This window comes from Dermacentor albipictus, chromosome 10 (genome assembly GCF_038994185.2).
Source record: "Dermacentor albipictus isolate Rhodes 1998 colony chromosome 10, USDA_Dalb.pri_finalv2, whole genome shotgun sequence".
In the NCBI taxonomy this organism is placed as follows: domain Eukaryota; kingdom Metazoa; phylum Arthropoda; class Arachnida; order Ixodida; family Ixodidae; genus Dermacentor; species Dermacentor albipictus.
Window position 1 is genome coordinate 98,936,868 of NC_091830.1, and position 143,722 is coordinate 99,080,589.

General features: G+C 51.4%; 3 protein-coding genes and 1 long non-coding RNA gene across 8 annotated transcripts; 1 reads left to right on the forward strand and 3 right to left on the reverse strand.

Annotated features, from left to right (window-relative positions):
• Positions 1–16,216: 16,216 nt before the first annotated feature.
• LOC135908018 (uncharacterized) lies at positions 16,217–82,644 on the reverse strand. 5 transcript variants are annotated; one of them, XM_070527257.1, is made up of 10 exons: positions 82,209–82,644; positions 81,517–82,127; positions 41,731–41,826; positions 41,361–41,540; positions 33,350–33,434; positions 30,683–30,835; positions 30,386–30,598; positions 21,676–21,850; positions 20,021–20,097; positions 16,217–16,582 (listed from the first exon to the last, which is right to left on the reverse strand). In XM_070527257.1, exons 2-10 carry the CDS (start codon positions 82,059–82,061, stop codon positions 16,307–16,309), a joined length of 1,800 nt encoding a protein of 599 aa, XP_070383358.1. In that variant the 5' UTR covers positions 82,062–82,127; positions 82,209–82,644; the 3' UTR covers positions 16,217–16,306. The 5 variants fall into 5 exon arrangements, 4 of the variants coding, with proteins under 4 accessions (XP_070383358.1, XP_070383357.1, XP_065295858.1 ...); XM_070527256.1 differs by having other exon boundaries at positions 81,517–82,644; XM_065439786.1 differs by lacking the exon at positions 41,731–41,826 and having other exon boundaries at positions 81,517–82,644.
• LOC135908017 (uncharacterized) lies at positions 42,438–49,479 on the reverse strand. The gene is made up of 2 exons (XR_010566167.1): positions 49,112–49,479; positions 42,438–42,634 (listed from the first exon to the last, which is right to left on the reverse strand). It is a non-coding gene; the product is annotated as an uncharacterized lncRNA (long non-coding RNA).
• Positions 82,645–89,136: 6,492 nt separating the features above from the next.
• Positions 89,137–106,945, forward strand: LOC139050360 (uncharacterized). Its single transcript, XM_070526601.1, has 8 exons — positions 89,137–89,381; positions 95,736–96,473; positions 98,670–99,698; positions 105,014–105,049; positions 106,066–106,230; positions 106,347–106,397; positions 106,531–106,569; positions 106,641–106,945. The coding sequence occupies exons 1-8, from the start codon at positions 89,137–89,139 to the stop codon at positions 106,882–106,884; spliced, it is 2,547 nt and encodes an 848-aa protein (XP_070382702.1). The 3' UTR covers positions 106,885–106,945.
• Positions 106,946–114,495: 7,550 nt separating this feature from the next.
• Positions 114,496–123,988, reverse strand: LOC135908019 (uncharacterized). Its single transcript, XM_065439787.1, has 2 exons — positions 122,831–123,988; positions 114,496–114,865 (listed from the first exon to the last, which is right to left on the reverse strand). Exons 1-2 carry the CDS (start codon positions 123,746–123,748, stop codon positions 114,641–114,643), a joined length of 1,143 nt encoding a protein of 380 aa, XP_065295859.1. The 5' UTR covers positions 123,749–123,988; the 3' UTR covers positions 114,496–114,640.
• Positions 123,989–143,722: the final 19,734 nt, after the last annotated feature.

Consider the following 143,722-nt stretch of genomic DNA (forward strand, 5'->3'; position numbering starts at 1 on the left):
CGGCGGCGCACGACCTGGGGGCCGCAAACTTGTTTGCACTTGTCTGGTGCTCCTCTGGAATGTGCTTTCCTGCTTCTGCATTCCTCAATTAGCTGTGCTGCGTTTCGAAGTGGTTTGGGGAACTCGAAGTAATCGCAGGAAACAGCTCCATATCTAACAAGGGGCAGAGGAAAACGCGAGGACGGGTTCCAAATAGGATTTTTGTATGGCTTTTTATTAGAGCGCGTGACCGGACTAAGGCGTCAAAAGCGTTGCCACGTCCAGTTCACCGTATACGGCTCAGTAGAGACCAAAAGAAATAATGTTTACTGGGGCGTGAGGTTCCGTGAAGACCGCGTGAGGTTCCGCTGCCTCCACGGCCGTCACAGCAGTTTTCGCCGAGGCCTCGGACATCACCTCATCCCTGTCGTCATCACCTCATCCCTGTCAGCAGCCTGCAGCTGATCAACGAGAGCAGAAAAGCGAGCGACGGCCGCGTCGCCGTCCTCCGAAAAATCGGGTCCCCGCGAGCGGGGCGACTCCCCAGCGGCCGAGGGCCGCGGGGGGGGAGCGAGACGGCGACGCGTTCGTGCCCTTGCGCGTTTTGGGCATGGCCGGCGCTCAGCGGGTATGAGCCCACGCCATATTGGGCCCAATACCCGGCAACAAGGCAATCGCGGAAAAATCACAAATTGAACCCCTTTTTGCCCCGGTTTTTACGTCAAATACGATCCCTGCGCGCTTAAAAACAACCCCAGCTACAATTTGGACATCGCCAATCGGAAATACCTGGTTTTTCTTCTAAAATCGCGGAGCCCGACGCAGCCGGCCAGCCAGACACGCGTGCAAGTGTCTGGCTGGCCGGCGGAATCGGGCTCTTGCTTTTTGCTTCAAAAACAAGGTATTTCGCATTTGGCACTTCCAAATTGTAGCTGGGGTTGTTTTTAAACGTGTAGGGACCTCATTCGTTCTGAAAATCGGGCGGGGAAGGGTTTTATTTTCGATTTTTGGGTGATTTCTTGTTCGGCCGGCCATCGGGCACAAGATGGCCATCGCTCATACCCTTTGAGCCTGAGCCCGGCCATGCCCAATACCGCCAGAGACCATAAGGTCTCGCCGCCTCCGCCTGCAACGGCCAGCGCGGGTGCGTCGCCGAAATCGGATTTCTCCGATGCCGGCGACGACATCCTCGCGGCAATCGCGTTACAGGAAGAGACTACGAACTGGACCGCGCCGCCTGCGGCGGGAGACGAAGACGACCGGCTGTCCTCGGTATCCCAGGCGACCGCGGTGGCGTCTCCCGCGCTCGCGGGGACGCCGCGGGGGCAGGCTCGCCTGCACGAGATCGAGGACGAAATCCACCAGTACTGCTCGAATGCTGCGAACAAGGTACCCGTCGCGGCGCGCAGCTTCGTCGCGGCCCGGCTCTACGAGATCGCCCACCTGTTCTCGGACCTGCGGTCGGACGTGTCGATGGAGCGGGGCGCGGCCGTCGCCCTGCGTGGCGAGTTGGTCGAGGCGCGCCGGGAGGTCGCGGCGCTGCAGCGACGGGCCATCGTCGCCGAGAGGTGCCTCGACGGCTCTATCGTCATGGCATTCGGTCCGGGGAGTGCGGGTCGCGATCCCGGCGCGTCCGCGGTGGCTGCTGGCTCGGGCCCTGGTGTTTCGGCCGCGGCGGCGGGCGCCGTCAGCTACGCCGCGGCGCTGAGGGCGTCGCCCGCGGCGGGGGCGAGCGGCGTCGGACCGGCCGTGGCGGCGGGCGGCGGGGGCGCGCGGACGGCGCCGGCGTTCGAGCACGTGGCCTTCCTCACGCCCACGGCACCGACGACGACGCCGGCGCGGGATGCTCTGCGCCTGCTGAAGACGAACATCGACCCGGCCGCCAAGAACGTCAGGGAGGTCACGCTGCGGCACACAAGGTACGGCCTGACAGTTTTTTCGCACGCGCGCGAATCGATAGACAATCTGAAGGCGGCGATCGCGGAGAACTCGGTCACGCGCTCCTCGTTGTTAGTCCGTGTCGGCGAGAAGCGGAATCCCCACGTGAAGTTTAGCGGGGTCGACCCGGACGCCGCGCCCGACGAATTCATACGAGTGCTCAATGAGAGGAACCCGGGCCTCGACCTGGACGTCGACGCGTGCAAGGTGCGCGTGACGTACAGGGAGAGGTCGGGTACGTGCGCGTACGTCACGGAGGTTGACCCGCCCGCGTTCGCGCGCATTATGAAGCGGCCCCGATTGTCGGTAGGCTGGACGGCGGTGCGAGCGGTGGAGGACTTGCACGTGCCCACGTGCACGTTCTGCGCCTCCTACGGCCACGGTAGGACGACGTGCCCGCACAAGGCGGACGCTACGAAGGCGGTCTGCATGAAATGTTGCGGCAAGCACCTGGCCGTGACGTGCCGCGTGCAGATGGGGCAGCCGGAGGTCTGCTGCAATGAGTGCAGAAAGGCCGGCCGCGAAGCGTCCCATCCCGCGGGATTCCCCGAGTGCCCCATCCGCATGGAGCGGGTGGCTCGCCTCAGGGCCCGCACCAACTACGGCCCCCCGCGATAGAGCGGCGCGGGCGGCCGCGTGAGGGGGGGAGCCGTGGCCCTGGGGGAGCGGATGGGGCCGGCGGCGCAATTCAGGTGTGTCAACTGACGCTAGACCTCGTCCGCCGAGCGACGGCTTTGCTGACGGATCATATGGCGCGAGAGGGTTGCGTGTTGGCGGCCGTTATAGATCCGTACACACAGCGGGGTCAGCTCCCGAAGCTTCTGCCGCACTACCAGGCGTACGCGGCGGTCGACGGCCCGCTGTGTGCGATCGTCGTGCGCCGGCCGTCTTTCGACGTGTTCCCGAGACACGTGTCGAGACTGGTGGTCGCGGTGGAATGCTCGTCGCGCGAGTTCGTGATTACGGTCGTGGCCGCGTACGCGCCGCCCCACAGGACGATGGACGACGTTTTTGAACACCTAGCGCACGCCATCGACGGAAGTCGCACGCCCGACATTCTGGTCATGGGCGACTTCAACGCGCACAGCGTCCTGTGGGGTCCTCGCGAGGGAGATGACAGGGGCACTCGGCTGATCGAGTTCGCGGCGGCTGCGGGCCTCGTGGTCCTTCACGACGCGTCCTCGCCCCCGACGTACGTCACTAAATACGTCCATAGCTGGATTGACGGGACCCTCGCGTCGCCGACGCTCGTGCGGCGCGGCTGCACGTCTCCGAACAAGAGACGCTATCGGAGCACCGACGCTTGGAAATCGCCGTCCACACTGGCGCGTGCGCGACTGGCAGGCGCCTCACCAACTACGGCAGGCGACTGTGGTTGGAGGCTGTCCGCAACTCGCGATGGTTCGCGAGCGCGGGAGGCGCGGACATCGCCTCGCCGGCCGCCCTGGACGCGGTCCTCGCGAAATTTTACATCGTCATCGATCGCGAGCGCCTCAAGCAACTTCGGCCGGCGCGCGAGAGGAGGGGGGCGGGCGGTAAATCGTGGTGGACGCCCGAGCTGGACGGCCGACGCAGGGCGGTTAACGCGATGCGGCGCCGTTTTCAGCGGTGTCGCTGCGTTCAGCTGAGGGCCCTCTTTCGCAGCGAGTACAGCCGGGCGCTGGCGGAGTACCGCCGAGACGTGGCGCGCGTTAAGGAGGAGGCAGACAGGGAGGCCTGCAACCAGTACAGCCGGCGGTCGCCTGGCTTTCGGGGCCGCCCGGTCGCAAGTCATGCTATCTCCGCTGACGCGGCAGGATGGCGGCCGGACGGCGAGCGTCCTCGAGTCGGCGTCGCTGTTGCTTCGCCACCTTTTCGCGCGCGACAGGCCCGAGACGGACGCGCCCGCGCATGCCGAGATCCGCGCGGCTGTTGGCCGGCCGTACGCCACGGTTGAGAGGGAGAGGCCGTTTTCGCTGGGTGAAATTCAGGCGGTGCTCAGTAGAATGCCGCGCGGCTCCGCTCCGGGTCCGGACATCCTCACGACCGAGGTCGTCGGTGATTTATTCGCCGCGCACCCGCGCTTCGCGTGTATGCTGATGAACGCGGCACTGCGGTTGGTGTACTTTTCCCCAGGACATGGAGGAAGGGCAGATTGGTCTTTATCCAAAAGCCCGGCAAGCCGGTGGATTCGCCGAGCTCGTACCGGCCGATCTGCATGACCTCCATCCTGGGGAAGGTGCTCGAGCGGCTTTTGCAGGGCCGGCTGTACTATTTCGCCTCGTCGCGCGGTCACACGCATCCCCACCAGTACGGCTTCACCCACGGACGGTGCGCGGTGATGGCGCTGCACCCGCTGTGCGATTACATCAGGCGCCACAAAGCCGAAGGCACGCCCGTGGTGCTCATATCGCTGGACTTCCGGGGCGCTTTCGACAGTGTGTGGCACCCCCTCGTCATTAAGTATTTTAGGGACCGCGGTTGCCCGGCCAACCTGGTCGGTCTGCTCGGTTCATTTCTGGAGGGCCGCACTGTTGAGTACGCGTCGCACGCCGGTTCGGTCTCGGCGGAGACGTCGATCGGCAGTCCGCAGGGGTCACCCATCTCCCCGCTCCTGTGGAACGTGGTTGTGGACGGGCTGCTTCGGTTGCCGATGCCGCCCGGGGTGCGGGTGCAGGCGTACGCCGACGACACCATCATACTCGTGCCGGGTAAGAATAGGGCGCGTGTCATGGAGGCCGCGGGGAAGGCGATGCGTCGCATCGAGGCGTGGACGGCCGATTGTAAGCTCGCTCTCAACAGCGACAAAACCTTCTGCGTCCTCTTCTCCTTCGGAAAAGGGGGCATGGAGAAGAGCCACCCGACCATCCGGTTGCAGGGCAGTGCGAGGGGGCTCCCGTTTCGCTCGTCTGTCAGGCTCCTGGGCGTGGTGGTGGACAGGCGCCTGTCTTTCTTCGAGCACGCCGAGCACCTACAGCGGAAAGCAGAGACGCTTGCCATCAAGTCTCTGTCGTTCATGCGGATGCACACCACCGTGGACTCCACCATGCGGCGCCGCCTGTACCGACAGGTACTCCTGCCGGCGGCGGCATACGCGTCCCCCATATGGTGGTCGTCGTCACCTGACTGCCGGCTCAAGGCCCGCATGATCACGGTGCAGCGCACCATGCTGCTAGCGATCACGGGCGCGTATCGCACGACATGGACGGCCGCGCTGCAGGTGCTCGCTAACCAGCCACCCATCGGGCTGGAGCTCGACAGGCTCAACGCGGAGTTTGCCCTGTTCCGCATGCGACGCACGGTCACGTTCGGCGCACACACCTTTACGCCTGACGAGACGCAATACCCGCACGATGCCTGGGGCGCCCACCCATCGGAGGCGCGTGGGTTTCCCTTCGCACGGCTTGACGTCGCGGCGGCTCGCGCGTGGTCGTCCGGGCCGAGCACGCACGTGTATACCGACGGCTGCCACACGTCGAGGTCCGCGGGCGCGGCGGTGGTGGTGTTGAGGCCGCGGGGCTCGATCGTCGCCGTGCGCAAATTTCGCCTCACGGTCGCCTCGAGCGCCTATTGCGCCGAGGTGGCAGCGCTAACCGAGGCTTTGAATTATCTGGAGACACACGCGTGGGAGCCTCCGGCGCATATTTACGTCGACAACTTGTCGCTGCTCGCCGCGCTGTGTAACGTGGTCACCAGGGACGCGCGCGTCGCGAGCATTCAGAGCGCGCTGTACCGTCTACAAAGACGGGGCGCCTTGTCGTTGTTCCACGTGCCCGCCCACCGGGGCATCTTTGGGAACGAACTGGCGCACTTGGCGGCGGGCTCTGCGGCAATCTCGGGAATGGACCGAAGGTCGCACCGGTCCTTCCGGGTCGTGAGGGCCGCGTTCTCGGCCGCTGTGCGAGCGCGATGGGCCGTGGAGTGGCGCGGGGAGCACTCCGACACCGAACTGTGTCGGAGTGCCGGATATCACGCACATACCGCGGGACTTCCCGCCGCCTCGGCGGTTGGCGTATCTCATTACTGCCCACAGCAGATTTCCCTACTATTTCCACCGCTTCCGCATCTCGCAAGACATGCGCTGCCCCTGCGGGGCGACCTGCCGGGACGCACGGCATTTTTTCGAGAGCTGCGCGTTAACGACTGATATAGTGGAGCGGATACGGGCGTCCAGTAGTGCTCTCGCGCCGGGCGATTACCCGCGCCTCCTCAGGGACCGGACGGCGTGCTCGCTGCTCGCGGAGATGGTTGGAATTATTAGTGATCGCATGCCCGACCAGGCCGGGGTCGGGGTGGCGCCGGACGCTTGGTAGGCCGCGCGGCGCGCCGGGGCGGAACACCGTACGTCGGGCGCGGCGGCTCGCGGTCGCCTGCGCCACTTTCGTGACAGATCGCCCTCTCGCCTTTCGTATTTCGCCGCCATTCGGGTTGTTTCGCGCGCGTGCGAGTGGCCGTCTGCCGGGGGACCGGTCGTGACACTGTCCTCTGGACGAGCCGGCCCCTGGCCGAGTAGGGCGGGGCTTTTGCCTCTGCCGGCTCTGCCGAGAGAACGAGCGGCGGTCCTTGTGCCGGGGAGGGCACGTCGTGCACGGCTGCCCTTTTTGCGAGCTGTCGGGTAGTGCCGGGTGTGTCGCAGCGTGCGCGGGGCGGCCGTGTGGCGTCTGCTGTGGCCGGACCTGCTTCGGGACTGGCTGCGCGCCCCTCGGCGTGCCGGGAGTGTCTCGGAGCGATGGTGGCTGCGGACCGGCCCGTCGTCAGGCACAGTGTGCTGTCACGAAGACTGTGTGTGAATCGGGACTTTCGTGTTTACTTATTCCGGGCCGATGTCGGGATGTCGATGTGCACTCGTCGATCAGTTGCCGCCCGCGGACGAAGACCAACCCCGGGCCGCCGGTACAGACAAGGACGAGGTGATGTCCACGGCTTCCGAGAAGTCCGCTCTCACGGCAGTGGCGGCGGCGCTTCCAGAGGACGACGACGCGACCAAGGCGATGGACCGGATGTACGTGATCGAGCGAGAGGCCCTCGAGTGGATCAACCGGCCGTCCAACCGGGTCTCGGTGGAGTCAAGGTGCTTCTTAACAACCAAGATCTTGCAGGCGACCGCAGCCTGTGCGGCGGTGCAGAACGAGGCGGCCAAGGAGGGAGGTAGGGCCCGCAAATTGCGGGAGCAACTCGCCGAGGCGCGGCGGGAGGCGGCCGAGCTGCATGGTCGACTGGCGGCCACCGAGGCCCGGCTGGCGATGGCGATTTCGATGGCCGGCCCGGGGCCTGCTGGTTGCGGCCCTGCCGCGTCCGCGGGTGCAGTTCCCGCGCCCTCGGGCGCCGGCGGCTCGGTGGGGGCGCCTGCCGGACGAATGGACTACGCGTCCGCTCTGCGGGCGGGCCTCGCGCCCTCGACCGGCGCGGCCCGCGGCGGACCCGCTGGCGCTGCGACGACGGGCGCCGGGACCCTCGGCGTGCGGCACAAGTGCGTCGCTTTCTTGACACCGATGTCGCAGACCGAGACGCCGGCGCGGGATGTGCTCCGCCTGTTAAAGAACAGCATAGACCCCAAAGCCAAGAACATCAGAGACGTGACGTTCCGTCAAACGAGGTACGGATTGACCGCATTCACTAACAACGGCCAGTCTTTAACTAACCTAGGGGTAGCGATAAACAGCAATCCGGTCACGCAAAGATCAATCGTAATGCGATTTGGTGAACCACGTAATCCTTGCATTAAATTTACCGGAGTGGATCCCGACATCGGCCCGGACGACTTCATGCGCGAGCTGAACGAGCGCAACGAGGGCCTTGACCTCGATATCGATAGTTGTAAGGTCCGAGTCACGTTTCGAGAGAGGGCGGGTACGCGGACTTACGTGGCGGAAATGGACCCGGAGGGGTTCACGAAAGTCATGACGCGACCGCGGTTGACAGTAGGATGGACGGCGGTGCGCGCCCGCGAAGACCTGCACGTGCCCACGTGTACGTATTGCGCGACGTATGGGCACGGGCGCACGACGTGCCCTCACAAAGCGGACGCGACCAAAGCGCGATGCACGAAGTGCGGCTGCAACCACCTAGCCGCCAGTTGCAAAGTAAAAATGGGCGATGCCGAGGTGCGATGCTCAGAATGTGACAGGGCGGGCCTCAGCGCTGCGCCCCATCCGACAGGATTTCCAGATTGCCCCGTGCTTGTGGGACGGGTGGCGCGCCTAAGAGCGCGCACCAATTACGGCGAATCGGCGTAGTCGGAGCGCCGCGCGGCGGGGCTTCCGGGATGGGGGACGCGTCGGGGTTATGGCGAGCGTTGCAGGGGCGCCGGCTCGATCGCTGAGGCTGCCGAGCGAGCGAAGCCAGGACGCGCCAAACGCGTCGACGAATAGGCATTCGCTAGTTTGAACTGCTCGCGCCAAGGAAAACGCCCCCCCCCCCCCCCCCGAGAATCGTCGCGCGGCTGATTGGCCCTGCCACGATGTAAATGATATCGAGGCGAGCCGCTCGCGCTGGCGGGCACACATCCGCCAAATTGAACTAATCGAGCACTGGGGCACGCCCCCAACGTCTGATCGGGAGGCCGACTGGCTCCACCGTCGAGGGGATGACGTCGGGACGCGCCACACGCATTGGCAATGACAGAGAGGACACATTTGCGCTTGTCGGGTTATTCCATTGGGCGCCCGACGCAAGGAGGGGCGCGGTGCTCGTTGGTTTAGGCAGAGCAACACAACCGAGCCGCGAACGAGTGCGACGGAGCGCGTCGGACGCGGATGCGTGTTGGTGAATGCGGTTAACCCGTTCAGCAGACGCCGATAGCCAGGTGTGCGCGTGTACAAGAGAGCCGCCAGAACGTGGTGAAGAACGGCGACAGACTTTCGAAGAAACAGACGCGCCAATGGTGTGACTCGCCGCACTTTGTGCCTAGACGAAAAGACACCGCGAGGACGCTCTATAAGTGCAGTGAAATAGTGTTCATATCTATATCGCTATATTCCATCGCATTTAACTTCCTTTTATTTCAAGTGTTTGATTTTTCGATTTTTCTATCTTTAATAACCTTTTGTTTTTCCTTCTATAAAATTGCACAGTGATTTCATTTACCAGGTTTTCCCTGAACTCTATCAGTAGTACTTTTCTCGTTGAACTGCGATAACCATGTATGCGTGTCTGGATGAGTGCGGTGCCTTCGGGAAGGGTGGCAAAAACGTTTTGCTTCACAGCAGATCCGCGCGCCAGAGCCGGAGAGTAGATAAAATCCCACCAGTGCACAGACTCAAGGCACCGTCCACGAACTCGGGAGACGCGATCTAAGTGTTCCTTCCTTCGGGAGACGTGATCTGTTTAAGTGTTCCTCTTGCGCCGGGAGGCGCCCCCGAAGACCTCGGAGCTGAGACAGGACGTGACGTCATTAGTAGATACGTATCGGAAGATCACCTCCAGTGAGCAAAGTCGCCGGGGGCGTCCCTGACGCCAGACGCCGGGTCCTCTTACGCGCGCGACGCCAGGACGCGTCCCCTGGAGTGTGGGGCGCCCCGGCCGAGCGGCGGACCACATTCGTCGATTCGGCAGGGCGGACGTGACGTCCGGAAGGCCCCGGTCTGCGCGAGGACGTACCTGGCGGTTCCAGTCAACACCTCGCGTCGGGTGAAACGCCGGGAATCACCCCCGAAGTCCGCGGCGGCCCCCGCCGAACGCCGCACCGGGCACTCCTGTAGGTGCGAGGAACCGCCGCACGGACGAAAAAAACAACGACGCCGGGGGTGTTCCCGGCACCCGGCATCGAAAGTGCCGCCTGACGCGCGCCCTCTTGGGGGCGCGTGGGCGTGCCCGACAGAGACCGGAGGCAATCACCAGCCTAGACGAACATTTGTACCATCGTCATTTTCACTCGTCCACATTTCTTTCTCTTTTAATTTCGTTTGTTTTCTATCACTTTAATTTTTCTCCTCTTTCACATCATTTACGGCATGCCCATGCCACCTCGTCTCAGCCTCATTATTCACGATCATTAAATGCCCGGCGCGGTGGCTTCTGCCCTCGCTGAGACACCTCAGGACACATACGCGTTACCATTAGCCCACAATTTTATTTTTTCGAATTGGCTTTTCTTCCCAAAAACATGCGCTTTGGGTATTAATTAAAAACCCCTTTTCACTTATTTTTAATTGGCTTTAAACCTGGTATGCATTTTTGCAGGGACAGGTTCTCCCCACCCTTTATTTTTGCCTTTGCTTTCAGGAATGACGGGGAAGTAGTCGGCCGGGGCGGTACACCCGCCCCATGATAATTCAATAGCGCCAGGGCAAGCTCAGCCCAACAAACAAGACGGAGACTATTTCTTGTTTGAAGGGGCAGAGGTAAACGCGAGGACGGGTTCCAAAAAGGATTTTTGTATGGCTTTTTATTAGAGTGCATGACCGGACTAAGGCGTCAAAAGCGTTGCCACGTCCAGTTCACCGTATACGGCTCGGTAGAGACCAAAAGAAATAAAGTTTGCACGAGCGCTCGTGCAAGTGTCTGACCGGCCGGTTCCATCGGTCTCTTGATTTTCGCTGCAAAAACAAGTTATTTCACATTCGGCATCTCTAAATTTTAGCAGGGGTTGTTTTTAAACGTGCAGGGACTCGATTCGGCGCAAAAACCGGGCGGGGAAGGGCTTTATTTTCGTTTTTCGAGTGAATCCTTGTTCGGCCGGCCACCGGGCACAAAATGGCCAGGGCTCATACCCTTTGAGCCTGAGCCTGGCCATGCCGAGCTCGCGCAGAGGCAAGACCGCGTCGCCGCCCCGCTCCCCCCCCCCCCCCCCCGCGGCCGTCGGCCACCGGGGAGTCGCCCCGCTCGCGGGGCTCTGATTTTTCAGAGGGCGGCGACGCGGTTCTCGCGCGTTTCAGTGAGCTGGTCGATCAGCTCCCAGCCACCGAGGACGAGGCCCGGCTACCGGCGGGTGGTGGCGAGGAGGAGGAGGCCCTCTCATCCGTGTCGGAGGGCACGGCCGTGGCGGCGGCGGTTCCCGGCGACCCCGGTTCTACGGCGCGGGGTCGGCTGCGCACGATCATCGAGGAGGCCGTCGCATTCTGCAACCTCCCGGCCAACCGCGTGCCCGTGGAGGCGCGTACCTTTTTCCTGACGCGGCTCTTTGAGATGGCCGGCATCTGCGCCGAATTTAAAAATTGGAGGACGCTTAAGCTTCGCCTTCAAGAGTGGGACGCGACAGCGTTCCCGTCGACCCGCCAAGGGGTATAAGACAATGCGCTACGGCACAGCGATCACTTACGATGCGCCCCGCATCGGACTTAGCGCCCACCTATCACGCGGTGAGCGTCGAGCAACGCAGCGTTCGGCGCGGCAACGAAACGTGCGCCTGAGCGAACGGAACGAACCAAAGAACTCGGTGTCTCAGAGGGGAAACGATCTACGCCAGCCAAACGTCGTGATCGGCACGGGCAGAGAGATAGATAGTGATCTAAACCGGGAGCACGGCGAAGCGTCGTCAGGGGAGAGGGAGTCCCGCGACGCGCCTGGCAGCGGTCCCAATGCGCGCGCGGCGCGCCTCCTGTCGGGGCAGCGCCGTACATTGAGAGGAGGGGGTCTTCTGTGTTTGCCGCAAGATGGCTCTGCGTGTGCGGAAAGCGCAGAAGAAATGCAGCGGAAACGCACTTCGCAACTCGTGTAATTGTGACTTCTGTACGTTACATGTTCATAATTACCGATATACACCGCAGTATAACTTTCCACGGCTCGTTTCGAAGGCAACACCGCATTCACTAGAGGCGCGTTTGCACCGCTTGGAAGCATCAAACTCGTGGCTGAGTGGTAGCGTCTCCGTCTCACACTCCGGAGACCCTGGTTCGATTCCCACCGGGCCAATCTTGGAAGTTGCTTTTTATTTATGAAGCGCCTGCCGTGATTTAACGCTCACGGTCAACGCCGCAAACGCCGACACCGACGCCGACGACACCGGCTTTTCTGCGACACGAGCTCCTTAACGCTATCGCGTTAAAACGTAGCTGCGAGCGGCGACGGCCACGGAGCGCGGCGCGGCCATCGCGCTGAGGGGCCAGCTCATCGAGGCGCGTCGCGAGGCCGCTGAGCTGCAGCGGCGCCTGGCCGTCATGGAGGCTGGCCTGGGCGTTCCGACGGTCGTGGCGGCTGGCCCGGGGCCTGCGGCTCGTGGCCCTACCATCCCTGCGTGCGCGGTCGCTGCGCCCACGGGCGCGGGAGGCCCGGCGGACGCACCCGCGGACCGCATGAATTACGCGGCCGCGCTGAAGGCGGGCCTCGCGTCCGCTACCGGCGCGGTTGGCGGTGGACCCGGTGCTGCTGCGGCGGTGGGCGCCGTGGCGGGGAGGCCCGGTGCCACACACAAACATGTTGCCTTCCTCACGCCGGTTGGGACGACAGCGACGCCGGCGCGAGGCGTCCTCCGGCTGCTCAAAACCAACGTCGACCCACTCGCAAAAGACATCACGGACGTGACGATACACCGAACGAGGTACGGGCTGACCGTATTTACAAATAATGCAACATCGCTACACAACCTAGAGAAGGCCATAGCTGAGAACTCGGTCACGCGCGCGGCCATCATAATGCGCGTCGCCCAACAGCGCAACCCCTGCGTTAAATTCACGGGGGTAGATCCCGATATCGGCCCAGATGAATTCTTACGCACGCTCAACGAGCGTAATCGCGGTCTTGACCTCGACCTTGACAAGTGCAAGGTCCGTGTTACGTTCGGAGAGAGGGCGAGATCGCGATCATACGTCGCAGAAGTAGACCCGGAAGGGTTTCGGAAGATTCCATCGCGTCCTAAACTCACGGTGGGTTGGACATCGGTTAGCGCGCGAGAGGACCTGCACGTGCCCACGTGCACCTTTTGCGCGTCTTACGGACACGGACGAATGACATGCCCCCACAAAGCGGACCCATCTAAGGCGCGATGTATGAAGTGCGGCGGTCGTCATCTAGCCGTCACTTGTAACGCCAAGATGGGGGACGCCGAGGTGTGTTGCTCCGAATGCGATAAGGCGGGCAACAGGGAAAAGAATCACCCCACCGGTTTCCCCGAGTGTCCGATACTTCTCGAAAAGGTGGCGCGGCTCAGGGCGCGCACCCGCTACGGCGACCCGAGGTAAAGGGAGTGCCGTGGGGCCGGGGGGCGCGGCGATGGCGACGCATCAGACATCTGGCGAGCGTCGCGGAAGCACCCGATCGATCGTCGGTGCGCGGCTGCCTGCGGAAACCTACATCATGCACTTAAACCTCGACCACGCCAGGCGCGCGCTGACGGCCGCGACGCGGCGGATGGACGAGGCCCACATATCTATTGCGGCGATCAACGATCCGCCATGCGCAAAAAGGGCGAGGCCGCAGCTACCGCCAGATTTTTCATATTTCGGGGAAGAGGAGGAACCCCTGAGCGCCGTCTTCGTCCGTCGGCCGAATTTCGATGTGTTTCCCGTGCATATGTCTCGGCGAGTGGTCGCGGTGAAGTGCTCCACAAAGGACCGCGAATGGATGCTGGTTGCTGCGTATGCGCCGCCACACGTCCCCTTAGAGCCTACGCTAGATGAGATATCGGACTGTCTTGAACGAGGGAAGACAGCTGAGGTCCTGGTAATGGGTGACTTCAACGCGAAACACGCCATGTGGGGACCGAAGGCCAAGGACAACCGCGGCTCTCGTCTGATTGAATGTGTGGCGGCGCACGGTTTCGTAGTTCTGAATGACGCGGCGTCCCCACCCACCTACTCAACCCTCTGCACCGACAGTTGGATCGATGTAACCCTCGCGACTCCTTGCGCTCGTCCGTCGAGGCTACAGGTGGAGTGTGTCATCGGACGAAACGTTTTCGGAGCATAGGGCCATCGACCTGATCCTGTACTGCGACACCGTGCGCGGCAAACGCCTCACGAAGTGCGGCCGCCTGAACTTCGTCGCGGACTTACGAGAGGTTCCTTGGTTCCGGCGGGCAGCAGGCGCGGACATCCGTTCGCCGCGGGCGCTCGACGCATTGTTGGAAAAGATGTACACCGTCATTGAACAAACTCGCACCAAACATCTTCGGCCGGCCATCCCGCATAAACCGGGTAGAAGCTGGTGGACCCCAGAGCTGCAGCTAGAGAAGCGTCGAACGCGGGCCCTCCGACGCCGCTTTCAGCGATGCCGGGATGACGCCCTTCGACCATTCCATCGTCAGATATACAGCGAGGCGCTGGCGAAATTCCGCCGCCGCATAGAACGCGCTAAAGAACAAGACGCGAGCGAGCGGTGCGCCGATTGTAGCCGCAAGTCGCTGTTTTCTGCACCTTTCCGGGCGGCATTTGGCAGGACTCACGCGCGGGCGCTTTTGCCGCCGCTTAAGCGACCGGAGGGCGGCTGCACGGACAGTGTTCTCCATTTCGCGGAACTTCTCTTGAGCACGCTGATAGCGAGGGATGATGACGCCACGGATCTACCAGTGCACCGGGAGATTCGCGCCCAGAACGCGCTGCCCTACATGTCGCCAGTACAGGATTGTAGCTTCACTGCGGGAGAGGTCGAAGCGACATTTGAAAAATTGGTCCTCGGATCGGCGCCGGGCCCGGACGCCCTGACGGCGGACACAGTGATTGCGATCTGTACATCCCATCACCGTTTTGTGCTCAACATCTTTATTGCGGCGCTCGCTCTCGGCTACTTCCCCAGGACGTGGAGAAGGGGCAGAGGGATATTTATAGCTAAACCTGGCAAGCCGCCCGACACGCCGCAAGCTTACCGGCCAATATGCATGACATCAATCCTTGGGAAGACGTTGGAACGGCTGATGTACGGACGCCTCTATCACTTTTTGCTCACGCGGCGTCACATCCACCCGCAGCAGTATGGTTTTACGCATGGAAGAAGTGCGGTTATGGCGCTCCAGTCCCTGTGCGAATTCATCAGCGAACACAGGGCGAGGGGAACGCCGGTTACGCTGGTCTCCCTCGACTTTCAGGGAGCCTTTGACAGCGTGTGGCACCCCCTCGTATTGAGCTACTTCAGGGAGCGCCGCTGCCCCAGCAACCTCCTCGGGCTCCTGGAAACATTTCTATGCGACCGCTCGGTGTACTTCGAATGTTATTCGGGTGCCGTGAGTACGGCGGCCACCTTGCGAAGCCCGCAGGGATCGCCCCTCTCCCCCTTATTGTGGAACGTTGTTATTGACAGCTTGCTGCGGCTGGACATGCCGGAAGGCGTCCGAGTCCAAGCGTATGCAGATGACACAATTGTCTTAATCCCTGGACGCAACCGCCTTGACACCATGGCGAGAGCCGCAGCCGCTCTTTCCACTATAAAGGAGTGGACGAGTGTACACTCTAAGAAGAAAAGGAGGAAATGGGGTATTGAGGTTACTCCTTTAGGGGAGCAACTGATCTGCCACAGCCATTCCTCCCTTTCGGGAGTAACTGTGACGGGATGAACTGTTACTCCCCATGAAGTTACTCCCTTCAGGAGCAACAGTTCCTCTTGTCCAATGCTCCTCAAGGGAGCAACGGTTGCTCTTGTCCAATGCTCCTCATAGGATCAACGGTTACTCTTCAAGGGAGTAACGGTTGCTCTTTCCCGATACTCTTCAAGGGAGCAACGGTTGCTCTCTCCCGATACTCTTCAAAGGAGCAATGGATGCTCTCTCCCGATACTCTTCAAGGGAGCAACGGATGCTCTCTCCCGATACTCTTCAAGGGAGCAACGGTTGCCCTTTCCCAATACTCTTCAAGGGAGCAACGGTAGCTCTCTCCCGATACTCTTCAAGGGAGCAACGGTAGCTCTCTCCCGATACTCTTCAAGGGAGCAACGGTTGCCCTTTCCCAATACTCTTCAAGGGAGCAACGGTTGCCCTCTCCCAATACTCTTCAAGGGAGCAACAGTTGCCCTCTACCGATACTCTTCAAGGGAGCAACGGTTGCCCTCTCCCGATACTCTTCAAGGGAGCAACGGTTGTTCTTTACCGATACTCTTCAAGGGAGCAACGGTTGCCCTCTACCGATACTCTTCAAGGAAGCAACGGATGCTCTCTTCCGATACTCTTCAAGGGAGCAACGGTTACTCTTTCCCAATACTCCCCTTGAGAGCAATAGCTGCTTTTCCCCGATGCCTTTCAAAGGAGCAACAGTATATATTTTACAATGCTTGCTAAGGAAGCAATGGTTGCTTGCTTCGAGTGCTCCCCAAGGGACCACCAGATCTCCAAAGTGGCAACCGAAAAAAATGTTTCAAGGAACGTGATGTCCCCCATTAAAACTCCTTGATTGATTTTTCATCAGGTTGTGTAGAGTGCAGTAATAATATCCAGTTGTGCAAAAACAATCCATAAAGTGCCAAAATACTTTATTGACTAGTATTACGACTAGTATGACTATGACTATGACCACTTATAAAGAGTGAGCCTCTCACTGGCACGAGAGGCTCACTGGCTCAAAAGTGTGTGAGCTACACGGACGAGTGGTGTATCCCGTAGACCACTTGAAACTCCAAGTAATTCACATAAAAGATGAAAAGTTCTTTGTGCTTTCTTCTGGAAAGCAATGTTCAGCACCCAGTACAGGGCCATTTGGGTCGCAATGGCTTCCAACAGCGTATTTTCTTCAATGGAAATGCCCTCCAGACGCACGGTGAATTCTTTCGCCGTCAACAGGCTCCCAACAAACGTCACCGTAGGTACATAATGTACCTTGGCAGGGTCCTGCAAGAAAGAACGCATATTTAAATACAATGATTGTAATACAAGGCTTGCTGCTTCGTTATTAGAGCAGCTGCTACCAGCAGCAACAGACCACCTGGAAGGAAGACCTGTGGGGTGTTCAAACCAGTCTCAAACCTAATGCTTTGCAACGCACCGACTATTAAGGGGAGACGTCCTCGAAACTTTTTTTTTATTACTTGTACTAGAGGTTTCAAAGTTCGGCCAATGATAAGAGTTCGCTATGCAGATTTCAAATAAGTCATTACTTCTTGTGCAACTGTTATTGTTTTTGAGCTATGTGATGTACCATGGCAAAATATACTCACCTTTGTGGGTACTTCTTTATGTACTAAATTTTCACAAAAAACATTGTTTAGCTTCTTTAGCTCTTTGTAGATTTCAAAGTGCCGATGTCCAGCCAAACAGCATGTGCAATTACTAGAACTATGAAAAAAGATTAGAACATTTCAACTAACTTTTTTTTCTCAGTTCCCTGAAGCATAACTTAGATTCTGTGGTGCGTAGGGGGACAGGGGACACAGGAAAGAATGAGGACAAGCGCTTACTGCCACCTGAAATTTTATTGCCTGGTGCAATGTGTAATGTAGAAAAAAGGGGCAAAACAACAAAAAATTGTGTAAAAAACAAACAATAAAGATGAAAACAATCGAGAAGTAAACTGTTATAAAGATGCCATCATTGCTCACTGTATGCGCTGGCCTTGTCTAAGAATGCCAACTCGCTTCATGATAAGGCCAGCGATGGCTTGCTTATGCACAGGCATTATTCATGTGCCATGCTAGCCGATTCAATGATGACGCGCATTCAATCACCTCTTTATGTGAATATTGCTTCTGTTTTTTCATAGAGGTGCAACCGCATGCGCTACAATGCAGGGCTAAGAAACCTTCTTTTCCATTCATAACATTATTTGCATGTTCATGCAGACGATCTTTGAGGTACCTGCCTGCCTGACCTAGGTAGCATGCGCCGCATTTCAAGGGGATTCTGTACACAACCTTCTGCTCACAATCCATGTAACGGTTGCGAACTTCACACTGGGCTTTGTTTCTTGATAGGGGTGCTTTTTCTTGATGACGACTAAAGCTTGTGTGGGGCAGAAAACAACACATCCACCAACCCGCCCACCGAGTTTTTAAAGACGATGGCTGATTTGATGCTTGCACTTAATCACCGCAACCTTACGGTCCTTTTCTTTGGACTGCTCTTCTGTGGCCATGGCTTCACTCTTAGGTTTTCTTTTTCTGTGGATTGCCTCAGCTACTCAGACGAGTAATCCGTCAGGATAACCCGATGCTTTCAGGCGTGTAACTTGTGCTTGAAAACTTCTACTTTGTGGCGGCAGGACCAGTTTTAGAGAAGCAGGCTTGAACAATAGCCCTTTTTATTAGTTCACCGTGTGCTGATGAGAAGGGCAGGAGTGGTTCGAGCGCACAGGGTTCATATGTCCAGCAAACATGATCATTAGAGAACACGAGCTTGAGGTAGAGGTAACGGAAGGAACCGTCTTCCTTGACCTCAAGCCCGTGTTCTCATGTTTGCTGGACATATGATCCCTGTGTGCACAAACCACTACTGCCCTTCTTATCAGCACATGGTAAACTAGTAAAGAGGGCTATTGTTCAGGGCTGCTTCTCTAACGCTTTAGACTGGTCCTGCCCCCACAAACTTTCAAGCACAAGTTACACGCCTGAAAGCATCGGGTTATCCTGACGGATTACTCGTCTCAGTAGCTGAGGCAATCCACAGAAAAAGAAAACCTAAGAGTGAAGCCATGGCCACGAAAGAGCAGTCCAAAGAAAAAGACTGTAAGGTTGCGGTGATTACATGGAAGCATCAAATCGGCCATCGTCTTTAAAAAATCGGTGGGCGGGTTGGTGGATGTGTTGTTTTCTGCCCCACACAAGCTTTAGTCGTCACCAAGAAAAAGCACCCCTATCAAGAAACAAAGCCCAGTGTGAAGTTTGCAACCGTTACGTGGATTATGTGCAGAGGGTTGTGTACAGAATCCCCTTGAAATGCGGCGCATGCTACTTAGGTCAGACAAGCAGGTACCTCAAAGATCGTCTGCGTGAACATGCAAATAGGAAATGAAGGTTTCTTAGCCCTGCATTGTAGCGCATGCGGTTGCACCTCTCCGTTTGAAAAAACAGAAGCAATCTTCACACACACAGGGATAAACGAATGCGCATCATCATATCATCATTGAATTGGCTAGCATGGCACGTGAAGAATGCCTGAGCATAAGCAAGCCATCCCTGGCCTTATCACGAAGCGAGTTGGTATTCTTGGACAAGGGCAGCGGCGCGTACAGTGAGCAGTGATGGCATCTTCATAATGTTTTATTTCTCGATTGTTTTTATCTTTGTTTTTTGCATATATATATTTTTGTCGTTTTCCATCTGTTTTTCTATTAACACCTTGCACCAGGCAATTTCAGTTGGCAGTAAGCACTTGTCCTCGTTTTTCCTGTCCCCTGTCCCGCTTCGCACCGTACCACCGAATCTAAAATGGAAAACAAACTAGCCCGAACCATAACCCTTCTATGAAACATAACCTTGTACTTTTGCAACTGATGCAGGAAGATATTACAATTTCAATTAAATATCAGCACTGTACATATCTTCAAGAGTATGTATGCCAAATTTCGTTAGTATAAGACAATTAGAAGTGCACAAGGTTATTTTCATGTGATTGTGGAAAAAGTCAGTTGAAATGTCCGAATTTTTTTCATAGTTGCAGTAACTGTAGATGTTGTTTGAATATATATCGGCACTTAGCAGTCTACGAAGAGTTAAATAAGCTACAGCACAAAGCTTCTTGCAAAAATTTATTACACAATAAAGCCCTCACAATATGACACTACTTTGCCACTGTGTAGGACATAACTCAACTATAGCGGCTGCACAAAAAACTAATGACATATTGAAAATGTGCTTGTAATGCCCTATAAGTGGATGAATTTTCATGTCTCCAATACAAATATTTAAAAATTGTTTTGAGGAGCGTCTCCCCTTAAATACACTTGAAACAATCTGCATATTGTACATCAACAATAGTCAACAGCTTAATTTTTGTTACATTGGAGGGAACTTGCTCGATTTAAATACTGCTCGCAGGAAGGCCACGAACTTATCCACAGGTTAGCAACTGTCTTGTTTATGAAACCCTGTGAAAAGCTAGAGATTTTCTGTCTTCAGGCAATATTTCATGCTTCATGCTAGCATTCTACAAACTAGGTAAGCTGTGCACTGTACATTTTTAAAACTCATCCTGGACATGGATGCACTGTTGAACGCTTTTCGATAACTTACATGCGAAAGAGATTGTAAAAATTTAATACAGCGGGCATCCTCATAATTCCAGTTCATATGGCCAGTAATCTACAAGCTATAAATGATATGGTGATGGACTTACAAAATGGCAGGTCAATGCATCAACTCTCTCTTTCACCAGCGTAGGGAGAACACAAAGAGCAGCAGTGAGCGTCAGCTCTGAAAGAGACATGAATTACACTGTCTCAAAAAGCAGATAGAGTTGAACTAAAAGTGAATGCTGCTTGCTTCAGTTTGAAAGCCTTGTTTTAGCCACTATTCACTGCAGTCAGCATATAGAGACCTTTCAAAACACACAACTCATGATGTTTTGTGGGGCAGTCACGGTAACTACACCCAGCCAAGCAATATTCACTGCCACAGCCCACCACGCACCTGCTCCTGACAGAACATGTGAAGCGAGAAAGTATACATGGACTTATGACAACACATGTGAACAAATTTCTGCATGTCACTGCAGTGAAAGCGGCAGGACCAAATCCACACGTGCGATAGCAATACGAGACATAGCTCAAGTTTGACTGCATCTTGAAATGACGCAGTCAGGTCCCACTTTAATATTTTCAGATGTGAAAAAATTATGCACGAATGTTCATCCCTGCTATTGTCATAACTGTAATGCACAGAAATAATGTGGAAACTCAAGAACAAGTTCAGGAAACATTGTGGCACCCATCTTGACTGCTTCAATGTTTTATTCTCAGGTTTGCACCTAAATCTAAGTACAGTAGAACCCCGCAGTTACGTTCCTCACTGCTGCGTTATCCTGGCTGCTACGTCGTTTTCATCCGGTCCCGGCATAGCTTCCATAGGATCCAATGTATAAGGAACCCCGCTGTTACGTCGCAACTTAGCACCCCGAACCCGCCTGGGCTAAAGTAGGCAACGCGCTCCGACCGCCATTCTGGCTTTTGACTAGTTTTGGCCGGGCTTGGCTATAGAACTGGCTGCAAGAAACCGCACGCCAGTTCGAGAGGCAGCCACTAAGTGGCCATTCTGAAAGATGCTCTCACTATCATCAGTGATTACAGTCACTGCAAGGTTTTTGGACGGGCCGACTCACGGAGGAAGGAAATTCGGGAGAGGCCCTGACGTCACTCTGTGTGAAGCTAAAGTGAAGCCGGAAGTTGGCGTTGCTCATGGCGTTGCTCCGCCTATCGGGCCAGCTCTCCTCCCTTGTTTACATTTCTCGTGAAACCATGCCGCGCCGTGCGCAACCGGGCTGCTCGGACACGCGCGCTCCGCAGCAATACTAAACAATCGTTAGCACGTCAACGTGATTACGCCAAAGAGGGCAAAATTTCCCGCGGATATTCCTTCGTCCGTTGCCGTGGCGCGGTGATTAAGAGGCGCACGAGCTGCATGATGCCGGGGAGTTGCAAAATCCTAGCTTTGGAGAAGCCGTCGCGGCTCTGGACCTCCTCCGCAGGTACGTCGCACCTCACAGTGACGCTGACAGCAATGCGGCCTTCCAGGCTATTGAGAAACGTGTGGCAATTTCTAGCGAGCGAAAGAAACGGCAATGCACCATTGTAGACTTTTTGAAGTCCTAAGCGCACTCTGTGGAAATAAATTGTCTATAGTTAAAGCTGCACTTTTTTCATTCATTGTCGGAGCTTTCCTCACTTGCGTTTTCCCGGCTGTTACGTTTTCTTTCCCCGGTCCGGTGAAAAACATATGAACTAAACTAAACACAGAGTGAAGCCCTAATGTTGGCTTAGTGATAATGAAAATTACCTCCTGCAGCATCTTCGGTGGAAGCATTCATTAGGGTATCAAATTCTTCAAAAATATTTTCTGTGTGCCGCTTTTTCCTCGCTGTCTTGATTATTTTTTCGGCAACAGGTTGCAGCACTTGCTCCAGCTTGGGCATTATGGGAGTGTTTGTTAACAGCCTGAATTCCAGCTGCACCTATAAAAAAATTCATAAAGCAGTTTAATGACATTGAGCTCTGTAGTCATGCTTCATCTACCATACAATATCGCACAGAGCAGCACCTCTGCAAGATGTGTAGTCAGGTTGATGATTTCACTAAGATGGATAAGGGAGTTGCAGATGTGCTCACATATGTATGCAGTAAAAGTTATGCACCAAATACAAAAATTCAGATAAAGAGCCTGGGTCTCAAGTACCTGTAAAAAGGCTTTGAAACACCACCCTCAGACCTTGTAATAGTGTACATGCATGTTATTCATGGTAACTAAACCTTTTTATCAATGTGCGACATAGCAGTGCCACATTTCAGGTTAGCACCACAATGCCATAGATGCGAGATGAAACTGCTAACCAACATATTTGATCTGGCTCCACCTATACTTCCTTGTAACGTTCTTGTCATTTTCTGCTATGGAAGGGAATGCTGTTACACTGTCTAAATCTGCCTATTTATTGCCAATCTTTTATAACACCAACCCTTTCTCAAGTTTACAAAGGGACCAAGAGAGACACATTTAAATATGACTTCTACTTTGGAAAAGAGTAAATAAAAAATTAAATGCCAGGGTTACTATCTACCACATTCACACACTAAAAATACAGCAGGGCATGTTCTTCCAATAGCCCTGCCAAGCAATTCTGTGCACGGCTGCAACAAGCGACGAAATGAGCTGCCGTGCAAAGAGATTACTCATTCTTGCTGCTTGGTTCTGAAAATTCAACAGGAAATTTTGAATTCATAGCTCGTCACCCATAAGTGCTATGAGCGACTAGCCAATAGCGTGAAGCCGAACAGGATGTACATCAATGACATACTATCAGTTCTCGCTTGGGACAAGCAAATGACCGAATTTTTATACATGGAACGATAAAATGCTTACTACAACACCTCCCCAAATATTTTAAACTGCTCTGTACAGCAAAACAAATCAGCTTAAATAATTACACCATTCGTCATGCCAGTCTTTGTGCATATTTGCTGCCTGCCCTCATACCAGCAACACCAGGGAAACATCCCTCAAAGTCAGTGCTCACGTGGGGTTCAAGTAGACATGACAGCCATCTCGATCACGTTGCTTGTCGCCACCGTGCACAAGATCGCTTATAAGGGGTTTAAACTTTCCGAGTGAAACAACTAGATGCCAAGATCCCTAACCTGGATTTACATGTTTTCATTTCTCCAGGTGAAATGTCTTGCGTTCCCCCAAAACCTCTTTTTTACTTGATCTCTATATTCTGTTCTTTCTATCTATCTGTACTGCAGCTATTTCATTTATTGGTGCATCAAGGAGCTTTTTCTCTATTTTTCCTTTTTAAAAGTTTCATTGCTTTTCTTGGGTTCACGAGGAAGACATTATTTCAGTACTACAGCTCTCTGCCAGAAGCAGGCACTCATGTGCAAATGAAGGCTAACAGACCAAGGCAGCTTTATACCTGCATCACGCAGGCACCCACAAACTCCTTTAGGATAAGGGAGCACGAAACTTCCTAAGGGAGTTTGGCCTCAAGGAAGTTTTGGTCATGTCATACAGGAAATACCGAGTTTTTAAAAGAAGCAGCCAGAGGTGCATTCAGTGGTGTTTGGTTTTTCTACAAGTACAAGAATGTAATTTCTAATCATGCTTGTAGCTATTATAGTTAACGCTCATTCGATAAAGAACATTATTCAATATATTGAGGTGAAAAACATACACCTCGTTCAAAATCAAAGTGCACTCGCTAAACATAGCAGTGCTTACCGCGATGCTAACCACCCTGTGCTCATGTGTTTTCGTTGGAGGCTAGACAAGTAGGCCCTGCATTCTGCCACCCGAACTGCTGCAAAGTACATTAAACTAAACATATTGTACACGGTGACCTTGTGAGCGTTCCTTTTATTTTGTCTACTTTGCCCGTGTCAGTCATCAGTGACCACGCCAACCAGTGCACAACTAGCATGACAAAGGCTATGTTTACATGAACCTGACACAAGCAAGTTGAGTCAGAAATCAGGTGGATCGAGCCCAACACGACTACTTTCAGATGAACTCTCTTCTGGCAAGCCTCGACAACGACTGTACACAGCGTCGAGCTGAAACATCAATGCGTTTGAACTGGGTTTCTGGTTCCCGATGCCATCTGCCAACAGCTCTATTTCGTGGGTCTTATCGCTGCTATAAGGTTGTATTGCACAGTGCTTGTCTTGGCCTCGTCCTAATGCTATTTCCGCTGCCGGCACTTAAATTGCAATGTCAGTGTTCCCGTGCAAGTCTCAGTGCAGGCTGCGCGTACATGCATGCTGCAAACAGGTTGGGCTGGATCAAGCTACCCCATGCAGTCGGGCTGACTGAGCCCAACTCGATGCCTGTTCAGCCCAACCGGCTAGTGCTTATATGAATTTTACAGGCATATTTCAGCCCAACAAGCCAACTCAAGCCGACGCTGTCGGATTCATGTAAACACCCTGAAAGTGACGCTAAGTCGCCTAGGCCGAGAGTATTGTGCAGCAGCGAGCACAACTTTTGCTGAATTGGGCTTTAACTTTTATATCGTTAAATATAAACATTCTAAACACGCGCAACATTAATTGTAACATAACTGCAAGTTGGCCTACTTGGAACAGATTCATCTTAAAACTTTGTGTGCAAACAAACAGGGACGAAGAATAGGGGCAACACAAGGACGAGCGCTCATCCTTGTGTTGCTCCTATTCTTCGTCCCTGCTTGTTTGCACACAAAAAGCTTTAAGATGAATTAATTGTAATGCAACCAATAATTGAATTCTCAGTGTTACAAGTATTGGCATGTGAAAACTCTTTTGAGCCGCCGAGAGATTGCCGATATTCCTAGACTAAAAGCTCCATTAAACTCCCCTATCGGAACGGCGATATGGTGAGATATCCAGTGCATCTCCCTCGAGATAAAGACAACGAAGTTAAAACTAGTTTGCGGGTGCTCATATGACAAGGGTATTACCTTGAGAAGGCTGCAGTGGTTAACCCTATTAGCCCCGAGAACGAACACGAGCGGCGCTGCGAGCGCCGCTCGCGTGACATCAGGGCACGGACTCGCGCCTGTCGTCTGCTACAGTTCGGGCGTTGTCCGGGCGCTTTCTGCGGTGTTTTCGTTTGTTCGACCTCGTTCTCTCTGCTTGTATACTTATGGTGGTCGTCTCAAATATATTTTTACGACGTCTTCCTTTGCGAACATTTATTCAAAGAGCTAATTTCTTAGACAACAATGCAGCTCTCGAAGGCAACGCTACAGTGCCAGCCGAAGCGACGCAGACCAGCCCATTGCGGATTTTTCATGCGCGGATAGACAATCGCAAAAGCATAGCCTATAGGAATCCAGTTATGATACCATACCTGCCGCGGTGCAACAAGTATGTCACAAAGCTGGCTATATATGACTTCTATAGCAGTTACGTTGATTTTATTCCGCTAAAATAGGTTTGCTCACGACGAGTAGTTCATGGTATAATATCGAATTTTTGCATTTCCTCACAGAAACGCTCGGCAGTAGCACGGGGACTTAACTAATACTTACTAGAGCTTAGATTCTACACGCCTCACTTGCTTCTTTAACTGCCTGTCAACATTAGGCGGTTTTTCAAGTGTTTATTTTTTTGGGCGGCGGAAATTTGAAGTTAAGGTAATGAAGGCTTACAGCTATTTACAGAGTACAAATAGGAATGTACCAATATATATTTCCTTTTCCGTGTTACACGTTCAACTCACCTCTTTAGGGCGCGTTTGTTAATGATTAATAATGTGTGTTATGTTCCTCTTTTTTTGTCTATATTACCAAGTGTATATTATTTATTTATTTCAATGCCGCAGTGTGTTTTGCATTATTATTGTGGAAATATTTCACTGTTCTTTCATATATTGTATAACTGCAATGTTTTATGGCCACTATATAAATGTAATTTATATGGCGCTTGATGTGTTACCCCATGCAGCCATATTGTACCTAAGGGGGTGAGGTTACCTCAAGCCGCGTCTGTGCGACTTTTTTCCCTCATCCACCTCCACTTACCACTCCTCTGTACATGTGTGTGCGTAAATGGAAATTAATAAATCAAATCAAACTCACTTGAGAAATTTACTGGTGCTTGCTGCTTGAGGAATATACATGACGAATCTGTTTGGCGAACTGACACAGGCTGCTCGGCCCAATTTTTTTAGTGAAGTATGCCTGCTGGACCGCATAGCTGCAGCCAGAAAGAAGTCGAAGCGTCAATGATTAGTAGTATTGGACATATTGAAGATATCGAAATTCCCCCGGTGGAGGGTCAGAAATCAAGTGAAAGTATATGCAAGGCTTGTGGTGCTTTCTTTATGAATGTTTGCGATTGGATTGGAGCAAACTTAATTTAGCCTGCAAGGTTCTCTTTTATGTACCGACGAAGCGAATAGTTATCCGTTTGTATAATTGAATAACGCTGGATCGAGACATGGTGAGACAGAAGGTGCTTGAATTTTCCTTTTGTATACAGGAAATCTAAGCTGCGGTGTAGTAGCTCGAGAATACTTTAGCCATTCCAGTTGGCGCTGTAAAAAACATGCTTTATGGTTTTAATTCGAAGTTGCAGTGAACTGATGGGTTTCGCGAACATAGCGTGCCTCGCCATACGGACAGTCGATTGCTACCGTTACGTGATCAGGGGTGTGCCATATTGTCGATAAAGGCTACTGAGGGCCACTATGAAACATTTCATCACTTTCAATTGAGTGGCTCTCGATCTTAACAGCGAAACTTTTCTCTCAGGTGATTGCTACTATGGTGTTTGTGAATTAACTATGTAAATACTCTACATGAAGCGCCATCGTGTTAGCAGCCATGAGCAATTCGTTTTTTGGAGGCCTGTTTCAGAGGGGTATGAAAGTAGCAGCAAACGTTTTCATAAGAAATGCGCGCCTAACTATTTTTTTACGCATTAATGAATGGCCATATTTGAATAGAACAACACACCAGAGTAATAGGAATCATGATGAGAGCTTCGCTGGGCAGTGTCTTTCTAAAATCAGATAACATGTTGACGCCAATTACCAAATTTTTCTTCCACGTAAAATGCAATGCCTCTCATAGCTAAATACTAAAGGAATGTTAAATGTTTAGCGAAGCATCATACACAACTTCGCGCGTTTAATTTGCAGATATTCTTTTTTTAGTCAAAATTTACCCATAGACACGGCGCATATATGCATTGCAAAACCTAGTAGACTCCTTTAACGCTACTTAGCTTGTGATATCCAAGCCGCAAAGTTTCTCGACTCACACGCTTTTGAAGAAGAAACTGTGGTTAAGGTATGGCAGCTGAAAGAAGCCGACGTATTCTTCAATACGTACGGCTCGAGCCACCCATACACCAAGCGTACACGAAGGGAACGAGCGCGCGTGGCAGCCGAGCGAGCCGGAGCGAGCGGCGTCCTGGCCGTGACGTCACTCGCGAGAGGGCGCCACTCCTAATTCTCGGGGCTAATAATACCACTGTACAATTCACACGTGATACATAAAATTCCTGACATGAAAACAATTTAAAAGGCTTTACTTAAACTCAGTGCACTAGAATGCATGAAGTACAGGTGGTAAGCTTTAGTACAATCCCTGTAATTTACTTGCTGTATGCCTCAAATGCCACATGTTTAGGATTGGTATAAACTTTTTAGAGCGCAGCTCTTTGGCGTCCGTTCCTGGGTTTCGCGTCGTCGTCGTCGTCGTCGTCGTCGTCGGCCTCGTAACCAGCTCCGCCCCCCTTTCATCCCCCCAGCGCTAGCAGCGACCGACTGATACCGCTGGATGCCGCTGACGCCGCTAGAGAGTGAAGATAACGTGACTGCATAGAACGCCGTCGCCGCCATGCAGAAAGAGGAGGAAAGGGTCCCCCCCCCGCTGGTTCTTAGCGCTGCGGAAGCGAGGGTATCATATTGTTTGTGTCGGCATCGGCGGCGTTGTCCCTGAAACCAACTCCGCAGCTGGGGTTGACTCACTATCGGCGTCAGCGGCATCAGTCAGTCGCTGCTATCTCTTCCCTCCTCCCTTTATCGTGTTGTCCGCTTGCTGCACGCGCTTCTGCCCCCATCGTTTGCCGCTGGGTGTACACGCCGCCCCCTTCCCACCTCTTCCTGCGAGTTTCCGGTTGTCAAAGCGCCGGCTCGAACTTTGAAGTTGGCGAACTGTGCGCCGCAAAGTTGCCCAACGGCTTGCTGGTAGTAGCTGCCTACTTCGCCCCTACCGCACTCACGAAAGACGTCGTGCACCTCCTGCAGCTCGCATTAACCGTCCATCGATCCACACCGATGTTAGTAGTGGGGGACTTTAATGTTGACATAAAGACAAACAGCAATTTCCTAACACTTATGCGGGAGAACATCCCGTTCCTCTCGCTCGTAACGCGTCCCACGGCTGTGACAACCTCGCGAGGCACTTGTATAGATCTCGTCTTTGAGAATCAAGCATTGGTGTACCAAGTCGAACATATATCAGTATATTTCTCCGACCACAAAGCTTCCTTCATGACTGTCAAGAACTGTTAGTGGAGTCTTTGTTAAAGGAATACGTGTGAAAAATAAAAAAAAATTCTGTGATAGCGCATACATGTGTTGCTCGATTTCTTTGCCTCAATCTATCGAAAAGGTGAAACAGCTTATTTGCTGCGCTCAAATTTCGCATTAGGAAGTAACGTAATCGTCGGTAATTTTTTTTAAACAGGGTTGAAGTACCTCAGACAGGCTGGCCAACGTTTCGATAGGTGGACCTATCTTCGTCAAAGGCGGCCTCGTCATCCTCGGCGTGTTAGTTTTAAAGGGTTGGTGCAGTGACGTCACGTGCGGGTGTTGTCGCTGGCGGCTGGTTTTAAAGAGAGAGATTACAAGAGGGAACAGGCGTTGTCGTCCGACGTCTGTGAGCCTCATTCTCAAGACAAAGGGACAAGAGCGTGAGAGTGGGCACGCGGGGAGGAAAGAAAAGAAATAGAAGCAGAAAAAAAAGCAGGGGGGAGCCAGGGCCGTACCAAGACACAACAAGGGGGGGGGGTGAAAGAAAAAGAAAGAGAAAAATGAAATCTTTAAGAAATACGGGGGCTTGGGAGCGTGTTGGGGATGCGAAAGGTTAGGAGGTATTCAGGGGAGTCGTAGGCGGCATGTTTTTGAGGCATTAGAACGGCCGGTCAAGCAATAGGTCGAGTAATTTTGAAATAGTTAAGGTGGCGACGAAGAGTCTGCGGTGCAATGTGTGGGGTGACTGAAAGGCAGCGGCATGGTCTTTCAAGGGGCACTGCCCCACGCGCTTAACGTAGGTGTCGTTACGGCGGCATCCGGAAGGCGATACTCCGGGTTGAGGCGCCGAAAAAGGCATATTGACTTCGGAATGTGTTGTCGAGGGGGTTTCAAAAAAAAAGACTAAAAAGGGGGGCAGGGGGAAGGGGGGGGGGCGAAATCGGTATAGCAAACAGGAGGGTGACGCGTGCAGAAGCAGGCGCGGGCAAGTGTACATGGAAGAAGGGGATCGTACACTTGGTGTAGACGTAAAATCCTGAAAGAGTACATTAAATTGAGTAGTAGGCAGGAAATTTTTTTTCTTTTTTTTCCCTTTCTCCCCCTCTCCCTTTTTTTTTCCTCCGAAATGAAAGAGTAGGTGAGGTTAAGAATTAAAGTTGGCTGGTGGCCTAATGTGTTTTGTGTATTGGTTGATGATATGAGAGTTTCAGATTTAAGTTACAGCTTTTAAAGATTCTAAGTTCCCGCGTGCCAAATTAATTCCTGTCGGGTGTAGGCAATTAAACTTGTGTATGAGGTATGATTCCGTGTACTTCCTTTCGCGAGGGGAACGGAAATTTGTTTGTAGTATATAGAGCCTTGCTTTGTCAAACATATGTCCATGTTCATTAAAGTGGCTGGCTACTGCTTTGGGTAAATTGTGTTTTGTGTCCGCGCGGTGACCATTGAGTCTTGTAGTGATTTGTTGTCCGGTCTCACCTATGTATTGTTTGCTACAAGCGGCGCATTCTAGACAGTAGACTACATTGCTTGATGTGCAGGTGAAAGCCGAAGTTACCTTGTGTGTGTAATTCGACGCTGTACTTTTTACTGTAGTAGTGGATTGAATGTGTTTGCATGTAGAGCACCTGGGGCGACCACAGGGATTGGTTCCCAACTTCTTCTTTTTCTGTAGTTTGGCGTGCACAAGAACATCTTTAAAATTGTAATTCAACGCACCACACAAACCATGCTTGGCATTGCAGGGTTAAGTTTGCTGTATTGCGATTGAAGCCATTCTATGCATCATGGGAGCATAAGCATTTCAAACAGTCAGAAATATAACTATTCAATAGTTTGTGCCACCTAAAGTGCAGAATGAGGATTAAAAAAGCATGATGAAATAATAAACTTAGCATGAATGCATGAGTATTATGCAAAATGAGGATCTCAAAAATGGATCGACGTGAGCAAAACAGCGTAGTACTCAGTTCCTCTGGAAATTGTTCTGTCATTTTTGATTCCAAGATGTATTCATTGAAAAACTTACAATGGAGCTGATGGAGAGCACAGGATACTTCTCCAGCATCTCCGCAACAGACGGGCTCTCTTTCGCCACCCACTCTCTTCTGGTGGCCAATGTTCTCTTCATCGAATCTTCAATGTAGGCCATGTCTGGCCTGGCCTTTGAAGATTCTTTCGCCATGGCCGAAATGTGAGAGGCAATTGACTCCACATCTTCACCTTCGGCCATGGCAGCTGCCTGAAAGCAAACATCAATTTTGTTGGCCAGGTGGCAAAAGCAGGCTTGCTGCCTGCAGGGTTACACAAAATTTGAAATACGTACCGTACATGGTCTTTCACACCGTACAGGGCCAGCACATTCCTCCACTGCAGCCCTCTTTCTTGGCTGCAAATTTTCGGTATCTTCTTTGGTCAGTGCTCGGACCTTCTTTCTTTCATATTTAGCTTTGTACCTTAAAGCTTCTCGCCATGAATCCTGTAAGGCACCAGAGAGAGTTAATAGATGTGTTATTTAAATAGGCAACTGCAATTCTGCGACTTTTCATCATATCACACAAGAAACTATTGGCCAGCAGCAAGTAGTGTAAGGCATGAGTGCCACCACTCAAAGCGCAGGCGCTGCTGTCATCTTTGGATTGAAAGTTAGATCACCTAATGAACATGACTTAGGAGGCTTGTTCCATCTTTAAAAAACAACCACTGCCCTCGTCACTAAGAAGCAAGAAGAAAAAAAAAGAAATTTACCCCCTCCCACCTACTCTTTCTTTTTCTTTTATATGATCTCACGCAAATTCACTTAATGAGTGAAACATTGCTTGCAGATATCCTGGCTATGCGAGAATATGAAAATTGAGTGGCGACTGCTTATATGAAACATGAAGGTTATGATGGAAGAATGAATGCAATGGTGCGCATAAGCTTATTGTCAACAGGTGGCTTGCCAGGGTGTGCCTGCATATATGCACAATAATTTAAGCCATTACATGAAAACTTGTTTTATATTAAATGAAACAGGAAAGAATGTGCAAATTATCAGAATGTACAATCATTTAATGACACCGGTTTACTGCATCAACACATGCTTATGCTGTGGTAAAAGATGTTACTTTTAATTTGTATTCCTCAGAAAATTTCTATATCAGCTTAGGAGACCACAGCTGTGAATTTCCGTACCAGAAGCGAATGACTCGGTAATCACGACATGTTAGGAAAGCCTCCATATAATGCTGAGAACTGTGGTGTCCTCCACACTGCTGCAGCAGGACAACACGTCGGTCTTCAACCAAATATGCATGGTTTTGATGGCTGAGAACTCCCAATTCCTTGCCAACTGGGTTTTCAATGTAGTTATCCACCATAAGTAAGTTTCCATTTTCCTGAATGTTTCTGTGGTGTAGACATGACTACTGAATTGCACTGTTTAATGTGCCAAGACATTTAGGTGTGGTGTAGTGGGAAAGGGGGGGAGGGGAGCATTGGACTGATTTTGACCACATGGAGTTCTTTAATGTGCAGCCAATGGCCACTAAACCAGTGTTTTTACATCCCCGTTCCAACAAAGTGAAACTGGTGCAACAGGTAGATATCGCTATAGCTTAGCTTGTCCCAAAACCACTGTGTTGTAGCCTAATTTTTAAGATAGCAAGATCATACATGGTTAACGACAGCAATGCACCCAGCACATACACTTCAAGTACACTGCACCCATTTAATGAGCACACACAGCAGGCTAAAGAAAAATTCTGACACTTAAGCTAGATAAGTTAAGCAGAGGACTCCAAATAAGTCAAGACATGGCTTAAAATGACAACTGACTTTTTGTAGAAAATTTATTTTTAATGCAAATGAAGGCTTATTTTATCTAATGCCCATTCCCATAGTCAAATAAAAAGCACTGTGGGTAAACTTCGAAGAACATAATACTTAAACCTGTGGGCATCATTGTATTTATGAATACAATCCTGTAAAAGTTATACGCGAATTCTATAAGTATCGCAAGCTGGCTTAAGTGAGAAATCAAATAGTAGCACCACTGCTTAGCAAGCCGTAAGAAGCGAATTTGTTTATCAAGGCAATTGCCATTACAGCACAAGCCCTCAGGAACAAATTATTGTGCTGATATACAAGGTTTATTATGATTTTAAAAGGAAACTGCAGGTAAACATAGAATCAATGCATACTGTCAACCTCATTCATGAAAGCTCGAAATGTTTGCTCATTCCAAGACATCACTCAGTACCAGAAAAATATTGCAATAAAAGGGGCCACACAACTCTCCCTCAATTAAAATTGCCTGTGACAAGCGAGGTGTCTCATGGTTGCACCATACCACGGACCCCAGAGGTCATCCTCTGGCATGCAACAGTATTGGTAATTTGCTATGCAAGCAAGTCTTCACAACTGAAATAACAAAATTAGATGTGGCTACACACTAGTGCTATGTGTTACCGAATATGAGGAAGCAAAAGGCTGTTGCAGCCACAAGTACATATTTTTTAGACAACCTGATAGCCTTTTGTAGCGCAGGGGGACACATCGAAGCTAGAACATACAAAATCACTATTCAAGCTGCCGTGCAGTGACCTGCCTGTTCACTTTGTGGCATGAAGACAGTGCAACTTTGTTTACATCAAAAAACACATTTGAAGAATGAAAGAAGTACAGTTGTTAATAGATTACAACAAACAGCTTTTTTACCAAAGTACAACAGCAAAGTTATGTCTGCATCTTTACTGTTACAGGAGGGGGGGGGTGGCAGCATTTCGCCATAGAATGTTGCATCAATCACACGTATGCAACTGCCTTTGCTGATTTAGACTAGCTAATTGAACAGGTAGTGCCGTGTTCAATTCTACGAATTCTAGAGACCTATCTTCTCATCTCCATTCAAATGTCATAACAGATTTTGCTTCACTGTTGGTCCTTTAAAGTAGGTATTCATTAGGCAGGCTTTACAGTACAAATTAGTTCCTAATAATATGTCACTCACATAGCCGGTCCCCGTGGCATCAGCCAGGTTGGGGAATTTGGTAGTCAGTGCCCGTGCTGCCTCGGTATATAACCTCCCTGGGTACCTGGTAGAAATCATACATTACAAAAACAATAATGCAAGGCACTTTCTAGCAGACCCAAACTTTATCTATTGAGAGTTTGGCAGGAAAGAATAAGAGAGCAAAGGCAGCAATAATTCGCAAACACATGAAATTATGACAGACTTGGACCTTTCCCAGTACACCAAAACTGTCTTAAAGAGCTTTCAGATCAAATGCTAAATGTAAACACACACTACATTAGGCTCCTTTTAACATGTTCACTGCAGCAGCACTTACTGAACTCTTGATTTCTGTGCATCATGACTAGAAACCAATGTTTAGCATTAAAGAAAAATGCTCCTTTAGGCACCTAGAACAGGCACTAAAGCTGTCATTTTAAGCGTATATATGCACCAAGCACCACCTTATCAGAATGTATAGTAACAAATAAGCGCATTTGCAGGGCAATTGAGGATAAATTCCTTTATTAAGAAACAGCTCACTAAATCCCTGTTTAGTGAAATTCACTTCACTCTCTCGACAAAACAAATTTAGCTAAGTTGCGTAGGATAAAAGATTTATCTGAAAGTTACTGTGCCTAAGACACCACGAGAAAAGTTGTGAAAGTGTTGACAAACATGATCTCAAGGTTATTGGGTTTCCGTGCCTTTTTTGTGTATTCACTCGTATAATGATCACACTTTTGTGTAAAAAAAAATTCACGCAAATTCAGGGGTGCGATCATTACCGAGTTAAGTTTTCTGCGAAAATTTTTTCATGCCACATTTGCTGTGGGATCACAACAGGTCAACAAACAGCCGGCTGCCGCTGTAACAGTGTGGGGCACCAAGAAAAAATGGCAGCTGGCAAAGCAAGCCTAACACGGTTTTTTCCTTCTTGCAAGTACATTTCGCGCATTGAAACAGTTTCTTCCGTATCAGTAATGAATAATATCATTAATATTGGCAAGTTTGTGGCAATAACATAGCCATGTCCCATTTGAGGGGACAGAAACAGATGGGCACGCTTAGCTGCCAGTGACATAGAAACACATGGCACGCATGCTGCAAAAACTGCAGCATTTGTCTTCCCTACTATCCTAATACAGCATGTTTCCGTCAAGGGTGGGCAAATATCTTAGCTGTGTTAGAAGCGTGAGCGTATGAATAGGGTACACCTTTAACGTATCAGTGTAAACGTGGCTATTATTGTTGCCGCTTGCAATTTGTTGCATGCCCACAGAGTGCAGATGAGAGGAATCAAACGGTGCCTTTTCTTGTTGACCACAACCATTACAAAGCCTACAAATAATAAAGCCAAGGCAAATTTGGCGGTAGCATTTTTTTTTCGTGGAAGGGCGGAAAGTGATGGAATGGGGCATCTGCTCAAGAATCTGTTTCGCGCGTGCAGACCACATGGTATGTCTTGAAGAGTCGTTCGCGTAGCATTCGACAGATGGTAAGCGCGATCATAATTAGTAGCTAGACTTGGCACACAACATATCACTGCGGCAAGTTCGGGGTGTGATCATTACGCGGGAAAGAACAAAAATATGATTTTGACAGCAAAATTAAGGGGTGCAATCATTATGCAAGTAGATACAGCACTAGAATCTCTGATGATCCAATGCTCTATGGCATTCTGGAATGTTCATGGGTCAGAACCTTTCATAGTTCTTTCAGTACCAAAAAGCCAGGCTTTTTTGTACGAGGCAAATTTAACTTTCTAACTAAGTAAATCGGCAACAGGTCCATTGGAGATGGTGGCAAACCTTTCTCGGAAATCATAAATGAGCCCCACATTCCAGGTCAACATTGCACCCAAGCATACAAGTTTCTCAATGATATCAGCTAAATATGTGAAGTGAGCACTAAGTCACCTTTAAGTGTATCATAGTGTATAATGGAGTATGAGCCCTTCCCACAACGATGTTCTCGTTGCTACAAAGCTATTAATAAGAGATTTTACGCTGGCAAAGTATATGTAGTCATATCGGTTGCCTTCAGCCAAGTTCTCTAGTGGGTGATAACATCACAAACAAAGTAAGGCTAGGACAGAAAGTAAAAAGGGCCTGTAGGCTCTTAAAATCCAATGCATTGAAAGAAGCATTTAAAGGCACAATAAAGGTGCCACTAATGTTTCTAGACCCATAGTTGGTGCTTATATGTTAGATAATATAAAGATGTGAGGAAAAAAATAGGCATTTTCCCAAAAGTTCTGGTTTCTAATCATGACCCACGGTGTGTCAACAGGGAGCTGTGCTCGTTTGAAACTTCCTCAAAGTGCACAGAGGGAACCATGGCACTTCAGTTATTTCCAATACTGTTGGAATGATGTTTCTGTAGTGTGTTGACACACAGTGGACAGATTAAGTGTTTCTTTTTCTTTTTAAGTTTTAGTGGCTAGGGCATTTCTGAATGCCTGCCCAATGAAAGGGCACCATCCTCATAAGCAACAACCGACCGATTACAGAAACATTTCTGCGCTTGCGCCAAACAAGCACGGCATGTGTTCCGCTTGCGGTGGTTATCGTAATTAGACTTGGTTGGAAAGCAACGCGGCTGCTTCGGGCGGTATTGCTATGAAACAGGTGGAAGTTGCGCTTTTTTTTTCCCTTTCTTTTTTTTGAGTATGCCACTTCATTGTGTCACCTTTGGGTGCAAGAACTATTACTATAAAAATGCAAACGTGAGCTTCTTCCGATTTCCACCAGCGAAAATGTATTAAAAGAGGGCTCTGTGGATATCTGCAGCGAGGAATGCCAACCCGGACGGGTCATTGTGGCAGCCAGCAGAGCATTCTCGAATCTGTGGGGTGCGTTTCACCAGCAAGTTTTGTTTATGAAAAAACCTCTGTCGTAACCTTCCCCTGCCAAACGTACACCTGCCATCGAAGCTGATAAATAATCCGGACTATGTGCCGACAGTGCTCACATAGAGCACTGTCGGCAGGCTGCTGTACAGCGACACAACTGCTGCATGAAAAAGGCAAAGCGACTGCAACTCTTAAGAGACGAATGTGCTGGGAAGAAAATTATTATTGCTGCCCTGTGGGTCACAATATTACGTCACTATGCATAGGGACTGCGAAAGGAGTGTAGGATCCTGTCATTGTGTTTATTAGAGTTGCTCAGCTTTGAATCTTTGTATGGCTGTGACTAGTTTGGCTGCCTTGTTATCGTAGATGCTTGCATAAGGTCTACAACATGTCGTGCCGACGTGAATGTGGTTCGGGGTCACGCCGGTTAGCTTGTTATCCGCCACTCACATTCTGCGTGCTTTAACGCATGTACCATCGCTGGGCGTGTTTTGTACGTTTCCTTGGTATGCACACTAACAGGACAGCGCGAACCGAACCCCCACCCTCTTTTCCCTCTCTTTTTTTTGTGTGCATGCACTGCTGCTTTGAGTTGAATGCAGCTACACTGCTGTTATTTTCTCATGTAAACGCAGCACGCAAGTTATTTCATGGAGCTGACGTACTAACTTAAGCAGTTAACTGTATTTGCTTGTAATAGAAACATCATTACACTGCTGTGCAACAATGTGGCCCATTAGCATTTCCACTTACTGTAAAGTTATCGTGACCTGAAACTTAAGGCAGCAAAGATGTGTTATTTTAATAGAGTAGTCAATGATCTGTGTATACAGAATTTTTGACATTACTTTCACAATTCCTAAAGGTATGTAAACATTGTTGCTTGGCTATATATAACATATTGTGTTATGTATAAACTGAACAGGAGCTGCCAATACAGGTTCCCGCCATATACCACGCCGACACCACGTACACGCTGCCCATCTTCATGGATGGCTAGCACATCGCTCGTACCAGTCAGTCCACCTTCTGAATATGCTATGAGGAAGCTTATAATTTGATTTGCCCAGTAGCCTTCATCATGTAGCGCCCAGCCTCGATGCACCTGAAGAACAGTCGAAGCCTAAGTGTGAAGGGCAGATTACATGGGAAGTGGGAAACCGGCAATCAACCATTGATTACTGTCTGATGACAAGGAATTTATGATAAGTTAAGAGAAATGGTCACTGATGAGGAAGGGTACAGCAGCATAGGGAGTGACCATAAACGCATCATTTTGAGAATGGGATATGTAGTTGGGAAAGAGGGCAAGAAGTGCCAAATGGCCAGTCCAAATTTGAACGCTGAACAAATAACAAATATAGTCACTAGAATCAAGGAAGAACTTGGCAAATGGCCAAGTAAGGAGAGGGAATATAGTGAGCTTCTAACCCCGAATGCAGAGATCCAAGTTGAATCGTGCTTGTACTTGATGAAGTCGGCTCGAAGCAAGAAGCAGACTTCAAAACACCCAAGTCTGCTTTCGCGTTTCATAGATGCTCAAGCTGACTTGCTTCGTGAAGACTGTGCTTCAATGCAAAAGCTGGTTGCTTGTCCGTGTTCGAGGTTAATAATAAATTTATTAGCGTAAGGCACGTTGTACAGCAAAAAAGTATGTATCTTTCCAAATCTCTAGCAGGGCATAAGTATAGTTTGGGTAAATTTGTTCCATCTGGCGACGTCTGCCGCTGCAATGAGCAGTGTTGCTTGAGGAAAGCGCCCACTACCGGCAAGTTTAAGTTGTCTTCAATTCGGTATTTTGGCGCGCTTTTTGAGTTGCAGGTTTCACAATTTCTTCAAGCCGGTGCTCGACTTTTACATGACAGTGTATTTGAGTGAAAATAAATTTATAGTAACATTTATTGCGGTTTTACCTTCTCTTTAACTTAAAGGCCTTGTTGCGCGTTTGTATAACTGACCGTAGAGAAGCGAACGAAATGGTTGGTTTGTATGGTGGTCTTTCAACGGCTTCTGTTCTCGATTGCCGCAAGCTGTTCACGCGCCGTCTGGGCCGGCAACCGGATGCAAGAGGACTTCGGACTGAACGGACTTCGACCCAGCCAAGTCGTTCGCAAGTCGTCCGCAAAGTCAAGCACGATTTAAGACGGGCGGCGAAGCTGTCTTGAAACTGCCAGCAGTCAAGTTCGAGCCAAGTTAGATCTCTGCATATGGGCGTAAGTGTAATAATGACAGAAATATGGAAAAAAAAAACACATTCGTTGGAAAGGAAAAAAAATAAAAGCTGGTGGAACAGGAAGATACGAGAAGCGATCGCCGAACGACAGAAAGCATCCCGAGAGCACAGGTAGGCAAAGAAGGCGCAGTTGCCGCAGGATGAAGTAGCCAGTAAATAAGAAATATACCGGGAGAAAAAGTCTGTGGTTCAAATACTGGTGCAAGCAAAGATAAAAGGTTAAAAAAATTCATTAAGTTATGGGGTTTTATGTGCCAAAAAAACTTTCTGCTTATGAGGCACGCAGTTTCGACCACCTGGGGTTCTTTAACGTGCGCCTAAATGTAATTATACGGGTGTTATCACATTTTGCCCCCATCCAAAATGCGGCCACCGTGGCCGGGATTCAATCCTGCAACCTCATGCTAAGCAGCTCAACACCATCGCCACTGAGCAACCACGGCGGGTAAAGATAAAAGGTGAAAGTGAACGCTGCTTGAACGCGTGAACGCCGAAAATGTTCTGCAAAGACCTGTGCAGCGGTTGCATTGCGATTCCGGACACCGTCTCATTTGACAGTTTCACAGGTGACGACACTGCTGTACTGACATGCGCAGCACTCGGCGACGGCAAGATCATTCGTCAGGTTTCTGCTGCACCGCCGGATGATGACTCCGAGTCGGAAGATGACGCACCATTGCTACACTGCCGTCACATGCGGAGCGTGTACAAGCAGTGACCGTGCTTTCAGCCGTACGACCCTCTCCGAGATTCAGGCTTATCTGATTGCGCTTAAACAGAACAGCGTGCAACGGCGCATTCCCAATTTATTCAAGCCTACTGCCGAGCCCGAATAAGTGCATGGAAATAAAGTATTTCTTTCTTCTTTTTTTTTCTTAATGTGCTTTTTCGGACACCTGTTTATTCGGACATTTCCACAGTCCCCGTGAGGTTCGAATAAATGTTCGGCAACTGTACATCAGTAATATACAGGGCTAGTAACGCATGCAATCAAATTAAAGCTGCAAGCATGGGCAGAGAATAATGACATTTTGGGAGAACATCAGAATGGCTTCAGAGTAGGTAGGCGTTTCGATGATAACCTATTTGTTCTTACTTGGTGTATTGAAATATCAAGAGTAGGAAGCAGACTGTTATATGTGGCCTTTTTAGACATTACATGAGTGAATGACAATGTAGGCTGCAACATTTTGTGGGATATTCTGGAAGGGAAACTTAGCCGGAGAGAGATTTACCTCGCAAATACAGTTTGCATTGAATGGGAAGGGATGAGGAGCGAGGAGAAAGTTGATATCAACAAGGGACTGAGGCAGGGGTGCCCTTTATCTCCACTGTTATTTATGATGTACATGGTGAGGATGGAGAGAGTGCTAGAAGGAAGTAATATCAGGCTTAATCTCTCATATAAGCAGGCAGGTGCAGCAGTAGAGCAGCAGCTTCCAGGTATATTTTATGCGGACGACACTGTGTTGCTAGCTAACAAGCGAAGCGATCTGCAACGTCAGCCTAATATCTGTGGACAGGAAGGCAAGAATTTAGGTGTGAAATTTAGTGTTAGAAAATCGGGTGTTCTGGTATTCAATGAAAACAGTGAACAGACAGTGGCAATACAGGGCCAGTAAATACCTCGGGTAAGAATATAAATACCCTGGTATACGGATAAATGAAGGCAATAGTTATACGGACACACAGGGAAAAACAATAGCAGTAAAGGGGAAGAGAAATGCAGCCGTAATGAAGCACAGAGCGCTATGGGGATACAATAGGTACGAGGTACTCCGAGGTATGTGGAAATGTGTAGTGGTTCCAGGACTTGCTTTTGAAATGTGGTTGTTTGCTTGAAATCAGGGGTAAAATCGGGACTAGATGGGAACCAAAGGTCAGTGGGACACCTCGCATTGGGCGCTCACGGGAAGACCACAAATGAAGCTGTGTAGGGTGATATGGGCTGGACTAGTTTTGAAGTGAGGGAAGCTCGCCGTAAAATTGATTTTGAAGAACGACTAAGGAATATGGAAAAAAGTAAATTGGGTTGCTAGAGTGCTCAGATAATTGTACAGTGAAAACATTGACTCACAAAGCAGCAAAAGAACTAGGAAGCTTACCAACAAGTGTGCAGCCTGTAGGGTGGGCAACACAACAACAAAGGATGTCAAGCGGAAGGTCAGAGGCTGAAATAATCTCATGAATGGCGGCAATGGAAAAGAAACCTGCCATGAGTAACTACTTAAGAGGAAAAAATGAAATAAGGAAAGAAACAATTTATGGTAACTCAAAGGAAAGCTCATTACTTTTCGAAGCGAGATCGGGATGCCTTAGAACACGCACCTATAAAGAGAGATATAAGAAGGAAGAAGCATGTGCTTGCAGCAGGAAAGCTAGCGAAACAATAGAGCATGTTTTATTAGAATGTGAAGACATCTATTTAGGCACCACTAGCCTCCTTGAAGCCCTTGGGTTCAGCGAGAGCAGGGGAAAAGTAAACATGTCCGCAAAAGGGATTAGTAAGAGGTGATTGGAGATTGGTGGAAGTAGGGAAACTACATAAAATGGAGACGTAGAAAAGCAAAGTTCACAATAGGGGGTCAGAAAATTTGGTTGTGGGAGTTAGTGTTTTTTTTTCTTGTTCTCTCTTTTAACCTAGGTAGGACATTAGGCAGTATAATAGCAAGAGCTTGGTGGTGCAAGCCACGTCCCGTTCCAAAGGGGACGCTCATAACATCCGTCCATCCATGGTCAACTATTCCTTTCCATTGATTGCTAGGGAATATATTACTTGTACAGTGTAGGAATGCCTTACACTGCTACATGGGGAATAAGTGCCATGACCCAAGCTGCAGTGAACATGCTAACATGAAAGGAAGTTTCAGGACACCTCAAACTTCTTTTTCAAGGATGTATCTTTAGATGCAACTCACATATCATATAAGTAGAGGTCATGGTGCAGCCACTGTAGAATCCTCTGGCGACCTGCAAAGTGCTTCCCAGCCTGGTGCCTTTGTGCCATCATCAGGATGTCTGGTGGTACAGCTGGAAGGCAGTACACACTGCCTCGTGCTGGCTGCGTCGATTGTGGTTCTTGTAGGAGATCTGCTATTCTATGATGGCAATAAAGAAAAGATATTTTGTGATGCTGACTCATCTGTTTCAGTAGCAACTACCAATTGAGAAAAGAGGCTTCTAAATTGAGAAGCCTCTTTTATTAGGAAACTTTCACCGCTGGATTTTTCAATGCAGTGTGTTACAAGACGCCTGTAAATGAACTAATAAATATGAAAAACCACTCACCGGACCTGGCTGGTCTCTCTGACTTTTATTTTTGATTTATTTTCAATCGCGTCTTCCTCCGCGACGTCCACAGACTTGAAAGTCTTCGTCAAAACGCTACAAAAATAAGAATGCCACAACTAAGAAAAGAACTACTTTACACAGAGCTTCACAGTTTGCAAGTCCAGTTAGCCAACATGAATATTCGCTGCCTTCTGTTGCCAACGGCGTCTATTTCTATATCTCGACCCTATTGAAAATTTGCCCGATGCTGGGCATAGTGGAATCCATCATCCATCATCATGGTGGATTATGGTGATGGGTGGCATGCCGGGTGACGGGTGGCACGGTGGGTGCTGGGTGGCATGCCGGGTGACGGGTGGCACGGTGGGTGCTGGGTGACATGGTGGGTGACGGGTGGCATGGTGGGTGCTGGGCAGCATGCTGGTTGCTGGGCACAGCGGGTGCTGGGCGGCACGGTGGGTGATGGGCGGCACGGTAGGTGATGGGTGAAACGGTGGGCACTTGGTTGGATATCATCGTGGGCGCAGCACGTCAAAGGCAAGTTGTGTGATGAATTGAAGGAGCAGCCATTGCTATACGGAAGCTCATGACGGGCTATCTTTATATGTGATGTTGAGTCTTATGAAGTGTACAGTCTGTATATACATGTTGCCAAGATGCGGCTATTTTCATGCCATAACGAATCAATCTGTAAAGCACCATACTACGTAGCATATCATCACACTTTATTGAAAAAGCATCACTGGACTTGTACTGTATTTACTTTTCCACTCGCTTGCCCTGGCGTCCTGCTTGTGTAAAAGAAAGCTCCAAAGGTGCTTTCGCAGGGAAGCAAGGTGGTTCTCCGGATGTGGTGTAGGTGGCATCATTGGATGGTCACTTATGTATTTCTCCAGGCAGTCTAAAAGGAGAGTGCAATAAATATATAAGTAAATTGTTTTTCCAATTTTCCAATGATTTCCAGCAATAAGTGAATGAAGAAAATCTGCTCTTATCACTTCAAAAAAAGTTTCAGATAACAAAATGCAGCAAATGTCACACACAAACATGCTACCCAGGGCGCAAGCAGGCACAGGTTTATTTGCAGTGAGAATGCATACACATGCATCACATTGTTTTGCAGATTTACATAGAATTTTTGTATGTTTTTGCCAAAGCCACGCCTCTTCTCATCTGGAGGTTGGCTTAACTGCAAAATTTAGACACATGGGAGCTGTACTCAAAGCCTCATGGGGTGGATATTTGGCTTCTGATTTTGCATAATTTGTCTGCTCTTCGACCACCCAAATTCCTGTCAAATTCGGAGAACCACAATTTGGCTACACTGTCTCTAACGCATGCAGGAGAGCTGCAAGGTGCAAGCTGTCTGGTTTGTCCATTCTATCATTTGTTAGCTTTGCTTGTTGCTCATGCAGTTGGTGAGGAAGTCGTAACTTTAGCATTTGCCATATAGGCATAAAAGATTTCATGTAAAAGCTGTATAATGGCTGGCTTGCAAGCTTTATTTAGCTGCAAATGATGGCAACTAATGTTTTAAAGTGAAGCTTTTTTTGCCTCTTCTCCCAACATTAAGGGCGCTGCAGCTGCTATGGTCTTGTCATGCATGCCGTTGGATTTCTTGCAACATTACCAGATGGCGCTCACCTCTGCACATCCTGACCGGCGCTGCTGCCCCAGCATTTCACCGTTAGGGTGTATTGCACGTACTGTGCTGGTTTTAATTTCTATGCGAGAAAAATGGAGATGCTGGGCTGTGATAGTGTAAACATTAGAATCGTCCTTAGTCTGAAGAGAGCGCTTTGAGCTGGAATCTCAACAGTGTGTTGGCCATGTATGTAGAAGGAGCCCATTACCACGCGCCAGCAAGGCGTGCACTCGACGTCGAGGACACCCAGACTTGAAAGAAGTGTCACACAGAACAGGAGCGTCTTCGCTATGCAGTGAAATGTAGTGCAGACCGCGAACTTATGTATACATACAATTACAATACCTAATTGATGTATGCACAGCCTCATAATTCAATTAAACTTTCATATTTCTGCCATGATGCGCTGCGCCATGTGAGGCAATGACAACGCTCAATTCCCTCTCAGAGATTATGAACAATGACTCGCAACAACACCTCAAGCAAACACATCTCTCTGTGTGTTCTGCGGACTATGCAGACAAACAGAAGTGGTGCATGCAAGGTAAAGCTTAACATCAACTCGCCACTTTCGTATTGGACTAAACGCTGAAAAAATTACAAACTTGCTACTAACATCACCGTTATTGTCAATCAATGCAAACAATGTGTGCTTCGTGTACATCGATTCTCACAGGGCATGGGATCTGCCATTTTTTTCTACTTTTCGATCTCCATATTGCTACTTTGCTAAGGTAACCTACATCTTCAATGTAAAAAAGCCTAAAGAAGCATCTTAACGTAATACAGAGCAATCTTTCATGCTCGTCTGTTTAAAAAAAAAGCATATTTCTGTAGGAAATGAAATCTTCGGCAGAGTGTTGATGCGACTACCAGAGTACCTGGTACTTTGATCCATAAAACAATTGAATCTTGCCAGAAGAATGCCAGTTACAGCCACACTATACAGTCCTTTCTAATCCAGGCTGGCGGAAATCGCTGGAATTCCGCATGATGCCCAGTACCTTGCTTTTCTTGGCACCGAAGAGAGGCATGAAAATTTTAGGATGCTTTGCGTAGAACAAGATCAGCTATGCAGATCAGAGCGTACATGCGAATAATGTACGAGGTGCTTTCTTTGTGTAGCAGTTCTTTCCTCATTCTTACGCTTAAATAAAATGAGATCACTGAAAGTATGCCGAAAGCGCTGATAGGCCATGTCTTACAAACTTCAATAATCAGAACATCTAAAATCAAGAAAGCGGCTGACAGATGGAATAGCACACTGTGGTATGATGGTTATAAACACGGATGAGGTGCCTCAGAACGGCTGGCCAACGTTTCGATAGGAGCTATCTTCGTCAAAAGTGGCCTGGTCAGCCTTGGCATGTTAGTTTTAAAGGACTAGTAGGGTGACGTCACGTGCAGTTGTTGTCAGTGGCAGCTGGTTGTAAAGGGAGAGACATTAAAGAGAATGAGCGCTGTCGTCTGACGTCTGTAAGCATAGTTCCTAAGACGAGGGCACAAGACCGTGAGGATAGGAAGGCGGCGAGAAAAGAAACGAAAGAAAAGGAGAAAAAAAAAGACATGCCAAGAGGCAAAAAAAAGAAAGACAAGAAAAAGACGGGCATGGGAGCGTGTTAAGGAAGTGAGGGGTTAGGGAGCATTCAGGAGTGTCATTGGCGGCATGTTTCTGCCGTTTTAGAACTGGTCAGGCGGTCAGTGTGCGAGTAACAAAAAACACCCCAAAAGACATCAGTTGAAAGAATGACTTGAGTAGCGTAGCAGCAACGCGTCGGGTAATGTTGAAAAAATTAAGATGGCGAAAGGAGTCTGGGATGCAATGCATGTGGTAGCTGGCAGGAAGAAGCATGGTGTTTTAGGGATGTCAGCCTCAGTAGCTCAACGCAGGTGTCGTCACAGTGGTATATAGAGCTGGTGATACCCTGTGTGACTGATGCGCAGAAAAAGGTATCCTGGCATCTGGGATTTTGGATTGTGGTGGTGAGGGTGTTAAAAAAATATGATAGAAAACAGACAAAAGGGGGGAACTGAAAGTGGAATAACAAATAGGAGGGTTACATGAGCAAAAGCGGGCGGAGGCAGGTGTACATGGGAAAAGGGGTCTTACAGTTGACATAAACATTAAAACATGAAAGAATATAATAAATTGAGTAGTAAGCAGGTAAAAATTAGAAACGGTGGAATAGGTGAGGTTAAGAATTAAGTTTAGGTGGTGGCACAATGTGTTTTGTGCCTTGGTTGATGACATGAGGCTTTCCAATTTAAGTTACAGCTTTAAAGTTTTTAAAGATTCTAAGTTGCTATGTGTTAAATTGATTTCCATTGGATGTAGGCATTTAAACTTGTGTATGAGGTATGATTCCATATATTTCCTCTAGCGAGGTGAGCGGAAATTCGTAGTCTATAGAGCCTTGCTTTGTCACATATGAGATGTTCATTGAAGTGGCTGGCTACTGCTTTAGGTAAATTGTTTTGTATCTGCGCGATGACCATTCAGTCTTTTATGAATTTTTTGTCCTGTCTCACCTATGTATTATTTGCTACAAGTGGCACATTCTAGACAGTAGACTACATTGCTTGATGTGCAGATGAAACTCGAAATTACCTTGTTTGAGTAATTTGATGCTGTACTTATTACTGTAGTAGTAGATTAAATGTGTTTGCATGTAGAGCACCCGGGCAGCCACAGGGACTGGTTCCCAACTTCGTTGTTGTTTTTAGTTTGGCACGTACAAGAATATCCTTAATATTATAGTGTTGCATCTCAAGACTACTCTGGGCAGGGCGGGAAAAATCTTGTTTCTGGTTGCTGGCGAGAATTGGGTAGTATTTATTGAGGATGTTGTTCATGTTTGGCAGTGTGTTTGAGAATTTAGTAGTAAGAAGAGGCGCTGTTCTTTGTGATCCTAGGGTGGGGCTTGAGCACCTCGGCTCAGTCAGGTTTGGTTGCATTGGTGCAGGCTTTCTGAAGGGCACTCTTTGGGTGGTTCCCGTTTGATAGGGTTTCTTTAAGGTGATCAAGTCTATCTATGTACTAGTCTTGGTTTTCAACACACATGTGACGTAGCCGTGTGCTTGGCCTTTAAAGATGCCTTCTTTGCAATGTGGCTTGATGGCGGCTTGTATATTCTAGGTACTGTTGTTTGCCAAAGGTTTCCATACAGCATTGTCATTAGTGTCCCAGTGTCAATGTATATTGTTGTGTCCAGAATGTTTATGCGCTCCATTGAAGATTTTGATGTGAATTTTATTGTTGGGTGAAAAGAATTTAGAAATCCTACATATTTATCTAGGCTGTCTTGACCATGTCACCATATTATGAATATGTCGTCTATGTATCGTAGGTATGTGTGGGGCCTGTCAGTGCAGCGCAATAGGAAGTCTGTAGAATCCCCATAAATATGTTCGCATAAATATGTTTTCCCATGTACATCTGCTTCCGCCCGCTTTTGCTCATGCCACCCTCTTATTTGTTATTCCAGTTTCAGTTCACCCCCATATTAACGCGATAGCGTTAAGGAGCTCGTGTCGCAGAAAAGCCGGTGTCGTCGGTGTCGGCGTCGGTGTCGGCGTTTGCGGCGTTGACCGTGAGCGATAAATCACGGCAGGCGCTTCATAAATAAAAAGCAACTTCCAAGATTGGCCCGGTGGGAATCGAACCAGGGTCTCCGGAGTGTGAGACGGAGACGCTACCACTCAGCCACGAGTTCGATGCTTCCAAGCGGTGCAAACGCGCCTCTAGTGAATGCGGTGTTGCCTTCGAAATGAGCCGTGGAAAGTTATACTGCGGTGTATATCGGTAATTATGACCATGTAACGTACAGAAGTCACAATTACACGAGTTGCGAAGTGCGTTTCCGCTGCATTTCTTCTGCGCTTTCCGCACACGCAGAGCCATCTTGCGGCAAACACAGAAGACTCCCTCCTCTCAATGTACGGCGCTGCCCCGACAGGAGGCGCGCCGCGCGCGCATTGGGACCGCTGCCAGGCGCGTCGCGGGAATCCCTCTCCCCTGACGACGCTTCGCCGTGCTCCCGGTTTAGATTACTATCTATCTCTCTGCCCGTGCCGATCACGACGTTTGGCTGGCGTAGATCGTTTCCCCTCCGAGACACCGAGTTCTTTGGTTCGTTCCGTTCGCTCAGGCGCACGTTTCGTTGCCGCGCCGAACGCTGCGTTGCTCGACGCTCACCGCGTGATAGGTGGGCGCTAAGTCCGATGCGGGGCGCATCGTAAGTGATCGCTGTGCCGTAGCGCATTGTCTTATACCCCTTGGCGGGTCGACGGGAACGCTGTCGCGTCCCACTCTTGAAGGTGAAGCTTAAGCGTCCTCCAAATTTTTTGTCTGTTCTTTATTATATTTTTTCGAAACACCCTCACCAACACACTCCAAAGTCCCAGGCGCCAGGATACCTTCTTCGGTGCCTCAGCCACACAGGGTATCGCCACTTCTCTGTACCGCTGTGACGACACGTACGTTGAGCTACTGGGACTAACGTCCCTAGAAAGACCATGCCGCTGCCTTCCAGTTGCCCTATGCACTGCATTCCGGACTCCTTGCTGCCATCTTAACTCCTTCTAAATTATCCGACGCATTGCTGTTATGCTACTCAAGTCATTCTTTCAACTAATGTCTTTTCGGTTGTTTTTGTTACTCGAGCACTGACCGCCTCACCGGCTCCTTTAAAGCCACAAGAACATGCCGCCAAAGACACCCCTGAATGCTCCCTAACCTCTTGCTTCCCCAACACCTCCCTTTGCCCTTCTTTTTCTTTTCTTGTTCTTTCTTTCCCTCTTGGTGTCTCTTTTTTCTCCTTTTCTCCCCACCTTCCCACTCCCACTATTGTTCCTACGTCTTAGGAATCATGCTTACAGACATCAAGTGACTGCGCTCATTCTCCTTCAAGTCTCTCCCTTTACAACCAGCCACTCCCGACAACTGCATGTGATGTCACTCCACTAACACTTTAAAACTAACATGCCGAGGATGACGAGGCAGCCTTTGAGAAGATAGGTCTTCCTAACGAAACGTTGGCTACCCTTTCTGAGGCACTTTATCCCTGTTTATAACTTTTACATCCCAATAATGAGAATAGTGTTTTGAAATTGCATGGCTGTGAACGCTGCAGATTGTAAAGCAGCACATCAGGTGACCACAGTCAACACTTAGGAAGGCAGTGGTTTAAAAAGCTTCTTTTAGACCATACAATTTGCCAAGCTGTGTCGGAACCCAATTTTCTTGAGAAGCATTATTTCAAAAAAGTGAAATGAAAGCTGAAGCGTGAAAAGCTACAATAACGCATGCCAAGTCTACATTAGAAATTTCAAAGACAATGAGGTGCTTAAATGTTCATTTCTGTTAAGACAACGAGCAGCAGGTGAATGCAAGCTATCAAGGTCCTGTCAAAATTACCCGCTCGTGTAGCCACCCGACTTTATTGATTGTTTTTAATTGAAACTGATTATGGGGGAAGCTTTGTGGGCGGTTTTCGCAGGAAACCCATATCCCGAAATTATCTTGTGCTGCTTTTCATACGCACAGAGACATTTAAATTGTGTGTCGAGACACAGTGCATATACAGCAGAAGAAAAAGATATAATATATAGGCACTTGCCTCATTCTTGCTTTGGCATTTCTTGTCGCTCTGTATACATCATGTAATGCTAACTCATTCAGATAACTTGCAGATATGCAGTTATGTTTCTTAAATGAGGTGACTGTTGACTTACTTTTCAAAGCAGCCACTTTCTCCGGTGTTGCCGGAAGCTTCCCAGATGCGCGGCACATTGTTCGGCAGGCCTGTCCAGTCAGGCTGCTTTCACCTGCTTGCACTGGTGTCCACAGGTGCCATGCCACCTCTAATGGGCATTTTCCGTCGGAAGCAGACTTGAATATGTAATGCCACTTGTTGAGTGGCATCAGAAATCCCACACCAATCTGTACCTGCAATAGATATGAAGTGTTTTTTTCCTGAGCAGTATTCTTAACACTAAAACGCACTTGTATAAAACAATATGATATAGGTTAATTAGGTCCGTCAATTTCTGATGCAACTCTATAATTTCCAATTTCTGCCCCTCGAACAAGTTTTAAAAGAAACTGGGGTTAAACCCAACCTCACCAAGAAATTCATTTTTGTGTAAAGGTATAAACTAATAAACTTTTTCCATTTTAAGGGCAGCAAACACTCATATCTCGTACAGTCTAACTTTGCAATAATGAAATTAACAGAGAAAGCGAAACAATTGATTCAAATAGGCGCACCGCCATGCAGAGAACAGTGCAAGAACGAGTGACGTCAAGGCCTCCAAGATTGCAGTGTCACACGGAGAACAGTGCAGCACATGTTACCTAGAGACCTACGCGCGCCAGTCTCCAAAATCCACCACCATCACACACTACATGGCCTTGTTCTAAAGAACACTGGAGACATGCCTTGAAAGTATGATTACCCTTGCATGGTTGAAAACAAGTGAATTCTTTTGTGGGCTCTGAAAACCACTCGCACCACTCACTGATCTCAGCAGTTATATTTTCGTCATGACTAAACTGCAGCGATGAATGCGCCAAGTCCTGTCACAACTTCAAACTTCAGAACTCGGTGTGCACGCTCCTTTTACTGCGACCAGGTTTGAAATGTTTGTTGTAACAGTACAGCGCTAGTACAGCGGCAGCGGAATTCTCTTTAGGGACAATTGCACCTTCTACATCTTTTTGTAGGTTTTTGCGCAATATGTGCGTTGCTGCTTTTTGTCATTAAGCCCTTCAGTTGATGTCTAGCGCCCGTTCAGACTGTGTCTCTTTGTGTGTGTGTGTGCCCTTGCACTTGTCATGATGTCCAAGTTCAGCTACCACCAACTAGAACTAAGTTTTGCATTAATCAGAAGTACATATTAGCACGCTTTATAAAAAGCCAAAGGATTAGCACTATGCTCACCGGAAATGAGAAATGGTAAGAATATTCTGGCTGAAAACAACATTTCATGTTTATCAACACTGACGGGCAAGTAATTAAGAAAGTTGGTGTACGTTAATGTTTACCTTTTGAGTGACACAAGGGACAGAAAGAAGACAACAAGACACGAAAACTACCAATTCAACATTAATTTTGATGCAAAAATTAAAGATAATATTTATACTGCGTGTGCCCTTGCACTGCACAAGCGATCTTTTAAAACAAAGGGCACAAGTTGCAATACAAATGTATAAAATCATGATAAACAGTACTTGCATAAAAATAGAACAAATAAGCACAGAGTGATCACTATTCTGTGTCATTTAGAGAGTATTCCTCTTTCTAATGCAATCATAATGAGCACTGGCTGACAGATGTCCCTCTTTTTTAAATGGTATGCCTCAGTGATATTGTTGATCAATCGGTTGCCTTAAGTAAACAAAAGAGATGAACAATCTAAATCTGGCGTACATCACCAGTTGTGTCAATGCATTGTCAAGTGGGATGAGCATGCTTGTCCCTTGAGTGAATAATGGTGCTCTCCTGGGCACATGCTTATACACTGGCCAGTCTGCCCCATGTACAAGACCGTCCATTCTTAGTACGAAGATGGTGCAGAGTGCCGAACTCCGTCGATTGCCAGCGCGCATGGCTTGGCTGTGCAACGGAGCTAAGCGGTGCAGGCGCACAGGGGCTTAGAGGTGGGACTTCATGTCGTGTGTCATCCGCTAAAGCATGGCGTGCTCCCGCACTTTAGCAGATGACACGAAGCTCCACATCCCCCCTGCGCCATGCACGCTGGCACTCCGCGGGGCGTGGTCACGCTGAGTCGTGTTCGTGCCAAGAGTTGACGACCCTGTACATTTGACCAAACATACACATGAACAGAGGCATAGACTACACTACTAATGACGGACACAAGACATTTAGTGGTAATTTATACAAATCTCCCTTGTCTGGACGCCTTTCTCAATGCGCTTGTGGAATGCTATGCACACATATTTCGAGCGAAAAAATAAAGTAGGCAGGTATGCAGCACAATCCACAAGTGAACTGAGAAAAGCGAGCAGGCAAGCGAGGTACGCTTGGTTAAACATACCACGAAATATGTCTAGTGCGTGTTAGGGGCAGTGTACTGCATTCTAATGTTAGGAACTAAATATGTACCAAAGAAATCACCACATTTTACTAAGAAGACCGGCATGCTCGTCTGACTTGGCCGTGCATTGCCGCGATAGGGCTTGAGGCCAGATTAAATTAGTTTATCTATTTCCACCCACGGTGAAAAATTGACAAGAGAAATCAGAGAGGCATACCACAAGACGTGTGAGCAAGCCCCCATTATGAATGCATGAAAAAAGGCGTCCTTTCTAGATGACAAGGGATAGAAATTAGTCTGACTATTCACCTTTTTTTACGCAAATACTGTTTATTGTGATTTTTCACCTTTGTATTACAACTCACATTTTCCTTCTGAAGGAACTTGTGCACAATATAAGCACACATTCAGTGTTAATTTTATTCCTTCTATCAAATTCAGTCATCACTGGTCATGTTGTATGGTCTCCCTTCCTTCACTGTGTAAATTTTGTCCTCAAGAGTTATATGAACTCAATGGCAAACTCAAAACGACACTACAAATTTCACCTAGAGGATACGGCTGGCTCTCAGAAAATGCACAAATACGGCGACAGGTGTCTGTTGGCACACTGTAGCAATAATGGGTGGAAGCTACCTTTGACATTGCTGCAATACATCAGTTGTCACATGGCTACAACCCTTAAGAAACAACAGAAATGTAAGTGCACAGCAAAAACAAGCAGGTTCATCAACCACAAGTTTGACTTCAGCAGCCAGAACATAGGCAGTTTCATATAGCTAAAGCATTAGCTAATATGTGGAAAATACATGCACAAGCACCCTTAACTTGAAATACCTGCATACCAACATAAAACCATGAGTTGCAGTGCATATGATGCTTGTTCATGACACTAGTATTTTGTGAAAAATACTTTTTGGATTACGTACAATGCTTTCAATTCATCTGCCCAGTAATCAAAGGCGTTTGACAGCATTACACTTTGTACTTGCTAGTTGAAAATATTCTCACCTGAACAGCACCAAGCAGAATAAATAGAAAACAGCCCACTGTGCTAACCAAATATGTGGAGAGACCCAAACTAATAGAATTATTTCTGGCCAGCTGTAGACTTAGAGCTTGTTGGCTGATAATCACTATTAAAATTACACCACTGCCAAGCAGGTGTTCTGTGTGGTGCTGTTGAAATCAAGTTCACTTGATGAGCAACATAGCAATAACCAGCAAATGCTTTAGCAATAGCGAGCAGGCAATCTTGCATGTGCAAAACTGCATGCTTATTTAATGATAGTGCATCAATAGACTGAACTATGTACCAACTATGTGGTCTATGCAGTATAGACAAAGTCAAAAACGATGCAACTGGACACAGACTCTGCCACAATGCCTACTTGCATGAATGGGTATAGCTTAAGAAGAATATAAAAAAATGTAGAGAAAGAAAGCAAGCTTACTAGAAAACTCCTCACTGCTGTAGTACTTACAGCACAGTGAATACTGGCCTTCATGTACCATTTAAAGAAATTCAAGCTCGTGTCCATTGTTCTGGGAACTTGAGAAGTAATTGTGAAATTAATGGAGAAGGTTGGGCTAGTTGGCGTTGACACAGCTCCTGTGACATAGTTATTAGCACAAACAAGGTGTATGGAATAAAGGTTGGACTAGCCAAAGCGGTAGACTTCAACTGACAAGCTTTATTCAGAAGAAACAAGCAAACAGGCCACCGCATGCTCAGTTAATGTGGAGACAGATGCATAAACGAATGTGCCACATAGGGGGATAACGAAATGCACATAGAAGCTGATAAGCATCCACAAGAAGCCATTACAAAGCATTCACCAGATTTTTCTGAAGACACAACACTTATCAGCTGGTACCAGTGATGGAGTGCTTATGCATTCATCAGCAGCTTTCAAAATGCAAAACACCCCAAACATTTCCCTATATAACTGCCTGGCAAACTGACTGAGCACTGGTGTGTTATGAAAACATGGGGAGCATTTATGGGTACTTTAACAGTGATCAGCCAAGTAGCCAGCGCCTGTGAGAGCATTTACAGCGTTCCGGTACTCCCCAAGCCACTCATTGAGGCACCTGTTTGTTCAATATACCACTTTCCACAGGGAAGTGAAATGTAGTATACCACCACATTTCAGTTAACAAAGCAGGTGACATGCTCCTTAATGCATGTACCTTGACGCCCGGCAATGTTTACCAACTTGCATATTCTTGTGAGCGTTAGCGGTGCTGAAAAAATGCCTACACCAAACTTGTTCGCCACCTTTCTTCTAGGCGGTGAGACACCCTGTGTACGTATGGCAGCGCTGCACGGCTACCACTGGGACATGCGTTACTGCACATCCAGTGGGCAATGTGGTAGTGCCAATGACTTTCTTGTTGTGCTGGCTTTGCTGTTAAAAACATTGTGGGTGTTTTCGAACAGTGTTCAGTAGGACTCAAGTTCACACATGAGTTGCCAGAAGATGATCGCCTGCAATCATTCGATATTCGTATAATTTTAAATCATACTTTCCTTTATTATATATACTCTCTTAGGAAAAAGAAGCCCTTGCTCGACTACCGTTTGGCATACTCCATGTTAAAGGATGCATAGCTCCTAGCTGCCCGAGAGCTGTTCTGGTTAAATCTTGTGCACCAGGTTTCCTGCAGCGCTCAGCAACAAGCGAGCCATTTATGTAGGGCCGGGTATCTCGATAACACCTTGGTGTCAATTAGTGTGAGCCTCATTAAAGAGGTAAAAACAGATCTGGCAGCTGCTCGGTGCAATAACGCACGTCCCAGTGGGCGCCCTGTGGCTGTGCCATCTGTATATGGGGTGTCCCACCACCTAAGCAACGTGGCAAACCAGTGCAGTGTAGGTGTTTTCTTCAGCACCACTAGAGCTCGCAAGAATGCAGGTTGGTAAGCAACGCCGGGAATCAGGGTACATGCACTAAGGAGCATGTCATCCACTTTTTTAACTGCAATGTGGGGGTGATATACAGGATTTCACTTCCCTGTAGAAAGTGCTGTATTGGACAAAAGGGCAGGTTCTTGAATGAGAGGCTCAGGGAGCACCGGAACGCTGTAAACGCTCTAGCAGGCACTGCCCGTTTGGCTGACCACTGCCGAAGATGTGCTCGTAAATGCTACCTGTGTTTTCAAAACAAGCAAGTGTTCAGATGGTTTGGCAGGCAGTTAGATAAGGAAATATTTGGTGTTTGGCATTTCTAAGGCTGTTGATGAATGTGTAAGCACTCCTTCACTGGAACTCACTGATAAAGGAGTGTTTGTTGTACCTTGAGAAGAACCTGCTGAATGCTTTGTAATGGCTTGTTGTGGTGGGCGGTATTGGCTTTGTTGTGCATTTGGTTTCCTCCCATGTGGCACATTTATTTATGCATCTGTCTGCAGATATTTTTTAGCATAATTGGTGGGGCCTCATTGCGTGTTTTCTGAATAAAGCTTGTAAGTTGAAGTCTAGTGCACTGTCTTGTCCAACTTTTTTCAATTAGTCTTGTTCGTGCAAGTAACCCTCACAATAATTGTAATACCAATGTTAAACAATGGCAAGCATGCTGCATACTTAGACCTGTGACATATTTGGCCCATTACATTTAATGCTTACGTGTGCAGAAACTGCACAAGCGTGTAGCCTAAACGAAAAAACAAGTGGATATAAAAGGTTTAACACAGGAAAGTTTCAAATCAATAAAACAAAATAACAAGAGGTAGATATAATGTGTACTAAGCAAAATAAAATGTAACGCGCAGCGAAGTGATTGATGCAAGAAAAAATATACCTCAAGACATGTTAGATCTAGCTTTAAAGTGAACAAGGTAATGTGTACATAATGTATACAAACACAAATAAGCAGCAAGTTGAATAAAGTTGAGCAGATATTTAGCCTATTTAGTAAGCACTGCTGAGTAATACGTCCATAAACTTATTGACGAATGATACCGAGATCCTACTTTTGCAAACACATACACTTCAGTCATACCTGACCAGACCATCCGATTACACACAGTGCTGCTGCAGCCATAGCTCCTCCCTGATGTGGACACTGTTGTTGGTCACGGCCTTGCCACTGCAAGATAGGTTCTGTGTTAACTTATAGCAGTGGCACTTTAAAGAAGTCATTGTGAACACATGCAAGGAGCACAGAAAAGGTCACAAAAACAATGTTTGCACCACTGCAGGGTGGGAACAAAGCACAAGGTCAAAGTTACTGATGAATGTTGTGATAATAGGGACCTCTTCATGACAATAAAATTTTTAAGACCTACAGCTACAGTACATTACAAACAAATGTTTGTTTACGTAACAATTCATTTTTTTCTATCGGTTAAGCAACTTTCCCTTGCCATCTCTAGTTATGTCAAAACACCTTGTCTCAAAACGTAAGCTGTAGTAGTAGCAAGCCGCAATTGCTTAAATTTTTTTGCCCGAACCCTATGAGGGAGATTTTGTGCGCAACGGCGACGCGCGACGGCTTTGAGCGAGAAAACGGGCCGTCGCGCGAACATATCGCTCGTTCTTTGTCGCCTGGTTCTGGAAATCTAGAATTCGTCGCTCGTCGCCCAGAAGTGCTATGAGCGAACAGACAATAGCGCGAAGCCGGAACTGGATGTACTACATCAGTCCAGTACTACCGCTTGTTGCACGGAACAAGCAAACGACTATTGTCATACGTGCAAGGTTAAGAACCTACTGCAAGACTTTAAAGAAATGTTTTACGCTGCTCCTTTGAGTAAAACACCGCAAACTAAATTAATAATGCACACTTTTGGCGCGTATTTGCTGCCCTCATACCGGCAACACCGGGGAGACGGCTCTCAATGTCGTCGCTCGCATAGGGTACGACTTGTAGGGAACGAGCTAGCGCGACAGCCATCTACATCGCGTCTATGTCGCGCGCAAGACCGCTCGCATGGGGTACGACTTGTAGGGAACGAGCTAGCGCGACAGCCATCTACATCGCGTCTCTGTCGCGCGCAAGACCGCTCGCATGGGGTACGACTTGTAGGGAACGAGCTAGCGCGACAGCCATCTACATCGCGTCTCTGTCGCGCGCAAGACCGCTCGCATGGGGTACGACTTGTAGGGAACGAGCGAGCGCGACAGCCATCTACATCGCGTCTCTGTCGCGCGCAAGACCGCTCGCATGGGGTGCGACTTGTAGGGAACGAGCGAGCGCGACAGCCATCTACATCGCGTCGCTGTCGCGCGCAAGACCGCTCGCATGGGGTGCGACTTGTAGGGAACGAGCGAGCGCGACAGCCATCTACATCGCGTCGCTGTCGCGCGCAAGACCGCTCGCATGGGGTACGACTTGTAGGGAACGAGCTAGCGCGACAGCCATCTACATCGCGTCTCTGTCGCGCGCAAGACCGCTCGCATGGGGTACGACTTGTAGGGAACGAGCGAGCGCGACAGCCATCTACATCGCGTCTCTGTCGCGCGCAAGACCGCTCGCATGGGGTACGACTTGTAGGGAACGAGCGAGCGCGACAGCCATCTACATCGCGTCTCTGTCGCGCGCAAGACCGCTCGCATGGGGTACGACTTGTAGGGAACGAGCGAGCGCGACAGCCATCTACATCGCGTCTCTGTCGCGCGCAAGACCGCTCGCATGGGGTACGACTTGTAGGGAACGAGCTAGCGCGACAGCCATCTACATCGCGTCTCTGTCGCGCGCAAGACCGCTCGCATGGGGTACGACTTGTAGGGAACGAGCGAGCGCGACAGCCATCTACATCGCGTCTCTGTCGCGCGCAAGACCGCTCGCATGGGGTGCGACTTGTAGGGAACGAGCGAGCGCGACAGCCATCTACATCGCGTCGCTGTCGCGCGCAAGACCGCTCGCATGGGGTACGACTTGTAGGGAACGAGCTAGCGCGACAGCCATCTACATCGCGTCTCTGTCGCGCGCAAGACCGCTCGCATGGGGTACGACTTGTAGGGAACGAGCGAGCGCGACAGCCATCTACATCGCGTCTCTGTCGCGCGCAAGACCGCTCGCATGGGGTGCGACTTGTAGGGAACGAGCGAGCGCGACAGCCATCTACATCGCGTCGCTGTCGCGCGCAAGACCGCTCGCATGGGGTACGACTTGTAGGGAACGAGCTAGCGCGACAGCCATCTACATCGCGTCGCTGTCGCGCGCAAGACCGCTCGCATGGGGTGCGACTTGTAGGGAACGAGCGAGCGCGACAGCCATCTACATCGCGTCGCTGTCGCGCGCAAGACCGCTCGCATGGGGTGCGACTTGTAGGGAACGAGCGAGCGCGACAGCCATCTACATCGCGTCGCTGTCGCGCGCAAGACCGCTCGCATGGGGTGCGACTTGTAGGGAACGAGCGAGCGCGACAGCCATCTACATCGCGTCGCTGTCGCGCGCAAGACCGCTCGCATGGGGTACGACTTGTAGGGAACGAGCTAGCGCGACAGCCATCTACATCGCGTCTCTGTCGCGCGAAAGATCACTTGCATGGTGTTTATACTTTTTCCCAATAACGGCTCACAAACCAACAACCACTTAGACAGACATTTACAACCTCGAAGCATAAGTAAGAGAGGAAACGTCATTGCAGTAAGAATAGGTAAAGAGGCAGATGAGTCTTTATTATCCAACTTAGCAGAAAAGTGGCAGCTCGCGCAAATGAGAACTGTTGCCGAACCTAATCCCTCTCATCGGAAGGAAGCGCTCACCAAGACTTTAAATTTAGCATTAAGCCAATACACTTGCGCAAGCAAATTATGTCAACCAACGCTCAGCAAGCATCGGCACAGTCAATGTCGTCGTGGGAGTTCGATTTCTTGCGCCCGCAAGGCACTCTAGGCACACACGAGAAGCAAGCACAGCATGCCTGTACTCACCTTTTAAATGGTACGATGCGGTCGAAAAGCGCCCTCCAAGTTGCCAGAGCTGCAAAGTTATTCCCGCATACGTGCAGTTGCGTAGTGGACGACCTGCGGAACGCTAATAATGCGCATCATTTCCTTGCGGCGTCCACTGAACTCTCCACAAGCACCACGGACAAAGGGAACGCACTCCATGGCATGAAAATCGTTGCTCCACGTTTGCCTGGCGCACCACGCATACCGCGAGTATGCAGCGAGACACAAGCTATCTTCTGGCACTTTTGTGCACGCGAACTAAGTCACAATTCATTACACCAAACGCAAAAACACGATCAAACAAACACATCGTAGCAACTCGTACGACCGACGGCACATGTAAACAAGGGAACAAGACTGGTGGATGGATACTATGAGCAACGACTTTGAAATGGGGTAGTGGGTGGCGCCACCTGTGAACTTGGGAGTTTGGTTGGCCTCCGCGATGACTAAAATAATAATCAGCACAAACTCACTTTGTGCCTTGTTGCACCGAACTGCATATAAATGTTGCAATACATAAACAACCGTCGCACAGTTTATATTTGCCGCTATACTTTAGCGCAGAAAAAAAATTCTATGACGTATTTTCGATTTCCAGGAGCTTCCGCCGCATGCGGGCAGTAAAAAGATGGCCTTCGAGATTCGCATAGGCCATTCTTAGGAAGCCTTCTTTGGGCTGTAATTTGAAGAAATATGTATAAAAAGGTTTAGTAAAAAAGAAAAAAAAAACGGTGTGGAAAGCGAGGGGGTGGAGCCCCTAGCCCAGAACTCCACTGGCTTGTGCGGTCCGCCGTGCCTGGTCGAGGTTGGCGAGCCAAGTCTTTGCTTCCTTCCGGAAAGTTTGCCGCCTACTTTCAGCTGTTTTGAAGTCCATCCATGCCCACCCACGACGCCTTGCGCTACTGCCCGTGCATTGACCCGTGCTACCTGCGCCGTCACTTCGTTTTAAACGACTTGTTGCTTTCGTCACCCTCTACTGTAGCATTAGAAATTGTTGACATGATCTCGGAGGTACACGTCCAGTGTGCGATGTTTCCGTGCGCGTTGTAACTTATTCAGTCAGAAAGCATCAAATCCAAGGTCGATTCAAATAGGTCGCGAAGCTTCGGGCGAAAAGCGGTTCAGTACAGATTGTCACCGACATCAGCATGGGGGGTTATGGGAGCAGCGATTGAAGCGCGACTATGTTTGGAGGGAACAAACATTGGGAAAGAAAAATGCGTTTTTTTAATTCAAACGAGACACAGTTAGATTCATTCAACGAAAATAAAATTCCTAGTCAGTTTTATATATTCGTGATGAGTTAAGGAAATACGTTTAATTTTATTATTATTAATAAATGCATTTCTTGTCAGCGCCCATCGCTACAGGAGGCGTTGACGCCACTATCACTCGCTGTGCAATACACGTCTTGAAATGGGCAGAAAAGCACACTCGTATCACCTGGTGAAATACGCCCTCCTCAAAATTTGTGCTTTCTTGCTTGTCGAAGTTTGTCTGAATTTGGTGACGCGGGCACTATCATTGCTTCTTAATCTGTTCAGTCAAAAGTAGTGAGTTACGACCGCCAGATAATTGTGTAGTTGTTTTCCTGCGACTGCGCTGGCCGACGGGCTTGGCATCCGACAATAGCATCAGCACTCTACACCCAAAGCTTTCGTCGGCCTCCAAAGAAAGTATGTTCTGTGCAGGGATGCGATTTCGACAACCGTACGGCTGGCCTTTTCCTGCATCACTTTCTGCTCTGAAAGCTCGAAACACCCATCAAGCTGAATGGCGGGGCATTTGAATATATAGCTCCAAAGGAAGAACAACAAAACAAATTTCGCGCCTTCAAAAACAACATGACGTCACTTCTGCTTTTAACGGACATGGCGTCACGTTATTTTTTTTTCCGCCGGAAGTGTTCCCACCACATACAGATGGCGCTAAGCCCCATGAACCGGCGATGGACCGCCATGTTTTGAACGTATGCGATCCTATGGAAGCTTCGCTACCAGGTATATTTACCTTGTCAAATCTACGAGGATTAAGCACTCGGTTGGCGCGGGTTACACCCGTGTCACCCGCATTGCTTTCGTGTTGGTGTGGTGAATGTGTGCGTATGGCGCTCCTGTCGTCCATGCCTTCTGTATTTATCGTGCGGCCCACAAATATTCCTGGAAAAAACCGCATGTCTCTGCCGCGTGAATGTGTCCTATGTGGTGGGTGCCAGAAATGTGCGGCGGTGTACAATATGTTCGCAGCCAAGTGCTACCGTGCATTCCAGCGAATAGACGCGGGTGCTTATGCACGGTTTTATTCAGTGTTTCTTCATTAGCTTTGTGATTTACTTGCGTCTGCGATAGAATCCACAAGGTACCAGTTGAAAAAGACAACACGAATTCATGTCGCAACTAGAGAAATTTCTGTTGTACGACAGAAGTTCCTCACGTTTCCGTAGTTGACAGACATTCCTGACGTTACGACAGAAAGTCTGATGTCGCGACTGTCGCGAAGACCAAGATCTCTGAAGTCGCAACAGAAACATTCTGTCGCGACAACAAGAGTTCTGAAGTCGGAACAACAGCTTTCTATCATGACAGCGACTCTGACATTACGACAGCAATTCTGACGTCGCAACAGAAACATCCGGTCGCGACGGCCAAGAGTCCTGAAGTCGCAACAGAAGCGCTTTCCGTCGCTGCCCTTTAAAATTGTTTGTCAGTTTCGCATCGGTGGTGCGCACTGTACTTTTCTCTTGCGCGGTATTCAACCGTGCTTCTCTCAAGCCGGCAATGCTGATAGCACCGACACCGGTATTAAAGTCGACGCGGCCAATTGTTATAATTGTGCCGTGACGACGCGGCACCTACCCGCCTCCTCAAAATCGGCCGCTGATCAAAATCATACCATCTGCGGGAATGGCTGCGTATCCGTTTTGTTTTATTTGGTAAGATGTGGCACACAAGCCTGTGGACTTATATGTGCGGTTACACTGTCACATTAGTTAATTTCCCAGAATTATTGCACAAGCTTATGCGAAGCGGAAAAGAAGTTTTCGGTTGTTCCACAAAGTTGCGTGAAGACCTGTCTCGCTCGAGTCTCATTAATCTGGTACAGCGCTGCCGTGAGAAGCCAGTATGCTTTCAGAATGAAGACTCATCCACGAGTGTTTATGTAGCTATTTTGCGTTGAGCACACGAATTATGTGCGCGCTCAAAAGTGTAAAGAGCGAGAGACAACTGTCGAAATTAGCAGTAACAACCCTAACTATGTCCCCGGTCACCGTTGTCTATTTCCAAATTTCTTATTCAATATGCATATCGTACAGCAAAAGCGATGTTCTATCACTCCACGATGTACTACCTGTCGATGGTAACAACACTTGTGCTCTTCTAGAGATGCGGCAGCTGGCGCTGTGGAGGGAACCCGCATCTTGGCTTTTAAAATACAAATGTAAACAGAAACGCAGACAGCGGTTTTTACTGTTGACATAGCCAAAATGCACGCTAAAACGTAACAGCGTCGTGGTGCAGTAGTAAGCAACTGGGCTTCTTACTACAGTCGTGGTGCAGTGGTAAGATGCTAGGCTCGTGATCCTAAGGTCCCAAGTTCGAATCCCGGTTGAGGAAACATTTTTTATACTTTTTTTTACTAAGAAATTTACATTTTCTTAAAGAGGTCTCTCAATTTTTAATTAAATATTCATCAGGTTGTGTTTTCAAAGTGGGACATGACGTCACATTGTGACTAATTTTGTCTTCTTTGCCTTCTTCAATAAGTGCCCTGTTCCTGCTTGACAGTAAAATGCCTCTAGTGTGGTTGAAATATCATAGCAATCAAGCTGTAGAAATCGTACTATAAAGCAAAATTTTTCTTCACTATGTGCTTCACGAACCACCGAGTACACCCACCATTCACCCAGCATGCACACCATTTACATTTCACCCAGTACGTACATGCAGTATTCACCCAGCACATCCATCATTCACCCACCATTCCCACAGTTCACCCAGTATGTACCCACCATCCTCCCAGCACGCCCAGCATTCACCCACCATTTACACAGGTCACCCAGTAGTCATCCCACCATCCACCCACTACACCCACCATTCACCCAGCCCGCCCACCATTGAGACAAGTCACCCAGTATGTATCCCACCAATACATCCCACCATCTACCACTGTACCCACCATCCACCCATTATACCCACGATGAATTCCACCATAACCACCATGTTTTCCATCATGCCCAGCACATTTTCCATCATGCCCAGCATAAAATTCATGATGGGCAATGCTGGGATTTTCAATAGGGTGGCGTCGCCTAAACATGAATCTAAAGCACGAATCCACAAATGTTTGCATGCCTGCTCCCCCAAAAAGGAAATATGGCTGCCGCAGTTGCAAGAGAACCCATGGCCTCTTGCTCACCAGCACTGTAATTGTAGACACGAATAATTCCACGTGCATTACTAAATTACCTGTCTACAATTCCGGAAATGCCAATATTACTATGAGAAGGGACTTCGCAAGCGAGAGAAGATTCAAAAAGGAAAGATGGATGCAGCCTTGAAGTTCTTGCACCAGTTCCCCGTCAAGTCATAGATTTTGACAGTGCCTTCTTGGACCTAGCTGAGTTAAATGCTAATCGGTAGAACTGTATTACATTGTGTTATAAAGGAGCCAAAAATCGAGGATGCCTCGGTAAAAGTTCCTGAAGCTCGCAAAAACAATACTTTGAGATCCGTGACCTCACGCTGACATGCTGTCGCTAAGCTTTCAGCACAAAATTAACAAAAAATCAACTTTGACCTTCTTTTTCTCATTTAATAACTTTTGATAATTAGCCAAGTAATCCACCACTGCTAAATCAGCAAAATCAGTCTTCAAATCCCGGCCATGTTGAATTTTCACAGCTCTTCGTGTAGGTGTTTAAAAGGTACAAATACATACTGTGGTGTTTCTTGTGGTATGAAATGGCTGGTTAGTTTCTCCAGAAATTTCACTCAGTTTGATCACGAAACTATGTTGTGGAGAAACGTTCTAGATTGTTATCATTTATGTAAATAAAGTTATAATGAAGGGAAAGTGAGACATCCACTCAAACGCAGCTAAGTGCTACAAAGGAAACCCATACGGGTCCCTCAAAAGAAAAGCTTCGCAGTTGTAGAAAAGAGCATCCTGGTCCTGGACTCGAATCCGGGACCACCACCTTTCTGGGGCAGCCGCTCTACCATCTGAGCTAACCAGGCGGCTAGCAGACGGCAGGCAAAGTTGAATTTATCAACAACTCGGAAGCAAAGGCAAGAGTTTGACGTAATAGTTCAGCGGAAACCCGCAAGGTGGAGAGAAGTAAATAATAAAGGGAAAATGAGACATCCACCCAAACGTAGCTAAGTGCTACAAGTGCTAAGTGCTGATGGGTTTCCGCAGAACTATTACGTAAACGAAGTTACTCATAGCTGCCTTTGAACTTGTACTTGTGGAATGGATCAGTTGTGTGTTAATTTGGGAATGGAAGCACTGCAGCCGCCAATATGCTTCAAACACATTTTCGTTTTTGGATGCAGATATTCATCGGATTCGCTGCGTGGGAGAACCTGATCGACGTCGCCCATGCGCAGGTGCTGGCTATTCCGGCAGCAAAGGTTGGAGGTACCAGCTCGCCCGACCGGTCGACTGAGGACCCGTTCCACTGTGAGGCCACTGAAGCCTTCCTTCATGCCAGCGAACCATGCCTCACCGAAGCGCTGTCATTTCCGGCTGCCAAATCGACAGACGCGTCAACGCCGGCACGCTTTAAAAGTAGCTGGAATGGCTGGCGCCACTTCAGTGGGAATGGAAGCACTGCAGCCGCCAACATGCTTCAAACACATTTTCGTTTTTGGATGCAGGTGAGAACAGCACCTCAACTTTTCTGTAAAAAGTCAAACAATGTTTGGCTGCTAGTGCTTCCATGCCCACAAGTATTGTTCCAATTAGCATGTGAATGTGTTCTTGTTTCCAAGTTGTTATTTATGTCCGGCAACGTAGAGCTAAACCCTGGACCCCCTAAAGAAGATCCTAGCCTGTTTAACAAGGAGTTGCTACAGCTAGTTAAATCGCTACACGACAAATTTGATTCTAAACACGAAGAAGTAATGACTGCCTTGAGTGAGGTCAAAGAGGCCCAGTATTCAATGGAGCAACGAATAGCCGATATCGACAACAAGCTCTCGGCAGTTGAACAATGCATTCGAACATCTGAAGGCCAACAGGGTGAAAGCCTCGTGCCGCAAGTGGTCGTATTGAACCAACGGCTCAACGAGTTTGAAGACCGTTCACGTCGCGAAAACTTAATATTTCATGGGGTAGCAGATAGCGCTGCGGAAACTTGGGCGCAGTCAGAAGAAAAAATTTGCTCGGTTTTAAATTCAGCATTAGGCATGAGCCTAAATAAAAGTGACGACCGCATTTCCAGAGCACACAGACTTGGCCGTTTTATCCCCAACAAGTCCAGGCCAATTATTGTCAGATTTTTATCGTCTAAGCTAAGGGAAACGATTCTTTCTTCTAAAAGTAAGCTAAAGACAACTGGTGTTTCCGTAAGTGAAGATTTTTGTAAGGCAACTAGAGCGGTCAGAACTAAACTGTACGACTTTGGCAAAGAAAGCGGTCAATTTTTCACGGTGAAATACAACAAGCTATATATCAACAAAAAATGTTATATTTACTCTCCTGAAAACGACAGTGTCTGTGAACTTCATTTGGGCAATGTTCCCTGCACTGTTAAATTATCGTCCACTGCTACTAATCACCATTCTGACGCATCTTTTTCTTAACAGAAATTAGGCACCGGCCACGCAACCAACCTTGTCGTGATTTCTCTTTTTTATTATCGAATGTGCGAAGTGCAGTTAATAAACGTGACGCTCTAGCATCTATTTTCGATTCATGTGCCGCTGACGTGGTTGTATTGACGGAGACTTGGTTGACCGATAAAATTCTTAGCGAAGAGCTGTTCCACTGTGACAAGAATTACGTTGTTCACCGTCATGACCGCAGCCTAAAATCAGGCGGTGGTGTTCTAATTGCCGTCGCCGACAATATAGTGTCTTATAGGATTCCACTTGCGTCATCTTTAGAATTGGTTTGTGTGCGTATTGTCAGAAACCACCAAAACACATTGCTTTGTGCGTGTTATCGGCCGCCAAGCGCACCATCTACTTTTTGCGATGAACTGCATGACACTTTGAATTTTCTTTTCTCAAAATTTCCACATTCACCGTTATTCCTTTTAGGCGATTTTAATTTCCCCAGAATAAGGTGGACTTCGGTATCGCCATTTGTTGTCGGTACGTCCACAGAAACTCAATCTTTCCTTAACTTGTGCCTGAACTTTAATCTTGCGCAACTTGTTTCTATGCCAACTAGAGCTGGCACTACTTCATCTAACACTCAAGACTTGATCCTTGTCACTGAACCAAACTTAGTACATTCTTTAACCTGTTTCCCAGGACTAAGCGATCACTGTTTTTTGCATTTTTTTGTAACAGGCCCCGTTAGATGTGAGAAGAACAATGCAAAATTTATTAGAGATTATGCGAGCGGGGATTACACTGCAATTAATAATGAGCTTGCAGTATTCATTGATGGCTGTATACCAGAATTTTTCAGCCGTACCGTAGAAGAAAACTGGAACTTGTTTAAAAACAAAGCCACGTCCCTTGTCGCTAAATATGTGCCATTGCGCAGACTTTCCGGAAAGAAACGCTCTCCCTGGTTTTCCACGAAACTAACAAGACTGTCAAACAAGAAAAAACGCCTTTTCCGTATTGCAAAACGCAGTCGAACATCTACTCGTTGGAGTGATTATTCTAGTGCGCTGCATGCTTATCGTACCGCATTAAAAGAAGCGAAGGATGTTTTTTTTAATACCTATCTACCTTCACTCCTTTCTACAAATCCGTCAAAATTTTGGAGCACTGTTCAAATAAACAAGAAAAATATCATATCTCTTACAGATACGAATGGTAACACCATGAGCAATGCAGAATGTTGCAATGTCCTAAATGACACTTTCGCGAAATCTTTTTCTATTTGCTGTGTTGATACAGTGCCGCACATGCGCAAAGAAGATTTTTTTCCCATGGATCCACTTGTTCTCAATTTCGGGGGGATTTTGAAGTTAATTGAAGATTTAAAACTATCGTCTTCCTGTGGTGCCGACGAAATTAATTCTAAATTTTTGAGGAATACTGCTGTCTACTCCTCTATATTTTTTATGTATCTTTTCACCCAATCTATTGAGTGCTCAACTTTGCCCGCAGACTGGAAGGTGGGGAAGGTGGTCCCTCTGTTGAAATCAGGTAACCCGCATTCTCCTCTCAATTACAGACCCATTTCACTTACCAGCGTGCCTTGCAAAATTCTTGAACACGTAATATTTTCCAATCTTGTCTCATTTCTTGAATCCAACTCCTTCTTCACTTCATCTCAGTATGGCTTTCGCAAAAACTACTCCTGCGAAACACAACTAATATCGTTTATACATAACATTTCTTCCTCTTTAGACAAAGGCCAAGTCATTGACTGTATCTTTCTAGATTTTGCGAAAGCGTTTGACAAGGTGTGTCATCACTTACTGCTTCTTAAACTTAGTACTCTTAATATTGACCCTAATATTCTGAAATGGATAGAATGTTTTCTCAGCAACCGTACCCAGTTTGTAACAGCTAACAATTCCAAATCCCCGCGCTGCGCCGTGAAGTCAGGTGTTCCTCAAGGCTCCGTCTTGGGACCGTTATTATTCCTAATATATATAAACGACTTACCTGCCGTAGTTAATAGTTCTATTAAACTTTTTGCCGACGATTGCGTTCTATACCGTGAAATAACTAATCAGCATGATAACTTTATTCTTCAGAAAGATCTAGATAACATTTCAAGGTGGTGCTCACAGTGGCTAATGTTCTTAAATCCGACTAAATGCAAAATTATGTCTGTCTCACGTCGCTCGAACTCACCAACTCCTTTCGGCTATATTATCAATGAAACTAACCTTGAGCACGTGACTTCCTATAAATATCTTGGAATCCAGCTAAACAGTAATCTTTCATGGCATGCGCACATCGAACATATCACGAACAATGCAAACAGATCTCTTGGCTACATTCGCAGGAATTTCTCAAAAGCCCCACCCCATTTGAAGTTACTGCTCTATAAAACACTAATTAGACCGAAGCTAGAATACCCGTCATCTGTGTGGGACCCTGGTCAAAAAACACTAGCAGATAACATTGAGTCAGTTCAGAACAGGTCAGCACGATTCATCCTTTCTAATTATTCCCGCACATCTAGCGTTTCTTTATTGAAGTCGAACCTTGGCCTTATTAACTTGCACATTCGAAGAAAAATTTCCCGTCTCTGCCTTTTTCAAAAAAATCTTTTACCAAAACAGCTCGCTTAAACAAGACTTAATTTCAGAGCCTTCGTACATGTCGTCGCGTTTTGATCATCGGTTTAAAGTGTTCATTCCTTTCTGTCGCACAAATGTTTTCTCTGACTCATTTCTGCCGAAAACCAGTGCCGAGTGGAACCGCCTTCCCCCCTCCATCGCCTGCATCGAGGAGGCATCATCTTTCAAGACTGCAATAACTGATTATCTTTGAATTTATCACCTTAATACTAATAATTGCTTGAGCATGTATTTTTTATTATTATTGTACCCACCCCCCTCTGTAACGCCCTTTTGGGCCCTGAGGGTACTGTAAATAAATAAATAAATAAAGAAATAAATAAATAAATAAATAAAATTTAAAGGACAACCTCAGTGGCAGGTTTAGTAGTGTGTGGCTGGTGTCTGAATTACTAGGAAAACGAATGAAGCAGGCAGAGACAAGCTATTTTTTATGCGACAGGATTCAAGTGTTGGGAGGAAGGGGGTCTGTTTCAGTTCAGTAATACTGACATGTCTGGAATACTGAGAGGATATATATAAAACATGCTGCACATTTTTGTTTGTCTCCTATATCGAAACTGAGATAGGATTAAGGTGAATGCCATATGGATTATGCATATTCAAGCTACATTCAAACATACAGCAGATAAGCTAGTTGCAGTTCCTTGTTTCTATGAACACATTTTTTTACCTCTATATAGCATGTGGTTTTATGAAGATTGCACTTACAGCATCCATTCAGTTGGGCAGTAAAGTCAAATTCACTGAAACGGATATAATCAACGCTGCATATTGCCATCTTTTTACTGAACACTGCAGTGAAAAAAACTCACACAATTTGCTCCTTTTGAAGATAAACAATGTACAGTGCTGCTCATAATTATGGTTACTAGAAAATAGCTCTGCTCATTGTTTGCTACTTTTATGCATGAATTTAACCACCACAGTAACTCTGTGGTCATGAAATTCTGCTGCTTAGTATGAGGCCATGCGATCAAATCTAAACAGCAGCTGCATTTCGATAAAGGCGTAATGCAAGAATCCTGACATGTTTATATTCAGGTGCACTAAGCATTAACGAACCACAGGTGATCATAATTATTCCACAGCCGCGCACTTGGGGACCCCTTATGGACGTAGTGCTTACTTTGGAGGCCAAACATTGTCACTTATCATTCTGCATGAATTCTCTAAAGCTAAAATCTCACTATGGTAAGTCTAATGTGCACACATACATAAAGTAAGGCATCCTGATGTGACCGAATTTTTTTAGTTAATTATGAATCATTTCAGAGTTGATTCAGTTAGGTGGGCCCACTGTACATTGTACTAGGTTGAGTTTATGCGGTTATAATCAATGTTTGTAAAATGTTTCAGCAGCTTACCTTAGTTACAGTTACCGTATATCAGCTCTAGCTGGTTTAGGCTAGCTCAGCATAAGTGATGCCAGGTCTCACTAGCACTAGCTGATCTGTGGTTAAGCGACATTATATTGATTTATTCTGGGATTTACTTTTGTAAAATTCAGCTATGTTCACGCGCCTGGTAAAGCCAACTTAAAAAAGGTTGCCTAGGGCAGACTGGGATCAACTTATATAGGGTAGCTGAATCACCAGGCTTTGGCAAATCACTGTGAGTTGTGCTGCGTTAGGCCATGTTAAACTCGTTTGTGAAACATGAGGCTCGCTTGCTTATTTGATGCAAGAGTGTTGGGTCACCAAATGGATAATTTTTGGTAAAGCTGAGTGAATAATTGAAATGTCAAATAAATTGTTAAGGCATACCCTAATTATGACCAATATTTTAGTGTACGATAAAAGAAGTATGCAGGGTTGAAGTACTATTACCAAAGATATTGACCTGTTCACAAGAGTGCAAGTCAGTTATATATCTGGTGTTCCTCACAAGTCATGCATATGGCTACATATACAGAGAGACTTAATTATATATTCATGATAATAAAAGTAGCCACCATCTTTTATTACTGATATTGGTGTTTTTGCCATCATGAATGTATGCCTTATTATGTTTGAAACTGAGGCATGTGTTGACAAAAACTCACTGAAAAAGATAGCAAACTAAATGATTAGCCTTCCAATTCAGTCCATTATGAATGAATGCATCTTGTAGCAGAATGTGCTCAAAATAAAGCCTAATCAGTCACTGAGATAGGAATACCAAACAAACAGTGCAATTTGGTATGTTATATCCAAATATATGTTGCAACCAGATGTGTTGTAATGAAGTTATACTACAAGCTGAATATTTCTGTGTTTGTAGGTATAGAATATCAGTGATGTATGCAATTATAGGGTCAATGGAGTAGATGCTGATGAATGTTGCAAATATTTACCAGCTTCTTTAGGTACTCACTGGGCCTTTTCAATTTGTTATCTCGAAATGTTCAGGACCGTCCGAAACACTGCATATACGATGCTCATTGGCTAAAAACACCACCTCGAGCAGTCCAGGATTGTTGGGCATGTATAATGAAAGAGCACCATTGTCCCGCCAAGTCACTCAGAAGAACTGGGCGATTAGTGTAGCATTTGTCCTGATTACAAAAACATTTTTTGCTGCAGATGCCATCATATGTGCACAGGGAGTTCTTAGCGGACACAGTGCACTCATTTTGGCATAATAAATACAGGGACCAAACCAAAAGTTATTTTGAATTTTGCTGCAAAGTTGAGACTTTACCTAACTCAGCGAGCTTCTTCGATTATCCACCCCTGACAGTCCCAGACTACCCGAGGTGGTGCTTTCAGCCAATGAGTGTGGCATATATGCAGTGTGTCGGACAGTCGAAGACTGTCAGGGACAGATATTTGTAGAAGCCCTCTGTGTCTGTGTGACCGGCACAGTATGTGCAAATTTGTAAAGCTAACCCAGAAAATACATTGACAGGGATAAAAAAGGTGGCAGGGTGGACACAAGACTTGCAACTGATCAGTTATGTGAAGGAAAATTACAAGCTTGCATGCCATGCCTACATCAGACAACAGAAACCATTCTAACTTAATCAAAGTTTGTGTGCTACTCCTATAAACTTGTTGTGCAGTGCAATTATATCTGCTACCCTTTTGTTTTCAGAATAAATTTTCAAGCAGTACATACATCAAAACAAGCTTTCTTGTTTCTCTGATTCATTATTGCCATTATAATAGTCATAAACCTCTTGACCTTTCACAATGCTCACTTACCATGTTGGCTAGATGCTGATGTGTTGTGTTTCTAATTGTACATATGTGAATGGTTGTTTACATTTTTTCTTATTCTTTTATTTATTCTCTTGTTAAATGCAGCAGTTATTTGTTTTTATTTGATGGACAGGGCCCGATCTTTCTTAGTATCCATAATACATTGTTTCATTATAGAAAATTTCACCTATACATGCCTACCTTTCAAGTGAACATATGCAGCAAGATTATCTGTGATCACAGGTGGCAAAGCTTTGTTTAGGCGCACCTAGAGACTAATGAGCATTGTATAATGAGCTTCTAGAAGTTCATCTGATGGTGTCCTTAAAATACTAACACTTATGAAATGTATCTTCTTTAGCAGTGTTGTCAATTTTTCATAAAATTCCTACAGTCCCTCTTTAATGTCCCTATGCAAGCAAACATAAGCATTACCTCCAATGCATCGTTACATGAAAGAGACAGTACAAGAACTTCAGAATAAGGATGACACACTGCACTTTCATGAAATTGGTGAAAGGTCATTAAACAGAGGATTATAGCACCTGATGTGTACATATATTTATCATTTCCTGTTTGTGTTCTCTCTTGTTAGCTATAGCACAATGCAGTCTTGCTTTTACTTCGCTACGTTCACAGTTCATTTGGTTGGTAGTTCTACATAACAGGCCGGGGATTTAATCTTGTAGTGTAAAAAGTGCACGGAGCTCCTGTCTCTCTCCTATGCCCCTTGCATTGTTAAAATGCAGGCAGTTCTGTTCATTATGCCTTCATAAAGTAACCCTAAACAAGTTTTTGAACATACTTTCAATTTTACATTTCCCACATGACACCAAAGAAAGGAAGTATGTCTGCACTTGTCCTCAAACTGTGTTAAACACTAAGGCACATTAATCAAGGACAATGAAGCAAAACATACAATAGGTTAGTAGTTCTGAGCGCGGCACACATGTCTTAATTGATTACATTTTTTTATTCCTAGCATTAGAATGAACACACTTCCACAATTCTTGTAGTGCACATTTGTGTTATCCCTCATTTGATACTGTCATGTACTATATGTTGCAATTACTGAAGCACCCAGTGCAACTTTATGGATTGACTGGCATCATGGTGGTTGTAGTATTTTGCATGGACACCCACTATATAATGTATTGGAGATCTGGTTTCAGATGGGCTTTCATTTTAGCATGGGCTTGATGAGCAACGTATGTGGTGTCCGCATGCTCCTGAGTCAATTCAGCAAGGGTAGCAGCGGTGACATGTAGGATTCTTGTGTTCTCATTGAGATATCTGCTTCCAGTGAGAGCACATTGTTCTGCAAAGCAACATTGAGCACAGAGATTTCGCTCTTAGATTGTATGGTTTAGCTGGAATCATAAATTAAGCAACTGTGAAAAACATGTTTTATGAAAGGTAAAAGCTTTTAACATTAAAGATACATGGTTTAAAAAAGCATCTGCTACTGAAAGTTAGTGATTAAGATGTTCATGGAAAGGTTGTGTATTCAGTACTGTTCAATAAACATACCCACACACTTACATGGTGTAAACATTGCCAAAAATCTCTGCACTTAAGAATGCATTCTCCACAAGTGATAACTGTTCTTCAGTAGGTAGAAAAATATTCTTTTTCTACCTAACACAATGATGTAATCCATCCTTACATTAGTGATGGAAATACCTTTTGATGGGTTCATCCTTGCAGTAGACATCTGAGGCTTCATGACGGGATGTCAGAGTTTGTGAGCAAACATACTTCACCTCGTGTTTTGTCATGTACTGTACCAATTTTTGCTGCAGTGTCTCATGGCATACATACACAGTCTATGTTTATTATTTGCATTGATATCCAGTCTAATTGAAATATGTGAACACAAAATGCTGCTTGAGCTGAACAGTGTGGTTCATGGGGACTCAGCAGGGAGGTCCCCTGCTCTGCACTCAGTGTAGTTGCAATGAGGCCTCTACTGCACAGCTAAGCCATCAAGTGATATAGTGTCAGCACAGATATTTTGTTTTCCACCAGTATCTCCTGCAGTCACTAATCATTGTTATGCAGGAAGAGAGGTGTTGGGGATCACGGATATGGATATGAAGCCTAAGCTTGCTTTAGAGTGCTTCAACATTAACAGTGAACCCGGTGGCCTACAGCCCATTTATCGTGCATTTATGAAATAAACAAGTCAGACTCTTTGGGTCAAGATTTGATCTAGATGGCCGCTGTATGGCTGGCTGGCTGCAAGCTAGCAAAAAGATGAAGCCATGGTCCGATATTATGCAACATTGACATGTCTGTTGACAACTCAAACCACTATATCCTTCATTCCCTCCAGTTCTCGTTCTTGATGTGCACTACCTACTTCACACCTGTGACTTGTTCAGATAGTTTCTGTGTTATCGGTGTAAAGGAATTTGCTGAGTAAATGAGTGCAACATAAAGACATATAAACTGGATGAGTGCTTGTCTTGTCCGTGCTCTGGTCACTTGCGCTGTGACTTCACTTAATGCTTGTGCCGACTCCATTCAACGTTCCTCCTCAAATGGATGCTTTTCTACCTCTTTTGGAAACGAACTATAAATTTTGTGGCTTGGCCAATTCTCCAACTGCCCAAACAAAAAGGCCTGCGCATATCCAACCTGGGCATTCAGGCCAGAGTGCTACATGTCAAGTTGAAGCAGGTGGTGTTGAACGCGCACAAGTCTCTCACTTGTAACTTCCTATCATATGCAGCCCCTTTGACTTTTTTCACAGAGCAGACTCCCTCATTATTGGCCCTTATGCAGAATCTCCTTCTCTATTCTATGTTAAGGTGGCTAATTCGCTGGTACATCTCGAGCAGGTTTACACCTAATCGATGTACTTTTTTCTCCATTGATAACCTCGTCAATAGTTTAATTCATTGTCTCTCTGCAGTTACCTCTGGTGAGATGTTTCTCTTTCTGACTAAGTTAGAAAGCAATAAATAACACTGCTAATGTTAAGAGAGAGAGGTGTGAATGAGCCAAAGGTGAACCTCCCTGCTCCACTAATATAGCGCTAAGAGAGCAGGATTCATGTACCGTTTTGTTTGGGGTTGCTGCTCCATTCACAGTAATATGTTTACTCGGACCACAATTTCTGGGGGTCAAGCTTTACTGGTCAATTTGTGGTGATGCTGAGAACGCTGCTCGCATCTTAAACCAGTGCTTCATTTGAAGCCCTTCTCAGTTGTCTTGCAGACTTGTGCCTTCTGGATGGACATGACTGCACTACATCCTGCCATTTTCTCCCCCTGCTTGTTGAGTGCTCATGCGTAGTCTGAGTCATGAAATGTGTTGCTGCATTGATAATTAAGTAGGATCCAGGGCCCTCATGTGGTGCCTACAAAAGCACAGAGGGAAATCTGGTTCTGTGAACAGTATGTGAATTTAGCAGCACTTCAGTAAGTAGAGGGTCTTTTGGTCTCCATAGTCATTCACTCTTGCACCTGTCATGTATTGGTGATCCAGGGTTCACACATGGCTAGCCATAATGATTAACTGCATGACTGCTTCTATGTTAAGCCTAACTGACCTGTTCATACCAAAATAAAGTGGCCTACAGAAGACCAGTACCCCTATCAGAAACACTTCCTAGACATACTGGGCCTTGGCGAGGGAAAACCATGTTAAGAGCAATGTATATCAGATGACAATGGCTGCTGTCTTCACTATTACTGTGTGAGCTCTTAGATGCAGTGCCTCAGGGGGTCATATTCTGCTAATTCTCATCTAGCAATAGCATGTCTATTGTTTAAGCATTGCGGCAGGCATGTTTTACACGAGACACATAAATCAGGAGGAAAATTCACCCAAAAACTGACTGCTCTAAAATAGAAAGAAATGACGATATCTCCATACTCCAAGGCAACTGTGTGTTAGGTTGCTTGGAGTGTGGCAATATCCAGCGAGGGCTGAACGAAGCCCCCGACTGGATATTTCATGGTCAACTATAACGAGCTGTCATCAATATAAATGCTCACTATGCTGAAACAGTGTGTAGGTACCTGTACAGAGCATCTCGCAAGCTAGGCCTGCATCAATACTCCAAGATCTTGCTGCAGGTCTTTAATTGTAAATCTCCTGATATATTTCGAATGCATTACTTGGAAAGTTAAAGTTAGTATTCATCAAATCACCATGGAATGTCCCAGAGCACTACCTACATTACATTTTTGGTATCTATGTTCTTTGTGAGCATTTTTCACTGCACATTACTAAGTATGCAAGTGTTAAATGGATTGTTGTGAGTACTTTATTTATTAGATACTGCAGACTCAAGGCCCAAGTAGAGCAGACTATACAAATAAAGATAAACATCAAGAAACAACAAAATAAAGAACAGCAATGTAAGCACAATAATAGTAATTCGAAGTCTGACCATCTGATTCAGTAAAACAGTTCCATTCATGCATGGCCTTCAGGAAAGAAAACAAAAAATTGAACAGGTAAGTATGTGCAAAAGTGTGCTTTGTATGTCCTGAATGCTCTGCATACATTTCCTGTTCACATGAAGTTGGTATTGGCTCTTTACTGGATGGATCAAGCCATACTGAAGGTTCTTGGGATGAATCTAGAAATTTTTCTTCCCTTGGAGAGAGGGGGGGGGGGCTGGGCAGGCGGCTGTGTGCTACATGTACACAGATTAATTGAGAAGGGGAGGGGGTGATTGAAGCACGTGTCCACCTCTCTCTCTTCTGGCTTCGCCACTGCAGGCTGCTGGTATGTCAATGTGCATACTGCTGAAAACAATAGCACGACTGACTGCATTAAAAAAAAACGAAGAGAGATAATGTGTCAAAATTAAACACGATTTATTTATGATGCACATTGCAGAGGGTGACTTCAGAATAATCTTGACCACCTGGTGTTCTTAACGTGCACGTAAACCTAAGTTGACGAGTTTTTTCGCATTCCGCCCCCATTGGAATGCGACGGCGGCCGCCGCCGGGATTTACCTGCGTGACTTCAGCAGCGCAACGTATACGCCTGCGTTAACGCGGCGGGTGCACTGACTGTAGCAGCGGCGAAAATACAGTAACGTATGTAATTGCAAGAGTGCCGATTCTGTGGCATATTCCAACCTGTACCTGGCAGACATTTCCACCCTCGATCTTTGCGGCATCTGTTTGATTAAGTTGGGAGCCAGCAGGCTTCCAGTAGAGGGATAGCGTGTTTTCCCTGTGCAACCGGAATTACAGAGACACTGCCTATTCGTCATGTGCGCATGTCCGTTTGGCATGCACACATAAGCACAGACACGAAGGCATGCATCGCGTACATGATTACACAACACGAGAAGCCTCGGCCACTTGTATAGCGATCGAGGGTAGCATATCTTGTTTCACAGGGGCGTATGTGAGCCATAAAATAAAGCCGCCGAGTCGGCATTTCGGATGGTTTTTGATATGAAATATAGACAATGTTACAGCAGACAGATATAACGCGACTGCAGCGCAAGTGAAAATCAAGGAAACAAAGCGGGCACAGATCAATCGATAGAGAGTGGGCCCAAATCTCGTATCACGCTATGAACACGGATCACGTATTTGTGTGCTTACCTAATAATGGGCTAGTTGAACGTTCTATTTCATGTCATACACCGACAGTAGGCAAACCTAGCCCACCTCCAGTGTTCGTTAAAGATAATCTCTCTGATAACCGTCTCGTTTTTTTGCTGTACAATTGCATAATAAATAGAAGAAATGTCTATAAAACGTTGGTTATTTGAAAATTATATATATATATATATATATATATATATATATATATATATATATATATATATATAATTTAAAGAAGAAATAAACACGCAGTGTTTTATCTATCGCTTCTAGTAAAGAAGTGCGTAGTAATGAAAACAAATTTCCTCCTCTCTCTCACTCTTTCTTCCTCGAGGTGCACGGGGAGTAAGTGCGGCCGTTCATCCTCCCGTTGCTCTCTTTCTGACGAGGGACTAAACACTTACCCCCCGAAATTTGCACACGGCACGCATACCTCTGCAGTTCGTCCCGTGTGGGAGGAAAGCGCCCTTTTTAGGAGTAACTGTCCAGTTGCTCCCATTTTCCCCGGCGTTCTTCTTAGAGTGTAACTAGAGTCCGCCTTAACCACGACAAGACCGAATGTGTCTTATTTTCATTCGGTAAAGGCGGGATGGAAAAAAGTAAGCCCACAATAAAAATCGATAGCAACAAGAAAGGCCTTTCGTTCAAGAATTCCATCAAGATACTCGGCGTCGTAATAGACGGAAGATTATCGTTCTTCGACCACGCCGAGTATTTGCAACGAAAGGCCGAAACACTTGCGCTGAAATCAGTTACGTTCATCCGTCTGCACGCGACCCTCGGTTCCAAGGTTCGCCGGCAGTTATACCGTCAGGTATTATTGCCGGCTGTGGCTTATGCCTCACCAGTGTGGTGGAGCGCGTCACCCGACTGCAGGCTTAGAGCACGGATAAACACGGTGCAGCGAACGTTATTGCTGACGCTTACGGGTGCCTACCGCACCACGCGCACTGAGGCGCTGCAGGTGCTTCTCAATCAGCCGCCACTTGACCTAGAACTTGACCGCCTCAACGCGGAATTTGACTTATTCCAAAGACGTCGCACGGTCACTTACGGCGCCCAAACCTACACGCCAGCAGACGTGCTATATCAGCGCGAGTGCTGGCGAGAACACCCGTCGGAGGCGCGGGGCTTCTGCTTCGTGCGTCTACACGAGAGCGAGGCGCCCAGGGCTTCCACTCGCTCGGGCACGCACGTTTTCACGGACGGATCTTTCACCTCTAGATCCGCCGGGGCCGCGGTCGTGGTATTGACGCCACGCGAAAACATACTCGCCGTGCTGCGGTACCGACTGAGCGCGGCATCAAGCGCATATTGCGCCGAAGTGCTGGCCTTTAAGGAGGCGCTGTCTTACATCAACTCGCACGCTCACACGCCGCCCTATTATATATACACTGACAGTCTATCGTTGCTCACGACAATCGAACGACCTACCACCAAGGATGTCAGAATCGATGCCATTAAGAAGCTTCTTTGCCACCTGGAGAAGCGCGCCCCGTTCTTCCTGCATTACGTCCCTGCCCACAAGGGCGTATTTGGCAACGAGCTGGCAGATATGGCGGCGAGCGCGGCGGCGACTCGCGCTATCACGAGGCACACGAAGATTCCTTTCCGCGCCGTCCGTGCCACTTTCCACGCAGCGATGACGGCGCAATGGAACACTAGATGGTCATCGTTCCACACTGACACGGATCTCTACAGCTGGGTCCCGACGACACTCAAGATCCCGAGGTTCTTTCCACCGTCGCGCCAGTTGGCCACACTGTTGACGGGGCACGGACGATTCCCGTTCTATTTTGCAAGATTTGGTCTGCAACGCGACAAGACGTGGGAAGATATGCGAAGGCACCGCCCACTTCCTTAATGATTGCGCCATGACTCTGGAACTGGCCGCAGAATTACGGGAGCGCGCGTCGCATCGCATCACGTCACAAATGTACCCCTCGCTGCTCGGAAGCGCACAAGCGCGAACACTATTAACGCAGATGATCGACCTCATCAGTGCCAGTTTGCCAGACGTTGCACGAAGATGAAAGTGGACTGTCCATCTCATCGCGACGCTTACGAGCTGGCGCGCGACGCTCCTCGCCCCTCGTTCATTCGGCTAAGCGGCTGGCGTCGGGACGCGCCGCTGCTGGTGACAACCGCTCATTCGCTCGACGATGCCGCTAATATTCTGCGGAACGCCTTTTTCACTGTTATAGTGCAACCGATTGATTCCGCCACTGTGCGGCCGCTATCGGGGCGCGCCACAGGCGTTGACAGCCGCACATTAGCCTGTCGGAGCCGCTCATACACTGGGGAACGCCTCCTTGATTGTTGTGGTGCGGCAGATTGGCTCCGTCGCGGCACGGCTGCTGTCGGAACGCATCGCTGGTGATGGCAATCACTTATTCGCTTGACTAAGCCGCTTCCGTGCTGCGAAACACCTCCTTCGCTATCCTGACGCAACCGATTGGTTCTGCCGCTGCGCGACCGCTATCGGGGCGGGCCGCAAGTGATGACAGTCGCGCATTCCCCCGTCGGGGCTGCTCGTGCACCGGGGAACGCCTCATTCCTCGTGGCTCGGAGTGCCACAGGTGTTGTCTACCACATCTTCGCTCGTTGTAGTCGCTGCGGCCGTCGGGATTGCTTTCCCCCGCTCGTTGGCACGCGATGCGGCGCGCCGGACGCGGCTGAGGGCGCGCGTCGCTAAATACGGTCAGCCCGTCCCGAAGACGCCGGTCGAGGGGCGGGTGAGACGCCCGACGCTGCCGGTTCAAGACTGAAGACGACGACCGTCGTCCCCGGAGTTGCCTGCGCCGTGTGAATAGTGTTCTTTCGTGAACTTTGGCCCCGGCTGAAGAACACCTGCGCGAACGCTTTGTGATTGACGCGCGTATCGCGTGACTGTATTTGTTTTATTTCCTTCTCCGTTTTAGTGTCTTCTGTGTTTTCGGTGTTTTGTCCGCTTTTCTCCTTATTCTTTTTCTATTCAAGACTTCTCGTGTTTACACCCGATCGGCCCCGTGGAGGACATGCCTGTGCCCAGCCTTGCAGTAGAGCGCAGCGGTCCGCCTGCACTGTGGACGTACGCGGCTCCCGGCTCGGTCGCTTATCCCGGGGCCGGTCATCACGTCGCGCCTTGCTGTGTCTCCTTCCGCTCGGCCTCGTGGAAGAAGTCTGTGCTCTGCCTCCCAGTAGGGCCCTGCTGCCTACCTGCTCACAGGACATACACGGCTCCCGGCCTGATCGCCCTTCCCGAGGCCGCCCATCACGTGGCGCATTACTGCGCGTACGTTCGCTTGGCCTCATGGAGCAATGGACTCTGGCCAGCCATCGAGTAGAGGCTCGCGAAACGCCTGAACATTACACGGACGCGGCTCCCGGTTACATCGCTACTCCAGAGGCCGCCCGTCGGTTGGTCCACGTTTGACCACACGAGGCGTTTGCGGTCACAGGGACACAGTGTGCCGTCACAAAGACTCGGTGTGAATCGCGACTTTTGTGTTCCTTTCTTCTCCTTCGGCTTTTCTTTTTTCTTTTATTTTCCTTTTACGGTCGCACGCGTTCGCTCGGCGAGTGCCTTACGGGCGGGTCCTGCATCGAACTGTGCCTCAGTTTTACTCGTCCGCGTGCAAAACTGTGTATGCTGTGCACATTTGAGTGCTGACCCGTGGCACTGTACGTGCCCTGTCACGGCATTTGTATTTCGCGCTGCCTGCCGCGTCTGCGTTACGGCTCCTTTTTGCTTCTATTCCTTTTCTTTCATGCCTCTTTCTTTTACTTTCATGTCTGCGCTATCCCATACTGACTGTACTTTCCTCCCCCCTTTTTTCTTCCTTTTATTTTATTTTGAACACTTCACTGCGTTGTGTTGGGGAAAGGGGGGGGGGGGGCTCTTTTCTTTCTTCGTTTACGGCATGTCACTGCCACCTCGTCTCCGACTCTTTATTCATAATCATTAATACGCCCGACGCGAGGGCTTCTGAGCTCGCTGAGACGCCTCAGGACACAAACGCGTTACCTATCCGCCAACATTTATTTTTCCAATTGGCTTTTCTACACAAAATATGCGCTTTGGGTATTACTTAAACACCCCTATTCATTTAATTTCAATTGGCTTTAAACCTGGTATGCATTTCTGCAGGTACAGGTTTTTCCCCACCATTTATTTTTGCTTTGATTTCGGGAATAAGCGGGGAAGCAGTCGGCCGGGGCGGTAGACCCGCCACATGACAATTCGATAGCGCCAGGGCAAGCTCAGCCCAACAAACAAGGCGGAAACTTCAGTCCTGGATATGTTTGCCTCGGGCCAGTGGGCCCAAGATGGCCAGGGCTCATACCCGCTGAGCCCGGCTATGCCAAGTGGCGCGCGGAGGCGCGCCACCTTTTCCACTAGCACAGGACATTCTGGAAACCCGGTCGGGTGGGGCGCACCGCTGAGGCCCGCCCTATCACATTCCGAGCAGCGTACCTCGGCGTCTCTCAGCTTCACCTTGCAAATGACGGCTAGATGGTTGCAGCCGCAGTTCATGCAGCGCGCCTTAGTCGGGTCCGCCTTGTGAGGACACGTCGTGCGCCCGTGCCCATATGTCGCGCAAAACGTACATGTGGGCACGTGCAGATCTTCGCGAGCGCGCACCGACTTCCACCCCACCGTCAGCCGCGGTCGCGACATGACTTTTCTAAACCCATCCGGGTCGAGTTCTGCCACGTAAGACCGCGTGCCTGCCCTCTCCCCAAATGTGACGCGAACCTTGCACCTGTCGAGGTCGAGATCGAGACCCTCGTTGCGTTCGTTGAGCGTGCGCAAGAAATCGTCCGGGCCGATGTCGGGATCAACTCCCGTGAACTTGACACATGGGTTACGTTGTTGCGCGACGCGCATTAGGATGGACGCGCGCGTGACCGGATTGGCGGCTATCGCTTGTTCTAGGTTGGCTACAGATTGGTCGTTGTCCGTAAATACGGTCAGCCCGTACCTGGTGTGATGAAGCGTCACGTCTCTGATGTTCTTGGCGTGCGGGTCCACGTTGGATTTCTGAAGGCGGAGCACATCCCTCGCCGGCGTCGCGATCGTCGAAACCGGTGTCAGAAAGGTGACGTCCTTGTGCAGCGCGCCGGGCCTCCCCGCCTCGGCGTCCGCCGCCGCAGCACCACCGGGTCCGCCGCAGTCCGCGCCAGCAGAGGGCGCAAGGCCCGCCCTCAAAGCGGCCGCGTAATCCATGCGGCCGGCTGGCGACCCCGCCGAGCCGCCAGCGCCCGAGGGCGCAGGAACGCCACCCGCGGGCGCGGCAGGACCACGGCCGGCACGCCCCGGGCCGTCCACCGAGCCCGCCAGTCCGTCCAGCCGGGCCTCGGCGACCGCCAGGCGCCTCCGCAACTCGGCCGCTTCCCGCCGCGCCTCGGCGAGCTGCTCCTGCAGTAAGTAGGCCATCGCAGCCTGCTTGGACGCCTCCCACGCCACGCGCGAGCAAACGGCGGCCGACTGCAAGAGCTTGGCCACGAAGAAGGTGCGCGCCTCCATGGTGATTCGGTTGGCCGGCAGATTCACGAACTCGAGGACCGCGCGCTCGATCTCCGCTAGGTCCTTCTGCGACCGGAGCAAGACCGCGTGAGGTTCCGCTGCCTCCACGGCCGTCACAGCGGTTTTCGCCGAGGCCTCGGACATCACCTCGTCCCTGTCGTCATCGCCAGTCAGGGGTTGATCTTCAGCAGCCTGCAGCTGATCAACGAGAGCAGAAAAGCGAGCGACGGCCGCGTCGCCGTCCTCCGAAAAATCGGGTCCCCGCGAGCGGGGCGACTCCCCAGCGGCCGAGGGCCGCGGGGGGGGAGCGAGACGGCGACGCGTTCGTGCCCTTGCGCGTTTTGGGCATGGCCGGCGCTCAGCGGGTATGAGCCCACGCCATATTGGGCCCAACACCCGGCAACAAGGCAATCGCGGAAAAATCACAAATTGAACCCCTTTTTGCCCCGGTTTTTCCGTCAAATACGGTCCCTATGCGCTAAAAAACAACCCCAGCTACAATTTAGACATGGCCAATCGGAAATACCTGGTTTTTCTTGTAAAATCGCGGAGCCCGATGCAGCCGGCCAGCGAGACACTTGCACGCGCGCTGCACGAGCGCGAGCGTGCAAGTGTTCGGCTGGCCGGCGGAATCGGGCTCTTGCTATTTGCTTCAAAAACAAGGTATTTCGCATTTGGCACTTCCAAATTTTAGCTGGGGTTGTTTTTTAACGCGTAGGGACTCCATTCGGCGCAAAAAAACCGGGCGGGACGACCCCCGCGGGGGCTCCGATTTTTCGGAGGACGGCGACGCGGTTCTTGCGCGTTTTAGTGAGCCGGTTGATCAGCTCTCAGCTGCAGAGGACGAGATCCGGCTACCGGCGGGTGGTGGCGAGGAGGAGGAGGCCCTCTCATCCCTCTCGGAGGGCACGGCCGTGGCGGCGGCAGTTCCCGGCGACCTCGGTTCCAGGACGCGGGGTCGGCTGCAGGAGATCGTCGACGAGGCCGTCGCGTTCTGCAACCTGCCGGCCAACCGCGTGCCCGTGGAGGCGCGCAGCTTCTTGATGACGCGGCTCTTTGAGATGGCCGGCCTATGCGCCGAATTGAAAACGGAGATTAAAGCGGAGGCGGCCACGGAGCGCGGCGCGGCCCTCGCGTTGCGGGGCCAGCGCATCGAGGCGCGTCGCGAGGCCGCCGAGTTACAGCAGCGCCTGGCCGTCATCGAGGCCGGCCTAGGCGATCCTGTGATGGTGCCGGCTGGCCCGGGGCCCGCCGGTCGTGGTGCCGCCGCGCCTGCGCGCGCGGTCGCTGCGCCCTCGGGCGCTGGCGGCCCGGCGGGCGCGCCCGCGGGCCGCATGAACTACGCGGCCGCGCTGAGGGCGGGCCTAGCGCCCTCTGTCGGCGCGGTCCGCGCCGGACCCGGTGGTGTTGCGGCGGCGGACGCCGAGGAGGCGGCGACCGACACGCGGCACAAGCATGTCGCCTTTCTGACGCCGGTGGCGTCGACGCAGACGCCGGCTCGGGACGTGCTCCGCCTTCTCAAAGCGAACGTGGACCCGACTGACAAGGACATCAGGGACGTCACCTTGCGCCACACAAGGTACGGGCTGACCGTCTTCACTGATAACGGGCAGTCAATTAAGAACTTAGAAAAGGCCATAGGCGGTAATGACATCACGCGCGCAGCAATTATCATGCGTGTCGCAGAGAGGCGCAAACCCCACGTGAAGTTTTCGGGAGTCGATCCCGACGTCGGCCCCGACGAGTTTATCAAGTTACTCAACGAACGAAATGAGGGGCTTGAGCTCAATCTTGAGCAGTGTAAGGTCCGCGTGGCGTTTCGCGAACGGGCGGGCACGCGCGCGTACGTGGCGGAGGTGGACCCGGAGGGCTTCCGAAAGATTACGTCGAGACCGCGCCTGTCGGTCGGCTGGACGGCGGTTCGCGTGAGAGAGGACCTGCACGTCCCGACGTGCACCTACTGCGCGTCATACGGCCACGGGCGCATGACGTGCCCGCACCAGAAGGACCCGGCCAAAGCGAAATGCAGTAAGTGCGGTGGAAACCATCTGGCCGTCACCTGCAAGGTGAAGATGGGCGACGCTGCCGTATGCTGTTCGGAGTGCGGCAGGGCGGGCCGCAGTGACGGGAACCACCCCACCGGTTTTCCTGACTGCCCGGTCCTCGCGGAAAGGGTGGCCCGTCTCCGAGCGCGCACAAATTACGGCGAACCCCAGTAACGACAGCGCCGAGGGTTGGGGGGTGCGCGCGGGGCGACGCGGCGGCGGGCTGGCGGGCGTCGCGGACGCACCTGCTCGAGTATTGACTTGTCACCGCCGGAAACGACGGTTTTCATGCAACTGAACCTAGACCATGCGAAGCGAGCGCTGGCGGCTGCGACGCGTCGAATGCAAGAACACGGCATATCAATCGCCGCTATTAACGACCCGCCTTGTACCAGGAGAATGAGGCCGCAACTGCCGCCGGACTTCACCTACTTCGGGGTTGAAGAGGAGCCGCTGAGTGCAGTCTTCGTCCGTCGTCCGCGCTTCGACGTCTTCCCGGCGTACGTCTCCCGGCGGGTGGTCGCGGCGCGCTGTACCACATCACAGCGCGAGTGGTTGCTCGTCGCAGCGTACGCACCGCCGCACCGCTCCATCGAGCCAACCCTCGACGAAATTTCGGCGTGTCTGGACAACCACAAAACGCCAGAGATCCTGATCATGGGCGACCTCAATGCAAAGCACGCCATGTGGGGCCCGCACGCGGTTCTCGCGTGATTGAGTTCGCAGCGGCGCGAGAGTTGATCGTATTGAATGACGCGGCGTCCCCCCCCCCACCTACTGCAACATCTACACGGCGAGCTGGATCGACTTGACGCTGGCGACCCCCGCGCTCGTCCGTCGAGGGTACCGGTGGAGCGTGTCGTCGGATGTCACCTTTTCCGAGCACCGCGCCATCGATCTCGTGCTGCACAGCGCCAGCGAGCGAGGGAGACGCTTGACAAAGTGCGGCCGGCTCAACTTCGTTGCCGAACTGCGCGACCTCCGATGGTTCGCGCGGGCTAGCGGAGCAAAGATCGGCTCGCCGCAGGCGCTCGACGCGACGATTAATAAGATGTTTGAGGTCATCGACAAAACGCGTCGCAAGCATCTCAGGCCGGTCCTCCCGCACAGGCCGGGAAAGAGTTGGTGGACGCCGGACCTGCAGATTGAAAAGAGCCGAACGCGGGCCTTGCGACGCCGTTTCCAAAGGTGTCGGGACGACGCGTTGCGGTCGCTCCATCGCCAACGTTACTGCGAGGCGCTTGCCAAGTTCCCTCGGAGGATTGAAAACGCGAAGGCGTCGGAGGAGCGCGAGCGGTGTGACGAGTGCAGCCGCAAGTCGCTGTTTTCGGCACCATTCCGGGCGGCCTTCGGCAGGGAAAAAGGACGACCGCCTTTGCCACCGTTGACAACACCGGACGGCGGCCGGACGGAAAGCGTCCTACAGTCGGCCGCACTGCTCTTAAATGTCCTAATAGCCAAAGATGACGCTCGCACGGACCTGCCAGAACACAAAGAGTTACGGGAGCAGAGCGCGCGGCCCTGCGAATCACGTGTGCGAGACCGTCCATTCACCGCCGGAGAGCTGGCGGCGACGCTCGCCAAGCTTGTAAACAGCTCGGCCCCAGGTCCGGACGGACTGACGACTGACGTTGTGGTCGCTCTCTGCACGTACCACCTGCGTTTCGTATTAAACATCTTTAATACAGCACTCACCCTGGGCTACTTCCCCAAGGCGTGGCGGAAAGACAGGGGCATTTTCATTCCAAAACCCGGCAAACCCCTAGACTCGCCGCAGACTTACCGGCCCATTTGCATGACCTCAATCCTTGGAAAGGTGCTGGAGCGCTTGTTGTATAGCCGACTGTACTACTTCCTACTCACGGGGAATTACGTCCACCAAAACCAATTCGGCTTCGTGCACGGTAAGAGTGCAGTCCAGGCACTCACATCTCTGTGCCACTACATCAGCGATTACAGAGCGCGGGGCACGCCGGTCACGCTGATCTCCCGGGATTTCCAGGGAGCATTCGACAGCGTTTGGCACCCCCTCGTTTTAAATTATTTTAAGGAGCGCCAGTGCCCCTGCAACCTGGTGGACCTCCTGCGGACTTTCCTCGACGACCGCACGGTCGAATTCCACTGCCACTCGGGCGTCGTTATGACGGAAGCGACATTAGGCAGCCCCCAGGGGTCGCCTCTGTCCCCCCTGCTTTGGAATGTTGTCATTGATGGCCTGCTGCGCTTGGAAATGCCGGAGGGAGTCCGCATTCAGGCGTACGCCGACGACACGGTGGTTCTGATCCCGGGGAAACATCGCCTCGACACGAGAGAGCCACGGCCGCCCTGACTAAAATAAAGGCGTGGACCACCACCACCAAGGTCCGTCTTAATCACGACAAAACTGAATGCGTCCTTTTTTCATTCGGCAGGGGGGCATGGAAAAAAGTGCACCGACAATCAAGATTGATGACAGCAAGAAGGGCCTAACATTCAAAAACTCCGTCAAAATTCTCGGGGTCATGATCGACCGAAGGCTCTCGTTCTTCGACCACGCGGAATATTTACAACGAAAGGCCGAGACGCTCGCCATGAAATCCATCACTTTCGTCCGCATGCACGCGACCCTCGACGCTAAGACCCGTCGGCAACTCTATCGCCAGGTTCTGCTGTCGGCCATCGCTTATGCTTCGCCCGTATGGTGAATGCACAACCTGACTGTCGACTTCGAGCGCGCATAAACACGGTGCAGCGCACGCTCTTGCTGGCGCTAACCGAGGCGTACCGCACCACGCGCACGGAGGCGCTGCAGGTTCTACTAGACCAACCGCCACTGGAGTTCGAACTTGATCGCCTCAACGCCGAGTTCGACCTCTTCCAACGGCGACGATCCATTACTTTGGGCAGTTCAAGCTACGCGGCGGGAGATGTACGTACTATTCCCGCGAGATGTTTGGCGCCAACATCCGTCGGAGGCGCGGCGCTTTGGCTTTGAGCGCTTGCAAGTACACGAGGCGGAGCACGCCGCCAGACGTCCGGGCACCCACATCTACACAGACGGCTCGTTTACTTCTCGGTCGGCTGGAGCCGCGGAGGTGGTGTTGACGCCGCGTGAGCGGATAGTTGCAGTGCGGTGGTACCGTCTGAGCGTTGCGTCAAGCGCATACTGTGCAGAAACGCTCGCTTTTCAGGAGGCGCTTAACTATATCCTCTCGCACGATCTAGCGCCACCGTTATATATTTATTCTGACAGCTTGTCACTGCTCACGGCACTTGTGCGCCCTACCACCAATGACACCAGAATTCAAGCCATTAAAGAGCAGCTGCAACGCCTCGAGAACAGCGCCCCTTTTCTTATCCATCACGTTCCCGCCCACAAGGGCGTGTATGGAAATGAATTGGCAGACATGGCGGCGAATGCGGCGGCATCAAGAGGCATTTTACGACGCACGCAGCTCACGTTTCGCGTCGTGCGTGCCTCGTTTCACAAGGAGACGACGGCGCGATGGAACGCTCGTTGGTCAACTGACCACAAGGACACCGAATTATACAAGTGGGTCCCGACGACTTTCTGCATCGCGCGGTTTTTTCCGCCATCGCGCAAACTGACTACCTTATTAACAGCGCACGGCAGGTTCCCTTACTACTTTGCCCGCTTCGGCTTGCAGAGCACACCGGCCAGGGTGGGCAAACCTCCGCCCTGTCAAGGGCCCGGGGAGGCCTTGGTGGACCCCGGCGCTGGCGCGGGAAAGACGCGCCGTAAACGCGTTGCGGCGCAGATACCAGCGCTGCGCGGCGGACGAATTGCGGGCGCAATTCCGCACGGCGTACAGCAAGGCCCTCGCAGTTTTTCGCTGCCACGTTCGCGCGGCCAAGACCCGCACCTCCGCGGGTGGTATACTAGTTGTGTGCGGCGCTCCATCTTTTCCGCCGCGTATCGGGAAGCGTTCGGGAGGGTGCGCCCGCGACAGTGCTTGCCGCCGCTCGAGCTGCCCGACGGTACCCGCACGACTACACACCTAGAGTCGGCGGCCCTCCTACTGAGGACGCACGTGGTGGTCGATGATCCCTCCTCCGACGGGCCCCGCCACGCAGAAATCAGGGCGCTAGCAGCGTCGCCCTTTTGTACGCGGGTAAGCCGCGTACAAAAGCCGCGTACAATTCGGCTGCCTTTTACGGCAGCCGAATTGCAGTGTGTCCTTCGCAAAACGATGGACGCATCAGCACCCGGGCCGGACAGAATCACGCCCTATATATATCATCAAGGGGCTCGCGCGGTCGCATGGCGCTTTTCTGCTCGGGCTCTTCAACGCGGCGCTTGCGTTGGGATACTTCCCCCGTTGCTGGCGTACGGGGAGAATCATCTTCATCCCGAAACCGCAGCGCGCGCCCGAATTGCCCACCTCATACAGGCCGATCTGTGTTACGTCGGCACTGGGCAAGGTGCTTGAGCGCCTCTTGAACGGCCGGTTAAACTATTTTTTGAAGAGCGGCGGACACTTGCACGAACACCAATACGGGTTTACCCACGGCAGGAGCGCTGTCATGGCCTTATACGCATTAAAGACCCGCCTGCTTGCACTCAAGGAGGCCAAGACACCGGCCATCCTAATGTCGCTGGATTTTCGCGGCGCTTTCGACAGTGTGTGGCACCCCCTCGTCCTTAAATTCTTTAGGGACCGGGGGCTACCGACGAACTTGTACCATCCTCCTTCGCTCTTTCCTCGAGGACCGCCGTGTGGAGTTCACCTACCACGCGGGCGCGGTCGAGGCCAGGCCGTCGATGGGCAGCCCTCAGGGTTCACCACTGTCTCCACTTTTGTGGAACGTCACCGTACATGGGCTCCTCGAGCTTCCCATGCCCGCCGGAGTGACCGCACACGCGTACGCCGACGACACAATTCTCGTCATTTCGGCTGAGACGCGTGACGGGCTCGGCGCGGCGGGCTCGGAGGCTCTTCGGCGAGTGGTGGGCATGGGCTAAGAGCGTCAAGGTCTCCCTAAACATGGATAAGTCTTACTGTGTCCTGTTTTCTCATGGGCATGGCGGTATGGAACGCGTCGACCCTACCATCCGCCTGGGCACCTCGGGCAGGGGCCTGAAATTCGTGGAGGCCCTCAAAGTCTTAGGCGTGACTTTTGACAGGCGCCTCCACTTTTTTCAACACGCTGACAGCCTCAAGGAGAAGGCCGAACATCTGGCCTGCCGGGCGCTTACGTTCCTGCAGATGCAGGGTACCCTGCAGCCGGCGGCTTTAACACACCTTTACCATCAGGTGATGCTGCCGGCTCTCACGTACGCGTCGGCACACTCTATTATAAGCCAAAAAGGACTAAAACGGGTATGGCTGTTAGTCTCTTGGGGGACTAAATGCCCTGCCACAGATTTGGAACCAATTTTGGACTAACTGCGGGAGCAAATGCAGCGGCCTAACTGGGGGAGCAACTACTGCAGACTAAAAGTGAGGGCAACTTTTAGTCCCTCCCAGTTAGTCCCTAGAGGATCAACGATTAGTCTGTTAAAGTTAGTCTACAGGAGTAACTGCAGGAGCAACTTTTAGACCCTCCCAGTTAGTCCCTAGAAAACCAACAGTTAGTCTGTTAAGGTTAGTCCACAGAGAGTAACTGCAGGAGCAACTTTTAGTCCTTCCCAGTTAGTTCCTAGAGGACCAACGGTTAGTCTGTTCAGATTAGTCCACAGGGAGTAACTGCAGGAGCAACTTTTAAGCCAGTGAGGACCAATGGTTGGGCTGGTTAAGTTAGCCCAGAGACTATCTGTTCGCCCTTCTCTGGAGAAATGTTCTTCCTTTCAAGTACTTCCACTAAACCAACAGTTGTTCCCCCAAGATTAAATGTTGCCCACCATAAAGGTAATGGTTATACCACCTTAATGTTCTTCTAAAGGCTAACGGTTCAAACAGGAATCATTAACATTCAATCCGAAATAATGTGTTTCGGATTGAATATAGTGTTTGGAATAAATCATACTTTTCAGTCATGCACCGAAATCACTTTTCCAATGATTCCAGGTTGCCATAGCTTTTCAAGCAAAAACAATGATCGAACTCAAGTAACCCATGTTTATTTTTAATTGCATATTGCCACCCTCACCTTGAGCCACAATTAACAAAACAAAAAAAAACGAATACTAGCATACAAATGCCAAGTCCTTGGTATACAGTAATGAGATATAAATACGGAAGATAAAAAAAAATTGAAAATATGCAGCAGTTCAAACAAAATAATACAACTCCAAAGTATACAGCAGATGCAACGTGTCATAGCCAGAGTAAAATCATGAAAATGAAATTAAGTCAGGAGCATCACAGTCAAATATAAGTTAGAAGCACTTAACCCCCGAATGCAGAGATCTAACTTGGCTCGACTTCTGGCAGTCTCAAGACAGCTTCGCCGCGCGTCGTAAATCGTGCTTGACCTTGCGGACGACTTGGGAACGACTTGGCTGCGTCGAAGTCCGCTCAAGTTTGAAGTCTGCTCCCGGGCTACCTTGAAACTGACTTCGTGTGTTATTCCAACATGGCAGCCTCCCGAACGGACGTCGCGCGGTGGTTACATGCTTTCGAGTTTGCTTGCTACGCCATGGATACAGCATTTTCAGAGGCGCAGCCCTTGCCGAAAATTCCGCGACCCACCCTACGTGACCGAGGGAATTCGATGGAGCTGTACGACGACGAACAATTCCTCGGTCGCTACAGATTCACGAAGAACGCCGTGCGACTTCTCGCTATGTTGCCTATCCGGGTAAGCGGGGACAATAGAGGACAGACTGTGTGCCTCCCATGCTGCAGTTGCTGATGGCTGTGATGTTTTACGGCGCTGGCACGTTTCAAACAGTCACCGGAGATCCGGTCCACATTCCTCAGTCAACAGTGTGCCACGCAGTTGGAAAGGTGACTCTGCTCATCGCGAAGCACCCGCGCCCGATGCTGGTGCGCTTCCCGCAGTCGCGGAAAGATTGATTGCGAGCATATTTTCTCATCTCCTGTGACTACACATAATAAAAAGTAGCCGAAATAAGTCAGTCATGCAGAACATGTGCGCTTACCAGTTTTGTGGCGCTTTCCCTTTTCTTCCGCAGCTTCCTCTTTCCGCTTTTGCTTCAGGTTGGTCCAGCATTTTTTCAGTTGCAGGTGATCGCGTCGCGTAATCCCGTGGTTGGCATTCTAATGTTTTGCTATTTCTTTCCATGTCTGATTCTTCTTGGTCAACGACGCGACATCGGTTTTCTTGCATTCCACAATATGCTTGTAGCCGTTCAGGAGTGTCGTCGACAGGCTCTTTTCGTCTTCTTTAAAACGGGCTGCCGCCTTGCGTTGCGGTGCATTCTCTTGGGAGGAGACCGTACGTGAGTGCGACATTTCAGCGCCAAAGCCTGTTGACAGAACAGCAATTTCCTACCAAATGCGGCGCGCGGCCGTCGCGCGAGCCCCACAACTTGTTTTCCTAGCAGACGACACGCACTGCCAATTTGCGATGTCTACAGCGGTGCCGCACTCTCCCTCTCGTTGTTCTCGGCAAACCCTCCATGCGAAGCAGACAAATCGTTTGCACGTGTCATTTTATTTATTTATTTTGTTTTTTATTGGGTGTTGTCACCCATATGGGTCCGGGCAGGGGACTCAACGGCGCTCGGTACTCTTCGTTCGCTGCACATGTTGCAGTTTTTTTCTTGTTTGTGACTCCGGCCTAGTGCGTTCGAATAGGTTGGCTTTTTCTTCAAAGGGTCACGTAGCCCGAGCAGAACACGGGCCGTCGCCTTCCTCCTGGAATGTCTATAGGCGAAAAGGGACGCGCGAGCTCCCTCAGAAACCGACCGTATGCCTCGTCTCGGCCTCTTGTATCCGGTTGCCGGCCCAGACGGCGCATGAACGCCTTGCGGCAATCGAGAACAAAAGCCGTTTAAAGACCACCATACGAACCAACCATTTCGTTCGCTTCTCTACGGCGACAAACATGCATGCAACAAGACCTCTGAGTTAAAGATAAACTAAAACCAAAATAAATGTGACGATAAAATTGATTTGCACTCAAATACACTGTCGCCTAAAAGTGTAGCGGCGACTTGAAAAGATGCTGAAACCTGCAACTCAAAAAGCGCGCCAAAACACCGAAACTTGAAGACCACTTAAATCCGCCGGGAACGCGCGCTTTCCGCAAGCAACACTGCCCATCGCAGCGGCGGACGTAGCCAGATAGAATAAGTTTACGCAAACTATACTTCAGCACTTATGCCCTGGTGGAAATTTGGAAAGATACACACTTTTTTGCTGTACAACGTGCCTTACGCTAATAAATTTATTGTTAACCTCGAACACAGACGAGCAACCTGCTTTTGTATTGAAGAACAGTCTTGACTTGACGAAGCAAGTCAGCTTGAGCGTCTATGAATCGCGAAAGCCGACTTCGGCGTTTCGAAGTCCGCCTTTTGCTTCGGGCCGACTTCGTCAAGTCAAGTCCAAGCCCGATCCAAGTTAGATCTCTGCATTCGGGGATTAGTGTCTCTTTAATATCCTGGTCAGATGGGCAAACTTAGGGCACCTTGAGAGAATTTAATTTACTTCGTTGAGTGTCACTTCAGCAGCAGGGTGCTAGGTGGCAAACCAAAGTGCCATTCAGGAATACTGAAAATGATGCTACAGTGAAATCTTAATATAATAAACTTCAGGGGACTACAATAAATTCTTCGTTAATATGAAAGGTCATTATAGCAAAAGCCCCAGAATTAACAATTCCGTGCATCAAGCCACAAGTGTGTAAGATTTGACTGTGTGGGCCATCCACAAAAACTTTAGAGTTGGCCCTCTGCCTATTCTGTTGCTATTTTCCATTGACTCGGCCACCATATACCACCAAAGCACCGCGGCGCACATGAAAGAGACGCTGTCGACAAAACCACAGACAAGCTCCCAGACGCCTCCAAAGCACAATGTTCTTTTTTCTTCTTTTCTTTTTTGTCACTTTCATTGCCGCATGCGGTCACAAAACCTATTATGTCGTCACCTCCAGAAAGAACAAAAGAAAAATTTGTGGTCTCCTCGCTACGCTCACGGCGCGCACGGTCCGATTCCGCGCGCGCTGGACGACTACCGCGGGTTCGAGCACTCCGAGGCGCCATGCGTGCAGGGCTCCGCGTCCGCGCCTGCTCCGGCCCGCTCCGTGTGCCGACGCGCAGCTGCGCGCGTACGCGCCCCGCTGGCCCCAGCTTAGGGGAAAGGCGAGACCGCGCGCGCAGCAAGGGAGACCCTAGGCAAAGCTCTCGAGAAGCCAGCAAGTACATTTATTAAACTGGAAGTCAATACAAACATCAATTTTAACGTCCCGTCCGAATCTGAAGCTAGTTACACAAAACATGGCCGAATGGTCGCCGGTGGCCACTAACGGCACACCGCGACAGAGAGAGAACAAAGAAACGAGGAACAAAGAAAAAACTAGCTTTTATTGGGCGAACCTGTGCCCACAAAACAGGCTACACTTAAAGAACAACAAGAGAGGCGAACACAGTCGGCGATCGTAGTAAATCTGATCAGCGGGTCAAGCGCGTCGGTTTTTATAGAGCAGTCGTCCAATGTTCCAGACTAATCTTTCGGACCCGCGTGCCTTCCACAAAGTTCTACACCATTCGCGTTACGCGATGAAATCAGATAACACAAGGTTCGGCGACAACAGAAAGCCGGGTAGAAGCATCGATAACTTTCCAGAAACGTCGTATACATGTAGGCGCGTCCCTCGGTGTGCGATTACAGTTGTTAAGCGGCACAACGTGGTCGCCTGATAAAGATAAGTAAACGTGTCAATACCCCCCACTTCAAAAGCATCGACCCGATGCTGCAAACAAACGAAGGTAATAAACAAAAGCACTCGTAGCAAAGAAAAGAACAAAAAAAAATTACCGACGATTACGTTACTTCCTAATGCGAAATTTGAGCGCAGCAAATAAGCTGTTTCACCTTTTCGATAGATTGAGGCAAAGAAATCGAGCAACACATGTATGCGCTATCACAGAATTTTTTTTTTATTTTTCACACGTATTCCTTTAACAAAGACTCCACTAACAGTTCTTGACAGTGATGAAGGAAGCTTTGTGGTCGGAGAAATAGACTGATATATGTTCGACTTGGTACACCAATGCTTGATTCTCAAAGACGACATCTATACAAGTGCCTCGCGAGGTTGTCACAGCCGTGGGACGCGTTACGAGCGAGAGGAACGGGATGTTCTCCCGCATAAGTGTTAGGAAATTGCTGTTTGTCTTTATGTCAACATTAAAGTCCCCCACTACTAACATCGGTGTGGATCGATGGACGGTTAATGCGAGTTGCAGGAAGTGCACGACGTCTTTCGTGAGTGCGGTAGGGGCGAAGTAGGCAGCTACTATTAAGTTCGAGCCGGCGCTTTGACAACCGGAGACTCGCAGGAAGAGGGGGGTGGCGTGTACACCCAGCGGCAAACGATGGGGGCAGAAGCGCGCGCAGCAAGCCGACAACACGATAAAGGGAGGAGGGAAGAGATAGCAGCGACTGACTGATGCCGCTGACGCCGATAGTGAGTCAACCCCAGCTGCGGAGTTGCTTTCAGGGACAACGCCGCCGATGCCGACAAAAACAATATGATACCCTCGCTTCGGCAGCGCTAAGAACCAGGTCTATCCGTGGGAAGGTGGTCACGTATTCGTCGACGTGCCGGGGCCTAGGTGAAATAACCGGCGCGTCGGCAACTGAAGAGCACCCTATCCGCCACACAAGAACAGGGGGGGGGGACCCTTTCCTCCTCTTTCTGCATGGCGGCGACGGTGTTCTATGCAGTCACGTTATCTTGACTCTCTAGCGGCGTCAGCGGCATCCAGCGGTATCAGTCGGTCGCTGCTAGCGCTGGGGGGATGAAAGGGGGGCGGAGCTGGTTACGAGGCCGACGACGACGACGACGCGAAACCCAGGAACGGACGCCAAAGAGCTGCGCTCTAAAAAGAACCCCAGCAGTAACAAGTTGCCTATCCTTCGGTCAGCGCCTGCCATCGCGCGCCCCATAGCAGAGAAAAGGGAAATAGAAAGAAATGACAGACGAACAGACGGGGGTACGATCGGCAGACGCTGCCTCAGGACATCGAGACGACGGAAGAGTGCGCGCGCGCCCGCCGAGGCCGGGAGCCCGAGGAGCCGAAGTAACCATCGGCCGGCGCCGGACAAAGGGGGCCGCCGCCGGCAGAGAGGAACACGTACGCACCTTCAGACGCCCCGATGTGGTCTCCCCGAGACCCGACTTGCGCGCGCTTACCCGGAGTGCACGCAAGCAGGGCCCGAATCCCGCCAAAATGTTAGCCAATGGCGAAAGCCTGTTGACCTTCGTGTGGGCGGGATGACAGCAGAGCGACAGTGTTTTATGACCCGCTGCCACCCCGTCCAGGCAGGGAGGAGAGGGACACGGAGCTCCCCTCTATAAAGGGACTAAAGTCAGAGGACTAAATTGTGCCGTTGATCCCCACCGCCGACCGTTACCTTGCAAGGACGAACATTTAGTCCCACAAATTTGCGCACGACACTTCGCCTTTGCACACGGCACGCACGGTGGATTAACCGTTGATCCAAAGGTCCAACGGCTGCCGTTAGTCCCCTTTTCCCCGTTTTCGGCTTAGAGTGCAGTGTGGTGGTCTGCCAAGCCAGACTGCAGACTCAGCGCCCGCGTCACAACCATGCAGCGCACGATCCTGCTGGCGTTTGTCGGGCGCGTATCGGACGACGCGCACGGCCTCCCTTCAGGTTTTAATGAAGGTGCCGCCACTGTCGCTTGAGCTGGACAGGACCGCGGCGGAATTTAAGCTCTTCGCCCTGCGCGAGGCGGTCGAGTTCGGCGACCTCGCGTTCTCCCCGCGCGACATCCTCTACCCCGCCGACCCTTGGGGAGTACACCCGGCCGCGATGCGCGCGTTTTCGTTTGCGCAACTGTCGGCGCCGGAGGCGCGCAGCAGGTCGCGTGCCGCGGGCCTTCATGTTTTCACCGACGGCTCCTACACGCCGCACTCATCGGGCGCCGCCTTCGTTGTCCTCGGCCCGCGGGAGCGGTTCGGAGCGGTGGGCCGATTTCGTGTGTGCGCCGCCACGAGCGCCTATTGCGCCGAGGTGATCGCCTTCGCGGAGGCCTCGAATTGCTTGTGCGGCCACCGGCAGAGGGGCGCGGTATCTCTATATACCGACTGCCTTTCTCTGCTGCAAGCGGTTGCGACGCCCGGCTCGGCCGACCTCCGCATTGTCCGTATTCAGACCGCGCTCGGCGAGGTTGCCAGCTTGTCCGAGGTGCGACTGTATCACGTGTCCGGGCATTGCGGGTTTTTTGGCAACGAACTCGCCGACTTCCTAGCGTCGCGGGCCGCTAGGTACGGGCTGGATCGCAGAGCGCCCATACCTTTCAGATCGATCCACAATGCGTTGGCAATGGCAATCCGCAATGGCCCGCCGGGCGCAAATGGTCCGCGGGGCCATTGACATCTGTGACGAGGCCCCGCCTGCGACCCCCATCCGCCAGAAACGTCACGTGGACCCCGCGGCGAGCCCTGCCACCGGCTCATACCCGCCGTACCCACCTCACGGCTGGGGGTTCGATTCCCGCTCGCGGAATTGTCCAGAACACATTTTTTCCTTTTTTTAATTTTTTGTCTTCTATACAGGTACACAGACACAAGTCGTATTGCGGCGGCCGCTGTCGTCTTGTCGACCGGAGACGGCGGGGCTTCGCGCCCCTGGCGACACGACCTCGCGCAACCGACCGGCTGTGCGACCTTTCGGTCGGTGTCTGAAAGAACCGTGACGCTGTGCCACTTTCGTCTTTCGCCCTTGGCCAATACCGCCATCTTCGAGGACGGACGCGCCCCGTAATCGCCGGTTTCGAGCACCCGCTGGAATCCGCCGTTACCAGGCAACTCGCCTTCTTATGCGGCGATCACCACCCTCCGTCCTCTTCACGAACGAGGCGGGAGCGCCCTCATCGGCCACACCATCATTCCGGAGGGCTGCCGCAATGGATGCTAACAACCGGGCGTCGTGACAAACATATCGGCAGTTCGACTGGCGCGCCGTGCGTTGCGCGGCGGCATCACCCTACACTCGCCTGACACAGTGACGGACCGGTTCTGCACCACCTCCGGGATCGGCTCCGCCATTCCACTTCGGCGGACGTCCCTTGGACTAATTGACGGCCGTCTTCCGTGGAATCCGTGCGAGCCTCTCGGCCATCGGCGACCGTGCCGAGTACACCGTGGCGCAAGCGAAGAGGACAAGTCACGGCACAGCGACACAGTGTCAGCTGTGTGTTTTGTGTACTTCAGTGTACAGTGCTTTTCTTTTTATCTATTTTTATTTTTATTTCTTGTCCCTCTCGTCCACACCATGACTTTTTTCTTTTTGGTCACGATGGATAGTTGATCCATTTCTTGCCTCTCTTTTTATTGTATTCTTGCCCTTTTCTTTTCCCTTTGATTCCCTGTTGCTTGTTTATTTATTATTTCTTAGTTTTCCTGTTTTTTTTTTCATCATCTTCATGGCCACGTCCATGCCCTCACGTCTCCGCCTCATTCATTCATTAAAAGAGAGCCCTGTGCGAGGGTTTCTGCCCTCGATGAGACACCTTGGGACACATGCGCGTTACCTATGCCCACACTTTTAACGCGATAGCGTTAAGGAGCTCGTGTCGCAGAAAAGGCGGTGTCGTCGGCGTCGGTGTCGGCGTTTGCGGCGTTGACCGTGAGCGATAAATCACGGCAGGCGCTTCATAAATAAAAAGCAACTTCCAAGATGGGCTGGGTGGGAATCGAACCAGGGTCTCCGGAGTGTGAGACGGAGACGCTACCACTCAGCCACGAGTTCGATGCTTCCAAGCGGTGCAAACGCGCCTCTAGTGAATGCGGTGTTGCCTTCGAAACGAGCCGTGGAAAGTTATAATGCGGTGTATATCGGTAATTATGAACATGTAACGTACAGATGTCGCAATTACACGAGTTGCGAAGTGAATTTCCGCTGCATTTTATTTTTCCAATTGGCTTTTCTTTACCAAAACATGCGCTTTGGGTATTACTTAAAAACCCCTTTTCATTTATTTTAAATTGGCTTTAAACCTGGTATGCTTTTCTGCAGGTAGAAATTTTCCCCACCCTTTATTTTTGTTTTGCTTTCAGGAATGACGGGGAAGTAGTCGGCCGGGGCGGCACATCCGCCACATGATAATTCAATAGCGCCAGGGCAAGCTCAGCCCAACAAACAAGACGGAAACTATTTCTTGTTTGAAGGGGCACAGGTAAACGCGAGGACGGGTTCCAAAAAGGATTTTTGTATGGCTTTTTATTAGAGCGCGTGACCGGACTAAGGCGTCAAAAGCGTTTCCACGTCCAGGTCACCGTATGCGGCTCAGTAGAGACCAAAAGAAATAAAGTTTACTGGGGCGTGAGGTTCCGTGCACGAGCGCTCGTGCAAGTGTCTGGCCGGCCGGTTCCATCGGGCTCTTGATTTTCGCTGCAAAAACAAGGTATTTCACATTCGGCATCTCTAAATTTTAGCAGGGGTTGTTTTTAAACGTGCAGGGACTCGATTCGGCGCAAAAACCGGGCGGGGAAGGGCTTTATTTTCGTTTTTCGAGTGCTTCCTTGTTCGGCCGGCCACCGGGCACAAGATGGCCAGGGCTCATACCCTTTGAGCCTGAGCCCGGCCATGCCGAGCTCGCGCAGGGGCAAGACCGCGTCGCCGCCCCGCTCCCCCCCGCGGCCCCCGGCCGCCGGGGGGTCGCCCCGCTCGCGGGGCTCTGATTTTTCGGAGGACGGCGACGCGGTTCTCGCGCGTTTCAGTGAGCTGGTTGATCAGCTCGCAGCCGCCGAGGACGAGATCCGGCTACCGGCGGGTGGTGTCGAGGAGGAGGAGGCCCTCTCATCTGTCTCGGAGGGCACGGCCGTGGCGGCGGCGGTTCCCGGCGACCCCGGTTCTGGGACGGGGGGTCGGCTGCGCGAGATCATCGACGAGGCCGTCGCGTTCTGCAACCTCCCGGCCAACCGCGTGCCCGTAGAGGCGCGCACCTTCTTCCTGACGCGGCTCTTTGAGATGGCCGGCCTCTGCGTCGAATGGAAAACGGAGCTGAAAGCGGAGACGGCCACGGAGCGCAGCGCGGCCCTCGCGTTGCCGGGCCAGCTGATCGAGGCGCGTCGCGAGGCCGCCGAGTTGCATCGGCGCCTGGCGGTCCTCAAGGCCGGCCTTAGCGATCCTGCGGCTATGACGACTGGCCCGGGGCCCGCCGGTCGTGGTCCTGCCGCGCCTGCGGGTGCGGCGGCCGCGCCCTCGGGCGCTGGCGGCCCGGTGGGCGTGCCCGCGGGCCGCATGGATTACGCGGCCGCGTTGCGGGCGGGCCTTGTGTCCTCTGCCAGCGCGGCCCGCGCCGGACCCGGTGGTGCTGTGATGGCGGGCGCCGAGGTGGCGGGGCCCGGCGCGCAGCACAAGCACGTTGCGTTCCTGACACCCGTGGCGACGACCCAAACGCCGGCTCGCGACGTGCTCCGTCTCCTCAAGGCCAATGTGGACCCGACGGACAAGGACATCCGGGACGTCACCCTGCGTCATACGAGGTATGGGCTGCCCGTGTTTACCGACAATGGGCAATCGATCACGAACCTAGAAAAGGCCATAGGCGGCAATGCGGTTACGCGTGCGGCCATCATCATGCGTGTCGCGGCAAGGAGAAAGCCCCATGTGAAATTCTCGGGAGTCGACCCTGATGTCGGCCCCGATGAGTTTCTCAAGTTACTAAACGAACGCAACAAGGGGCTCGAGTTAGATCTTGAATAGTGCAAGGTCCGTGTGGCGTTTCGCGAAAGGGCGGGCACGCGCGCGTACGTGGCTGAGATGGACCCGGAGGGCTTCCGAAAACTCATGTCGCGACCGCGCCTGTCGGTCGGCTGGACTTCGGTGCGCGCGCGAGAAGACTTACGCGACCCGACGTGCACCTACTGCGGGACTCACGGCCACGGGCGCATGACGTGCCCGCACCAGGCGGACCCGGCAAAAGCACAATGTATGAAGTGTGGTGGAAATCATCTGGCCGTCACATGCAAAGTAAAGATGGGTGACGTTGCGGTGTGCTGTTCCGAGTGCGGCAGGGCGGGCCGCAGTGATAAGAGCCACCCCACCGGTTTTCCGGACTGCCCGGTTCTTGTAGAGAGGGTGGCCCGCCTCCGAGCGCGCACCCAGTATGGCGAGCCCCAGTAAAGAGAGCGCCGGGGGGTGCGAGCGGCGCGACGCGGCGGCGGGCTGGCGAGCGTCGCCGGCACACCCGCTCGAGCGTCGACATGCCACCACCGGACACGGTCGTTGTGATGCAACTTAACCTGGACCACGCGAAGCGCGCGCTGGCGGCCGCGACGCGTCGGATGCAGGAACTCGACATCACAATCGCGGCAATAAACGATCCGCCTTGGACCAGCAAAACGAAGCCGCAACTGCCGCCGGACTTCGCTTATTTTGGAGTGGAAGAGGAGCCGCTGAGCGCAGTCTTTGTTCGCCGCCCGCGCTTCGACGTCTTCCCGGTGTATGTTTCCCGGCGGGTGGTCGCGGTACGATGCACTACAGCACAGCGCGAGTGGTTGCTCATCGCGGCGTACGCGCCGCCGCACTGCTCCATCGAGCCGACCCTCGACGAACTCTCGGGGTGCTTGGACAACAATAACCTGCACGAGATCCTGATCATGGGCGACCTCAACGCGAAGCACGCCATGTGGGGCCCGCGAGCCCACGACAACCGCGGTTCCCGCGTGATCGAGTTTGCGGCGGCACGAGAGTTGGTCGTTTTGAAGGACGCGGCGTCCCACCCCCACCTACTGCAACATCTACACGGACAGCTGGATCGATGTGACGCTGCCGACCCCCGCGCTCGTCCGACGTGGATACAAGTGGAGCGTGTCGTCTGACGTCACATTCTCGGAGCACCGCGCGATCGATCTCGTGCTGTACAGCGGCAGTGTACGAGAGAGACGCTTGACAAAGTGCGGCCGGCTACATTTCGTTGCCGAATTGCGCGACCACCAGTGGTTTGAGCGGGCTGGCGGAGCGAACATCGGCTCGCCGCAGGCGCTTGAAGCGATGCTCAGCCAAATGTATACGGTCATCGAGAACGTGCGCCGCAAACATCTCAGGCCGGTCCTCCCGCACAAGCCGGGAAACAGTTGGTGGACGCCGGACCTGCAGATCGAAAAGAGCCGAACGCGTGCCCTGCGGCGTCGTTTCCAAAGGTGTCGGGACGACGCATTGCGGCCGATCCACCGCCAACGTTACAGCGAGGCACTCGCAAAGTTCCGACTCAGGATTGAACACGCGAAGGCGTCGGATGCACGCGAGAGATGCGACGATTGCAGCCGCAAGTCGCTGTTCTCGGCGCCGTTCCGGGCGGCCTTTGGTAAGGGAAAAGGGCAGCTGCATTTGCCGCCGTTGATAACATCAGACGGCGGTCGGACGGACAGCGTCCTGCAGTCGGCCGCACTGCTCTTACACTCCTTAATAGCCAAGGACGACGCTCGCACGGACCTGCCAGAGCATAAAGCGATACGCGAGCAGAGCGCGCGGCCCTGCGTATCACGTGTGCGGGACCGCCCATTCACCGCCGGAGAGCTCGCTGCCACGCTCGCCAAGCTTGTAAACGGCTCGGCCCCAGGTCCGGACGGCTTAACGGCTGACGTGGTGGTCGCCCTCTGCACGTTCCACCGGCGTTTTGTACTCAACATTTTTAATACCGCACTAACCCTGGGCCACTTCCCCAAGGTGTGGCGGAAAGGCAGGGGCATATTCATTGCGAAACCTGGCAAACCACCGGACACGCCGCAGGCTTACCGCCCCATATGCATGACGTCAATCCTTGGAAAGGTGCTGGAGCGCTTGCTGTCCGGCCGCCTTTACCACTTTCTCCTCACGGGAAATTACGTGCATCCCAATCAGTTCGGATTCACACACGGTCGTAGTGCAGTCCAGGCGTTGACATCTCTGTGCCAATACATCGGCGAGTACAGAGCGCGGGTCACGCCAGTCACGCTGATCTCCCTGGATTTTCAGGGGGCATTTGATAGCGTGTGGCACCCCCTCGTGTTACAGTACTTCAGGGAGCGCCAGTGCCCCAGCAACTTGGTGGACCTGCTGCGGACGTTCCTCGGCGATCGCTCGGTGGAATTCCACTGCCACTCGGGAGTCGTCGTGACGGACGCGACATTAGGCAGTCCCCAAGGGTCGCCACTGTCCCCCCTGCTTTGGAATGTTGTCGTGGATGGCCTGCTGCGCTTGGAAATGTCGGAGGGAGTACGCATTCAGGCGTACGCGGACGACACAGTGGTCCTGGTCCCGGGGAAAAACCGCCTCGACACCATGGCGAAAGCCACGGCCGCCCTGACCTCAATAAAGGCATGGACAACCACCACCAAGGTCCGCCTCAACCATGACAAGACCGAGTGTGTCCTCTTTTCATTCGGCAGGGGGGGGGGCATGGAAAAAAGCAAACCGACCATCAAGATTGATGACAGTAAGAAGGGCCTTACATTCAAGAATTCCGTCAAGATTCTCGGCGTTTTGGTCGACCGACGATTATCGTTTTTCGACCACGCGGAATATCTGCAACGCAAGGCCGAGACGCTCGCGATGAAGTCTCTCACCTTCATCCGCATGCACGCGACCCTCGATGCCAAGATCCGCAGGCAACTTTATCGCCAGGTCCTGTTGCCGGCCATCACGTATGCTTCGCCCGTGTGGTGGAGTGCGCAACCCGACTGTCGTCTTCAAGCGCGCATAAACACGGTGCAGCGCACGCTTTTGCTGGCGCTCACTGGGGCGTACCGCACCACGCGCACGGAGGCGCTGCAGGTCCTATTAGATCAACCACCACTGGAGCTCGAACTTGATCGATTGAACGCCGAGTTCGTCCTGTTCCAACGGCGACCATCCGTTACTTTTGGACGTTCCAGTTACGCAGCGGCCGAAGTGCTGTTCCCGCGAGACTGTTGGCGCGACCACCCGTCGGAGGCGCGAGGCTTCGGCTTCGAGCGCTTATGCGTACACGAGGCGGCGCGCGCCGCCAGACGTCCGGGCACCCACCTTTAAGCCCCGTTCACACTGAGACATTCGGCGTCTGGAGCGGCGCCCAGTTCGGCGGAACCCACTTCGGCGGCGGCGAAATCCGCCGGAATAGCCCCTACCGCGCCGATCGGTCCCGGACCGATTTTTGCGGCAGCTGCCGCCGGATTGCCTCGCCGCCGCGCGGCGCTGACCAATCGGGGAGCGCGAAACAGAACTTCCAAAGATGGCGGCCGAGTCTCACGTCATGTCGCAGTCGTCGCAGTCATCGAAGTCATCGAAGTCCGCCGCGACATCCACATCCGAAATGCTCATCGAACTGGTGCGCAACCACCCAGTCCTCTACGATAAGCGCCACTTGAAGCACAAAGACAACGTGCTAAAGGACGAATTGTGGCACAAGATCGGTCGCGAGCTTGGGTTGAGTGGTAAGTGCGTGTTCTGCGATCTTTGTTCCTTGATCATTTACATGTACCAGCTGCGCATTGCGATGCTAAAAAAGTTCTGAAGTCGTCCATGAAAAAGTCGCAACGCTTGTTGCTCGGCTAGAGAACGCGTTTTTGTTCGACGGCCTGCCAGCCGAGTGCACATGTGCGCCGAGTGCGCTGTTTACATTCTCTGAATCTAAACAGCACAGGGCCATGGATATTGTAGCGATGCCTTTTCCCGATGCTGCCTTTCGGCGCGTCGAACAAGACATTAGGCAGGCGAGTCATAGGGCAATATAAATACATTGCGCACTATGGTATTTTGATTTAATCCGTTTTTATATATATATATATTCTCCAAGGAAAATACTTTTCAGTGAATGTGTAGCCTAACATTGCACACACAGTATTCCACAGCTACATTATTAATTGGCATAACAGTGCATGCAGTAAATGTCAATAGTACCGATATAAGGAAGTGTTCCGATTTCACTTGTGAATGGCTAATTACATCTTTGACCACATGCTAAACCTCTGCATGGATGTGTCAATAAAAAATGAAATCTTTGCAGGAATGGCAGCACAAAACAAATTTAAAAACTTAAAGGACACGTTCCAGAAGTATCGGAACAAAATAAAGGACTCTGTGAGAAGTGGAGCAGGTGCGGCTGACGTGCCGACAGTGAAATGGGTTCATTTCGAAGCGATGTTGTCTTTGATGGGCCCGGTGATGCAAGAACCGATGTAAGCTCAGCATGACTGTTTTGGTCTACTTTTTTTACTTCAATTTCAGTCAATTACAAGCAGGATATGAACAAAATAATTACAAAGGAAAAAACACATGCATACATCCTATAGACACAAAATGCTCTTTGTTTTACATACACACAGCTGGTCAACTAATTTGCAAGCAAAATGTACATTGAATGCACTGCAACGGAGGGAAATGAATGGCTTGGCATCAAGGTACAACAGTAGTACACAAGTGATGGCGCAGTGTGCATAGAGAATAAACACTGTGACCATGTAAAGGGAAGAATTGTAAATAACTGTGCAAAGATTGATGAATAACCTTTATATAAGTGGCGATGTGAATGTGTCAATAGTCATGCAGTTACACTCAGAGCAACACGCTCACATGATGCGATAGCAAAGCTAAATATTTCGTAAGTATTGATATGTTGGCCACATCCTCACTTTTGCATAATATAAACATAACACTTAACGAGTAACTGCTCTGATGAACTACATGTGCAGGAACAATCACTAATGAATAGCGAAGTACTACTAGATGATTTTTGCATGATGAATAATAACAGTAGCATATTTTCGAAGCTGGCTATGAAATGACTTGCGTAACCTATGGCGTGGTAAACATAAGTATCACATTTTTTGTATTTTTTCAGCATCTGCACAAACATTGATTTCCCGAGCCGTGAAGGGTAAGTTGGAAGGCACCTCTCACAGCACTTGGACAGAAGAAATAGAGAAAGCTTGCAATGAAGCCCAAATTTTTTCTATCCGGGCAAACAATTTTAGTGGTCATAAAAAGCAAGGATGTGCAGGAACTTTTCGTCAGAACGGTTTAGCTTACTTAAACATAAAATATTATCCACTCAACTGAAAGGGGATTTTACTGCACACCCGTGTTGTCTGATGCCAGTTCAAAATCGCCTGCAGTTGAAGAGGACAATGTCTAACAATAACACATTTACTTTTCAGCACAAAAGGTTTGTTAGTAAGGTGTAGGCTACTCTAAAAGGATCATTTGTTAAAGTTTAACAAGGCAAACCTTGTTGCCCAAGGCCAAATCAATCTCTCTGGCTAGACGAGGCTAAACTCAAACATTCCACACATTTTATTTCCTTCTCATCCAGACTTGAAGCGCGCACTTGTACCACATAAGATCCCATTTTCATGGAGACGGAAAGCAACAAAATGGAGTCTGCACTGTGAACATTACTCTTCAGCAGGTCCTTGCAATATGTGCCGTTACATAGAAGCATAAAACGCATGCATACCTTCTGGAAGAAGCGCAGACCTTTACAGGAGCTCAAATAGTCTGCAAATCTGCACGGATAACAAAGAAGCACTTAACGAGCTAGTCTCGTGACTTATCTTCCTTTGCAATTATGCGCTCCACGAGCTCAGCTCATCTTCCCTCCTGAAGGGTAAATGGACTCGTATGTCAACAGAACCAAATAACTGCACTGAAATTGCACTGAGTTCAATGTATAGTAGCTTCAGTAGGTATTTTCTCACTGCATGGCACACAATTGGAAAATTCCACTGAAAGATCTTATTTCTCAAGTTGCCCTACATAATTTTGCGTTGCTTTAATAAAGCAACTGTCCATGTTCATTTCATGCAAACAATATTCTAGAAAGCTGTGAGGAATATTTGAAGCTCAAAAGTGTTTCGTGTGCTTTTTTTTTTTGGTGAATGACACATAACACAGAACACCAGTCGTGCTTCGCCAAAGCACAGGCATGGAAGGCAGCACGGAGGTCGTCGAGCACAGCCAGCTTGAGGATACCATTTACGATGCAAGCTCCGTAGACGAGCTTTCCAGAGCAGGATCGTCGCCACGCTGCGCGACACCTGCAGTCACAGAACCAGATAGGTGAGAGTAATGTTTTTAAGAGTGTTGACCTGAAAATCCCCCAAAATAAGCTTGACTTCATTCTTTTGTTTAGGTTCAGTGCACTCTATATGTGGTAACAGCATTTTTTTCTGCAGGTCAAGGTACAGTGGAGATACCGACCAAGAGGCAGCATTTCAAACTGAAAGGCAAGTAGTTGCATTAGGATCACTTAAAAAGTCCGCATGCATGCGTGCTATTCTATCCGCAGATATTATGTGAATTTTTAACACAGCGTGTGATTGACAATGTAAACTTAAATTTTCTCCTCTGGGTGAACAGGCCACGTAAGATCCCCAGACTTTCATGCACTGATTCCAGGTAAGATCAGCGCACACACAGTGTGAGGATTATGTTGCTCAAGTATACACCATTTTTCTTTTTTTTTTCAGATCTGCACAATCAGTGTCGCACGTAGACATTGCGTCAGAGTGCCTACAGCAACTGCGTGCAGTCAAGTCATCGCAGTCATCGAAAGAAGCGCACGACTTGCCATACTTCTTTAGCATGACCATTGCTCAACAACTGCGTCTGCTGAATACGCATCAGCAGATAGATGCAATAACGGCACTACAGAAGGTCATGCATGACAAAGTGATGGAAGCAAAGGAGGAAAGAGATATGTGTCAAAATTAGCTTTGTTGGTGAATTTTGCCTAAAAACCCTCAGTATGCAATAAAATTTTTACTCACCACTGTACAGTGTTCTGTCCATGATCATGGACTCTTGCCAAGGGATCTGGCCGTCAGTGACGAAGTACTTGGCAAGGTCGTCCTGCATTTTGTAGGCAGCTCTTAAGAAAGAAGTATCACACAATTATGCATATGCAGGAGTAGAAGTAGCAAGCAGTGGACTACCCAAAGTCATGATTTTGCATGCTTTCTGGGAAGTTCTCCATAATTATGTAACGTGCCACATGAGAACTTCGTTACCTGGTTGAGTGACAGCCAGGGGCGTAGCCAGGGGGGGGGGCATATGGGGCTTCAGCCCCCCCCCCGAAATTTTTTCGTGCTGTCATGTGCCGCCGACCAAAACAACTCCCGGCTCCAGAAATCATGCTCGATTTTGTCTAGAATGTCCTTAATTCACGCTCTAAAAGACATTTGAGCGCGAACATTGCTAAATCGGGCTGGATTTCTGGGCAACGTCCATGCATCAGGAGTCACATGTCGTAACGCAAGGAGCCCCACCGGGCACAAAATTTCAAGGACGTTTTGAAGGCGAGCGGGCTCGCCTCGGCATCTCGCGGAGGCCGCGGAATCTACGGAGCGCTTGGATTTCGATTCTGAAACGTTGTGGGTATAAAGTTCTCATAACATTTTGATGCGAAAGGTCCATTGACATTTTCAAACTCGTGCTTTAGATTTTCAATTCCGGAACGTTTTGGGTTTAATGCTGCTGTAAACATTTGACGCCAAAGGTGCATCGACTTTTGTAAAGTCGTACATCGGGCTATACAACGAGACAAGCCAAATCAACATACTATCAGACAAGTTGACAAAGCACGCAGCGAGGTCCGATGAGACAAAGCATTGTGGTGGTTCATTTGTGCCGTCAGGTCACAGAAAAGAATATACACATTTTTTTCAACTGCGCCAAAGCATCAATGTCAAGACACTAAAGCCACCATTGTAACTAAGTTCGTATTTATTTTTCTACCTAGACTTTCATTCGCGAGGATATATTGAGCCTCTTTCTCATTTCTTTTTAATTTTTTTTGTTTGTTCTCGCAACCCGCGGGCTGCCGATCCAGCGAGAGCGCATGCGTTTTTCTCGTGCTGAATCGATAACCGCGCGGCGCACTTGGCTGCGCGTTTGTTTTTCTCTGGCCGACTGCATTTTCGCCTGGCAGAGTTTTGGACGCTTTCTGGCTAGCTGACGAGAAAACGAAACAATGCATAGTCGCTCGCCGCCAGCACTGCGGGGACTCGATGGATTGCAACGCGTTCGCTTGAGCACAACCTCTCCGGAAAATTTTGTCTCGCCGTTGTAGGATACCGAGCAGTACGCGTATGGTTTTCTGTGGACCAAGCGTCACACTTTTTCTTCGATATTCCTTCGGTAGCCACACTAGGTGCCCAAAGTAGGCATTCGATTCTAGCCAACATGCTTTCCTTTGCGTTATTCTATTTCGCCGCTCCTTGCCCACACACACACACACAAAAAAAAGAAGACATTGTTGCGGCGCAGCGAATTTTCGCATGGGGAAAGTTCGATTTTGTTACTTCTTTTGCGGAAAGTAATGGGCGACGGGACGCTTCAGTTGACGGATACTATTTTATTATTGCGATGGCAGCTCTATGAAGACTCCAGGCGCATTCCTGTCGTTGCCCTCATGCTCCTTATAAATAAAGGCCAAGGGCGATAACATCGTGACCGCGCGCCGCATGCTTTATGTGCGAGTGAAAGCGTGCGGGGGGGAAGGGGAGGGGTTGAGCCGACGATGGTGGCCGAGTCTGGTGTGCGCAAGGGAGAAAAGCGGGGAGGAAGCACGCCGCCTTCCGTCGCACGCGATACATTTTGGAAGTGGAGGGAAGGGGTGGTGGTGCTGTGATCTGTGAATCTTTGGTTGCCCAACCTATTTATTTGCCTAGTTTAACGCATTATATTAGTGACTTTTTCTTAGGTACGTAGATTTATTGCTGACTTATGCGTATATTTAAATATCTTGTTGCGAGGTTTTGTGCGTATGCGCAGTGAACATTGTTTCCAGTGACAATTTTTTGCCCTGTATCAAGCTGTATCTTCACATTTGTATATTCCATTGTATCTTCGCATTTCTAATGTACGAAGGCGAGTCAAATGAAAGTGAGACAACCCGCCCCGCGCAATAATGGTTCGGTTCATTATTTTCGAGGCATGCGCGTAGCACATACGCATCTCATTTACAATTGACATGCAGAAGTGAGGTTAAAATAATGTTCTTTAATGCTCTCATACACGGGATTGAACATGGTTGCGTGACATAATGGACACTTCAAAAGTTGAACAGCTTGGTGTCATGAGGGTTTTGACAAATGAAGATGTTTCCCAAAAAGAAATTATTCGCCGTATGGCTGCCGTATGCGTTGAACGTTGCGTTTCATTGGCGCCTAAGAAGCATTGTAGCAAACTGTTCAAAGAAGCACATGAAAGTTACAAAGATGATCCATGGCCGGGCCAAAGCCACTGTGCAATCACCCCCAACGCAATTGAAAATGCCGTGGTTGCTCAGTGGCTATTGTGTTCGGCTGCTGAGCACGACGTCGCGGGATCGAATCCCGGTCACGGCGGCTGCATTTCGATGGAGGCGAAAGCGCCCGTGTACTTAGATTTAAGTGCACGTCAAAGAACCCCAGATGAGGGTGACGACTTTTTGTCTGCAATTGTGACCGGGGATGACTCATGGTGCAGCTACTACTAGCCTGAAACACTACGGCAATCTTACAGTGGAAACATTTGAATTCACCACTCCCAAGGAAAACAAAGGCCATCATTTATGCCGGAAAAGCGTTGACTTCTTTTTAGATCGTTAGGGGCCACTATTGATCGAATTTTCTAAACCTGGAGAGACTCTAAATCGTTTCAGATATTGTGAAAGATCGGATCGGCTGCGTGTCGCAGTTAAGAACAAACGACGTGGAAAATTGAGCATTGGGGACATCTTGCTTCACGAAATTGCCCGTTCCCACGTCGCTGTTGTGGTTAATACAAAACTGGCAAAGTTCAAGTGGGAAACGCTGCAACATCCCTCATGCAGCCGAGACCTGTTGCCTTGCGTCTTCCACGTTTGGTGAAATTTGAAGAAACTGCTCAAGGGAACCAGATTCGTGTCGGAAGATGACGTGTAGTCATTCACAGATTTTTGAGGCAGCAACCCAAGGAGTTTTATGAGACGGGAATTATGCGACTCGTTAGTAGAACAAGTGTCTAAATGCTCATGGTGACTACTTTTAAATAAAGTACCCCGTTTGTCATATATTCGCATTGGCTCACTTTCATTTGACTCGCCCTCGTATATGTTGCAGAACTCCTGCTTTTTATATGTGCTCTCTGTTGCGACTGTAATTTCGGAGCAAGTACTCGGAATGCACAACCGGTGACAGCTGCTCCTGTGCAATACATTCTAACAAAGGAAAGCGTCATTGAGATTTTCCCCTGGTCGTTGCATATGTACAAAAATGTAAACAAGGTTGTTGAATGACAGATATGTATATATAACTGTCATTCAATATATATATATATATATATATATATATATATATATATATATATACAGTAAAAACTCGTTAATGCGAACCGCAAGGGGAAGCCGCGCCGAGTACACCGTGGCACAAGCGAAGAGGACAAGTCACGGCACAGCGACACAGTGTCAGCTGTGTGTTTTGTGTACTTCAGTGTACAGTCCTTTTCTTTTTTATCTATTTTCCTTTTTATTTTTATTTCTTGTCCCTCTCGTCCACACCATGACCTTTTTCCTTTTGTTCACGATGGATAGTTGATCCATTTCTTGCCTCTCTTTTTATTTTATTCTTGCCCTTTTCTTTTCCCTTTGATTCCCTGTTGCTTGTTTATTTATTATTTCTTAGTTTTCTTGGTTTTATTTTTCATCATCTTCATGGCCACGTCCATGCCCTCACGTCTCCGCCTCATTCATTCATTAAAAGAGAGCCCTGTGCGAGGGTTTCTGCCCTCGATGAGACACCTTGGGACACATGCGCGTTACCTATACCCACACTTTTATTTTTCCAATTGGCTTTTCATTACCAAAACATGCGCTTTGGGTATTACTTAAAAACCCCTTTTCATTTATTTTAAATTGGCTTTAAACCTGGTATGCTTTTCTGCAGGTACAAATTTTCCCCACCCTTTATTTTGTTTTGCTTTCAGGAATGACGGGGAAGTAGTCGGCCGGGGCGGCACACCCGCCACATGATAATTCAATAGCGCCACGGCAAGCTCAGCCCAACAAACAAGGCCGAAACTATTTCTTGTTTGAAGGGGCAGAGGTAAACGCGAGGACGGGTTCCAAAAAGGATTTTCGTATGGCTTTTTATTAGAGCGCGTGACCGGACTAGGGCGTCAAAAGCGCTGCCAGTCCAGTTCACCGTATACGGCTCAGTAGAGACCAAAAAAAAATAAAGTTTACGACTTCATCGCGAGCGTCTCGGCCTTGCGTTGCAGATATGCCGTGTGGTCAAAGAACAATAATCGTCTATCGACCATAACGCGGAGAATCTTGACGGAGTTCTTGAATATAAGGCCCTTCTTACTGTCATCAATCTTGATGGTCGGTTTGCTTTTTTCCATGCCCCCCCTGCCGAATGAAAAAAGGACACATTCAGTTTTGTCATGGTTGAGGCGGACCTTGGTGGTGGTTGTCCATGCCTTTATTGAGGTCAGGGCGGCCGAGGCTTTCGGCATGGTGTCGAGGCGGTTTTTCCCCGGGACCAGGACCACTGTGTCGTCCGCGTACGCCTGAATGCGGACTCCCTCCGGCATTTCCAAGCGCAGCAGGCCATCCACGACAACATTCCAAAGCAGGGGGGACAGTGGCGACCCTTGGGGACTGCCTAATGTCGCATCCGTCACGACGACTCCCGAGTGGCATTGGAATTCCACCGAGCGATCGCCGACGAACGTCCGCAGCAGGTCCACCAAGTTGCTGGGGCACTGGCGCTCCGTGAAGTAATTTAAAACGAGGGGGTGCCACAAGCTATCAAATGCCCCCTGAAAGTCCAGGGAGATCAGCGTGACTAGCGTGCCCCGCGCTCTGTACTCGCCGATGTATTGGCACAGAGATGTCAACGCCTGGACTGCACTGCGACCGTGTGTGAATCCGAATTGATTGGGATGCACGTAATTTCCCGTGAGGAGAAAGTGGTAAAGGCGGCCGAACAGCAAGCGCTCCAGCACCTTTCCAAGGATTGACGTCATGCACATGGGGAGGTAAGCCTGCGGCGTGTCCAGTGGTTTGCCAGGTTTCGCAATGAATATGCCCCTGCCTTTCCGCCACACCTTGGGGAAGTGGCCCAGGGTTAGTGCGGTATTAAAAATGTTTAGTACAAAACGCCGGTGGAACGTGCAGAGGGCGACCATCACGTCAGTCGTTAAGCCGTCCGGACCTGGGGCCGAGCCGTGTACAAGCTTGGCGAGCGTGGCAGCGAGCTCTCCGGCGGTGAATGGGCGGTCCAGCACACGTGATACGCAGGGCTGCGCGCTCTGCTCGCGTATCGCTTTATGCTCTGGCAGGTCCGTTCGAGCGTCGTCCTTGGCTATCAAGGAGTGTAAGAGCAGTGCGGCCGACTGCAGGACGCTGTCCGTCCGACCGCCGTCTGGTGTTATCAACGGCGGCAAATGCAGCTGCCCTTTTCCCTTACCAAAGGCCGCCCGGAACGGCGCCGAGAACAGCGACTTGCGGCTGCAATCGTCGCATCTCTCGCGTGCATCCGACGTCTTCGCGTGTTCAATCCTGCGTGATGCGAGATCATGCGAGAACGCTCAGGCAGCAAACCGCGTCTCGCACAACTGTGTTTCCTTTATTTCTTATCTCTATTTCTTCCTATTTCGACTTCTTTTCATTTTATTCCTTGTCAGTGTTTTCTGTACTCCCTGTGTTTTCTTTTACGCTTTTCTCTTTCCTTCTGTTTTTTCTGTTCCACCAATAACGTGTCTGCCTCCCCTCGGCCCCATGGATGCGAGACTTTGCCAGGCCAACCAGTAGAGCCATGCGGACTTTTTCACCAGCAGCTGTACGCGGCTCCCGGCCCGGTCGTGCATCCTGCGGCCACCCATCAAGCCGTGATGACGTTCATTTATCCGACGCGCTTGCTGTCGGAAGGACACAGTGTAGACTGCGACATTTATTTCAATCTTTCCTTCCGCTTCTCTTTCCTTTATTTCATTTCCTCCCACTTTCCATTCGCTCGCGTCTGCTTGTCGGGTGCCTTACGGGGGAGCCGCGCACGCGATACGTCTTTCAGTAGATCCAGACGGGTGTACAGACTATGGCTGCTGTGGGCCACGAGCGCCGACCCGTGGCACCGAGCGAGACTGGTCTTTCTTCTACTTACGTGTCTGTGACATCCCATACTGACTGTACTTTCCTCCCCCCTTTTTCCTCCTTTTCATTTTAATCATTTCATCGCATTGTGTTGGGGAAAGGGGGGGGGGGCTCTTTTCTTTATTCGTTTACGGCATGTCAATGCCACCTCGTGTCTGCCTCTTTCTTTTATCATCATTAAAAGCCCGACACGAGGGCTTCTGAGCTCGCTGAGACGCCTCAGGACACAAACGCGTTACCTTTGCCCACACTTTTATTTTTCCAATTGGCTTTTTCTTTACCAAAATATGCGCTTTGGGTATTACTTCAAAACCCCTCTTCATTTATTTTTAATTGGCTTTAAACCTGGTATGCATTCCTGCAGGTACAGGCTTTTCCCCACCATTTATTTTTGACTTTGCTTTCGGGAATAAGCGGGGAAGCAGTCGGCCGGGGCGGTACACCCGCCACATGATAATTCGATAGCGCCAGGGCAAGCTCAGCCCAACAAACAAGGCGGAAACTATTTCTTGTTTGAAGGGGCAGAGGTAAACGCGAGGACGGATTCCAAAAAGGATTTTCGTATGGCTTTTTATTAGAGTGCGTGAGCGGACTAAGGCGTCAAAAGCGTTGCCACGTCCAGTTCACCGTATACGGCTCAGTAGAGACCAAAAGAAATAAAGAACACTTGCACGAGCGCTCGTGCAAGTGTTCGGCAGGCCGGTCGGCTCGGGCTCCTGTTTTTCGTCAAAAAGGTCAGTTTTTACTGTTTATACCTAGCTACTTTTAGGTTGAGGTGCGTCCTTAGCGTACACAGGTTCCTTTCGGGCTGCAGGCAGGGCGGATAGGGGGTTATGTGGGACAATTTTCGCGTCTCCAGGTCGGCGGCCGCCAGGCCACAATATGGCTATGACGCATACCCGCTTCTGCTAGCGGGCAATGGCGCGGCCGCAGACGCTCGGAGAGGACATGCTCGCCGAAAGCGGGCCCCCCGTTTCGGGGGGCTCGCCACATTCGGCGGGCGAAGGCTTTTCCCCTTTAGGTGACAGGGTACTCGAGGAGGTAGTCGTTGATTTGGAGCGACACGAGAGGGGCAGAGCACTGAAACCTGGTGATACCGTCACTCAGCTGTTAAGCGTTGCCTCAGAATCAGGTATGAGCCCGCATCCTTTGGGACATGTAAACAGACGCTTTTCCTGTCTCGATGCAATGGCCACACACCAAAGACGCATTGAGGAAATCATATTCCAAGATAAATCCAAAGTTTCAAATCCCATTCGGGCGCAAATAATCACAGAGCTTAACAGTATGATACAGATTTGTGCAGAGTTACAGGCGGCAGTGGCGAAGAATGATGGTGTCGTCGAGGAGTTACGTCGGCAGTTGGATCAAGCACGGCGCGAGACTGCTGAGCTCCGGGTGCGGGTGCCGTCCTCGGCGGCGCCGGAGGACCTGCCGCGATCCTTTGTTGCGGTGGTGCGGGCGGAGATTCCCGCTGTTCGGGGGCTGACGGCGGGCGGTGGTGCCCGAGCGGCCACTGACCCGTCCTCCGCGCCGGACGTGGCTGGAGGCGACAGGTTCTCGGGGGACCCGTACCTGCGTGGACACATTGCATTCCTGACCCCTGTTGCTGAGTCTCGCACACCTGCGAAAGATGTCCTTAGGACTCTTAAAGCTAACATAGACCCGGGAGCAGCAGGTATTGGCGCTGTTACCTTGCGCAGTACACGCTTCGGTGTTACGGTGATAGCTACAGAAAGAACTTCCATTGAGAATCTTCGGCAGGCGGTTGAACAGGGCACGGTTACCAAAACTAGCTTACTCATGCGTATTCCAGAAAAAATAAAACCCCATATAAAACTCATTGGCTCGGACCCTGAGGTCGCGCCAAACAGGCTCCTTCAGGAAATTAAAGATCGCAACCCGGACCTGGATTTTGATCCAGCCACGTGCATTCTTAAAACCACTTTCACGGAGCGTAGCGGTAACAAGTCGCATGTACTAGAATGTGCCCCCACAGTTTTCCACAATTTCATGCGTCGCGGCCGCGTTAGTATTGGCTGGACATCGGCGCGAGTGGTAGAGGATTTACATGTGTCCCTGTGCACACATTGCGCGTCATACGGGCATTCACGGCGGTTTTGCCCGGACAAACTGGACGTTTCAAAAGTCCTCTGTACGAAATGTGCTGAACCACACCTGGCCCAGACGTGCACTGTGCGCATGGGGGACGCCGCGGTGCGCTGTGCGGTGTGTCGGGGCGCGGGACGGGAGTCGGCGGGACATCCGGCTGGCGATCGCGGCTGTCCCTCGCTGGCGGAAAGGGTGGCGCGCATTACTGCGCGTACCGACTATGGCCTGTAGCCGGGTAGGCGGCGCGGGAGGGTATGACCCGCGGCGCGGCGGGGTTCACAGTACATCTATGCATCTTCCGTCTACAGCAGCCCTACGGGGGTGCGGTCTGCAAAACATTACGTTCAACAACACTCGGCATGAGCGGGGTGCACATGGTGCACGTGTGCTTCTCGTTCAGCTTCCTCCATGTTTAAGCCTTTTCAGTGAGCCCAGTTGCGCGTCCCTCCTGTGCGCTGCTATTTATTACTATTCCCCGTTGCACCGCACCGCGGGGCGGTGCGCGGGGAAATGTCAAGTGCCAGGGAGAGTGTGCAGTGGATGCGAATTGCGTTCAAAAAGATGGCGTCCTGGAATGGATGGCGGCCGGCATTGGGGGGGTCAACCGCACATGACTTCCAGCAAGTGCAACCTGTTGTCCGTCCAGGTTCATAGCGTTTCCTTTCACCTTTCATGATATGGCCCTCAATCCTCAACTCAAATTTATACAGGCGAATCTAGACCACACAAAGCATGCCATGGCGGTTCTAATCAGGACAATGGAAACAAAGAACATCTCATTTGCAATAATCAGTGACCCATATGTCCGAACGCATGAAATCGTTGGTGTTCCTTCTAGTATTCTTCATTTCAACGCCACCAATCATCCTAAAATGACTATATTATGTGCAGCACACGGCTATGATTGCTTTCCAGTGACCATTTCCTCGCATGTAGTGGCGGTAACCTTTTCAAGTAACTCCGTTGTGTTTACCGTTATCGGGGTATACGCGCCACCGCACACTGACATAGATACTTACTTAAACAGCATCACTGACTGCCTTGCCCGGATAGGCCCGGGGATGGCAGTAATCGCTGGCGATTTCAATGCCAAACATACCCTCTGGGGCCGTGGCGGCTGTGATAGTAGGGGCACAGCAGTGGTTCAGTTGATGTGTCAACACGGATTCCAACTATTAAACGAGCCCGAATCCGAACCTACATTTGAAAATCACTACAATGCCAGTTGGATCGACCTTACCTTGGTGACTTCTTCGATGGCTCCTTTAGACTTTGAGTGGCACGTTAGTAACGAAGAAAGTCTTGCTGAACATAAACATATCGAATTTGGATTCAGTTTGCAACAGCCGCCTCCGTTGAAGCGTTTGACCCTTGCAGGCCGCGCCCGAGTCTTCCAGGCCCTTCGGGAAATGACATGGTTCTCCCAGGTTCAGGGCTCTGCCCTCCGCTCCGGTGAAGCCCTAGACTTTATAATCAGTAAATTCTATACCATTTACAACCATCTCATCCGCCGTAACTCTAGACTTACCAAGTCCGGCCCACGTACTCCGAATTCCTGGTGGAACCCGGAATTAGGGGTGGAAAGAAATAGGGTAAGGGCCATGCGACGTCGTTATCAGCAGGCACGTGACCCGGTCATGCGTGGACATTTGCGCGCCCTGTTTGCTCGGGCGCGGGGAACGTACCGCAAACACATAGCCGAGGCGCAGCAGAGTGCGTTTATACGTTATTGTCAAGAGTGTTCGAAAAGGAATATTTTTGGCATTCCTTTTCAGACAGCATTTAATAAAATTCGGCCGCCAATACACCTCCCGGCACTCACCCTTCCGAATGGTGCAAAGACTATGGACACCCTCCAGTCAGCGGCTTTGCTCCTCCACGCTCAATTCCCAGCGGACGACAAGTTACGGGATAATCCTTCCCATGCGGCTATTCGACTGGTCGCCGGCAGTGCCGCGGTTAGTCGCACGGACGACAGGGCCTTTACTCATAATGAAATAGAATACGCGATTGCACAGGGCAGGGATGGTTCCGCCCCTGGTCTAGATGGCGTCACTCTTCCCATGATTAAAAATATTTTTCAATTTCATCCAGCTTTCTTTCAGTTTCTCTTTAATTCGGCTTTGAAATTGGGTCATTTCCCTTCCACTTGGAGGAGAGGGCGCATTATATTTCTTCCTAAACCTGGTCGTCCCCCAGACCAGACCTCATCCTACAGACCTATAGTAATGAATTCTCTTTTTGGCAAAATTCTAGAACGGCTCCTCAACTCTCGCCTTTATTTTTTCCTCTATTCCCATGACCTCATACATCCCCATCAATTCGGTTTTACACATGGGAGGAGTGCCGTCATGGCTCTATATGCCCTGAAAGAGCGGCTCTTACAATTTAAACAGCAGAAGACACCGGCTCTGATCATAGCACTTGATTTCAGGGGTGCGTTTGACTCAGTGTGGCACCCACTGGTATTGTACTTTTTACAAAAACATGGCTGTCCCCGTAATCTTTTTAATTTATTAAAGAGTTTCCTCCAAGACAGATTGGTAGTCTATCGCTCTCGCTCTGGAGAGGTGTCCGCGCCGCATACGTTAGGTAGTCCTCAGGGTTCCCCATTGAGCCCGCTTTTATGGAACATTGTGGTGCGTGGCCTGTTGGACCTTCCGGTGCCACAAGGTGTTGTAATACAGGCTTATGCGGATGATGTCGTAATCAACATTCCGGGTAAGAATCGGGCCGTAATCGAGAGATTGGCAGAGGCGGTCCTGAATTCTGTAAGCGATTGGGCACGGGAGAATCGCGTTCATATTAACACAACAAAATCGTTTTTCATGGCATTTCCACATGGATGCAACTCCATGAAGACCAGTGCCCTCCGCGTGGCTGTGGGTAATGACAGGTTGCAGCGGAAAGACAAGCTCAAAATTCTTGGCGTTGTCTTCGATTCCCGATTAGGCTTCAAAGAACATGCTGATTTTATACGTGCGAAATTGGAACTGATGGCTCCTAAAATTACGACTTACATAAACATGCACCATTCTATCACTCCCATGGCGATTCGGGCTCTGTACAAACAGGTGGTGCTTCCGGTCATTACCTACGCAGCCGCGGTCTGGTGGCCAGAATTTTCGGACAGCCTATTAAAGGCTAAAGTTATCTCGTTACACCGGATTCCCCTCATTAGTCTGACTGGGGCCTACCGTACAACACGTACATCGGCGTTAGAGATTTTATTGCGAGCGGCACCTCTCCCCCTTGAGTTGGAGCGGCTTCGTGCCGAGTTCCACTTATTTCTCCTCCGCAGGCCTACTTGCTATGGTCTTGAATATTACATTCCTCAAACAGTTGACTTCCCTTACAACCCCTGGCTCGATCACCCAGCAGACAGATATCGCTGTCCCTTTGCCCGACTCAGCAGCGCAGAGGTGTCGCGGTATGCATCTGAACAGGCTGTACATATATACACAGACGGCTCTTATTCTGGAACTTCTGCAGGGGCTGCGTACATAGCCATGGAATCTCAACACCGGATTTTAAAAATTGGTAAATATAAAGTGGACCAAGCTGGTGGTGCGTACTGCGCAGAGGCCATTGCGTTTCTTGAGGCCCTTAATTATGTGGCAATTTCACGACCTACGCGGCCTGTTAAGATATACTCTGACTGCCTGTCTTTGTTGTCAGCGATCGCGGCACTGCGGTCAGTTGATTCCCGTGTGGTTAACATTAAGAGAGCGCTCAGTAATTTATCAACTTCCATAGAAATAAAATTATATTACGTACGGGGTCATTCAGGCGTCCTAGGTAATGAATTGGCTGATGAGGCGGCAGCGAGTGCTGCGCGCTACGGAGTATCGCGCCGTGCTTCTCTATCTATCCGTTCTCTCAGGACCCAATTCTTTAAGCAGATGGAAAGAGAATGGCAAATCGAATGGGCCGCTGAGAATGCCAACACGGCACTTTTCTTGTGGATACCTACAATCAAATCTATTCCAGAATTTTTTCCCCCTCATAAATCCATAGCTCATATTATTACTGGACACGGTCGATTCCCATATTACCTTAAACGCTTCAATCTAGCTCCTCATAATCTGTGCATCTGTGGGCTGGTCTGTGAATCTTTTGAACACTACCTGACTGAATGCCCCATTACGGCGGCACTTGCGAGGCAGCTAACAGGCCCGCCGGGGAGCCGTCCTGGCGGGACCCCATACCACCTTCTCTTGGAGCACAAACGAAACCGGGCAATCCTTCTCCGAATGGCTCATCTTATCTGTGACTCTTTGCCGGATTATCCGCGGGGCAGCCCGCGGGTGGATGCGTCCTAGCTCGTATTTTTGCCCAAGTTTCTATTCATGTTCCTCACATCATTCTACTTATTCTCATCTCTACCAATGAATGCGTTTCAGCTACATGCGCAGTTGGACTGCAATGCTCCATTCTACATGTCATGCGACCTTGTTCTGGATGGACAACTCGGCCTTCCTTGTGGGTATGCCGATCAAAACCTCGGGTGTCACCGCATGGCCAGACGTGCGTGCCCGGTGTCGTGGCTGACACTAAATCCAGCGGCTGGGACGGCTGTTCACTTTGCTGCAGCAAAGGATGGGTCGGCACATACTGCTGCCAACCTCCTCACGTTACAATTGTGCACACCCGGACGGCTGGGGGTCGTGGCGGACCCTTACTCCAGCGGCTTGGAGGGGCATGCGGGAGCTCATAAGTGCCTCCAACGTCGAACGCCTTATGCGTACACCTTATACGTTTTCCACCTGCCTTCCGTAGTCTCACCCAGGATCACACATGGTGACAAACGCCATTCCGAAGGCCCTTTGTACCTTACAGTTGCAGCGTCACGGGAGAGGTCTGCCCTGCTCTCCGGCGTACGAGCATTTGGGCATTGCACACCCACACTGCGGCAACATAGGCGCCTTCAATTTTCTTTGTGGGGCCTGTTGCCTATGGCTGCTATCAATCCGATCATGATTTGAGTGGGCGAACAATGGGCATGCCGTCGCGTCCACGTTGCGTGCTTGCCCGGCGGATATCCGAAGGAACGGCGTACCAAAACGTCGTCAATAGTCACAGAGTACGTTACTGTACATTTGCGTACACTAGCCTTCGTTCTGACCTTCAGCATCCGATTCTCGCCAGCCTGTTATTCTGGGCGTGTCCCGCGGAGGGCGGCTCTTCGAACTTTTTGCGGTGCCGTGGGCCTGTACAGTCTTCGCGGTCATCTCTCAACCGCGTGACGTCCTAAATGTATGATCCACAATCTGGTCCGTATTTTATACCTGCTCAGCCCACAGTACGCACGAATTGCCTGTACATGTTTCGCATCATTTACCTGTGCGTCTCCCTAGCTATTACCTTGCTTCTCTTCATCGTTATTTTTTTTTCGTTGTTTTAATTTTAATTTTATCTTACAGTTGATAGCTGGCTCAAAGTCTGTCATAGCTATGCTAACTGGCCCCTCAATTCTCTCACGGGACACAGTGTCCCTGGCAACGGGAGGGGCAGTCACTCCCTCCGCAAGGGCAAGCATTACTCCGTCGCCCATTCAGTACGAGCCATTGTCTTTCTCTCCTATTGGGTGTACCCACTTGTCTTCATATTAATTTTCCCATTCCTATGACTTGCGCTGTTATAGCGCAATTCATAGCGCATTCATGGTCATTACTCATGAGCGGCGCCGGGGACACAATCGCGCCTAGCTCATTGACTTTTCCCCCAAAACTGAACGAAATCGCCTTATTTAAATGAGAAATATAGCGGTTTCGCGGTCCTTTATCAGCCGCGTGGAAGCTTAAATATATTGTACACCGTCTGATCCGCATTGGCAACGACTCAGCAAACAGTAACTCCGCATTTCACGAACATGTTTCAAATCATTTCACATCCCATGCGTACACACCAGCAGCTGTTACCTTGCTTCTGTGCACTACCATTTCAATTTGTTTTGTACGATGCTCCCTAGCTGGTACGTGTGTGGATGGGATGGGTAGTCACCAACACTTAAAGGGGCAATCACAACCCAGTGGCACATTATGCACGCATCATTGTTCTTCTTCCATATTGGGTTTCCCCTCTTGCATTCCCATTCACTTCACTTTACTATGACTTGTATTAGTAATGTGCCTGCCTATTGTCGTCTGTGTAGATTCTGCTGGCACATATATAATGAGCCAGCAGATTCATCCTTAACCCATTCTTTTTCAAGTTTGCAGTATTCTTCCTCAACCCAGGCATCCAGTCTTTGTTCGTTCAGGAGCCCAAGCCGATCCCCGCTTCCAGCACTTCGGGCACTTGGTCTTCGTTCTCTCATCATTACGCTCGCCTTCTACACATTGCATCAATAAACGCTTTACGCGGGGTTTTCGGTCCTCGCTGAAGGAGTCTTGGGCACTCTGCAGTTGCCGTGCCCACCATTTATTTTTCCAATTGGCTTTTACTTTCAAACACGTACGTTGGGTCATTACCCCTCATTTTTTCTGTTTAATTGGCTTTAAACCCGTTATTGCGTTTCGTAGGTACGGGTTTCCCCATTTTTCTTTAGTTTCTTTTTATCATCGGGGAAAAGACGAAATCCGGGGCGGCACACCCGCCCCATGATAATTCAATAGCGCCAGGGCAAGCTCAGCCCAACAAACAAGACGGAAACTATTTCTTGTTTGAAGGGGCAGAGGTAAACGCGAGGACGGGTTCCAAAAAGGATTTTTGTATGGCTTTTTATTAGAGTGCGTGACCGGACTAAGGCGTCAAAAGCGTTGCCACGTCCAGTTCACCGTATACGGCTCAGTAGAGACCAAAAGAAATAAAGTTTACTGAAATAAAGTTTAAAGTTGAAATAAAGTTAAATAAAGTGAAATAAAGAAATAAAGTTTAAAGTTGCCGAGGCCCGCCCTATCGCACTCCGCGCAGTGCACCGCGGCGTCCCTCGTCTTCACCTGACACGTGGCGGCGAGGTGGTTGGAGCCGCACTTTAGACAACGCGCCTTCGTCGGGTCCGCCTGGTGAGGGCACGTCATGCGCCCGTGTCCATATGTCGCGCAAAACGTACAGGTGGGCACGTGGAGATCTTCGCGCGCGCGCACCGACGTCCACCCCAATGTGAGCCGCGGCCGGGACATGACCCGCCTAAACCCGTCCGGGTCGAGCTCGGCCACGTACGACCGCGCGCCCGCCCGCTCCCCGAACGCCACGCGCACCTTACACCTGTCGAGGTTGAGATCTAAGTCCTCGTTACACGCGTTGAGCGTACGTAGAAAGTCGTCCGGGCCGATGTCGGGATCGACACCCGTGAACTTCACGCATGGGTTGCGGGGCGGCGCGACGCGCATGAGAATAGACGCGCGCGCGGTCGGGTCGGCGGCAATAGCCTGTTCGAGGTTGGTGAGCGATTGACTATTATCTGTAAATACGGTCAGTCCGTACCGGGTCTGATGGAGTGTGACGTCTCGGATGTTCTGGGCTCGCGGGTCCACTGTCGATTTGAGGAGGCGAAGCACGTCCCGCGCCGGCGTCGCGGTCGATGAAATAGGCGTCAAGAACGCGACGTGTTTGTGCAGGGCGCCGGGCCCCCCCCGCCGCGACGGCCGCCGCCGCAACAGCACCCGGGCCGCCGCAGGCCGCGCCGGCAGAGGGCGCAAGGCCCGTCCGCAGGGCAGCCGCGTAGTCCATGCGGCCGGCGGGCGGGCCCGCCGAGTCGCTAGCGGTCGACGGCGCAGAAACGCCGCCCGCGGGCGCGGCAGGACCGCGGCCGGCACGTCCCGGGCCCACCCCCGAGGCCGCGAGGTCATCCAGCCGGGCCCCGGCGACCGCCAGGCGCTCCCGCAACTCGGCCGCCTCCCGCCGCGCCTCGGCAAGCTCCCGTCGCGTCCCGGCGAGCTGCCTCCGCAGCGAGGAGGCCAGGGCAGCCTGCCTGGCCGTCTCGCACGCCACGCGCCCGCAGACGCCGCGCGACGCCTCGATCTTGTCCAGGAAAAAGTTGCGCGAGTCCGTGGGGACCCGGTTGGCCGGCACGTACGCGAATGCGATGACGTCGCGGACGATGCGGTCTATGTCGTTCAGCCACTGGTGCAGGGTCGCGGTAACGGCCGTTTCCTCCGCGTCCGTGACAGCGGATTGTTCCGAGGCCTGGGACGCCACCTCGTCGTTGTCGTCATCTGCGGCCGGGGGTTGATGGTCCTCGGCGGCCTGCATCTGGTCGACAAGAACCGAGAAACGAGCGACCGCCGCGTCGCCGTCCTCCGACAAATCGGGTCCCCGCGAGCGGGGCGACTCCCCAACGGCCGAGGGCCGCGGTGGGGAGCGAGACGGCGACGCTTTCGCGCCCCTGCGCGTTCTGGGCATGGCCGGCCGGCGCTCAGCGGGTATGAGCCCACGCCATATTGGGCTCGATACCCGGGAACAAGGCAATCGCGGAAAATCGTAAAAGGAGCCCTTTTTTGCCCCGGTTTTTGTGTTGAATATGGTCCCTGCGCGTTTAAAAACAACCCTAACTAAAATTTGAACATGCCGAATGGGAAATACCTGGTTTTCCTTGAGAAACCGCGGAGCCCGACGCAGCCAGCCAGCCAGCCACTTGCACGAGCGCTCCCGACATCGGCCCGGACGACTTTCTACGTACGCTCAACGCGTGTAACGAGGACTTAGATCTCAACCTCGACAGGTGTAAGGTGCGCGTGGCGTTCGGGGAGCGGGCGGGCGCGCGGTCTTACGTGGCCGAGCTCGACCCGGACGGGTTTAGGCGGGTCATGTCCCGGCCGCGGCTCACATTGGGGTGGACGTCGGTGCGCGCGCGCGAAGATCTCCACGTGCCCACCTGTACGTTTTGCGCGACATATGGACACGGGCGCATGACGTGCCCTCACCAGGCGGACCCGACGAAGGCGCGTTGTCTAAAGTGCGGCTCCAACCACCTCGCCGCCACGTGTCAGGTGAAGACGAGGGACGCCGCGGTGCACTGCGCGGAGTGCGATAGGGCGGGCCTCGGCGACGCGTCCCACCCGACCGGCTCCCCAGCGTGTCCTGTGCTTGCTGAAAAGGTGGCGCGCCTCCGCGCGCGCACCAATTACGGCGACCCGCCGTAGGCCTTCCGACGTTTTGCGACCCTGCCGGCTTGATTTGTCGTGTTCCTGCCGTTGGCGTGGCATAACATGCGCGTGTCAACATGTGATTCGCCCATCCCGCGGCCGCTGGTCGGGGAGCGGACGCGACGTGCGACGCTACAGACACACGATTTCGGACATTGACTGTCGTCCGCGACCTTCGCTCGTGTTGTATGAACAGTGTACCGTGATGACCTACGCCCCGCCTACAAGCCACGTGCGTGAACCTCTTATTAGTGAACTTCGCCCTCTGTGACTGTGTTTCTTTTATATAGTTTTTCTCTTCCCCTTTTTTTTTCTGTGCTTTCGCTGCTTTCTTTGTGCCTTTTCTTTCTGTTTTTCTTCTTCAAGACCTCTCGCGTTTACGTTCGCTCGGCCCCGTGGAAGACTTGCCAGTGCCCCGCCTTGAAGTCGAGCGCAGCGATCCGCCTGCTCTGAGGACTTTCACGGCTCCCGGCCCGATCGCTTACCCCGGGGCCGATCGTCCCGTCGCCCCTTGCTGTGCTCTTTCCGCTCGGCCTCGCGGACGACCACGCTGTGCTCTGCCTCTGGTAGGGCCCTGCGGCCTGCCTATTCAGTAGACATGCGCGGCTCCCGGCTCGGCCGCCCGTCCCGAGGCCTACCTCAGCGTGGCGCCTTACCGCCTGTACTTGGCCTCTTGGGGACACGGATTTTCGCCTGCCATCGAGTGGAAGCTCACGCCCTTCTTGTACGTGACACGGATGCGCCTCCCGGTTCCACCGCCACTCCAGAGGCCTCCCGTTGGTCGCTCCGCGGGTGACTGTACACGGTGCTGTCGACCCTCCGTCTCAGACTGTGTGTGATGGGAACACTTGTGTGCCGACTAGTGACACTTGCTGTGCGGGCCTAGTTGTGACAGTTGTGTCTCGCGCCGCCTGCCGCGTGTGTTCTGTGGTTCTTTGTTTATTTCCCTTCATTTTGTTTTGATGACTGCAGCCGGAACCGGTCGCCGGCATCGACGACCCCTTGGACAGTCCACACTTTCCTGTTTACTTTATTTTCTTTTACTTTTCTTTTCCATTTTACTTCATTTATGGCATGCCCATGCCACCCCGTATGAGACTCATCACTCACGTTCATTAAATGCCCGGCGCGGGGGCTTCTGCCCTCGCTGAGACACCTTCGGACACCACACGCGTTACCGTTAGCCCAAAATTTTATTTTTCCAATTGGCTTTTCTCCACAAAAATATGCGCTTTGGGTGTTATTTCACACCCCTTTTCATTTATTTTTAATTGGCTTTAAACCTGGTATGCATTTTTTGCAGGGACAGGTTTTCCCCACCCTTTATTTTTGCCATTGCTTTCAGGAATGACGGGGAAGTAGTCGGCCGGGGCGGTACACCCGCCACATGATAATTCGATAGCGCCAGGGCAAGCTCAGCCCAACAAACAAGACGGAAACTATTTCTTGTTTGAAGGGGCAGAGGTAAACGCGAGGACGGGTTCCAAAAAGAATTTTTGTATGGCTTTTTATTAGAGTGCGTGACCGGACTAAGGCGTCAAAAGCGTTGCAACGTCCAGTTCACCGTATACGGCTCAGTAGAGACCAAAAGAAATAAAGTTTACTGGGGCGGTACCCGCCCTGTCAGGGCCCTGGGGTAACCTCCGCCCTGTCAAGGGCCCGGGGAGGCCATGGTGGACCCCGGCGCTGGCGCGAGAACGACGCGCCGTGAACGCGTTGCGCCGCCGCTACCAGCGCTGCGCGGCGGACAATTTGCGGGCGGAATTCCGCACGGCATACAGCCGGGCCCTCGCGGGTTTTCGCTGCCACGTTCGCGCGGCCAAGACGTCGCACCTCCGCGGTTGGTACTCTAGTTGTACGCGCCGTTCCATCTTTTCCGCCGCGTATCGGGAAGCGTTCGACAGGGTGCGCCCGTGGCAGTGCTTGCCGCCGCTCGAGCTTCCCGACGGTACCCACACGGCTACGCACCTCGAGTCGGCGGCCCTCCTATTGCAGACACACGTGGCGGTGGACAATACCTCGTCCGACGGGCCCTGCCACGCAGCCATCAGGGTACTCGCGGCGTCGCCCTATTCTACGCGGGTTAGCGACGCGCCTTTTAACGCGAGAGCGTTAAGGAGCTCGTGTCGCAGAAAAGCCGGTGTCGTCGGCGTCGGCGGCGTTGACCGTGAGCGATAAATCACGGCAGGCGCTTCATAAATAAAAAGCAACTTCCAAGATTGGCCCGGTGGGAATCGAACCCGGGTCTCCGGAGTGTGAGACGGAGACGCTACCACTCAGCCACGAGTTCGATGCTTTCAAGCGGTGCAAACGCGCCTCTAGTGAATGCGGTGTTGCCTTCGAAACGAGCCGTGGAAAGTTATACTGCGGTGTATATCGGTAATTATGAACATGTAACGTACAGAAGTCACAATTACACGAGTTGCGAAGTGCGTTTCCGCTGCATTTCTTCTGCGCTTTCCGCACACGCAGAGCCATCTTGCGGCAAACACAGAAGACCCCCTCCTCTCAATGTACGGCGCTGCCCCGACAGGAGGCGCGCCGCGCGCGCATTGGGACCGCTGCCAGGCGCGTCGCGGGACTCCCTCTCCCCTGACGACGCTTCGCCGTGCTCCCGGTTTAGATTACTATCTATCTCTCTGCCCGTGCCGATCACGACGTTTGGCTAGCGTAGATCGTTTCCCCTCCGAGACACCGAGTTCTTTGGTTCGTTTCGTTCGCTCAGGCGCACGTTTCGTTACCGCGCCGAACGCTGCGTTGCTCGACGCTCACCGCGTGATAGGTGGGAGCTAAGTCCGATGCGGGGCGCATCGTAAGTGATTGCTGTGCCGTAGCGCATTGTCTTATACCCCTTGGCGGGTCGACGGGAACGCTGTCGCGTCCCACTCTTGAAGGCGAAGCTTAAGCGTCCTCCAATTTTTACGGCGGCCGAACTGGAGTGCGTCCTTCGAAAAACTCTGGACACGTCAGCGCCCGGGCCGGATAAAATCACGCCCTATATCGTCAAGGGGCTCGCGCGGTCGCAGGGCGCTTTTCTGCTCGGGCTTTTCAACGCAGCGCTTGCTTTGGGGTACTTCCCCCGTTGCTGGCGTACGGGGAGAATAATTTTCATCCCAAAACCGCAGCGCGCGCCCGATTTGCCCACCTCCTACAGGCGCATCTGCGTGACGTCGGCACTGGGCAAGGTGCTTGAGCGACTCTTAAACGGCCGCTTGTACTATTTTTTGAAGAGCGGTGGGCACCTGCACAAACAACAATATGGATTTACCCACGGCAGGAGCGCCGTCATGGCCCTTTACGCTTTAAAAACCCGCCTGCTCGCGCTCAAGGAGGCCAAGACACCGGCCATCCTCATGTCACTGGATTTTCGCGGCGCCTTTGATAGTGTGTGGCACCCCCTCGTCCTTAAATTCTTTAGGGATCGGGGGCTACCGGCCAACTTGTATCACCTCCTCCGCTCTTTCCATGCGGACCGCCGTGTGGTGTTCACCTCTCACGCGGGCGCGGTCGAGGCGAGGCCGTCGCTGGGCAGCCCTCAGGGTTCCCCTCTCTCTCCTCTTCTGTGGAGTGTCATCGTCCATGGGCTCCTCGAGCTTCCCATGCCCGCCGGAGTGACCGCGCAAGCATACGCCGATGACACCATTCTTGTCATTTCGGCGACGACGCGTGACGCGCTCGGCGCGGCGGGCTCCGAGGCTCTTCGGCGGGTGGTGGCATGGGCTGACAGCGTTAAGGTCTCCCTCAACATGGACAAGACATACTGTGTCCTGTTTTCCCATGGACTCGGCGGTATGGAACGCGTCCACCCTACCATCCGCCTGGGCGCCTCGGGAAGGGGCCTGAAGTTCGTGGACGCTCTCAAGGTCTTGGGCGTGACTTGACAGGCGCCTCCACTTTTTCCACCACGCGGACGCCCTCAAGGTGAAGGCCGAACATCTGGCCTGCCGGGCGCTGACGTTCCTACAGATGCAGGGTACCCTGCAACCGGCGGCTTTGACCCGCCTTTACCATCAGGTGATGCTGCCGGCCCTTACGTACGCGTCGGCAGTGTGGTGGTCCGGCAAGCCCGACTGCAGACTACGCGCCCGCGTCACCACCATGCAGCGCACGATACTCCTGGCATTGTCGGGCGCGTATCGCACGACGCGCACGGCCTCTCTTCAGGTTTTAACGCGATAGCGTTAAGGAGCTCGTGTCGCAGAAAAGCCGGTGTCGTCGGCGTCGGGTGTCGGCGTCGGCGGCGTTGACCGTGAGCGATAAATCACGGCAGGCTCTTCATAAATAAAAAGCAACTTCCAAGATTGGCCCGGTGGGAATCGAACCCAGGTCTCCGGAGTGTGAGACAGAGACGCTACCACTCAGCCACGAGTTCGATGCTTCCAAGCGGTGCAAACGCGCCTCTAGTGAATGCGGTGTTGCCTTCGAAACCAGCCGTGGAAAGTTATACTGCGGTGTATATCGGTAATTATGAACATGTAACGTACAGAAGTCACAATTACACGAGTTGCGAAGTGCGTTTCCGCTGCATTTCTTTTGCGCTTTCCGCACACGCAGAGCCATCTTGCGGCAAACACAGAAGACCCCCTCCTCTCAATGTACGGCGCTGCCCCGACAGGAGGCGCGCCGCGCGCGCATTGGGACCGCTGCCAGGCGCGTCGCGGGACTCCCTCTCCCCTGACGACGCTTCGCCGTGCTTCCGGTTTAGATTACTATCTATCTCTTTGCCCGTGCCGATCACGACGTTTGGCTGGAATAGATCGTTTTCCCTCCGAGACACCGAGTTCTTTGGTTCGTTTCGTTCGCTCAGGCGCACGTTTCGTTGTCGCGCCGAACGCTGCGTTGCTCGACGTTCACCGCGTGATAGGTGGGCGCTAAGTCCGATGCGGGGCGCATCGTAAGTGATTGCTGTGCCGTAGCGCATTGTCTTATACCCCTTGGCGGGTCGACGGGAACGCTGTCGCGTCCCACTCTTGAAGGCGAAGCTTAAGCGTCCTCCAATTTTTTGATGAAGGTGCCGCCACTGTCGCTTGAGCTGGACAGGACCGCGGCGGAATTTAAGCTCTTCGCGCTGCGCGAGGCGGTCGAGTTGGGCGACCTCGCGTTCTCCCCGCGCGACATACTCTACCCCGCCGACCCTTGGGGAGTACACCCGGCCGCGATGCGCGCGTTTTCGTTTGCGCAACTGTCGGCGCCGGAGGCGCGCAGCAGGTCGCGTGCCGCGGGCCTTCATGTTTTCACCGACGGCTCCTACACGCCGCACTCATCGGGCGCCGCCTTCGTCGTCCTCGGCCCGCGGGAGCGGCTCGGGGCGGTGGGCCGTTTTCGAGTGTGCGCCGCCACAAGCGCCTATTGCGCCGAAGTGGTCGCCTTCGCTGAGGCGTTGACTTACTTGCGCTGCCACCGGCCGACGGGCGTGATTTCCCTGTATACCGATTGCCTTTCTTTGTTGCAAGCGGTTGCGACGCCCGGCTCTGTCGACCCCCGCATCGTCCGCATTCAGGCCGCGCTCGGGGAGGTTGCCGGCCTGTCGGAGGTGCACCTGTACCACGTGCCAGGGCATCGCGGGGTTTTCGGAAACGAACTTGCTGACTTCCTAGCGTCGCGCGCCGCTACGTGCGGGCTGGATCGAAGAGCGCCCATACCATTTCGTGCGGTTCGCAATGCGTTTAAGGCGGTCCAACGGGAGCGATGGTCACGGTCGTGGCGCGCAAACCACGCGGACACGGCGCTTTTTCGCTGGGTGCCGCGCCTCGAGGACACGCCGTCCTTTTTCCCTCCTCCGCGGGCTTTGGTTACCCTATTAACGGGGCACGGCCGTTTCCCGTTTTATTTCTATCGTTTTGGCCTCGCACAAGACTCTCTGTGCCCATGCGGCTCAGAGTGTTTGTCCGTCGACCATTACTTGGGAGAATGCTGCCTCACCAGACCGTTGGCCGCCTCTCTCGAACCGCAGAACTCTTTAACGCGCCTACACCTGCCCGTGCTCTTGCGCTCCAGCCGTAACAGAGCGCTCTTGATTCAAATCGTCCGCCTCATTAGCGACCACCTGCCTGACTACGTCCGCTGACATCCTCACACTGCCATGATCATTCATGAGCGCCGTTGACCGCTTACCGTTTGCGCGCCGGCCGTGGCCGGGTGAGCTCGAGCGGTGCCCCCGGGAAAGAGTCCGGCGCCCCGCTGGTCACCTTTGGGTCGACGTGCGCGGCACCCGTCGGCGTCAACTGGTCCGCGGGCCCTGGGGCTCTGTGACGAGGTTACTCCCGCGACCCCCCCCCTCTGTCCAACACGCCCCCACTCCTTCGCGCGCTCCCGCGGCGAGCCCCGCCACCGGCTCATACCCGCTGTATCCACCTCACGGCTGGGGGTTCGATTCCAGCTCGCCGCATTTTCCTGATCATCTGTTTTTTTTTTTTACATGTACACAGACACATGTCGGTTTGCGGCGGCCGCTGTCGTCTTGTCGACCGCAGACGGCGGGGCTTCGCACCCCTGACGACACGACCTCGCGCAACCGACCTGCAGTGCGACCTTTCGGTCGGTGTCCGAAAGAACGGTAACGCTGTGCTTTTCGTCCTTTACCTTTGGCCTATACCGCTTTCTCCGAGGCCGGACGCGCCCCGTCATCGCAGGTTACGAGCCCCCGCTGGAGAACGCCGTTACAGGGCTACTCGCCTAGTTCTGCAGCACTCAACATCCTCCGGCCCCTTCACGACCGCGGCTCGGGCGCCCTCCTCGGCCACACCGTCCTCCCAGCACGCTGCCTCCTTGGTTGCTTGGAGCCTCGCGTCGTGACCCGCATGTCGACCGTTCGCCTTTCGTTTGGCACGCCGTGCGTTGCGCGGTGACTTCACCATACCCTCGCCTGACAGTGTGACGGCCCGGTTTTTCACCACCTCCGGGATCGGCCCAGCCTCACCGCTTCGGAGGACGTCCCGTGGATTTTTCTCCTCGTCTTCCGTGACAACCGGGAGAGCCTCTTGGTCATCGGATGCCGTGCCGAGTCCACCGTGGCAACCGCGATGCGGACTGGCCAAGGCACAGTGACACCGTGTCCGCTTTGTGTTTTATATACTTTCTTGTCCTGTTTTTCACTTGTTCTCTTTTCCTATTTCTCTTTCCTTTTCCTCTTCTTTCTTTTTTTTTCTTTCTTTCTTTCTTGTCCCTCGTCCACACCTTGACTCTATTCTTTCTGTTCACGACGGACAGTTAATCCCTGTCTTGTCCCTCCTTTTCTTTATTCTTGCCCCTTTTCTTTCTTTCTTTCCCTTTTTTTTCTCCTCATTTTCATGGCGCCGTCCATGCCCTCACGTCTCCGCCTCATTTCTTCATTAAAAGATCGCCCTGTGCGAGGCTTTCTGCCCTCGCTGAGACGCCCTGGGACACATGTGCGTTACCTATGCCCACACTTTTATTTTTCCAATTGGCTTTTCTCCACCAAACCATGCGCTTTGGGTATTACTTAAAAACCCCTTTTCATTTATTTTAGATTGGCTTTAAACCTGGTATGCTCTTCTGCAGGTACAGGTTTTTCCCCACCCTTTATTTTTGCTTTGCTTTTAGGATGACGGGGAATGAAGTCGGCCGGGGCGGTACACCCGCCACATGATAATTCGATAGCGCCAGGGCAAGCTCAGCCGGTCAAGGGCGTGCGCGAGATGTTCGAATACGTCGTCCATCGTCCTGTGGGGCGGCGCGTACGCGGCCACGACCGTAATCGCGAAATCACGCGACGAGCACTCCACCGCCACGACCAGCCGCGACACGTGCGTCGGGAAAACGTCGAAAGGCGGCCGGCGCACGACGATCGCACACAGCGGGCCGTCAGCCGCCGCGTACGACTGGTAGTGCGGCGGAAGCTTCGGGAGCTGGCCCCGCTGCGTGTAGGGATCCATGACGGCCGCGAGCACGCAGCCCTCGCGCGCCATGTGGTCCGTCAGCAGCGCCGTCGCGCGACGGACGTGATCGAGCGTCAGCTGACACATTTGGATCGCGCCGCCGGCCCCCTCCGCTCCCCCAGGGCCACGGCTCCCCCCCTCACGCGGCCGCCCGGCCGCTCTATCGCGGGGGGCCGTAGTTGGTGCGGGCCCTGAGGCGAGCCACCCGCTCCATGCGGATGGGGCACTCGGGGAATCCCGCGGGATGGGACGCTTCGCGGCCGGCCTTTTTGCACTCGTTACAGCAGACCTCCGGCTGCCCCATCCGCACGCGGCACGTCACGGCCAGGTGGTTGCCGCAACACTTCATACAGACCGCCTTCGAGGCGTCCTCCTTGTGCGGGCACGTCGTTCTACCGTGCCCGTAGGAGGCGCAGAACGTGCATGTAGGCAGGTGCAAATCCTCCACCGCCCGTACCGCCGTCCAGCCTACAGACAACCGGGGCCGCCGCAGGATGCGCTCGAACGCGGGCGGGTCTACCTCCGCGACGTAGGCACACGTACCGGACCGCTCCCTGTACGTCACGCGCACTTTGCACGTGGCGACGTCCAGGTCGAGGCCCGGGTTCCTCTCGTTCAGAACGCCAATAAATTCGTCCGGCGCTACGTCCGGGTCGACCCCGCTAAACTTAACATGCGGGTTTCGCTTCTCGCCGACGCGAACTAGCAGCGTGGAGCGCGTCACCGAGTTATCCGCGATGGCCGCCTTCAGGTTGTCGATAGATTCGCGCGCGTGCGAAAAAAAACCGTCAGGCCATACCTGGTGTGCCGCAGCGTGACCTCCCCGATGTTCTTGGCGGCCAGGTCGATGTTGGTCTTGAGCAAGCGGAGGGCGTCCCGCGCCGGTGTCGTCGTCGGGGCCGTGGGCGTGAGGAACGCCACGTGTTCGAAAGTAGGCGCCGCCCGCGCGCCGCCCGTCGCCACGGCCGGTCCGACGCCACTCGCCCCCGCCGCGGGCGACGCCCTCAGCGCCGCGGCGTAGCTGACGGCGCCCGCCGCCGCGGCCGGAACACCAGGGCACGAGCCGGCAGCCGCCGCGGACGCGTCCAAAATGCGTCCCGCACCACCCGGGCCGGGCGCCATCACGATGGAGCCGTCGAGGCGGCCCTCGGCGACGATGATCCGCCGCTGCAGCGCCGCCACCTCCCGGCGCGCCTCGACCAATTCGCCGCGCAAGGCGACGGCCGCGCCCCGCTCCTCCGACACGTCCGACCGCAGGTCGGAGTACATTCGGACGATCTCGCCGAACGGGCCGTGATGACGGCGCGCGCCGCGACGGGGACCTTGTTCGCGGCGTTCCCACAGTAGAGCATGATCTCGTCCACGATCTCCTGCAGGCGAGCCTGCCCCCGCGCGCCGCGGTCATCCGCGAGCGCGGGAGACGCCACCGCGGTCGTTTGGGACACCGAGGACAGTCGGTCTTCTTCGTCACCCGCCGCAGGCGGCGCGGTCCGGTCCGTGGGCTCCTCCTGGAACGCGACGGCCGCGAGGATGTCGTCGCCGGCATCGGAAAAAAACCGATTTCGGCGACGCACCCGCGCTGGCCGTTGCGGGCGGGGACGGCGAGACCTTATGGTCTCGGGCGGTAGTAGACATGGCCAGGCTCAGGCTCAGGGGGTATGAGCCTTGGCCATCTTGTGCCCGATGGCCGGCCGAGAAAGGAATCACTCCAAATTCAAAAAAAAATTACCGACGATTACGTTACTTCCTAATGCGAAATTTGAGCGCAGCAAATAAGCTGTTTCACCTTTTCGATAGATTGAGGCAAAGAAATCGAGCAACACATGTATGCGCTATCACAGAATTTTTTTTTTATTTTTCACACGTATTCCTTTAACAAAGACTCCACTAACAGTTCTTGACAGTCATGAAGGAAGCTTTGTGGTCGGAGAAATATACTGATATATGTTCGACTTGGTACACCAATGCTTGATTCTCAAAGACGAGATCTATACAAGTGCCTCGCGAGGTTGTCACAGCCGTGGGACGCGTTACGAGCGAGAGGAACGGGATGTTCTCCCGCATAAGTGTTAGGAAATTGCTGTTTGTCTTTATGTCAACATTAAAGTCCCCCACTACTAACATCGGTGTGGATCGATGGACGGTTAATGCGAGCTGCAGGAGGTGCACGACGTCTTTCGTGAGTGCGGTAGGGGCGAAGTAGGCAGCTACTACCAGCAAGCCGTTGGGCAACTTTGCGGCGCACAGTTCGCCAACTTCAAAGTTCGAGCCGGCGCTTTGACAACCGGAAACTCGCAGGAAGAGGTGGGAAGGGGGCGGCGTGTACACCCAGCGGCAAACGATGGGGGCAGAAGCGCGTGCAGCAAGCGGACAACACGATAAAGGGAGGAGGGAAGAGATAGCAGCGACTGACTGATGCCGCTGACGCCGATAGTGAGTCAACCCCAGCTGCGGAGTTGGTTTCAGGGACAACGCCGCCGATGCCGACACAAACAATATGATACCCTCGCTTCCGCAGCGCTAAGAACCAGGGGGGGGGGACCCTTTCCTCCTCTTTCTGCATGGCGGCGACGGCGTTCTATGCAGTCACGTTATCTTCACTCTCTAGCGGCGTCAGCGGCATCCAGCGGTATCAGTCGGTCGCTGCTAGCGCTGGGGGGATGAAAGGGGGGCGGAGCTGGTTACGAGGCCGACGACGACGACGACGACGACGCGAAACCCAGGAACGGACGCCAAAGAGCTGCGCTCTAAAATAAAACCCTTTCCCGCCCGGTTTTCGCAACGAATGATGTCCCTATACCTTTAAAAACAACCCCTGATAAAATTTAGATGTGCCGAATGCAAAATACCTTGGTTTTGGAGCAAAATGCAGCAGCCCGATTCCGCCGGCCGGCCGGCCAACCATGACAAGACCGAGTGTGTCCTCTTTTCATTCGGCAGGGGGGGGCATGGAAAAGAGCAAACCGACCATCAAGATTGACGATAGTAAGAAGGGTCTTAAATTCAAGAATTCTGTCAAGATTCTCGGCGTTTTGGTCGACCGACGATTATCGTTTTTCGACCACGCGGAATATCTGCAACGCAAGGCCGAGACGCTCGCGATGAAGTCTCTCACCTTCATCCGCATGCACGCGTCCCTCGATGCCAAGATCCGCCGGCACCTCTACCGCCAGGTCCTGTTGCCGGCCATCACGTATGCTTCGCCCGTGTGGTGGAGTGGGCAACCCGACTGTCGTCTCCGAGCGCGCGTTAACACGGTGCAGCGCACGCTTCTGCTGGCGCTTACTGGGGCGTACCGCACCACGCGCACGGAGGCGCCGCAAGTCCTCTTAGACCAACCACCACTGGAGCTCGAACTAGATCCATTAAACGCCGAGTTCGACCTCTTCCAACGGCGAAGATCCGTCACTTTTGGCCGTTTTAGTTACGCCCCGGCCGAAGTGCTGTTCCCGCGAGACTGTTGGCGCGACCACCCATCGGAGGCGCGAAGCTTCGGCTTCGAGCACCTACAAGCACACGAGGCGGCGCGCGCCGCCAGACGTCCGGGCACCCACCTTTACACGGACGGGTCGTTCACGTCCCGGTCGGCCGGAGCCGCAGTGGTAGTGCTGACGCCGCGTGAGCGGGTTGTCGCCGTGCGGCGGTACCGGCTGAGCGTCGCGGCAAGCGCGTACTGTGCTGAAGTACTCGCCTTTCAAGAGGCCCTTGACTACATCCTTTCGCATGATCCGGCGCCACCGTTTCATGTTTACTCGGACAGCCTGTCTCTGCTCACGGCACTCGAGCGCCCTACCACCACGGACACCCGGATCCACGCCATCAAACAGAAGCTTCTACGCCTGGAGAAACGCGCCCCGGTCATTCTACATCGTGCACGTCCCCGCCCACAGGGGCGTGTATGGCAACGAGCTGGCCGACATGGCGGCGAACGCGGCGGCATCACGAGGCATTTTGCGGCGCACGAAGTTCACGTTTCGCGTCGTGCGTTCCTCGTTCCACAGAGAGACGACGGCGCGATGGAACGCTCGTTGGTCGGCTGATCACAGGGATACGGCGTTATTTCAGTGGGTCCCTGTGACGTTCTGCATCCCGCGTTTCTTTCCGCCGTCGCGTCAATTGACTACCCTATTGACTGCGCACGGACGATTTCCGTATTACTTCGCCCGCTTTGGACTGCAGAGCGCACCGACGTGTCCCTGCGGAAGGAAGTGCGAGAGCGTCGCACACTTCCTCACTGAGTGTCTCTTGACGCGCGAAGTCTCGGATGAGATAAAACAGTGTGCCGCGCAACCACTAACGCCGCAGGTATTTCCTCTGCTGCTACGAAACGCGCGAATACGGGCGCTCTTAGAACGACTTGTCGACATCATCAGCGCCCACATGCCTGACGTGGCACGCACGTGACGATCGGCCATGGCTCATTTGTTCTACTTGGGACTTGTGTCAGGCTCTTCCACACTGGCGGCTTGATTATTGGCTCCGACGCGCAGTAGGTGGCGAAACACGCCTCACATGTTGCTAACGGCGTCTGGACTCCCTCGAACCGCTAGCGTGATGCGCCACGCCTCCAGCGTCGTATCACGTTGCGGGTGGACCTTGCACTACCTGCCCACTGGTCGGGTTACCGCCTACGCCGCCCTACCTAGTCGCGGGTTGGTTTTTGCCGCGCAGCTGCTGGCGATGGGGCGCACCGGACGCCAATACGTGATAGCGTTCACGGGGATTTTCCCATTCTGTTGGCCGCCTTCCGACCTCATCGGTGCGTACCGCTCCTTGGGCGTCGAGGCGCACACCACGCGTCGCGTGATCGATCGTGGCGGCGGCACTCACGTGGGCTTAACGGTCGGTAAACACGGTCAGCCCGTCCCGCAGTTGCCGGTCGTCCGACGAGTGCGTCGTCCGGGACAGCCTGTGCGTGGCGACACCTACTAAAGTGGATCGTCGTCGACATCGCGGACTTCGCCACGCCGGTGTTGTGCCTCGCCGGTGTTGTGCCTCGCCGGACAATGTGCGTGGACGAGATGTCACCACAAGACCACTTTGCGCGTGTTATGTGTGTAGTTTTCTTCTTAATTTTGGACTGTGTGCCGGGCCGAGACGGCCCCGCAAGCGTGCTCTGTGAGTGTAGTGTGTGTCGTTGGTTTTTTTTCTTGCTTTCCTTTCTTTTGTTTTCTTTATTTTCTTTAACTTTCAGTCCGGCTGCTTCACCGCGCTATTGTTTTCCTGAGCCTCCGGGATGCGGAACCTCGGACAGTCACCCAGTAGAGGCTGTGACCACTGCTTTCAGCAGATATCAGCGGCCTTCCGGTATCTCGTGCGTCCTGAGGCTGTTGCTCGTCACGGCCTGTTGCCAAAGGCTGTCCGTCCTGTTGCGCTGCTGTTGTTCAATCAGCCGCGCTTGCTGTCACCCAGACTTCGTGTGCAACGCGTGCGTCTAATTGTCGCGTCCTTCCCGGACGGGTCGCGCAATAACAATCATGTCCGTCCGCAGACTGTGACCCTCGGTGGGACTGTGGCCACTGTCGCACAGGAGTGACGCCCCGTGGCACCGAACGCGACTGGTCAGGACACTTGCGCTCAGTACTGCCAGCCGCGTCTGTGTTCCGCTCCGTTCTCTTTTCCTTTTAGAGCGCAGCTCTTTGGCGTCCGTTCCTGGGTTTCGCGTCGTCGTCGGCGTTGTCGTCGGCGTTGTCGGCGTTGTCGTCGGCCTCGTAACCAGCTCGCCGACGAATCTGCTGCTCCGCCGCCGCGCATGCGCGCTGTCGGCTCTCCGGGCGAGGGAGGATGATGGAAGGGAGGAGGAGAGACTGTGGAGGAGGGCTGGCTACACAAATGGCTCTTTGGCGTCCGTTCCTGGGTTTCGCGTCGTCGTCGGCCTCGTAACCAGCTCGCCGACGAATCTGCTCCGCCGACGCGCATGCGCGCTGTCGGCTCTCCGGGCGAGGGAGGATGATGGAAGGGAGGAGGAGAGACTGTGGAGGAGGGCTGGCTACACAAATGGCTCTTTGGCGTCCGTTCCTGGGTTTCGCGTCGGCGTTGTCGTCGGCCTCGTAACCAGCTCCGCCCCCCTTTCATCCCCCCAGCGCTAGCAGCGACCGACTGATACCGCTTTCGTGAGTCCGCTACCGCACTCACGAAAGACGTCGTGCACTTCCTGCAACTCGCATTAACCGTCCATCGATCCACACCGATGTTAGTAGTGGGGGACTTTAATGTTGACATAAAGACAAACAGCAATTTCCTAACACTTATACGGGAGAACATCCCGTTCCTCTCGCTCGTAACGCGTCCCACGGCTGTGACAACCTCGCGAGGCACTTGTATAGATCTCGTCTTTGAGAATCAAGCATTGGTGTACCAAGTCGAACATATATCAGTCTATTTCTCCGACCACAAAGCTTCCTTCATGATTGTCAAGAACTGTTAGTGCAGTCTTTGTTAAAGGAATACGTGTGAAAAAAAAAAATTCTGTGATAGCGCATACATGTGTTGCTCGATTTCTTTGCCTCAATCTATCGAAAAGGTGAAACAGCTTATTTGCTGCGCTCAAATTTCGCATTAGGAAGTAACGTAATCGTCGGTAATTTTTTTCTTTTGCTTTTTCTTTTCATTTCATGCCTGTGTTCTCCCATCTTGACTGTACCTTCCTTCCCTCTTTTCTTTATTTCCCATTTGAACATTTTATTTCATTGTGTTGGGGAAAGGGGGGGCTTCTTTCCTTCTTTCTCTCTTTGTTTACGGCATGCCCATGCCAACTCGTCTCTGCCTCTTCTTTCATCATCATTAAAAAGCCCGCCGCGAGGGCTTCTGAGCTCGCTGAGACGCTTTAGGACACCAACGCGTTACTTATCCGTACACTTTTATTTTCCAATTGGCTTTTCTCCACAAAAACATGCGCTTTGGGTATTACTTCACAACCCCTCTTCATTTATTTTTAATTGGCTTAAACCTGGTATGCATTTCTGCAGGTACAGGTTTCTCCCCACCTTTTCTTTTGCTTTGATTTCGGGAATAAGCGGGGAAGCAGTTGGCCGGGGCGGTACACCCGCCACATGATAATTCGATAGCGCCAGGGCAAGCTCAGCCCAACAAACAAGACGGAAACTATTTCTTGTTTGAAGGGGCAGAGGTAAACGCGAGCACGGGTTCCAAAAAGGATTTTATATGGCTTTTTATTAGAGTGCGTGACCGGACTAAGGCGTCAAAAGCGTTGCCACGTCCAGTTCACCGTATACGGCTCAGCAGAGAGCAAAAGAAATAAAGTTTACTGGGGCGGTACACCCGCCCCAGTAAACACTTGCACGAGCGCTCGTGCAAGTGCCTGCCTGGCTGGCCGCTTCGGGCTCCGAGTTTTCGGCAATACCGTGAGTATTCTTCGTCCTACGGCTTATTCGCTTATCGTGGGTTCTGTCGGAACGCCCAGGGACCCTAGTGGACGCGCGGGAGCGGGATTATACCGTCTATTTGCCTTTATTTTTCGCCCGCCTTCCCCGGCCGTAGGCGGGGAAGCCAATATGGCTGCCCCCAGGCGGGTATGAGCCCATGTCGCGGCTGAAGCAGACGCGCGGGGGATCGCCCCAGGGTAACAGGCCACAGAGTGTCGGTAGCTCGCCGGGCTCGGGTATGAGTATCTTCTCGCAAGACGGTGATGAGCTGATAAATATGGTCGGGCAGGGTGTCGCAGTACTGAGGGGAGCGCGGGCGGGCGTCGACTTAGGAAACGAAAACACTACCGGGGCTCCGATTCCAGCTAATTTCACAGCAAACCCGATCAACCCGGCTGCAGATTTCAGGTTCACAGAGAAGTGGGATGCGATTGCCTCGCATCAGAGGCGTGTTGAAGAAATCCTTTTTGACGACAAGACCAAAATTACTAATTTGGTTCGGGCTCAGATCATTACGGAGTTGAATGCCATTGTCAAGAACTGTGCAGATTTTCAGGCGGCGGCGGCACAAAGAGATGGCGAGATGCAAGAACTTCGCCGGCAGCTCGCCCAGGCCAGGCAGGAGGCCATGGAATCCCGGATCCAGGCGGCCGTTGCGAGTATGCCGGGGCCCGGCCGCTCGTACGCCGCAGCGGTGGCCGGCCGAGTCGATTGCCCGGCCTCGTCGGCGGGGGCACCGGGGCCTGGGCATGCCTCGGGGGCGTCTGATTGTCACGGGACTACGTCAAGTGTGACGACCTCACGGGAATGGGTGCAGGGCCACGTGGCATTTTTGACTCCGGTAAGTCCCACCAATTCTCCAGCTAAGGATGTCATGCGACTGCTCAAGGCAAATATAGACCCTCGTAGTGCGGGACTACGGGAATTAACTCTGCGCGAGACTCGTCTCGGAGTTACGGTTATCGCTAAAGAGACTACTACTCTTGCTCGTTTACAAACGGCAGTTAATGGAAGCCCGATCACGCGTACGGCTATGACCATGCGTATCCCGGAGAAACGAAAACCACATGTTAAGCTCACTGGCGTCGACCCTGAGGTTTCCTCCACGAACCTCACTGAAGCTATTAACGCCCAGAATCCCGGGTTTGATTTGGACACTGCCGCAAGCAAAGTTTTAGTCTCGTTTCAGGAACGTGGCGGTAATATGACACACATCGTTGAGGTCAACCCGGCAGATTTTCGGAAACTCAGGCAAAAAGACAGAATTTGTGTCGGGTGGACCGCAGCGCGTGCAGTTGAAGATCTTTATTTCTCGTTGTGCACGTTCTGCGCGTCGTATGGGCACACGCGCCGCTTCTGCCCCGTCAAAGACGACACGTCTAGGGCGACATGTGCGAAGTGTGCCTGTAATCACCTGGCAGAAAATTGTACTGTGCGCATGGGGGATGCGGCGGTGGCCTGTGCGGCGTGTAGGGCGACGGGAAGGGACTCGGCAGGACACCCGACGGGTGATATTCGTTGCCCGACACGGGCTGAGCGGGTCGCACGGTTGAAAGCCCGTACTGACTATGGTAATTAGGTGGAGTGGGGCCCGCAGCGTTCCCCTCTTGGGGTTGGGGCGCTGCGGACCCTCTCAACAGGAATCGGGTCCAGTGGTGGGGTGCGCGCAGACGGCGCGGTCGCATGCGGCGGGGCGTCGATTAGTGGGTGCAGGGGCGCGTGGGCGCACGCCATTGGTAGGGGCATTTGAATTTACTACCCATACTGTCAACCATCACATTTCAGTACGACTTTTCAATGCTCACGAGCCATAATCTGAAATTCATTCAGGCTAATTTGGACCATGCAAAGGCGGCGACGTTGGTGCTGGTCCGCGCCATGCAGACGCAAGGCATCACATTTGCCGTCGTTTGTGATCCCTACATCAGGGCGGGTGCGATTCCGGGTATTCCGGAGCATTACCATCGCTTTGCCTCGCCCGACAGTCCCCGCGTAGTTATTTTCGGGGACGGGTCGGGTTTCGACTGTTTTCCCGTCTTGACCAGCACCAACGTCGTTGCGGTGAAATTGTCCACGCCCCATATCACATTTCTCCTGCTCGGACTATACGCGCCGCCGCATGTGGACATAGCCCCATTCCTGGATACCGTGTCTGATTGTCTAACACGCGCCCAGGAAGACAATGTCATAATAGCAGGTGACTTTAACGCCAAACATGTTAACTGGGGTCGTGGCGGCTGTGATGGCCGGGGTGCCGCGGTGATGCACCTGATCTGCGCTCATGATCTGCATATCTTAAACGATCCCGAGTCGGCCGCTATGTACGAAAACCATTATACCGAGAGCTGGATAGACATCACCTTGGCCAGTGCAGTTCTGGCCAACAGAGGGTACATGTGGCGGGTGTCGAAGGAGGAGACACTTTCCTAGCACCGCCACATCGTATTCTCGTTTGAGGGAACGCCGCTCCTGCTCAGGAAAAAGCTCACGTTCGCGGGCCGCTTACGACTCACCCGTTGGCTAGTCAACGAGCCCTGGTTCGCGACGGTGCAACAGCTACCGGTGTATACTGGCCAGGCCCTCGACCGTATCATCCAGAAGTTCTACCTATTGTACGACCGCCATTACGAGAGAAACTTGCAGGTGCCGAAACGGGGGCCCCACAAAGCGAATGCTTGGTGGTCGCCGGAATTAACTGTCGAACGCAACCGTGTTCGCGCATTGCGCAGACGTTACCAAAAGACTAGAGACCCGTCCCTCCGCAATGCCTTCCGTTTGGTGTTCGTGCGTGCGCGAGTCTCCTACAGAAGATTAATTGAGGTATCCAAATCTCAGGCACTCAAGAACTTCTGTACAGAAAGTTCCCGGAAAAGCATGTTCGGCGTAGCGTTCAAGTCGGCATTTGAAAAACTCCGCCACCCCATCGTGTTGCCGCCCTTACGCTCGCCGGCGGGTACCAAGACCACAGACGGCCTGGATTCCGCGGCGTTACTGCTCCGAACGCAGGTTGCCCGTGATGATTCGGCGCACGACACTGCTCTGCACAGGGACTTCCGCGCGCTTGCAGGTGCCCCGGCTGTCGCAAGAAGGGATGACAAATTGTTCACCCTGTCTGAGGTAGAACATGCCCTGCACATTGGTCGGACCGGATCGGCCCCGGGCCTTGAAGGCATTACCCTTCCCATTCTCAAATTACTTTTTCACTATCACCCGGGTTTCTTTCTCTTTATTTTCAATTCGGCATTAAAATTGGGACATTTTCCAGAGCAGTGGAAGAAGGGCAGGGTGGTTTTCATCCCTAAACCCGGACGCCCTCCGGATTCTCCGGGCTCCTACAGGCTTATTGTCATGAATTCACTATTTGGCAAAATTCTTGAAAGATTATTAAATTCCCGCTTTTATTACTTTCTTCATTCCTCTCATCTTATCCACGCAAATCAATTCGGTTTTACTCATGGAAGGAGTGCCGTCATGGACTTGTACGAACTGCGCCGCCGACTCCAAGTTTTGAAACAGTCAAAAATGCCGGCTATTCTGATCGCCATTGATTTTAAATGTGCCTTTGATTCCGTCTGGCACCCGCAACTACTCGCATACGTGCAGCACAACGGTTGCCCTCGTAACTTATTTAACCTACTCCGATCCTTTTTAACTGATCGCACGATTGTGTACCGTTCCCATTCGGGAGAAGTGTCAGCAACACCTACATTGGGGAGTCCCCAGGGGTCCCCCATCAGCCCGCTTTTATGGAATGTGGTGGTCCGCGGGCTCCTGGAGTTAGATCTCCCCGGGGATGCGTTCGCTCAGGCGTACGCTGACGATACCGTCATCGTCGTACCTGGCATGAACCGAGCGGACATTGAACGAAAGGCGGCCCGGATTTTAGACCGCGTGCACGCTTGGTCTCAAGAGGTCAGGGTCGCCATTAATGTGGACAAATCCTTTTTT

Coding starts and splice junctions, on each gene's coding strand:
- LOC135908018 (XM_070527256.1), bottom strand. CDS start 82,205: ATGTCCGAGGCCTCGGCGAAAACCGCTGTGACGGCCGTGGAGGCAGCG. Junction 41,541..41,730: donor AGAGAGACCAGCCAGGTCCG/GTGAGTGGTTTT, acceptor TTGCCATCATAG/AATAGCAGATCTCCTACAAG. Junction 16,583..20,020: donor ATGCATTGACCTGCCATTTT/GTAAGTCCATCA, acceptor TCTTTCTTGCAG/GACCCTGCCAAGGTACATTA.
- LOC139050360 (XM_070526601.1), top strand. CDS start 89,137: ATGGAACGCGTCGACCCTACCATCCGCCTGGGCACCTCGGGCAGGGGC. Junction 106,231..106,346: donor GCAGTCACAGAACCAGATAG/GTGAGAGTAATG, acceptor TTTTTTCTGCAG/GTCAAGGTACAGTGGAGATA. Junction 106,398..106,530: donor GCAGCATTTCAAACTGAAAG/GCAAGTAGTTGC, acceptor CTGGGTGAACAG/GCCACGTAAGATCCCCAGAC.
- LOC135908019 (XM_065439787.1), bottom strand. CDS start 123,748: ATGCCCAGAACGCGCAGGGGCGCGAAAGCGTCGCCGTCTCGCTCCCCA. Junction 114,866..122,830: donor GTCACACTCCATCAGACCCG/GTACGGACTGAC, acceptor GTGTCCACGCAG/GTACGGGTCCCCCGAGAACC.